General features: G+C 44.6%; 2 protein-coding genes and 1 pseudogene across 2 annotated transcripts in view; 1 reads left to right on the top strand and 2 right to left on the bottom strand.

Annotated features, from left to right (window-relative positions):
• fam174b (family with sequence similarity 174 member B) overlaps positions 1-7,988 on the top strand; it is a 13,316-nt gene extending 5,328 nt beyond the window's left edge. The window contains exons 2-3 of the mRNA XM_072435106.1: positions 1,483-1,614; positions 5,164-7,988. Of these exons, the coding sequence (XP_072291207.1) occupies positions 1,483-1,614; positions 5,164-5,167 (136 nt within the window). The 3' untranslated portion in view covers positions 5,168-7,988. The remainder of the gene's footprint in view (positions 1-1,482; positions 1,615-5,163) is intronic.
• A 37,057-nt stretch (positions 7,989-45,045) lies between these two features.
• slco3a1a (solute carrier organic anion transporter family member 3A1a) lies at positions 45,046-127,844 on the bottom strand. The gene is made up of 10 exons (XM_072435805.1): positions 127,272-127,844; positions 117,528-117,987; positions 67,651-67,749; positions 67,181-67,447; positions 62,431-62,595; positions 60,653-60,851; positions 52,317-52,479; positions 51,501-51,673; positions 47,385-47,449; positions 45,046-47,199 (listed from the first exon to the last, which is right to left on the bottom strand). The coding sequence occupies exons 1-10, from the start codon at positions 127,431-127,433 to the stop codon at positions 46,847-46,849; spliced, it is 2,106 nt and encodes a 701-aa protein (XP_072291906.1). The 5' UTR covers positions 127,434-127,844; the 3' UTR covers positions 45,046-46,846.
• On the bottom strand, positions 55,087-56,328 carry LOC140349345 (general transcription factor II-I repeat domain-containing protein 2A-like; annotated as a pseudogene).
• Positions 127,845-144,179: the final 16,335 nt, after the last annotated feature.

The raw sequence follows: 144,179 nt of genomic DNA, 5'->3' as shown, positions 1-144,179 counted from the left end.
GAGTAACAAGTACTATAGTACCACCAGAGCTCCAGAGTAACAAGTACTAAAGTACCACCAGAGCTCCAGAGTAACAAGTACTATAGTACCACCAGAGTAACAAGTACTATAGTACCACCAGAGTAACAAGTACTATAGTACCACCAGAGCTCCAGAGTAACAAGTACTATAGTACCACCAGAGCTCCAGAGTAACAAGTACTATAGTACCTCCAGAGTAACAAGTACTATAGTACCACCAGAGCTCCAGAGTAACAAGTACTATAGTACCACCAGAGCTCCAGAGTAACAAGTACTATAGTACCACCAGAGCTCCAGAGTAACAAGTACCAAAGTCAATATTACCTATGGTAACATTAGGTCTTTCACTTCATCACAGACCAGCATGTGGACCATCTTCGATCAGCAGAGAACTGGTCTCTACTGACCACCAGACCAGCAAGTTCAGACTTATCCATGGGTTTCAGAATGTTGAAAAATTAGGACAGTTAGCAATTAAAATGTACTACTCTTGATTGTAAATAAGTGGCAGTTCTTATGTTTGTTATATGTTGTCTATGTCTATTCAATATAAGGCAAAACTTAATTACTCTCCGTCTTTTTACTCTTACGAGAGCTAGAATGTTCTGTACTAGCTCAACAATTATTACGGCAGATACCAGTGTTTATTCACTATAAACGCAACCTTACACTAAAAGTAAAATATTGACTGATAGATAGATTTAGGTAAATGCATATACAAAATGTTCAAAAAGGTCAATGGTATTAATATAACTACACTACACTACATTAACAAAATATGCACAAATTAGAAAATAATTTGATTTTCATACATTCAATATTAAAACAACATTTAATTGTAAGTTTAGCACTATGTCTACAATATAATAAATTGACATATGAAAACAAAATTGCATCAACGATCAAATGTTCTGATGTATTTAAAAGTAAAGAAGCGGCACGACAGCATTAAGCCAGACCATGAGCTAGACTTTAAGACTTTATGATTACGCAGTGACAGCTCACTCCTCGTCCGTGGGCTCATGGATCCACTCAAATAACGCCTTTTTTCAGCTCATTCACTTGTTTACGGTTCAAAATCCTTCAGTTTTCTTAAGACCAGTTCTTTTATATTTGGCTTAAGCTTGCACTGGCTCAAAGTGAACACATAGTACGCGATCCTACTTAACTTCCGGTCCACTGTGTTCCCTGCTGCTAAAGGCTAACTAGCGACATGCGCTAATGAGCAGCGGCCATTGACTTGAATGGACCCCCGTCTTGGGCCCTGGAGGCTTGATATAAATACAGAGAATATATCCTTCTGAATGTTCCAAGCAAGAGAAAAGTTTAAATATTTCTTTGGAATGCTCTGATGAATATAATCGGACTATAATGTTGCTGAGCCGAAAAGAAGCCACTGGCCAGTTTGGGACATGGGATTGTGTTTTTCTGCAATGATCCTCAGTGTGTCTCCATTTTTCAGGTCGGGCAGGCGGATCAGGAAAACCCGGAAGTATGACATCATCACAACGCCGGGCGAGCGAGTGGAGATGGCCCCGCTAAACCAAGACCAGGACGAGGACGATGACTCTACGCTGTTTGACATCAAGTACAGGTCAGAAGGTTCTATGCAAGGCTGGGGTCACGGCTGGGGTCACAGCAGTTGTAGCTCTGTTATGTGTTGTGGTATTTTCGACTCCACATCGAGCTGTTTAACGTGTAGAAATGTAAATAAGTAGATGTGGTGTTCCATGCTCATTCTATTGATCACTTTGCAACTTGGCTTGTCCCGTAAGAGTTGAGGGATTCCGACGACAGACTGGTGCATTTTTCCTATAGAGCTCATTCACGTGACGTCACAAGAGCGCCCCCAGAGCGCCCCCAGAGCGCCCCCAGGCTTGTTTCTCCCTATTGTCAGTCTGCAGTGCGTGTTTACCACTTCAAGCCCATTCAATACTGCCGTCTTTCGGCTTCGATTTACAACGAAACACAGTTCGAAGAGGCCCAAAACCTCATTAATGATATTGAACGCTTTACTATAATCAAAATGGTGAAGTTATATGTGGCAGTTGGGTCCAGCAACCGGGAAGATAAAAGTGATAAACGCGTGAGCGCGGCGGAGGGAGCTGACAGCTGTTCAGCCCCTTATAGGTGCGTGAACCCCGGGCATGCAGCCTCACCACCGCTGCCTGCGCTGGTGCTCCGGATATATCAAGTCTATCGTGTTCCGCTCACGCTGTAGAATTAACCGTTTTATTTAGGCGCGTAAACCCTTTGTTCAAAATTGGGACTTGTGAACCATGGGACCAGTGGGCTTGGATCGTAAATGTCCGGGTACGAGATATCTGGAAGACTCTGTGATTTAGGCATCTAATATGGATCTGAGTTGATTGATCGCAGCTTTTCTAAATATCGACCTTTGTGTAGCTCATCCAAGGAGTTTGTGGAATCTGAAAGCTCTGGGGGCTCCATCATTTTTTATATCAGTGCATAGGAAAGCAACAAGCGACGGACAATATTGCGGCACAGTATGCGATCACGTGCTTTTGTGACGTCGGTGTTCAGGAAGAGGGTGGGCCAACAATGGATTTGATTTGGGCAATGCTTGTAATGTGTTTAGAAATTGACGGATCAAAGAAACCTCATCCGATTAAGAACCTTGCAATTATCAAAAGAAAAAGGAGGCTGGGGTTTACCTTGTTTGAAAAATTACTTCAATATGAAGCTCAATGGAATAATATTGAGAGTAATGTAGTGCCGGGAGTTCCTGTGCAGGCCTTACTGGCAGATGACAGACGGTGGAGTCATTTGGGGGAGGTGGAGAACCCTTGGGTGAAGTCGGTTCTTACAACATGGAAGGAGCTGATCAAAACATACAAACTAACAACAACAACAAAATGTTAAAATCTGAAATTATTTTGCTTATAATTAAAATATCACACCTATTAGCCTGTGGTTTATTAGCCTCTTGTCTTTGTTGGCCCAGGCACTGTGCTCTTTATATAGTGATGGAAGGGACCACGACTCCAGTGCAATGAAAACTCCCAAATTATCTTCTGGAAGAAGCCCTACGTGTTGTCCCCCTCCTCACCCTCCTGGACTCCCATGAGTTTGAGATTATTCCTGTGTAACCTGGATTCCAAATCCAGGATATCTCTTTTCTTTTAAGATATTGTGGCCCGTAGGCTTTACCGACCGGAAAGTACAGACCAAAATGGGGGATGAGAGAGAAGGGAGGACACGCAGCAAACCGTCAGAGCCGGGAACAGAACCCACGACACTGCGGCCGGCTGCACCCGGAGCCCGGCACACGTGCGTTGCAACCCGACTGCCGAGCAGCACACACGATCTCTCTTTCATATTCTTGTTCTCCATTCTGGATTGAACCACCTCAGCTTTCAGCTCCGGTGATTCATCTGCAATGTCCGAGAGCTGCCTCAGTGCCCCCAGTTTTCAGCTCCAGTATATTGGATTCTGGGCTTGTTGTTCCCAGCTCTGACTTCAACCCACAATATCGTTTTGTCTTGTTGCATTTCAGGTAACATAAAGACCACCTATTGTAAAATGATGTCTTCTCTCCCTTCCGTCCCGTGCGGGTCCCACATGTCCCTGCCAAGGACTGGACTCGGGCTGGCTGTGTGATGGGGAGTGGCTCTAGGGGGCTGCGCTGGCATTAGCAACATTGCCTTGAGGGACATCGGTTTTCCCTCAAGGTTATAGACCTTCAGTCTTTATTGTTAAGTTCCAGAAGCATTACCTGCCTTTTCCGGGTTTTATCTTCTCTTACAGCGTCTTGCTTCTCAGTGAGTGGGTGAAAGGGAGATTTTAAAGGCAAATATCTGCATTAGCGTAGCAGTGACTAGTCAGTCTGTGTCATGTTTTTTAATAACACCATGTCAGAGTGCTCATTATTCAGAGAAATGTAACTGTTGGAGAAACTGTGGCACCAGAAGGCAAATCACTATCACGTGTTCTGGGACTGTCCTGTTATATATTGAACTTAAATTTACAGTGCACTGCAGACAGTTTTACACATCTAACCCAACCCATACCTTTCTTTCTTTAGACTTTAGAACTATGAACTTGGGCCTCAAAACTCCTGCCATGGACACAAATGAATACCTTTTGGAATGTACTTTTGGCAGCAGGAGAAAAGGCCGTCACAAAGAAATGGATGACACAAACATCACCAATAATCAAGGACTGGACTGAGAGAGGACAGACATCAGGCAAATGGAAAAAGTGACATTCAGTCTTAATTTGGAATCTCTGATAGCTTTAGACCTTTTATTTTCATTTAAATGTGCCACGATTGTGTTTCTTTGGATGTTTAGTTTGTGATATTTGTGTTTTATTCTGTTCTATGGTTTTTTGGTTATTAAATTATAGTGTAAACACTAGCATTTTGAAACCTGAAATGTTAATGGTGTAAGTTTACCTGGCGTGTTGCAATATAAGATGTTGAAGAACCAGACTGTTGCAGAACTGTGACACTGCTGTTGACATAAGGCTGCGGCGCCTTCATTGTTCTACAGCAGTTTCTTCCTCCAGGAAACTCAAGAGCATCCTGTTTACCAGGCATTCCTTTAGGCCCTGCTCACTGCGCAACACTCCATTTCAGAGACACTAGTGACACCGTTATGTAGATGTAGTTTGCTGTCGACTCGTGTGACTAAATCATGGTTAACATAATTATAATTATAGGTTTGTAGTTTTAATTCTTGTAAATCATGACATCACATCAGGAAATTCCATAACCGTTGCCTAATAACCATGTTGTACCATCTGAGCCCAAACTCAAAAGATTATTTTACAAATTGAAACATATTTTGTTGAATTCATGTTTAAAGAGTCAGACAAATGTGCAGCAGCGGCTGCTCCATTAAGGACACTGGGGCAAATAGCGCCCCCTATATTTTGCACCACCAGCCAAATTGTGCCAAACTTCGCTCTTGTGTGACATCATCAATATGTTCTACTTTTACAGTTTTTATTCTCTTTTCTGCCATGTCTGTGTAAAATTGTAATTTATACTTACAACAGGTTTTATCCATCTTAAAAAGTCTAAACTTGGAAATCATAAAAGCCTCTTGATCTTTTCTGTTCTCTAAACGTGCTCTTAAGCTGCTTCTTGTCTTTCTAAATCATGTTTGTTTTATTTCAGGTGAACAGGATGGTTCAAACCGACACCTCAGCGAAGGCTTTGGCTGGACTATCGACTCCAGGAAAAACATCATCATCCAAGAGTTAAAATGACCTGAATTCAGAACATTCATTCTGATTTGAGTGCTTAAATAAGATAGTATTATTTATACTAAAATAAATCAATCGTTTGACTCCACTCGTTTGTTAATCCATGTTTGGACTGGTTCACTTTAGAGCGCTTTGGAACCGGGCCTGCCAAAATCATCATTTCCAGTACTACAGAATATGTTTTCCTTGGACTAGCCTAATTTTTTGGCAGAATCATAATTTATTGGGGAAATTTGGCCATCAAAATAATCTATAGTATGAACATATAAACCTGCATTTAATGTTACTGAAGGATTAGAATGTGATGCTGCCCTGTTATCCAGCTACATGTGTAATGCATGTGTAATGCAACATTACAGAGCCAAAGAATCAGAATTTGATAATTGTAGCCTGCAGGAGCATAATTGGATGGGAAAATATGTCACCATGTTCTATTAGAATACATAGACTGTGTTTCAACATTATTGTTGTAGTATGACATTCAATTACTAATTGTATGTACTTACTTAACGTGCTATTCAACTTTGAAATATTTGTCAAAGATAAACTGGAGTATATCTTTTGGACGGGCTCAGATCAGTGGAGCTGTAGATTTGATCCTAAACAGGAAATGGCTCCAAAGTGAACCAGTGGAAACGGGCTATAGTGAGAAACACCCTCTTATGACCACTCTGAATATACTTTATGAAGATTCTATACATCTTATGAATCTGTATCTGAGATTGGTTTTGCACAGTAGCCATATAATTCAATTCTTCATAGCAAATATTTTGTACTAACCACTAGGTTTTCTCTCAGTACTACTGTGCAGAGTTAACGAGTGAGTGTATATTTTTGTATGATGTAAAAGATGGTCCTATTTTGCTGTTCCGTTCATATTGATGATGCCGTAACCTCAGATGGAGCCACTTTTCCCCCTGGATCACACTGGACTTTGCCATGAGATGTCTCAAAAGTGAATTCACAAATGTTGAACTTCTCTTATGTTATTGTCTGATAAAATGTTGTGATGTCACGTGAACACAACCTATGGGATTATTAAGTGTGACGTTACTTCTGGATCCTGGATAAACAGCTGGCTCAGTTTTGTTCAAATGGATCAGCAATCAATAACGGGATAAGAAGAAAGAAATAAGTGGCTTGACTTTAAGGTGGGTTGTCTTAAGCATCAGCTGCTTTGGCGGTGTAATCCCTCATTCGTCCAGGCGTGTTCCATAGTAGAAAAAGCTTCAGTTGTAGTCATCTGGACTCAGTTTGAGTTTGAAACGTCTATTTTTTCAAACTGAGTCCAGATGACTACAACTGAAGCTTTTTCTACTATCAGCTGCTTTGGTTAAAAACCTTTACTCTTGACACAAAGGCCTGGATAGAGAAGCGTTACAGACCTGTTCTATCAAAGAAATAAAAAGAGCTGCTCTTAAAGGACACACATTATGCAAAATGTACTTTTCTGAGTTTTTAACCTTGTTCTAACATTGTTCCTTGTCAAAAACATCTGGAGTAGCATTTGGCTTCATTCAGATTGTGGAATCCTGGTTTGAAAGTCCTCTCCCTCCTAATGTCAAAAACATTCACTGTCTCTTTGATAACTGACGTAGCGCTGCTATTTAAGTCCATAAATCATCTCCAGACTCTGTGAATTTGTCCCATTTCATCTTGATCAGTACAACTGCGTGCTGAGACCAGGAAGTGAGAAGCCAGCCTGACATGCACCAATGTTTATATTAAACACTGTATTTCCCTCAGCAGCCAGTAGATGGTACCAAAATTTAGATAATCCTGGATTAAACAGCAGAGATCCAAATATAATTTTATGTAAAAAAAAAAAAAATCTAAAATATGAGATGCCAAACCAAACGTAATAAAGAGGATGTTCAATGGCCAATAATACAAATAATGCATAATATTTGTCCTTTAAATGAACTCCTGAAGGTTAAAAACATGAAAGCAGTCAACTGTTTGCAGAGGTCCAAAGTTATTGCTCACAAGTGTTGGGTAGCAGTACTTTTAAAAGTAACGTGTTATATTTCCTCGTTACTGCTGTGGAAAACTAACGCTTTGCTTTACCAGTAATAATTATTGGTAATGATTTATTATTACTGTTATTGTATAACCTTTCCCTTTGTGCTGGTCTTTCATGGAGGTAAAACGTGAGCCCTTAAGTGGTTTGGAACTTTCTTCTCCAAACACGAGGCTGCCATTACTGTCTATAACAAGGCCTGGAGGCTTGACATAATCATTAAAATGTCAAATAAACAAGCAAAGTAATTGGGTGAATTAACTTTATTTTTCTTTTATGTTGACATTACCACAATCCAATGCCACACAATGAGCACGTGTCGGCCTCAAGCAGTGAACAGCATGAGCAGCGACAGAACAGAACACACTTGTTTTAGCACAAATAATTGTTATAACGAAGGAGGAGGTTTTCAAAACGTGCATTTAAAAAAAAAAAAATTAAAAAAAGTCCAGATGATACAACTGAATCTTTTTATACAATGGAACACTCCTGGACGAATGAGGGACTTCACTCACATGCATCTGAAAGTTCACTTCTTTTTGGCGTGAGGACAAGACTCCGTCACTAGCTGCACAGTGCGCTCTAAAAATGAGTCATTTGAGTACTCTAACATCCATAAATGTTGCCCACTGACTTCATCTGGAAGTGGTTTTCCCCAGCTTTGGCCCAGTCCAGCCGATCATCTTTTATATGAAGAAGGAGCTGTGCTTTAGTAACTGTGCTGATACTGTATTTACCTCTGGGATTAAACTGCTTGTACCAAACTACTTCTTTGGTGGCCTTCTGTGGTTTTGATGTGATATACTTCACAATCTATTGATTACATCTCACTGAGGCTGAAGCTTGATTCATAGAGGCGCTTGGACATTTAGCTTTCGAGCTTTTCTATTTAGTTAAACGCCGGTCAGTCCAGTGTTAACTCTGACTCAAAGCAAATTCACTTCTGCCAACTTCTGTCAACCACAACTAAACTGTGAATATGACTTGACTCAGAACAGTAAATCAGTCAAATGCAAGGTTATAATAACTAAATCATTGTTCATAACTAAGCTAAAGCTTTATTCATATTAGTCATTACTACTGCATAATTCAAACACATTCCAAATTGGTTTATAAAAGCTACACTTTGGTAATACACATTTTTTGGTGCAATTTTATTCTTTAAATGTTGGCAGATGTAATGAATTGGTGTTATAATGAATATTGGTTCTAATAACTATTTCTATTGGCCTATGTATATCTGGATTGTTTACCGTATTTTTCGGACTATAAGTCACACCTTTTTTCATAGTTTTCGCCGGGGTGCGACTTATATTTATACTTATATACGCTCTGGAGCGACTTATATGTGATATTGTTTGTTATTTTCACACTTGCAACCGCATTTCATACTCCAGTGCAACTTGTATGTTTTTTTCTTCTCTATTATGCATTTTTTGGCTGGCTTATACTCCGGTGCGACCTAATACAGTAACAGTCAAAGGTTAAGAGATAAAGGTTAAATTATGTACAGTATATATATAGGAGGGGTGTTTGTGTTTGACTGACAATTTTTTTATGTTAAACCTGCACAATTACTCATCTTTTCTCTTGGAGATTAATGATTTCTGGTACTGTATACCTTGTTTAGAATAAATAAAAAATACATTCAATACATTACGCTCAGTGTTGGTAAGTATACTTTAAAAATGTATTCAGCTTTAGTCTCTTAAAGGCGGTATGGACGATTTTTCGGCGATTTGAGAACGCAGGTGGAAGTGCGCATGCGCACTCCCCCGTGTGGACTGATACAACACACACGTGCGTTTGTTTATTAGCGCGACGGATCACATCGCATCTCTCGTCTCCTGTAGATTTCTGTCCACTTCTGCGTCAGCTCGAACTGTCTTTCTCCGTCTTCATTTTGCCGCCCCGTACACTGAGGGAACTATATTATGATAGATCCATGCGCTTAGGCACGCGGAAACGTGGGGACGAGCCTGACGCGGCTGCAGGTGAGCGACAGGTGCGTTTTATGATTGATACGTGGCAGGACAAATGATTTATCCACGCCACGAGGAAATATGATAAAAAAAATTGCTGAAAAAAATTGTCCATTCCACCTTTAAGTCTAAGTCAAAGGATTGAAACTATAAAAAGTCTGTTTTGCCCAGATTTCCCTCCCCATCCGGCTGTTTGAGTCGAATAAAACAATCTCAAGATTTATATGGCAAGGGAAAAAACCTTGAATCCAATTTAAAACTTTGCAATTGTCAAAAGAAAAATGAAGCTGGGGTTGACCCTGTCTGAAAAATTACCATATCTCAGCTCAAATCAGAGTGTTGCTGGTGTGACCCAGAATATGAAGCTCAATGGAAAAACATTGAGAGTAATGTTGTGCCGGGGGTTCCTGTGCAGGCCTTACCGGCAAATGACAAATCCCTGGGTAAAATCTGTGCTTGCAACATGGGAGGAGCTCATAAGAACATTAATTAGAACATAGCAGAACAGAATTAGAACTTAGCAGAACATTCAGGGAGTGTGGAGGAGCCTGAAAACCATCTCAGGCACTGTAAGTTCCACCTGTCCAGACAAAGGGGGACCTACAGTGGGTGAACGATCTAAATTCTCACTTCCTGAGATTTGATCGGTCACCCGCCCCTCCCCCTGCACAGCTGCATGCTCCCTCTTCCACAGCTGGACAATGGGCCGCACCCGTTCCTCTTCACACCTCTGCTTCGGCCCATCAGCTCCCCACTCCACCCGGACTCACCCATCCCCCCAGCACACAGTCCCCCTGCCAACCACTGACTGTCACAGCAGCACAGGTGAGGAGTGAGCTGAAGAGGATTAAAGTGAGGAAGGCAGCAGGACCTGACAGCATCAGCCCCAGGCTCCTTAAGTCCTGTGCAGATGAACTGTGTGGAGTTATGGAGCATGTCTTCAACATGAGCCTGAAGCTGAGGGTGGTACCACAGGTCTGGAAGACCTCCTGTCTGGTACCTGTGCCCAAGACACCGCGCCCCAAAGACCTCAACAGCTTCAGGCTGGTGTGGAGTACGACCTGCAGAGTGGATCCTGGACTACCTCACAGACCGACCCCAGTTTGTGAGAGCCCGGAACTGTGTGTCTGACACTTGGACCTGCAGTGTGGGGGTGCCCCAGGGCACTGTCCTCGCGCCCTTTCTCTTCACCCTCTACACTGTAGACCTCAGACACGACACGGACAGCTGTGTCCTGCAGAAGGTCACTTTAGGCGACTAAGGCTATCGGTCAAATTCTGAACTAATAGGGATGCACCCTCCCAAGTCGGATGGATGCCATCCCTGCGGATGAGCTTGGGCTTTCCCCAAAACGCACTTCAGTTGTTAACAATTGTTTTGAGGGCACCATCTAGATAATCAGCTGATGAATGCTGAAAAGCGACTGTACAGTTCAGCATTGATCCGATTGGGCAGAGGACCAGAAAATATTACGGCATCTGACATCGACTTTGCCAATTCACACACAACCAGCAGATAGCTCTGGAGCCTCCTCCTGGCAGCAGCGAAAAAAGCCCTCACAGAAAAATGGATGACAAAAAATGCACTGATGGCCAAGGACTGGACTTTATATTGCACTCACGGAAAATTTAAAAAAATTACATTTGGACTTTTTGAAATGGACATATTTGATGCACTGTGGGCTAAATAGGACGTTTGCTTCAGGTTCTGTGTGCCATGAGTTTAAAAAACATTTTTCTTTGGTTGTTATTGGATATGTGCTTTTTTGGTCTATGTCTCCTCTCTCTGGACGTGTTTTATTTGTCATTTTTTTGTCATCAAATTGATTAATAATAACATTTAAATGTAAAAAAAGAAACACTTATGGAATGTAAAGTTATAATATTGGCACTCTGTAAGGTCTACAATTAGACCCTAAAATGTAAGTTAGAACTAGGAAAAGAGAAAATATCAAGATAGTAATGGATTTATTTATGCTTGTATTTTCCTTCTTTTTATTGTAAATTACAAAGTAAAGTGTCTAAAAAGGTTACTTATCAAGTCTACAGTTCAAAACAATAGAATCCAGTATTGTTGACTTACCTGGATGTTTGCAAAGTAATTTCTGATTTGTTTCATGTGGATGGGCATTATCATTTTAAACTAAATGTGGACGCAATAACTCATACAAACTCATAAGTTTGTGTGGTGAAACTGCTCTCTCTGCTGGTGATGCCGGCACTGCACTCAGCCCCATTAGCCATGTAGAGCAGGGGTCCCCAACCACCGGGCCGGGGACTGGTACCGGTCCGCAACGCGTTTGCTACCGGGCCGTTCAAATAATCTCTCAGTGACAGCATCTTCTCCGACGTAACTTTGGCCTGTCACTCATGACACGCTAATAAGCTTGTTTGTGGATATATCATGAAAAGCCTTATAGGAAATTGCAAAAGAAATCCATTAAATATAATGGCAGTATATTATATCTCTGCTCTTGTCCTGCGTGAGAACATAACTGATACATGCATTATACATGATACGTCATCGCGGATGCGTCGCATCAAACACGCTGCCCTAAAGTAGACCCAAAGGCTCGCGAAAATGAGTGAAAAACAAATGTCTTTGGAGAGCAGTTTTGCAAAGGGGAAAAGGCCAAGTGAGGAGCAGACGAGGAGCAGACCAGGAGCAGACGAGCATCTAGTTTTAAACATCTGTTGAATTTTTTATATTTGCTTTTCGTACATTAATTATTTGTCTTTTTAAATATTTTTGTTTCTAATTCCAGGGCAAAATAAAGAGAAAAAACTGAAAAAAAAAGAAAAGAAAAAACAAGTTTTACAAGTACAGTTACAATTTCTGTTGCCGTTGCTCTTACTTATAGGATCTGTAGACAAGTTTAAACAAGGACAAACTGACACCAGTATCAATCAGTGGTGATTTATGGGACAAAATGAAAACTTGGTCTCGATCAGTCTCAGAACTTGTGCAAAAAAAACTCAACCTTGTAATTTTTGTATTTTGACAATAAAATGTGCCCTATAAAACAAATGAGGTCATGACCTTGGTTGGGTTTGAGCACTTCTTTTCGAGCCCTTGTTTCACTGCTTCTCTAGTCGTATCCTTTTCACGTTAAGATCCAGGATCAAGCACAGAAGAGCCACTGAGTCCACACAGAGAGCCAACAGATGGTGCTGGCAGCAGAGGCTTATTCAGAAGGGCTTTGTTTGCTTACGGTCACCATAGAAACCTCTTAAAAAGGTAAGCCCCGTGAGCGTCCCGAGCCAGAGTAAAAATCCTGGTTTTCTGACAGTTGAATGTATTGATATAAAAATATTCAAAAAGGAAAAAGCACAAATGTTGATCTGATGATCTGATCCATTTGTCGAGTTTGTGAGGGCCTTTGTCCAACATGCTGGTTTATCAACTATGGGGAGATGATGGAGTTCATACGACACACAGCATTTCCCTGGCTCATCTCACAAACATTATTAGAAAATCAGAAGATCGGATCAAAACAAATAGGAAAATCATAAAACTCATCCATAGCAAATATTGACATAGTCCATAAAACGACTCAAACACTAAAGCTGCAAAGCGTTGGTGACGAGAATAGAAACTTGAAGCAGTAACATTTATCATGAGGCTCAAAGTGCACTACAGCCACATTTGGACTGGCCCAGACCCCCAGACCGGTTCACTTTAGACCCCCAGACCGGTTCACTTTAGAGCGTCTCCATGGTTCAGGTCCAGAGCCAAATGAGCAAAACAGATCTATTTATTCATGTCAGTAATATATTTGTTTGCGCCCCCTGTTGGTTTTTAAGGCATTGAGCATGGACAGAATCGTCTGGTTCATGGGTTGTTCCATTTCTTGTGTGTTTTCCATCATTCTTGTGGATGTGTTGCTGAAAGTCTCGGAGTGACAGCTCGATCACCTTTACACGACACCTGGAGAGGCTGCAGCGCCCCCTGCCTGTACAGTGCACTCAGGGTGCAGTGGTAGATGAGCTGGTTGGAGTAGTGGTATTTGACCCCTCTGCGGGAGTCCGGGGGGGAAAGCCAGAAGCACGTGGCCAGGGTGTGGCAGACCAGCCACACCTGCACATTGGACAGAGCGGAAAGAAATCACACCAAAATCGACATTGGTTTATGAGTCATGCAACATGCCACGGTTGGTCTGTAACAGGACAGGGAGAGGACGGTCTGTAACAGGACAGGGAGAGGACGGTCTGTAACAGGACAGGGAGAGGGGGGTCTGTAACAGGACAGGGAGAGGGGGGTCTGTAACAGGACAGGGAGAGGGGGGTCTGTGACAGGACAGGGAGAGGACGGTCTGTGACAGGACAGGGAGAGGACGGTCTGTAACAGGACAGGGAGAGGGGGGTCTGTAACAGGACAGGGAGAGGGGGGTCTGTAACAGGACAGGGAGAGGGGGGTCTGTAACAGGACAGGGAGAGGACGGTCTGTGACAGGACAGGGAGAGGACGGTCTGTAACAGGACAGGGAGAGGGGGGTCTGTAACAGGACAGGGAGAGGGGGGTCTGTAACAGGACAGGGAGAGGACGGTCTGTAACAGGACAGGGAGAGGGGGGTCTGTAACAGGACAGGGAGAGGACGGTCTGTGACAGGACAGGGAGAGGACGGTCTGTAACAGGACAGGGAGAGAGGGAAGCAAAAATAAATGATATACTAAAGATACAAAAGGCGGGGGAACCTGCTGCACAGATATGAAATAATAAAAACATGGTCGATTTGATTTTACACTAAAACAATACAACTGTAAATGAGGCGTTTGGAAGGAGACCCAATCTTGCGACCTCTGAAGGGACTGTATAATTCCTGAATATATTTTCCCCAATCTTCCCAGGTTGTCCGGCCAGAACAAAGACAGACGTCGGCTTTACTTATCACTCTTTATTAAATGCTTGTGGGTGTATAAATGAACTGATGATGGTTTGATGGTTTGATTTGATTGTTTTGTTTGGTTTCTACAATACAGAAGTAAAGTACAGTGAAAATGGATATTAACAAATACAATAATGCAATGAATATGGGCAGATAAACATAGAATATATAAACAGTAAATGTGTGAATAGTTAACTACATTAAAAGAAGTTCAAATGAGACAGAAACAGTATTCAAGTAGCAACATTCACAACAACACAACACAAGAGCAATGATTTCCAGCCATATTCTCGCCAAAAGCTCGAAATTCCGAGCGTCCTTGAACACATCACCACTAGCGCCAGCGTTCTGCGGAGTGATACTGGCCTATGGTCCATGAACGCATCACGGTTAAAACAGACAGAGACGAGGCATTAAGAGGAATAACTGACATTCTCAAGGACCAAGAACCCACAAGAAGAGCACACGAGGAGCGGGGAGCAGACGGAGGCGACCGTGCCAGACGAAGGGAAAAACAACACTAACTTTACTAAACACACAGAAGTCCCGTCAGGTGCTGAACTGTGATTGGTTGAAAGTGAGAAGACGTGATTGGCTGAACTATCGCTGGGGATCAGGTTACAAATAGTAAATAGAAATGTAAAAGAATAGCACTAATAACTAGACCGGAGTGATTAACTAAATGATGATCAAATCAAACATTATATTAACATACAAACACTAGACCCTTGTTAACAGCCGCCCCCAACTTTGAGAAGCAAAGTTGAATAAAGTCAGTTTGAGTCATGAGGAAGAGATGGGAGTCTGATGAGCTTGGCAACTGGTCTAGTATAGGATTTGTCTTTGACCTGGACATGACAAGTACGAATCCTGCCATCATGTCCAGGGAGAACAGTTGTGACACTGCCAATGGGCCACAGGGCACGTGGAAGCTGCTGGTCAACAATAAGAACAATGTCTCCAACAGAGATGTCTTCAACGTCCTGTTGCCACTTGGAGCGGCTTTGAAGGGATGGTAAGTAGTTCCTGATAAAGTGGATCCAGAATTGGTCCAAAAGAGCTTGGCAGTGTCTCTCTCCATCTGCGCCGGCTGAGGACCTCGGTAGCTGGATAAACAGCTTGAGGAGGGGGGGGGGGGTCCAGCCGCCCCATGAGCAGCAGATTGGGAGTGACGGGATCTGGATCTGCTACATCGGAAGAGGTGTGACCGAGGGGCTTGGAGTTGACGATGCTCTCCACTTCCACAAGGATTGTTCTCAAGACTTCTTCTGTGACTGTTAGAGAGCCCAGTATTGCGTGCAACGCTGACTTGATTGAGCGGATTTCTCGCTTCCAGGAACTGCCAAAATGGGGTGCACTTGGTGGGTTGAAACGGAAGTGGATTTGCTGGCTGGCGTAATTGTAAGATGGGCAGCGGGAGATCTGCCATTTTGGGGATAATGGGTTGGCCACGCCATTTACGACAGTCTGCACAGTGATGCTGATGTTTGCGGACTGCCTCTCTGCCACGTAGGATCCAGAACCTTCGGCGTAGCTCAGCAAAAACTCTCTCTGGACCTGGATGGGCAAGCTTGCTGTCATAATCGGCAATGATCAGCTTTGTGATGGGATGATGGGGGTCGAGAACGATGGGATGCAATGTTTCTGTGTGAAGGGAGTCACAGCGTCGTAGTCTACCTCCAACTCTGATTAGGTGAGTCTCCGGATCATATTCTGGGGCCAAAGTGAGGAGTCTACTGCTGGACGGGATAGTCTTTTGGGAAGAGATGAGGGCAAACTCATCTGGAAAGCGGTCACTCTGCACCTGTCTGAGGAGTGACAGTTCAGCTTGCCTGAATTCTTCGGCTGTGGGCTTGTGGTCGGTGGCCGCCCCGTGACATGCTCTGACTGTAGCTTCTAGCAGCTCTTTGAAATGATTGAACTGGCTAGCGTCAGGCAAACATGTGGGAGGGGAAGAAGTGATGAGGCCACAGAACTTAGCCTTACGCAGCTCAACGGGGTCATCAGGGCAGGAAAGGTCTGGACAGGGAGGCCATGATGAGTCACTCTCATGTAGGAAGGAGGGTCCATTACTCCGGCGGCTGTGCCGCTGAGGGCTGGTGACGCAAAACCTTTGCAGGACCTTGTAGAGTCCATCCAAGACGTGTCTTGAGGGCTGCGGGACCACCTGATGGTCCTAAGTGAACACGTTCAACTGGTGTGAGGAGGTGAGGGTAGTCTGAGCCTATGAGGAGGAGTGGCTGAGCATTGCTGAAGGAATGGAGTGGGAGGGGAAGAATTGGCGATATGATTTCTGGAGAGCCTCAACTGGACGAGAATGTTTTGAGAGGCCGAGTTCTGGTGCAGTGAAGGCTCTGTGAATGCGGAAGCGCTTCTGGCGATGGAAGGGGGAGGATATGCAGAAGGACACTGAATTGCCTGAAACTGTTGTTAGATCTTGACGGATTGTTTTCAGTGCCAAATCTTCTCTCTGTCCTTGGAGGTGCAGTGTTTGGGCTGCACTGTATAGAATGATTGTGCGTTCGGAGCCGTCGTCAAGAATAGCATAAGTCTCCAGGCTGTGCTGGCCATTGTGGAGGATGACTTTAACCATCTTCAGCAGAACGCTGCTGCTTCTCCGATCTGGATCTAAATAATAAGTGACTGGCTGCCCGGGCTCTGGATCCGGTCGCTCTGTCTTCACTGCTGAGGGAGAGTTGACTTCATGCAGGATGTCAAGGTGAGTCTGACTGCATTGGTGACACTTAGCTTTGAGGTAGCATTGGGCAGCTAAGTGGTTTCGGCCACATCTCCAGCAACGCCTCTCCGTCTTGATCCAGGCTGCTCTTTGCTCAGTGGTGAATTTCTTGAACTCGGAGCATTGATTGAAATAATGCATGTTATCATTGCAATAGGGGCAGTATTTCTGGGGTTGTTCTGATGACGTGGGGAGTTGAGGTCTAACTGGTGATGAAGGCTTAATGAACTTGGAAGCAGGGTCAGAGCCAAACAGCACTGCGGTGGGGCGAACATTTGGTCTCTGTGAATTGGGCTTGGTAGCTTTTGGAGGTCGTCTCGAGGGGAGTGTGAGTAATGAGGTGGTACATCTTCATCCTGAACACGCACCTCACATTCCAACCAGTGTGAAAAGTCCAGCAATGTGGGTATAGGCTTGTGAATGGGGTCAATGAAGCGTTTGAACTGTGTCCTCAGTTCATGTGGCAGCTTGGATAGGAGACGTGATGTGTGTGACCCACATTCTAACTCTGTCCGGCCCTCTCTTCCTAACTGCTCCAGCATGCCGACAAGGGCTCTGACTTTCAGGCCAAAGTGACGGAACCCTCTGCTGTCACCACTCCTTAAGGAAGGCTCTGCTAGAACCTCGTTAATGCGCTGCAGAGCTAGTTTGTGGGGCTGTCCATACATCTCAGTGAGTGATGCCAATGTTTTGGAATAAGGAGTTGAGCTATTACTGTAGGAGTCGGCTACGAGGAGGGCATCTTCATGTTTGAGATGATCGACTAATATCTGGTATTTGAATCGCTCTGTGGCATCCCGGGGCAAAATATTTTCCAGTGTGATTTTGAGGCGTGCAAACTGACGAGGATCATCTTCGGTGAAAGGGGGAATATGTGGCTTCGGCCCTCTGTATGTGGTCTCAGTCAAAGGCGGAACATGCGCGGGGGTGTATGGCTGAACATACTGTGGAGTGGTCTGCAGACCTGAATTATACGAGGGGTCGACGTACATCGGAGGAAACAGAGGAGCGGGAGCTAGATGGTCGATGGAGGGGGTGGAGGCAGCGGACCATCTAATGGAGGAGGTGATGATTCAGGCCACGGCGGTGGATGGATCCATTGGTTCTCTGGAGTAGTATTAAGGAGTGGAAGTGTTCTCTGCAGGATTAGAAGGCACGAATGATACAGCGCTGACATCAAGCTGAGCAGGCTGTCTTTGAGGTTGAGGAGCAGGTCTGGGAAAGAGAGCTGAACAGATTCTGCATGTCTCTCCTGAGCTGGTTGTTCTCCTCTCATCTCCTGAAGTGCTGACAGGACTGCATCTGAACTGAGGTTCTGTGGAGCACTCTGGAGTGGGAGAGTAGATTAGAGTAGAAGGATGAGGAGCTGCTCCCTCGTTGGAATGATCAAGCTGACGTCTTGGGAGTGATACAAGGAAGTTGTCAAGATAGCGAGGCTGATGGACATCACGACGAGGACGAGGGTGAGCCATGGTTGGACTGGGAAAACTGAGGAAAATCCGGCTCGAAGGACCATGTAAATGAGGCGTTTGGAAGGAGACCCAATCTTGCGACCTCTGAAGGGACTGTATAATTCCTGAATATATTTTCCCCAATCTTCCCAGGTTGTCCGGCCAGAACAAAGACAGACGTCGGCTTTACTTATCACTCTTTATTAAATGCTTGTGGGTGTATAAAGGAGTTGTTGTTGTTGATGGGTTTGGGTTAGTGGTTTCTACAATACAGAAGTAAAGTACAGTGAATAATGGATATTAACAAACACAATAATGCAATGAATATGGGCAGATAAACATAGAATATATAAACAGTAAATGTGTGAATAGTTAGCTACATTAAAAGAAGTTCAAATAAGACAGAAACTACGAGGTGACGTCAGACTACGAGGTGACGTCATTTCCGGTGAGTGTGTCGCGTTTTCAGAGCTGTTCGTTCTTAGAGCCTTTTACCGATTAATCCACGAATTATACACACTATTTACGCATCATATACACGAAAGTGAACGTTTGATTTCTCCGCAAACAATCCGGAGCCTCAAGCCGCTCGCTTTTCAGTATTTCGTGGATTAAAAAGCCCTCCTCACTCTAGCTCCAGCCTGAACTAGCCTAGCGTAGCCTAGCCGCTAGCGTCATGGCTGGATCTACCTTTACCTGTTTGAGCTGTCATATGTCGAGTCAGAACCCTGGCTCCTTCTCTGATGATAGGTGCGTGAAGTGCAGTGTAGTGGTTGTTTTGGAGGCCAGGGTTACGGAGTTAGAAGCGCGGATCCGCTGTTTAGAGGAGCTAAAGTCCAGTTATAGTTCGGTTTTAGCGCGAGGGCTACCGGACCGCGCTCCAGGGCGTAGCATTAGCATTAGCAGTAGCAGTAAGGCCGAGCTCAGCCCCTCAGCGTCTCCCGTGCAGCCGGGACTAGACCAGGAACAGAATAGGGATCATTTTGTGACAGTTCGGAGGGGACAAGGCGCTAAACGCCAAACCTCAGAGCGCAGTGAGCTTCACGTCTATAATAGGTTTTCTCCCCTCAGCGATCACACGCCCGCTGAACACACGAGAGAAACTCTTGTAATCGGGAGTTCTATTGTTAGAGACGTGAAGCTGCCAGCTGCTAGCGTTAGGTGTTACCCGGGGGCCAGAATGGGTGACATCGAAGGAAACCTTAGGATCTTAAAGCGGAGCAGGACCCGTTTCCGGCGAGTCGTGATTCACGCAGGCGGTAACGACGCCCGGTGGAGACAATCAGAGGTGCTCAAAGTTCAAGTAGCCGCGGTGTGTGACCTAGCGAAGTCGATGTCAGACACTGTAATATTTTCTGGTCCCCTGCCCAATCGGATCAATGCTGAATTGTACAGCCGTCTCTCAGCATTCAACAACTGGTTATCCAGATGGTGCCCTCAAAACAACGTAGTCTTTATTGATAACTGGAGTGCGTTTTGGGGAAAGCCCGGGCTCATACGCAGGGATGGCATCCATCCGACTTCGGAGGGTACATCCCTATTAGTTCGGAATTTGACCGATAGTCTTAGTCGTGTTAAGTGACCATCTAGGGATGAGCCCCAGGTGCAGAGCAGCAGTTCAAGACGCTCCTCTGTCGCTGAACTCTCGCCCGTTCTGTCACATGTGAAGTGTTCAGATTCAAGACAGATAGAGACTGTGTGTGTCCCTCGTGTCCCTCGTGTCCCTCGTACAAATAATGCCAAAAAGTCACATCTCAGAAAAAATATTTCAGGCGTCAGACCAAATAACTTAAGGAAAATAACAATCATGTGGCCCTGCGACAAGTTGGCCACTGTCCAGGGTGTACCCCGCCTAAGGCCCGAAGTCACTGGGATAGGCTCCAGTCACCCGCGACCCCGAAAGGGAACAAGCGGTAGAAAATGGATGGATGGAAAATAACAATCACAAATGACACAAATACACAAATGAATAAACACGTAAAATGTGGACTGCTAAACATTTGAGCAATTTCCTCCAAATCGCTCTTAGTTAATGAATTAATTAGTGACTATAACATAGATCTTCTAGCTCTAACTGAAACGTGGCTTCAACAAGACGACTACGTCAGACTAAATGAGTCCACCCCACCCAGCCATGTTAACCCCACCCACCCATGTTAACCCCACCCACCCATGTTAACTTTCAGACCTCCATGAGCACAGGCCGAGGTGGTGGTGTGGCAGTGATCTCACACTCAAGCCTACTTATGAGCCCTAAAACTAACAATACATTTCACTCATTTGAAAGCCTTATGCTGTCAATCACATGTTCAAATATGAAAAACCAAAAAGGAGTTTTGTTCATAGTTATCTACCGACCTCCTGGTCCCTACTCAGAGTTTTTAACAGAGTTTTCTGACTTTATATCAAACTTAGTGTTAGCCTGGGATAAAATAGTTATAGTTGGAGACTTTAATATCCACGTGAACATGAGTGATGACGCTCTCAGTAATGCCTTCAGCGCCTTGTTAGACAGCATTGGTTTCACTCAGAATGTAAATAAACCGACTCACACTCACAAGAACACTCTGGATCTTGTCCTAACGTATGGAACAGAGATTAGTGACCTCATTGTCCTCCCTCAAAACCCTATATTGTCAGATCATTTCCTAATTACCTTTCAGTTTATTCTTAAAGATCATCCAGTCCCACAAAATAAAGTTATAATGAAAAGGACAATATCTGAAAAATCTATCTCAAAATTCAAAGAAATAATAGAGCCAATATTCAGTGACATGTCATGTGATCATGTCATGTGATCATGTCATGTGATCATGTCATGTGATCACGTCATGTGATCATGTCATGTGATCCTGCTGAGAACAGCTTTAGTCCCAGTTTAAGTGATCAATGTGTCGACTTGACCATGAATTCTCTGAAGTCTGCTCTTGACGTTGTCGCGCCGTTAAAACAGAAGGTCATTAGGCCAAAGCGCGCCTCCCCATGGTACAACCAAGAACTGCGTTCACATAAACAAAGAGTTAGAAAGTTAGAGGGATTATTTTGTCGCTCTCACACCGAAGAATCCCTAAAAGCATGGAAAAGTTGCCTGCTGTCCTATAAGCAGGCTCTGCGTAAGGCCCAAACCAGATATTATTCAAATCTAATAGAAGTCAACAAAAGTAACACTAAATTCCTTTTCAGCACTGTAGCTAGGCTAACAAACTGTCACAGCAGTAGAGCCCTCAATCCCAGCTACACTCAGCTCTGATGATTTCCTCCTATTTTTTAACAATAAAATAAAAACAATCAGAGATAAATTAGATGAAATTACCCCCGCTATTAGCCCTGAACTAGCCCAAGCTGTAAATCTAACGTCCCATATAAATCCACCTGTAAACCTAGAAAGGTTCACAGCTGTTGATCAAGCAGAGATAACTTCAGCCATTATGTCCTCTAAAAGCTCAACTTGTGTCCTAGACCCCATTCCAAGCAGACTCCTCAAAGACATTCTCCCCCTAATTATAGACCCTATTCTTAATATAATAAATACTTCACTCCAAAGTGGCTATGTTCCACAGTCCTTCAAACATGCAGTCATTAAACCTCTTCTGAAAAAGCCTAATCTAGATCCCGACCTATTGGTAAACTACAGACCTATTTCAAATCTTCCCTTCGTCTCTAAAATCCTTGAAAAAGTTGTAGTAAAACAGCTTTGTCGCCACCTGCAGGACAATAACTTATTTGAAGTTTTCCAGTCAGGGTTCAGAGCCCACCACAGCACTGAAACTGCACTAGTTAAAGTCACAAATGATTTGTTATTAGCCGCTGACGATGGACTGGTCTCAGTCCTGGTTCTGTTGGACCTCAGCGCAGCGTTTGACACCATCGACCACAACATTCTACTGCAGAGGTTAGAATGTGATGTAGGTGTTGGAGGAACAGCCCTCAGCTGGTTTAAATCCTATTTATCTGATAGGTACCAATTTGTTAATGTAAACCAGAGCTCCTCACCAAGCTCTAAAGTAATTTACGGTGTGCCACAGGGTTCGGTACTCGGTCCAATTCTGTTTACTCTTTATATGCTACCATTAGGCAACATTATCAGAAAGCATGACATTAACTTCCACTGCTATGCAGACGACACTCAGCTGTATTTATCAATGAAACCTGATCAGAGCGATCAAGTAGACAGACTTAGTACTTGTGTGAAGGAGATAAAAACCTGGATGACACTAAACTACCTGCTTCTTAACCCTGAAAAAACCGAGGTCATTGTGCTTGGCCCTAAGCATCTACGAGACGCTCTATCTGAGCAGATAGTCACACTGGACAATGTCAGTGTAGCCTCCAGTTCTACTGTAAGAAACCTTGGAGTCTTATTTGACCAGGAGCTCTCATTTAAAGCTCATATAAATCAAGCTTGTAAAACAGCCTATTTCCATTTGCGCAACATCGCCAAAATCAGAAGAATCCTGCCTAAAAGTGATGCCGAAAAACTTATCCATGCATTTGTAACGACTAGATTAGACTACTGTAACTCCCTGCTCACAGCGTGTCCTAAAAGCTCCATAAAAAGCTTTCAACTGGTTCAAAATGCAGCAGCAAGATTACTAACAGGAACAAAAAGAAGAGAGCACATTACGCCGGTGCTGAAGTCTCTTCACTGGCTCCCCGTCGAGTCTAGAATCAAATTCAAAATTCTACTCTTGACCTACAAAGCCATAAATGACATGGCCCCATCCTGCCTCAAAGATGCTATAGAACCATATCATCCAAACAGAGCTCTTCGCTCTCAGAATGCTGGCCTTCTGGTGGTGCCAAGAGTCTCTAAAAGTACTGTAGGAGGTAGAGCGTTTAGCTACCAAGCCCCTGTGTTATGGAATCAGCTCCCGACCCATGTTAAATATGCTGACATAGTCTCTTCATTTAAGTCCAGGCTTAAAACGTTCCTCTTCGAAATCGCTTATGGTCAGACTAGTTAGGAACAGAAAGATAAACCCACAGCTTCAGCTACACTGCCCTAGGAGTAACTATGCTGGGGGAAGTATGACAGCTTGAGCACTATCCTCTTCTTCTGACTACTTATGCTATCAAACAATATTTATTTTTTGATTCCACTTGCAAACTGTTCACCGCCTTCTTTTTCTTTCTCTCACTCCTGAGGACCTGTGGACCCAGATTCCCCTCCCCTGGTGAAGTGGTCCCTGCCCTGTGTGGACGGTCCCTCATCTGCCTGAGGAGTGGGTCCAGTTCGCCTCAGTCGGTCCCTCTTCTGCCTGAAGAGTGGGTCCAGTTCGCCTCAGTCGGTCCCTCTTCTGCCAGAAGAGTGGGTCCAGTTCGCCTCAGACGGTCCCTCATCTGCCTGAAGAGTGGGTCCAGCTCCAGTCTCCTCGTGTCCGTCTGTCCGTCTGTGAGAGTCGGATCTCTCCTTCACTGGAACTCCTCCAGGTTTCTACGCTTTTTTCCCAAAGAGGTTTTTTTTGTAGTTTTTCCTGGCCGAGAAGGAGAGTCTAAGGACAGAGGACCCTGGGACATCGTCCCTCGCCACCACAGACATTGTCTGACTCCATCGCCATCACAGACATTGTCTGACTTCATCGCCACCACAGACATTGTTGATTCATTTCTCCCTGTGGCCCTCAGAGGCAACTGTTGTTGTGATTTTGGGCCTTACAAAAATAAATTGATTTGATTTGATTTGAACATTCACAACAACACAACAGAGCAATGATTTCCAGCCATATTCTCGCCAAAAGCTCGAAATTCCGAGCGTCCTTGAACACATCACCACTAGCGCCAGCGTTCTGCGGAGTGATACTGGCCTATGGTCCATGAACGCATCACGGTTAAAACAGACAGAGACGAGGCATTAAGAGGAATAACTGACATTCTCAAGGACCAAGAACCCACAAGAAGAGCACACGAGGAGCGGGGAGCAGACGGAGGCGACCGTGCCAGACGAAGGGAAAAACAACACTAACTTTACTAAACACACAGAAGTCCCGTCAGGTGCTGAACTGTGATTGGTTGAAAGTGAGAAGACGTGATTGGCTGAACCATCGCTGGAGATGAGGTTACATAGTAAATAGAAATGTAAAGGACTAGCACTAGGAATAAACTAATAACTAAACCGGAGTGATGAACTAAATGATGAACAAATCAAACATTATATTAACATACAAACACTAGACCCTTGTTAACAAAAAACAATACATTTGAAATAAAGCAAAGCAATAAAACCATAAAATAACAATAGAATATAAAGCTGACTAAACATGTCAAACTTAAAAATATATGAATAAATAAATACATTTAAAAAAGAAGAATATAAAGCTGACTGCAGCGAAAAAGGCATTCACAAAAATAATGGATGACACAAAACACACGGAGTTTTAATCAGAAAGTTGAAAAATTAATAAAATCCTGATAAAAAAAAGAAGAAACAAAGCGGAAGAACTTTCCTCTCCCCTAAACGTCTGGATGTGATTGGCGGATTGTCGTTACATGCACAAACCGTTTCCATGACGCCTGATACAACCTTCTCCAACCCTGCATAGTAGTGACGCGCTGGTGCGGCTCCTAGAGGGGCCGGCTGAAAGTCTGACCACTGACACTGGTCTTGTGTTTCCGCGGTTCATCTGGACCTTTGCATCTTGGCGTGTCTTCATTTATTTCCTCATCAGATTTGTTTCAATGTGAACATGAGTGGGATTGAAATAAAGATATCTAATTTATGTAGCTTAATATTCAGAGTATATGCCTGAACATGAGCACACTGTCCCCTCATGTGAGCTGATTTAGCACATGATTTACATGGACACAAGTGAGGAAAGAGTCTCTTTTGTGGCCTGAAAGTACAATTCTGTTTCCATAGTATAGAAGCCTATGTATACACAAAATTTACACAAATTGTTCTCACAAATTAAAAAAATCTGTTGTTATGCCCTATAAGACAGTTTTCTGCTGTTATAGTTGGTTCGTTTAGCCGAATGCTTCTGCATTCGGCTAGACTCTTTATGCTGAAAAAGACAGCATTTAATCATACCAAATATGTATTACATTAAGCTACAGCCTAATAATGGCTGAATGAGCAGTGTAGCATGTAGCACGTAGCATGAGGCCCCGACATCCAACAAGACACGAGAACATGAACTCAAATGTGCATCTGACTGAAACAAGAATTGTCTTTATTCCTCACAAACTAGCATGTATTAACAGGTAATATATATGTATGTATGTGTGGTAGCCATAGAAATGAGAAAGGGTACAATCTAAACACTGCACACATAAGGTCACCAGATTAAACGCTCGGTTTGGTTAGGTCCAGGGAACCTTGGTCGTGCCATGAGCCCATCACGCCCATCACGTCTCTACTATAAAGTCTCACTCCAGGGTTCAGAATAAGCAGTATCGCATCGCGAAATGCGACGCAATTTCTCTCAAATGCGACGCAATTTCTCTCAAATGCGATGCATTTGTCAGAAAAAAGTGCTTTTGTATCTCAGCTTTTGCGATACAAAAATGTGTGTTCAATTGTATAACCAAAGCGCCTAAAAGTACTGATCACTCGTCAATTGATCGTCAACAACGTCATGACACATGTAGGACGCTGTGTTGACTTCACGAGTCCTGCTGCTGTCTCAGATTGCGAGTCTGAAAGCGAGAGGAGCCACGTGCGGTAAAGTTAGTGTCATATTCACAGATTCGGACTTCCGAGGGCAATAGCTCCTAATCGCAAAAGTCTTTGCAGATCATTCACTGCCAAAATATTCATATTTACACTGCCAAGTGACACAACCTCATTTTTAACAATCAGATGCGTATTTTGGGCGCAGCGAATCACACTGCTCCGAAAGTGCAGCTGGAGCTGAGATGAGTAATAGGGACCGTCATCAAATGTGCAGCCGGAGCCGAGACAAGAGTACTTAGGGACCGTCATCAAATAGCAAAACGAAAAATTGAATGGAACGTCAAATGGAGCGGTAAAATTTGAATAACACAATAAATACACCATGATGGACGCCACAGCAACCTTTATTTTTCCATCAGAAGCTTAACACATATTTTTTGTGAGTGTAAAGACAATTAATATGTAAATGAGACTCATCTGATTGATGATGATATGGAAGAAAGTTGTAAATAATCAACATAAATCTGACTTTGTGTTGATTAATTTGTTCAACAACTAATTTTATTTGCAAGTTTTCTGTTTTATTTTAAAAATATATGTATAAAAAGTGTTTAAAAGTTAATTTGTTAAGAGTTTTTATTAAATAGAATGTTTACAAATACATTTTGAATAAATAATCGTGTTATATCAATGGAAAATATTGATTGTTAGTCACTTTTGTGTTTTGCTATGCAATTATCAAATTTCTATACAAATTTGGAAAAATTAACGGATTGTTTAGCAGCTGCTGCTGCACAAGTGAAGATCCTTCGTCTGAGCCCTGAACTCGTATCTCTCGTTCCTGCCACTTCCTCCTTCCTGTTTGCTGGGGCTGTCCACAGATTGTGCTGCTCGTTTCGTGAGGGCCAGTGCTTCATATTTCATAAATCTACTGATTATTAGTACTTGAAATTGGCATTGATATGTATTTTAGTGCCGTTGTTAAGCAGCGTGCCAAACGGCACATGTTTGCCACCCTCCAATGCGGCTCATTTTCCTTCTTTTTAATAAAGATATATTTTTTCAATTTTTGTTGAAAAACTAAAACAGAACAAAGATCAGAGAGAGTACAATAGAGACAAATCCTATTAAAGGTGCCATAACATGCTTTTTGTCACGTTTCGTAGTCTATCCTAAGTGTATAATTGATCATAATAATGGCTGTGCAACACCCTTAACATAATAGTTAAGAAATATCACCCAGACCTTGGACCCCCTCACCAACCCGGAAATGCAGACGGCTTGGTTTGATATTCGCCCCCACCCTTGTGAAGAGCGTTCTGGCTCCCCCGCCCAACCCGTGACATAGTCTCAGAGTGCGTCTGTGCCCCGCCCACCCGTGACGTAGTCTCAGAGTGCGTGTGTGCCCCGCCCACCCGTGACGTAGTCTCAGAGCGCGTGTGCCCCGCCCACCCGTGACGTAGTCTCAGAGCGCGTGTGCCCCGCCCACCCGTGACGTAGTCTCAGAGCGCGTGTGTGCCCCGCCCACCCGTGACGTAGTCTCAGAGCGCGTGTGTGCCCCGCCCACCCGTGATGTAATCTCAGAGCGCGTCTGTGCCCCGCCCACCCGTGACGTAGTGTTTGCCCCACAGCTGTAAGCTCTGCGGAGCAGCGCGGAGTGATTGAGAGTCTACTTTGAGACTGAATAAAAACGTGTTGATTCTACAGCGTGCACAGAACAGATTATATATATGTTTTAAAGTCTTATGTCCATCGCGCTCTTATTTCCTGGTTTTTCAGTATCGGATAGAACTTCTCTCCGTTTATTTTCCCGGTTGCTGTATCCACTGCCACATAAACCTTCACCATTGTGATAATAGTAAGAGTGCGATATCATTAATGAAGTTTTGGGCCTCTTTGAGCCGTGTTTCCTCGTAAATCGAAGCAGAAAAACTCTGGAATGAGCTTGTAGGGAGACAGCAGCGCGGAGCCGGGGGGAAGAGGGCGGGAGGCGGGAGGGGAGGGGGGGTGAGGGAGAGGGGGGATAATGACGCGTGCCTGTGGTTATGACGCGGTCTTGCCCCACCGCCCGTCAGTTTGGAGATTCAATTTTTCTAATATCCAATATAATGTCTGTCCAATTTTTGATGGAATTCCATTTGTTCGCTGCAGCCAGGAGGAGGCTCCAGAGAGAGCTGCTGGCTGTGTCCATGGCAGGAGTCCTGAGGCCCAAATACAGAGTTCTGAAATCCATTGGGATGTCATAAATTGTGTTTGAGACTTTGTTAATCTCAGTCCTAAACTTGTGAACAACAGGACAATCCCAAAACACATGATAGTGGTTTGTCTCCTGCTGCCACATCCTCTCCAACAGTCTGCATTTCCCTGTGAGTAATGGGCACTTTGACATTGGTGTTGCACCCTTGAATGATACGCCGATACATTCCGTTTTGCAACTTTTATTAAGTCCACGGTTCAGAATAACACATTTGAGGCACGCAGGGTACAACACCCGCAACACACCTGGGCCACACTCAACACAAATGAATAGGCGTGGCTGACCTACTTTTAACGCCACACGCCGTCCAGGTACAGCCCCTTTCATGAACGTTCACTCTAATTAAAGTGCTCCGTGCTAACATCTAACACACAAAAGTAAAAGAGAAGTGCTCCCCTCCTGGGGCTCTGGCTCGCCTCCAGGAACTTCAGCGGCAACAATGTCCGGCTGGTGAGCAGGCATAGCTCTCTCTTCATGCTTCCTTCTTATCAGGGGTTCTCTTGCAGCTGCTCTGGTGACAGGGGGAACTGGTTGTTGTGCGGTCCATACACCAAATTCTTCTTCACTTGAACTCTGTGTTGGATCGTTGCAGCTCTGGCTGGACTCTCGGTCTCCTTGTTTGAGCTTGACTGGGACTTGAGCTTGGCTGATGAATGTCTGCTGGAGGCTCCTCTACCAGGTAAGGGCAGGGCAGTAACAGATTGCGGTGCAACACTCATCTCCTCCCAGGACCTCGCAGGGGCTCGACTGCGTAAACAGGACTGTCTGGACCCTTCCTCTCGCTCACAACATATATGTATATATATATAACTCTGCAGCTTTCCAGGACCACCTCTAGGGGTCAGATTTCTAACTAACACATGGTCACCAGGCTGAAGCGTAGAACTCCATGTGCGCTGGTTGTAGCACTGCTGCCGTCTTCTGGCCGATTTCCACATATTTTCCATGGCTATGGCATAAGCCTGTTGCATGGCTTCCCTCCACTTCTCTGCATACACCACCACAGACTGATATTCCTTCTCCTTTCTCCTGCGAGGGATGAGCAGATCAACGGGCAGTGTAGGCTCCCGGCCAAAAAGGAGGAAGAATGGAGAAAATCCAGTGGCTTCATGGGCAGTCGAGTTATATGCATGGACAACTTTACTCAGATGTTCTTTCCAGCGTGCCTTCTGGGTGTCTGCCAGTGTCCTCAACATGCCTAACAATGTCCTGTTGAAGCGTTCCGCTGGGTTAGACTGCGGATGGTAAGGAGATGTACGGGAGTGTTTGACACCAGAATAATTCTCAAGCCTACGGAAGAGCTGATTTTCAAATTCTCTCCCCTGGTCGTGATGAATTCTTGATGGAAATCCAAAGCGAAGAACAAAGTCATCAAAGATTTTCTTGGCCACCGTTTTCCCAGACTTGTCTCTCGTAGCGTAGGCCTGCGCATATTTTGAGAAGTGGTCGACGAGTACCAGGATGTACTCCTCCCCACCGCTACTCTTCTCCAAATGCAGGAAATCAATGGAGACCATCTCGAACAGGGCTGATGTTTTGATACTCTGGATTAGTGTCCGAGTGACTCTATTTGGCTTTTTTCTCTTTAGGCAGCAGCAGACACGTGTGACATGATGTTCAATGTCTTGCCTCATTTTAGGCCAGAAAAAACGTTCGCGTGCCAAGGTGACAACTCTATCTGCTCCCAAATGTCCCATATCCTCATGCAGGTGCTTATAAATAAGGGCCCTCATGGACTCTGGAACAACCAACTGTGCTCGGCAGGCTGTCTCCCTCCAAAGAATTCCATCTTTACAAGTGGGGCCACTCTCTGAGCAGGTGTCGAACTGGTGCACTCTCTGCCACTTTTTCTTTGTACTTGAGGTACAGCTTTTTCTTCAGGCACAGGACTCTGGCTATGGTTAAGTCAGACCCTTGTGCTGCCTTGATGTCTTTAACTGCCAAGGGCTGAACAGGTGGAAAAATGCTGACCTCTTCTGGCAGTGCGTCAATGTTGCAGGTGACAGCTGATATCCAGTTGATTTCACCTCTGCTCTCTCCTTGCACACCCATCCCAATGCATTCAATGTCCTCTTGAGGGCATTCCTCAGAGCACTCTTCGATGAGTGTGTGAATAGGTCGGTGTCTTGACAAGAAATCTGCGTCACGATTTGCAGTCCCAGGCCGGTACTTAATTGTAAACCGGTAGTCGGCCAACTCCGCAACCCACCGATGTCCTGTAGCATTGAGCTTCGCAGATTTGGTGACATAGGTAAGGGGATTATTGTCACTGTACACGGTAAAGTGGGGTGCATGGAAGAGATGGAAGAGAGCCCATAAAGCCAGAAACTCCAGTTTCCCAGAATGGAGTTTATAGTTCTTCTCCGTGGCAGACAATGTTCTGGAGCCATACCCAATTACTCTGAGGACTCCCCCTTGTCTCTGATGGAGAACCGCGCCGAGTCCTTCTTCTGAAGCATCCACGTGTAGGATGGAAGGCTTCTCAAGATCCGGATAGGCCATGACTGGTGGATTAATCAGGTGGTTAACAAGTTTTTGAAGGGCTGCTTGGTGAACTGTGGTCCACCGCACTGGATGTGATGGGGGAAGCTGAGCTGACTGACCACTTGAGGGCTTCTTTTGGGGTCTCTTCTCTGCAGACTTGGGCCTGGAGAGAAGGTCATAGAGTGGCTTTGCAGTTCTCGAGAAGTCTTGGGACGTATGACCTGTAGTAACTGAGGAATTCCATCAACTTCCTCACATCTCTGACAGTAGATGGGGTCTCATATCGGAGAGCTTGGACTGTCTCTACCTCTGCTTGCTAGTTAGAGGGGCAGCCTGGCTGAACTGGACGCCAAGTTTACCAAGATGTACTGTGGTATTTATGTTATTGAGCGAGGCATAAGTAACTTTACGACAGCCAATTGCCCAGTGATCAGAACTGCCACATTTAAAACAGTGGTCACACTTGCCGTCGGGGTTCGTTGTCTGGCAGCGCTGACATTTCCGGAAGATCGGTGGTCTCTGCTGGAACCTGGCTCTTCTGCCATATGGTCGGCTGAACTTCCCTACTGGTGGGGGTCTTGGGGCTGGGTGGAGGCTGGAGAGCTGGGTGGAAAGCTGCTGAATAGCCTCACAGATTGCCTTATTGCCCTGGTCTACTTTTTCCAGAAGTGTCTCACGCTTGGGGGGCTCAGTGGACTTTTTGCAGGTGAGTGTCAAATCAGGACATTCTCAGTCCATGTTAAATTCCTCCCCCACTGCTGAAACTCTGGCAGCTCGTGACTTGGAGATGGCGGCTAACTTGTTTCTTCTTTCCATTTCCAAAGTAAATGCATCTGTAACAATGTCAGCCTCACTAGGCGTGGCTGACCTACTTTTAACGCCACACGCCGTCCAGGTACAGCCCCTTTCATGAACGTTCACTCTAATTAAAGTGCTCCGTGCTAACATGTACAATCTAACACACACAAGTAATAATAATTTAGCAGTGTATTGTACCATCACAATTAAATATCAGCATAATAAACTAGATGAGCAACATGGGCTTATAAAGAAACCACACACACTTTTCCAACAGAATTCAATTAAATTCAATTTATTTTTGTAACGCCCAAAATCACAAAAAATAAATAAAAAAATGAATCAAACAATGTCTGTGGCGAGGGACGATGTCCCAGAGTCCTCTGTCCTTAGACCCTCCTAGAATTAGAATTCCCTCCAAACATGTGATCCTGTGGTTCTCCACTGAGATGTACAATTACTTTCCCAATCTTCATCCTCCAGAACAAAGTGACCCTCTCTTTCCCATTGACCCTTAATGTAATCAGTAGTGACTGTCCAGATTGTTAATACAATCTGAGACGGATTGTAATAATCTGTTTTGTGATTATTTTCCTGTTGTGTGAAGCACTTTGATTTGCCTTGTGTATGAACTGTGCTCCACAAATAAACTTCCCTTGCCTAATACATTTATATAATTTGGATATTAATGCCCTTGCAAGTACAGATTTATGAGCTTTAATAAATCTTTCAGCCAAAGGGCTATGATATGATATCATTCTTTTTAATTTCTTGGTTATGACGAAGAGCCCCCCCAAAAAACCTCCCCTGACACCAATCCTCGGAAGGAACTGGGTATATAACCTCACGTCATGGTTCTCCTGATCCTCATGTACAGACAGAGGCTGAAGCTCTCCAAACCTGTAGTGAGGACTTCTAAGAGGTGGACCAACGAGGCAGTGGAGGAGCTACATGCATGTTTGGACATTACAGACTGGGAGGTTTTCAGAGCTGCCACAGATAGTTTGGATGAGTACACGGACACTATGACGTCATACATTCAATTCTGTGAGGACAGCCAGGGCCGGCCCAGCCTATAAGCGAACTAAGCAGCCGCGTAGGGCCCCGAGGCGTTAAGAGGGCCCCCAATCTGGCAACCCGTCTTATGCGAAGTGCAAGCGCAGCGTGCGCCACTAGTGCAGTAGCGCTGCTGGCGCGGCAGCGCACACAGCGGTAACATAACTGTGTTAAAATGTGAATATATGATTATATTTCTGTGATGTATTTTATCTGCATAATAGTGATATTTTATCTGCATCATTAGTCTAAGAGAAGAACGGGTGTGTGACAAACTGCATTTGTGAAGGGGTCGTAAAGATGGGCCAAAGGATGTTTACCCTAGGGGGGGGTGATAACCCAGAGGAGTCTGGGTAATCAAAATCAAATCAAATCAAATCAATTTATTTTTGTAAGGCCCAAAATCACAACAACAGTTGCCTCTGAGGGCCACAGGGAGAAATGAATCAACAATGTCTGTGGTGGCGAGGGACGATGTCCCAGGGTCCTCTGTCCTTAGACTCTCCTTCTCGGCCAGGAAAAACTACAAAAAAAAAACCTCTTTGGGAAAAAAGCGTAGAAACCTGGAGGAGTTCCAGTGAAGGAGAGATCCGACTCTCACAGACGGACAGACGGACACGAGGAGACTGGAGCTGGACCCACTCTTCAGGCAGATGAGGGACCGACTGAGGCGAACTGGACCCACTCTTCAGGCAGATGAGGGACCGTCGGAGTCGAGCAGGACCCACTCTTCAGGCAGATGAGGGACCGTCGGAGGCGAACTGGACCCACTCCTCAGGCAGAAGAGGGACCGACTGAGGCGAACTGGAGCCACTCTTCAGGCAGATGAGGGACCGTCCACATGGGGCAGGGACCACTTCACCAGGAGAGGGACATCTGGGTCCACAGGTCCTCAGGAGTGAGAGAAAGAAAAAGAAGGCGGTGAACAGTTTGCAAGTGGAATTAAAAAATAAATATTGTTTGATAGCATAAGTAGTCAGAAGAAGAGGATAGTGCTCAAGCTGTCATACTTCCCCCAGCACAGTTACTCCTAGGGCAGCGTAGCTGAAGCTGTGGGTTTATCTTTCTGTTCCTAACTACTCTGACCATAAGCGATTTCAAAGAGGAACGTTTTAAGCCTGGACTTAAATGAAGAGACTGTGTCAGCATATTTAACATGGGTCGGGAGCTGATTCCATAACACAGGGGCTTGGTAGCTAAACGCTCTACCTCCTACAGTACTTTTAGAGACTCTTGGCACCACCAGAAGGCCGGCATTCTGAGAGCGAAGAGCTCTGTTTGGATGATATGGTTCTATAGCATCTTTGAGGTAGGATGGGGCCATGTCATTTATGGCTTTGTAGGTCAAGAGTAGAATTTTGAATTTGATTCTGGACTCGACAGGGAGCCAGTGAAGGGACTTCAGCACTGGCGTAATGTGCTCTCTTCTTTTTGTTCCTGTTAGTAATCTTGCTGCTGCATTTTGAACCAGTTGAAAGCTTTTTATGGAGCTTTTAGGACACGCTGCAAGCAGGGAGTTACAGTAGTCTAATCTAGTCGTTACAAATGCATGGATAAGTTTTTCGGCATCACTTTTAGGCAGGATTCTTCTGATTTTGGCGATGTTGCGCAAATGGAAATAGGCTGTTTTACAAGCTTGATTTATATGAGCTTTAAATGAGAGCTCCTGGTCAAATAAGACTCCAAGGTTTCTTACAGTAGAACTGGAGGCTACACTGACATTGTCCAGTGTGACTATCTGCTCAGATAGAGCGTCTCGTAGATGCTTAGGGCCAAGCACAATGACCTCGGTTTTTTCAGGGTTAAGAAGCAGGTAGTTTAGTGTCATCCAGGTTTTTATCTCCTTCACACAAGTACTAAGTCTGTCTACTTGATCGCTCTGATCAGGTTTCATTGATAAATACAGCTGAGTGTCATCTGCATAGCAGTGGAAGTTAATGTCATGCTTTCTGATAATGTTGCCTAATGGTAGCATATAAAGAGTAAACAGAATTGGACCGAGTACCGAACCCTGTGGCACACCGTGAATTACTTTAGAGCTTGGTGAGGAGCTCTGGTTTACATTAACAAATTGGAACCTATCAGATAGATAGGATTTAAACCAGCTGAGGGCTGTTCCTCCAACACCTACATCACATTCTAACCTCTGCAGTAGAATGTTGTGGTCGATGGTGTAAAACGCTGTGCTGAGGTCCAACAGAACCAGGATTGAGACCAGTCCATCGTCAGCGGCTAATAACAAATCATTTGTGACTTTAACTAGTGCAGTTTCAGTGCTGTGGTGGGCTCTGAACCCTGACTGGAAAACTTCAAATAAGTTATTGTCCTGCAGGTGGCGACAAAGCTGTTTTACTACAACTTTTTCAAGGATTTTAGAGACGAAGGGAAGATTTGAAATAGGTCTGTAGTTTACCAATAGGTCGGGATCTAGATTAGGCTTTTTCAGAAGAGGTTTAATGACTGCATGTTTGAAGGACTGTGGAACATAGCCACTTTCGAGTGAAGTATTTATTATATTAAGAATAGGGTCTATAATTAGGGGAAGAATGTCTTTGAGGAGTAATGTTTACCCAAGGCTTGATCTCTACGGAAAAATACCAAGTGCCTTGATGTGAGGCTGACCAATGAGAAATGTGACCCGCCTATTCCAGAATATCTAATAAAACCAACCAGCACGGGAAAAAACAGTGAGACGCGGGGGTGAGACGCAGGAGGATCAGCCAGGCTCCTTACAACGGCCTGGCTGACACAGTCCCCGCGTTTTCTCCCATGCATGCCATACAAATGTCTGATGTTTCTGTGTCGTTTCATATTCTAGGTTGAATTGTGTTTTCGATGTGTTACGGAATAGCATCGGTGTATGTCTAATTCCATGACATTTTCTGGTCCTATCGAGCCGGACGACAAGCAGCCCTTCGCGGAGATTGACGGGTGAATCGGTGAAGTCTGTGCACAGCTGAAAGAAGTCCACTTTTCCCGTGGCCGCCCATCGCACCTCAGTCTCCGCGAGGAGAGCGTGTCGTTTCGAAGCAGCAGGAGAACACAGGCGACGAAGAAGGTCAGACAAAACTTTGTGTGTGAAAGACTTAGCCATGAAACGTTTTATGCATAGGCTTTGTGCAGGAGTTTAGTTACTCGCATAAAGAGGAGTTTAATATTTCTCAGTCAAAAATACAGGAGTTTAATATTTCTCAGTCAAAAATACAGGAGTTTAATATTTCTCAGTCAAAAAATACAGGAGTTTAATATTTCTCAGTCAAAAATACAGGAGTTTAATATTTACTCATTAAAAAAAATACAGGAGTTTAATATTTACTCATTAAAAAGAAAAATATTGGTTAGTTTTGTGAAGATAAGTTTCTCACATAAAGGAGTTAAATTGCTCACCACGAGTTAAGTTTCTCACCGAAAGAAAGTAATGAAGCCTTATGCCGAGTTGTTACTGACATAAAGATGTGTGAATGTAAGCGCTGTGCACGAGCGAAGTAAGTAAGAGAGAAGTGTGGATGTGTGAATGAGGATTAATAAGTGATTAACTAACAAGTGTGAATCACAATTAATCATACAAGGGTCACAAGGCGTTATTCTGAGAGATCTAAAATTTGCAGTCACGGGTGAATCTTTAAACACCTAGCATTATCTCCGGTGGAAAATCAATAAGAAATTCTACATGAAGCTTGAGATATGACGTGACTGTAAAGCAAGTAGCATTTCTCTCAGACGACCGAGACCACATAATGCCAGAATTATCACCCCAAACTGTAAAAAGACAAAGGAAAAGTCATAAGAGGATGTTGGAGGGAGACTTCCAGCGTGCTCAGATGACGTGGCAGAGAGGGGGAGATAAGGGGGGTCAACAAGGCAGGAGAGGGGAAAGCAGGTCAGAGGACGCTCTGAACTGATGAAATAAGTAAAACTAAACCCAGCTGGTTTTAAATTTTAGTATTTCAACAAATTTAGGGTTTTGTTTGATTGACAACAGTCAATTATAAAGATATTATTAAACTTGATAAGAGATGAAGATGAATTCAGATTTTTATAGATGGCCAATTTTTTGGGGAATGTGATCACAGACAGGACACTTCCTGTCCCCGACATAGAAGACAAAAGTCGTGTTTTTACGGTATCGTGTTTTTTGAGTGCACAGAACAAACCTACGTTTTGTTTTGTTTTGTTTTATTTTTGGACTTGACAAAATTATCTTTTGGACTTATTATGTAACCATAATGCATGACTAGATGAAAGTACAGGACAAAAAGACAGAAGTGTTTTTAAATTTAGGATCAAATGCAGGCACAGGCCTGGAGTGATAATATGGTTAAATGAGTGACTACTGATGTTTTTGGACATAGGAGTAGAATGAGTAGTAAGTAAAGTGACAGTAAAAGTTATATCAGTAACTTATTTATTTGTATTATCATGAGGAAACCTCGTATTGCGATGTAGACTAAGTGAGGGAATAAGTTAAATAGTGATGTGCCAATGTCCTCCTAGGAAAGACATGAATGGGTCATTAACTAAAGACAACAGGACACCAAGGCATAAAGATAGTCAGAGATAAGGGGCTATTGACTGGCAAAGAATCTGGAGAGGACTCAGGATGGAGCAGATGTTGTTATCTTTACGGATCACAGGGACACCAACGGCAACACCTCAGGGGGGTTGACTGATGAGTAATAGGAAAAGTTAAAATTAACAGGGAAATAATTTGACATTCTAAAGTAAATACCTGAAGGATTGTGGAGATTCAATCAAGAATTGAATAGATTTAAATAAGACAATATCATCTAAATTTAGACGCTATAGAAGTTATGAAAACCAGTGATAACAGGAACTTAACATTACAGGACTCAAGACGGAGTCAGGACGGACCCAGGGGGAGGAGTGTAATGCAGAAGAATACATTTTATGAGACCCGCAGATTACCTGAAGATAGTGAAAACTAAACAGGGGGATGGGTAATCAATACATGAGTTTAGAAGCAGAATGACAGGGATATTTTAAAGATAACTAACTGGAATCCAAGGGGATGCAGCGTCTGATACTTATATCAGCAGCAAAGAGAAAGTAAAAGCAGGTTACAAGTGAGGGTAAGAGTAAGTGAAAAGAGAGAAAGAAAAAGCAGGTTTAGAAATTTGGAAATGGGTGTTTCCTCCGTTGCGAGAGGAAGACAGAGAGAGAGACAAGGGGAAAAAAGGGTTGATACAAAATTATGTGCCTTATAACCAAGGGGAAGGTTTAGGATCGTTTTGATTTGTTAATACACATATAGACTTGCTAGAACAAACTAATACACAATGTTTGTAAAGCACCACATGAGCAGGTGTGAGAGATTGAGTTTGGAACTCACCTGAAGCACATATAGAAGATTAGCACATATTACATTAGATGGGTGACCTTATTCAGGCCACACCCACAGAGGAGATGTGAAATTATTAATTATGTGAAGAATTCTAAGTTGTGAACTGACCCTTATGGCCAGCTCAACGGGGGAATTATTGAGATAATTATTATTGTTTGATGTATTTGAATCACACACACACACACACACACACATACATACATATGCGCGCACACGTGGAGACCAAACATTTAGAGTTTGAGACATTTAGAGTTTGAAACTTTTAGAGTTTTAAACATTTGGAGTTTAAAACAAATGGTGGTAAAACAGATTTACAAGTTACAGATCGCAGAGGCAGTGTCAGATTACAGACACATGGGCCTAGCGCCGTGGAGGGGGGGGGCTCAGCCAGGGATGTGACCACTGAACTGTGAAAGGTCAAGAGGTGACATTGCGGAGTGGAGTGACAGACGCAATTCCATCTCTTCCTTGATTACATACTGGATTAGTGAATGTTGTAAACTATCTGGATTATTGAATTTTGTTTAAATGTAGAATTGTGTAGAAGTTTGAGACATGGGCAAAGCCATTTATCAAATGGAGGGATGTACGTGTAAACAAATATTCCGAATCAATAATTACTAAAAAAAAAAATTCTAAAAAAAAATTGTAAACAAGAAAACTGTTTGAAATACACTGAACTGTCGAAAAGACTTTGTTTATCACCACAGAGAACGTGTTGGAGATGTGGTGTTTACAGAGACGATCCAAGTGGACGGAGCAAAGTGGACGGAGCCACACCGTGTCGTCCTGACCATTGGAGGGACGAGAACATGGGTGCTCTCATGGGAAAGTGAGAGAGAAATGTCTGGACAACACAGCGGCAGATCCATAACATCGCAGACGCAGGACTTCGTTTGTATGAGTTTTGTCCAGAGTCTACGGTAGAGTACGATACTCTGCTACAATGGACGAGAGTCAGAGGCTACGGTGCGCAGAGTACCATACTCTGTGGAAAAAGAATCAACAGTTATCATCATCACAGCGATGACGATAATATGGGTGCTGAACACCTGTATTATACAATCGGGACAATCGGGACAAGAGGGACAATCGGGACAATCGATCAACATACACAGACCTGGAATAGAGGGAAGAAAATAAGTGATCAACTTGAAAGGTTATGAAATGCATGATGTGTAATAATGTACAATGTATAATTGACATGACAGAAGCTGAAGAAACACAATGGCATATTATACAGCCACAGTTGTTTGCACTAACTAAGAGAGTCTTTTTTATCTGCTACAACATAACTACATGTAATGTTAATGAGATTATGAATTGAGATGTGAAATGTACCAGTTCATATGTGTCATAGGTGTGACCGAAGCGAGCAGCGGGAGGAGGTCTCTTAAGAAACCAAGAGAGGACGTGATATGGTGGTACGATGGTACGATGGTGATGTGGGGACACTTGTGGGACGTTGTGCCTATGTATCCCTTTTGTGGCCAGCCATGGTCATAACAAAGACCAGCATGACCCAGAACCATACCGCAGGGTCAAGGTCGAGAGGTTAGTGGACCCAGTAGCACCTGATACTACGTATTTGATGTTATTGGGGTGTCCAGAGAGGTCCCTGACGAGTCAAACTGACTGACCAGAGAGCAGTGGGTTTAAGGGCTTTCCGCTTGTACTTCTATATTTCCCATCACACCGCACAAAATTATGGACAGTATAAATGGTCTGTTTGTCAAATTACAGAGATTGACCAATCTGACTCAAAATTTAGGACAGTAATGCTGTAGACATGTTGTGGGCCGAGAGAAAAGAAGTGTGTTCAATGTTTGAGAACTGTGAATTACTTTTTGTGTGTAAAAGTGTCATTTTAACACCAATATGAAAGACATGTTGAAAACTGAAAAGAGTAATGTGTTTGGCTTATGAGACAGAAGACTAATGCTTTGATAAACAGGAGGGAAATGTGATAAAATGTGAATAATATTCACATTTTATCACATTTCCCTCCTGTTTTATGCAGCTAAAATCTGGAACAGTCTTCCTGAAGATGTGAGACAGGCTTCTACTCTGACAATGTTCAAATCTAAGCTAAAAACAGTTTTGTTTAGCTGCGCATATGACTGAAAGGATTTTTTCTTTGCACTTCTCTTTTGTTTGTGATTTTATTAGTTTAGACAATCAGTTGGATTGATAATTTTTAATTTAGTTAATTTTATTGTATTTCTGTTTCTGTAATTTCTTTGTGATTTGAATGCATTTTTCCTGCTGTGAAGCACTTTGAATTGCCTTGTGTATGAAATGTGCTCTACACATAAACTTGCCTTGCCTTGCCTTGCCTGTTTATATTATATGATTATATTTCTGTGATGTATTTTATCTGCATAATAGTGATATTTTATCTGCATCATTAGTCTAAGAGAAGAACGGGTGTGTGACAAACTGCATTTGTGAAGGGGTCGTAAAGATGGGCCAAAGGATGTTTACCCTAGGGGGGGGTGATAACCCAGAGGAGTCTGGGTAATGTTTACCCAAGGCTTGATCTCTACGGAAAAATACCAAGTGCCTTGATGTGAGGCTGACCAATGAGAAATGTGACCCGCCTATTCCAGAATATCTAATAAAACCAACCAGCACGGGAAAAAACAGTGAGACGCAGGAGGATCAGCCAGGCTCCTTACAACGGCCTGGCTGACACAGTCCCCGCGTTTTCTCCCATGCATGCCACACAAATGTCTGATGTTTCTGTGTCGTTTCATATTCTAGGTTGAATTGTGTTCTCGATGTGTTACGGAATAGCATCGGTGTATGTCTAATTCCATGACAATAACGCACAAACCGCATTTATTTGTAATGACAATCTGGCAACCGAGACACCAAACCTGCGCTGATTGGGCAACTTCATTGTGCGCGAGCAGAACGAGAGCAAAACATAAACACAACACAACGTGGTCCCTGCGTGGTCCTCATGTCCAGAGGAATATATCTCCTGGTGCCGAAAAACGAAAGAAGAAACTTCTTGACGATGTAAAGAAACTGCAAACTCAACAACACTCTCCAGGTATTGAACTTCTCTTACAAAGAGACGGTTAATGCTGCTGTTTGAAACAACACGAGTCTGTCACGTTAGTTCGCTCAGGCTGGAGGCGAGGAGAGCTCTGCCCCGCGCACAATAATATGTGTGAATGAAAGATAATAAGTTTAACATTTACACCAGCCCCGTAGTGTCAGCTGCAGGTGAGGCCGGTGAGGTGGCGTCTATGGCCCGGTCACTAAGAGGCGGAGATCCGGTCCGGACGAGTGCCGTCTCGTCCAGAACCTCTGACGTGAAACTTTGGAGTGAACAGTGTGCGGCCCTGTCCTGTCCCGGGCCCCTGTCCTGGGCCCCTCTCCCTGGCCCCTGTGCAGCCTCAGTTAGAGATGAGCTGGTTTGAGTTTGTGTCCCTCTCTCTCACATCACCATGTGTGAGATCAATCGTGACTCGTGATGTCTGTTTTACTTTGACTTCTTAACGTGGAATGAGAGGAATGTAAAGGTTTATGCACGTAAGGTCCATCAGCCAATCACATCGCAGCATTGTGTCATGCAGGAGTCCAGTGTGTGATGTTCTGATCAGAACAAACATTTATATTATAATTCACTTTTAAATAGAGCAATAAAACATTTCAATTCATTTAAAAAGCATCATTAGACTATTTGTTATAAATTATAATAAATTGATAGTGAAAAATAACCAGACATATTATGATTACGTCTGTTATAGAATAATACTATATATTTTTATACAAAAGTGGCAAAGTTGCAGAAACGCAGTCTCTTCACTATAGCTAGGTTTGGATCTTCACTTCTCGTTCGGTTCATTCTCTGGGAATAACATGTTTGCACTGTGTAGTTTTATCAGTGTTAATTATTAATCAAGCAATGCTTATGCCATTTGTTTAATTGAATATAACTTGTTTTGTCACTTTGGCAAGAAGGAACAGTTGGAAGCTGTAAAAGATAAATTAGTAAGGATAACTATTAATTTTACATTTTCAGTTAAAATGAATCAATTTGACCATAATTATTTTTCATAGCCAATATTGTATTGAGTAATTAAGTACACTAATGTATTAATAACTGGCTTTAATCATTTTCTCCTGGCACAGTTTCATCACATCATCATTTTATAGCATCACAACCTGAACATTTTACTCTTACTTTAGCCGGCTGGACCTCATTAAAATACACCAGAATACACGAAAAAGGTCTGAAAATGTCTGGGGAAGTGCCCCCAGACCCCCCCCCGTTCATTAATTTAAACTGCTAATGTGGCTGTAGACCCTTAACGCCCACAAATACACCCAAAAACATATCTGGGAGGTGTGTTATTTGTACAGGGAGTAGAGGTGATGTCAGCGGAATACCAAGTTGCATTGTGGGATTTAAGTTATCCATATTTGAGCTTGTGAGGTGTTGAGAATAAACTAACTGGCAAACGGATGCCCTGGAGTTTTGGTGCGCTTTGTTTGCGTTGAAGAAAGTTCCTATATGTGAATTGTTCACTGACAATGGCAATAAAACTGATTCTGATGACGTGGTGAGGGGCCCCCAAAAATGTTTTCGCTTAGGGCCCCCTGAAGGCTTGGGCCGGCCCTGAGGACTGCATTATACCATCACACACCAAAGTCACTTTCAACAATGACAAACCCTGGTTCACACCCAAACGGAGACAGTTGAGGCGGCAGAGGGAGGCAGCACACAAGGCCGGCGACAGAGAACGCTACAAAGAGGCAAAGTATGGATTTAGCAGGGAGTGTTGTACCTGAGCGCGTTCATGAACGAAAGTTCATGAACGCGCTCATAATTTTGGTGAACGTGAATTGAACGAACGGTATTACTGCTGAAGAACGAAACTGTGAACGCGTTCATTCTGGTGTCTGTGAACGGCAAAATTCTGTGTAAGGATTTAAAATTGGATATGAAGATGAAATCTGAGACATTTTTTCAGCATTAAACTAATAAAATAATTGCTGCCTGTGGTTGTATTTGGGCTGTGGAAATAATTTAGAACAATTATTGCATAATATTGAAAAAAAGAACTGAACTAGTTACTTTTTTGGAGCTGTGAACTTAGTTCAAAATTTTGAATTATGAACTATGAACTGAACTAGTTCATGTAGAAAGTGAACTTTCCCAACACTGTCAGCAGGGAGTTATCGAGAGCTAGATCACAGTACAACTGCGTCTGAAGCAGCAGTTCTCTGACAACAACCCGCCTGTGTGGAGTGGCCCCGCCTGTGTGGAGTGGCCCCGCCTGTGTGGAGTGGCCCCGCCTGTGTGGAGTGGCCCCGCCTGTGTGGAGTGGCCCCGCCTGTGTGGAGTGGCCCCGCCTGTGTGGAGTGGCTCCATGTGGAGTGGCCCCGCCTGTGTGGAGTGGCCCCGCCTGTGTGGAGTGGCCCCGCCTGTGTGGAGTGGCCCCGCCTGTGTGGAGTGGCCCCGCCTGTGTGGAGTGGCCCCGCCTGTGTGGAGTGGCCCTGCCTGTGTGGAGTGGCCCCGCCTGTGTGGAGTGGCTCCATGTGGAGTGGCCCCGCCTGTGTGGAGTGGCCCCGCCTCGGTGAGAAGCCGGACCCCAGTCCACGCAAACTACAAGCCCAGAGCCCCCCCTTCTGCAGACGACCGAAAACTGGCCTAGCAACTCTGCACCTTTGACTGCACCTGACACTCCCTCCCCCACTGGCTCCGCCTCTGCCAAACCACTACAAGTAAAATCGTCGTTGAACCAGGAGTCTGCAACAGGCATGGAACTGGGGAACACCAGGATCTTTTTAAATACCAGGATCTTTTTAAATACCAGGTACCATAGTTCCCCCGTTCATGGAGAAGGGGGAGTAGAGCTAGCTAGCTTAGGTTTAGCATGGCTAGCCCCTTTCTCTGCGCTGTTCTTCAGTTTCTTAGACATAATATCCCGACATAAGTCCAGTCTTCATATTTTTGCTCGTATTAAAGGTGGAAAAAAATTGACGGGGGCTCAGTATTTAACCCGACTTTCTGGCAAACCTAGATGTGCGACACTCGATTCACATTAAGCATTTTATTATCAGACATGAGGAACTACGTTGGTCACAAGTTATTTTCTCTCTTTAGCACAAATAAAATGTTTTCAGGACACAAGGGGGAGATTGTCATCTCTGCTCATCTAAAAAGAGTGAGTCCACGTCCAAATATTCATCTCTTAATGCCATGTGTGAGTTTCTGGTGGAGTAAAACAGGAGGAACAGTAACATGAACGGGATCATATTTTTTTACCCGTTCCATTGTGTTGCCCTTAAAGTTGAGTGTATGATTCACTTGGAGAGTCTCTTCTTCTTTTGGCCTCTGCAGATGTAGCAGGACGGTCTATTGTCCACCTGCAGGTAATGACTGAGGTGAGGGCGCCCTTTAAAAGGAGGCTCTGTTACGTTGCCCGACCTCTCACTTCTGATGTCAAACAAAGATGGCAGCTCTGCCGCAGACTGGCCAGCCAAAGGATAGTGGCAAACTAGTGCTACTTTCAGAGTAAAGCGTCGTGGCCTCAAGGTAGTTTAGCTCACACCTGGTGAGTTGAATCTCTATACGTACTTTCCGCACTCTTGTGTAGTGCCTAACATGCCTTTCATCAGCAGTAAGCGACCTTATACAGCCGTCAGTCTTGTATTCTAAACTACAGCTTATGACGCATTGTTTGTGCCGTTTTGGGGTCCTTCCAGGAAGCCGGCCTCGGTGGCATCTCCAAACGTGCTTCAGGCATAGGCTAACAACATCATGAGCTCCTCCTCTGCTTCTATTCTGGGACTTTTACGTGTCACGTTACAGAAGTGGTGACAACGCTGGATGCGAGTAAAATGTAAATCTGAAATGTGACGAATGTGTTTTAATTTATTGAACTAACTTATCTAATATCATACAGCTTAATAAATGTACACCTTTTTGTATCTTTGTCTCTGTCCAATCATTACAGTCCAAACTTACCTGTGTGACCTTTTATGACGCGGGATTAACTAGTTGGAGGGTTCCCTGTCCCTTCCTCTAAAAACAGGGTGTTGTGCATGTGAAGCAGATACTGTGGGTGCGACGACGGCACGACCGCTCGTAACGCCACACAGACAATGTTAGAAACAAAGATGGCAAACATTTTCTTTTATGCAAAATTATTTATTTCCAGAGTAAAATAAACCATATGTTGCCATACAAAAGAGTAAGAAACGAAACACGTGAACACAACTGAACACTGACATGAGCACTGACTCTTGACAGTACACAGCCCCAGACATGTCATTACAATACATTTAATTATGATAATACTTCAAGTGCTGACCAATAAACCATTTTTTCATAGACAAATATATTACCTCTAATTTCTTAAAACACAAAAAATAGAATTTTCTTTTGTAACATTTAACAGTCCTGCTTATAATATATATATCCTTTTAAAATTATCATTGTCAAGAAAACCATATTGGGCTGAGTATACGTTAATAAACCTTCATTCTGAACAGTCTAAATATGACGTAAATATGCAGTGCACATTTTTTGCAGCTAATAAATGAAACATCAAGCGTCTAGTATGAAAACCTGTGTCTACATCCAGCAAGAAGAACGCAGACGGTGCATCAAGTTATTTCTCTCTGGCAGTTTAGAAACTATAGGCCACTAAAACACCGCCATCTGCCTGACGGAGGCTGTAAACTTGGCAACTTTGAATACACAGCTAGAAAAGTGTGTTTTAAAACTAAAGACAATATGGCAACTAGTAGTTTCAAGTCCATGGGCTAGTTCTCCTTTAGCACCTGAGCACAATAACTACTGAGGTGGAGGTTCCTGCTCTGGGCCAGGTTTTGGTGCTTTCAGCTGACCTCAGAGCAGCTATGGCTGTAGAAGTAGTTATTATAAATAGTTTTAATTAAATCACACCTCATGTGTTGTTCTGGCTTTGGAAATATGGAGTTATTTTAGGTTTCAAAACATCATGAAAATCTAAATGGAAAAAGTATGCGCTTATGTTTTCCAGGCTCAGCGAGCGCCAGGATTAGTCGCCCTCTGCTGGTGACAGTGGGAAGTGAAACACATTGAAATCAAAAGCTGAAAAAATGACATTCGGTCCAGATTAGAAACTCTGGACTAAATGGGACATTTTTTTTTTGCTTTATATGTGCCTTAATTTCCTTTTTCCTCTCATTGGATGTCTGCTGGGTTTGATTTTTGTCATTTTTCTTTCTGGTCTAGTTCTGTTTCTCTTCTTTTTTTTTATACTTTATATAAAAAAAAAAAATCAAAAGCCAGACTTGTTTTGGCCACGTGGCTCTCACAGATGATTCAGGGGACTGAGTGTCTGTTTTTGAGAACATTTCTTTAAAAGTAACATTTTATCATCTCAAACGTGATGGTGTATTGAGGTATTTTCATAAAAACTATTGTTTCTGTTGCATCAGATCATTTCTATTGTAGTATTTAGTTCAGAACAGAATCTCACCTGGCCCCATCTGTATTCAATTCCACAATTTGAGTCAACCATGCTAGTCTTAAACTTGACATTATTTTCTTTATTTAAAGAGCATGAATGTTCTGTCAGTTGTAGTTAATTTAAGCTTATTTGATAAGATTCATAAGGTTTATTTTTTATATAAAGACCGGTTCCGTCCATAAAACACGTTAATGACACTTAACGTGCTCCATGTTTGTCTGAACTGAGCTAAAAGAGTAAAAGGAACTGCAGATTGAAACTAGCTATTTACTTGAGATTTTTATGAGCTTAATATTACTGTACTTTGTCCCTTCAACTAAAGAAAGGGACGATGCAGACCGCAGACTCCACAGTGGAAAGATCCAACAGGTCTACAACAAATTGTCAATTAATAATCAATAAAAACATTTCATCCTTTCAATAAAATAAGAATAAACTCCTTAATAAATATTCCATTGGCGTGAGCAGCGTCTACAGCACAGACTCCATGTTCTCGCAGTACTCGTGCTCATCGAGGCTGTAGATGAACTTGGTGCGGTCCACCGTGTCCGGCCCGTCGCTCAGGGCCGGGTAGAACTGTGCCGGGCTGAGGTGGCTCTCCTGACCATGGATGTACTTCCTGTAGTTCTTGCGCAGACAGTACCAGGTGGTGGTGTAGAGCAGGAAGGCCACGCCCTTGAGGATGACGGCCAGGCCCACGTACAAATGCCGGTACGCCACGTTGTCGTAGAGGAGGCAGGCGCCGCGCTCGCCGCACTCGGAGCTCCAGAACAGACACGTGGAGTCTATGCCTGCGCCGAAGATCAGAGGAGGAGGGATGAAGCCTGAGGAGGGACAGAGGACAGGCGGGACAGGCGGTCAGACTGGGACACATGTTAACACCAGTCCAGAGGACAGGTGATCACAGTTAACCAGGTAACGGTCACTAAACGCTAATCCAGTCAAAACATTGGCCTTTTTTATACAAAGATCCTAGTCCAGAACAAATAAACTAATATTTGGCTCTTACCCAGCAGCCGCAGCAGCAGGAACAGGACTCCCAGAGCATAGGACTTCAGTTCAGGACTCACCGTCCTGAGGGACACAGAGGACAGCACATGTTTCTTATGTGTAATTCACTCCTGAACAAACAGCACAGAAGGCTTCGCATCTCAAAGACGTTTCAACTCGCATCCAAGAATTCTTTTTGTTCAATATTTTTTTTCAGGTTAGAACAAAATTGTCAATACAAAGAATGAATGGTTCAATAAAAATACAGACACATCATGAAACAAAAATATAGACTTCAGAATTGAGTGGATGAGGTGACGGCGAACCATGAAAGAAAGAAATATCTTAATAAAAAACAGCAGCAAAAAAATACTTCAACTACTTCAACTCGTGGTTTCATTTTGTGTATTTATCCAGACTGTGAACAACAAGTTTAAGATCTTCTACTCGAGTAGTGTTAGATATTGAGCGGCCAGTATAAAGTCAGACATGTGAGTACGTTTCAAGCTAGCATCTGTTAGTCGCTCTGAGTGAAATGCTAACTGTTAGCACGTGTCTCCAGGCAACAAGAGCTACAGTCACATGAGCACTGAGCCATTCAAAAATTGTATTTTGTTCAACACTGACTATTTGATTTAATTTGAGGTATTTAGGCTGAGCAAAATAATAGGTCTGTTTGCCGTAACCCAACCGACCCGGTATAAAACTAGCCGACTGAAAAACAAAATATCCGCATTTTGTTCCAAAATTCTTTTATTTTTCAAATATTTGTTGAAGCCTGACCCCTGGACTATTGGAGCCCGACCCCTGGACTGTTGAAGCCTGACCCCTGGACTGTTGAAGCCCGACCCCTGGACTATTGGAGCTCGACCCCTGGACTATTGGAGCCCGACCCCTGGACTGTTGAAGCCCGACCCCTGGACTGTTGAAGCCTGACCCCTGGACTATTGGAGCCCGACCCCTGGACTGTTGAAGCCCGACCCCTGGACTATTGGAGCCTGACCCCTGGACTGTTGAAGCCCGACCCCTGGACTATTGGAGCTCGACCCCTGGACTATTGGAGCCCGACCCCTGGACTGTTGAAGCCCGACCCCTGGACTGTTGAAGCCCGACCCCTGGACTGTTGAAGCCCGACCCCTGGACTGTTGAAGCCTGACCCCTGGACTGTTGAAGCCCGACCCCTGGACTATTGGAGCTCGACCCCTGGACTATTGGAGCCCGACCCCTGGACTGTTGAAGCCCGACCCCTGGACTGTTGAAGCCCGACCCCTGGACTATTGGAGCCTGACCCCTGGACTGTTGAAGCCTGACCCCTGGACTATTGGAGCCCGACCCCTGGACTGTTGAAGCCCGACCCCTGGACTGTTGGAGCTCGACCCCTGGACTATTGGAGCCCAACCCCTGGACTGTTGAAGCCCGACCCCTGGACTGTTGAAGCCCGACCCCTGGACTATTGGAGCCTGACCCCTGGACTGTTGAAGCCCGACCCCTGGACTGTTGAAGCTCGACCCCTGGACTATTGGAGCTCGACCCCTGGACTGTTGGAGCCCGACCCCTGGACTGTTGGAGCCCGACCCCTGGACTGTTGAAGCTCGACCCCTGGACTGTTGAAGCCCGACCCCTGGACTGTTGAAGCCCGACCCCTGGACTGTTGGAGCCCGACCCCTGGACTGTTGAAGCCCGACCCCTGGACTGTTGGAGCCCGACCCCTGGACTGTTGGAGCCCGACCCCTGGACTGTTGAAGCCCGACCCCTGGACTGTTGGAGCCCGACCCCTGGACTGTTGGAGCCCGACCCCTGGACTGTTGAAGCCCGACCCCTGGACTGTTGGAGCCCGACCCCTGGACTGTTGGAGCCCGACCCCTGGACTGTTGGAGCCCGACCCCTGGACTGTTGGAGCCCGACCCCTGGACTGTTGGAGCCCGACCCCTGGACTGTTGGAGCCCGACCCCTGGACTGTTGAAGCCTGACCCCTGGACTGTTGAAGCCTGACCCCTGGACTGTTGAAGCCTGACCCCTGGACTGTTGGAGCCTGACCCCTGGACTGTTGGAGCCTGACCCCTGGACTGTTGGAGCCTGACCCCTGGACTGTTGAAGCGTGACCCCTGGACTGTTGAAGCGTGACCCCTGGACTGTTGAAGCCTGACCCCTGGACTGTTGGAGCCCGACCCCTGGACTGTTGAAGCCCGACCCCTGGACTGTTGGAGCCCGACCCCTGAACTGTTGAAGCCCGACCCCTGGACTGCTGAAGCCCGACCCCTGGACTGCTGAAGCCCGACCCCTGGACTGCTGGAGCCCGACCCCTGGACTGTTGGAGCCCGACCCCTGGACTGTTGGAGCCCGACCCCTGGACTGTTGGAGCCCGACCCCTGGACTGTTGAAGCCCGACCCCTGGACTGTTGGAGCCCGACCCCTGGACTGTTGGAGCCCGACCCCTGGACTGTTGAAGCCTGACCCCTGGACTGTTGAAGCCCGACCCCTGGACTGTTGGAGCCTGACCCCTGGACTGTTGGAGCCTGACCCCTGGACTGTTGAAGCCTGACCCCTGGACTGTTGAAGCCCGACCCCTGGACTGTTGAAGCCTGACCCCTGGACTGTTGAAGCCCGACCCCTGGACTGTTGGAGCCCGACCCCTGGACTGTTGAAGCCCGACCCCTGGACTGTTGGAGCCCGACCCCTGGACTGTTGAAGCCCGACCCCTGGACTGTTGGAGCCCGACCCCTGGACTGTTGGAGCCCGACCCCTGGACTGTTGGAGCCCGACCCCTGGACTGTTGGAGCCTGACCCCTGGACTGTTGAAGCGTGACCCCTGGACTGTTGAAGCGTGACCCCTGGACTGTTGAAGCGTGACCCCTGGACTGTTGGAGCCTGACCCCTGGACTGTTGGAACCTGACCCCTGGACTGTTGGAACCTGACCCCTGGACTGGCCTGAGGTTTAGGGCGGGGCGAGGTCTTTGTCATCTCGAGATGCTCTATGTATCGGCCAAGTTTGATTTTGTCATTGATGAAAAATAGGCTCCGCCCCCTCCAATGGCTCAATGTATTTTGATTTTCAAGAGGGCGGGCTCTTCGTGCTCGTTACAGATGTGCTGCACCGTCTGTTCAGAAGTGGAATACACATTTCATTTTTTCACAACAAAGTCTGGACGATTAGTTTTAACCCAGGGGTCGGCTCCTGCGGCTCCGGAGCCGCATGCGGCTCTTTAGCGCCCTCCTTGTAGCTCCCTGGAGCTTTTTCAAAAATGTAAGAAAATGGAACTAGATGGAGAGATATATTTGGTTTCTGTCGGAGGACCAACATGACGCAAACATTAACCTTTTCCAAAGCTGTAAAAATGTTTATAATAAATATTAAATTTCAACATTTCCGTCAACGAAGATTTCCGTCATAACCTGCGACGCTCGTTTCAGCGCGGCGCACGTGGGCGGAGCAGTGCCGAGCAGGTTCAGTGTGTGTGTACATATGTGTGTGTGTGTGTGTACACATGTGTGTGTGTGTGTACACATGTGTGTGTGTGTGTGTGTGTGTGTGTACACATGTGTGTGTACACGTGTGTGTGTGTACACATGTGTGTGTACACGTGTGTGTGTGTGTACACATGTGTGTGTGTGTGTGTGTGTACATATGTATATGTATGTGTGTGCGTGTGTGTATGTGTACATATGTGTGTGTGTGTGTGTATGTGTACATATGTATATGTATGTGTGTGTGTATGTGTACATATGTGTGTGTGTGTGTGTGTACATGTGTGTGTGTGTGTGTGTACACATGTATGTGTGTCTGTGTGTGTGTGCATATGTATATGTATGTGTACATATGTGTGTGTGTGTGTGTACACATGTGTGTGTGTGTGTGTGTGTGTACATATGTATGTGTGTGTAAGTGTGTACATATGTATATGTATGTGTGTGTGTGTGTGTGTGTGTGTGTGTGTATGTGTGTGTGTGTGTGTGTGTGTGTGTGTACGTGTACACATGTATGTGTGTCTGTGTGTGCATATGTATATGTATGTGTGTGTGTGTGTGTGTATGTGTACATATGTGTGTGTGTGTGTGTATGTGTACATATGTGTGTGTGTGTACACATGTATGTGTGTCTGTGTCTGTGTGTGCGTACGTGTGTGTGGAACAGACCTGATGAGGATGATGACAGAGGGCGTCTGAGCCATGGCCCCCACCAGACTGCAGACACAGATGACACAGAGGAAGATGAGGAAGGCCTCCTGACAGCCAGGGGCCGGGCACTTCCCGGGGACCGCTGTGGCGGCCTCTGGGAGCGAGGACACACAGCCACAGCCGCTCAGGTTCTGGGAGAACAGCAAAGTGTCATAAACAGTATCACAATGTCACAGCGTCAGGCGGCGTGTCAAAGCGTCAGGCGCAGCGTCAGGCGGCGTGTCAAAGCGTCAGGCGCCATGTCAAAGCGTCAGGCGCAGCGTCAGGCGGCGTGTCAAAGCGTCAGGCGCAGGGGCAGCGTCAGGCGCCATGTCAAAGCGTCAGGCGCAGGGTCAGGCGCAGCGTCAGGGGCAGCGTCAGGCGCCATGGCGCAGCGTCAGGCGCAGCGTCAGGGGCAGCGTCAGGGGCAGCGTCAGGCGCCGCGTCAGGGCCGGTCCATGTTTAGTCCTGACTCTGGCACCAGCAGGAGGCCGGTCCATGTTTAGTCCTGACTGGCACCAGCAGGAGGCCGGTCCATGTTTAGTCCTGACTCTGGCACCAGCAGGAGGCCGGTCCATGTTTAGTCCTGACTGGCACCAGCAGGAGGCCGGCCCATGTTTAGTCCTGACTGGCACCAGCAGGAGGCCGGCCCATGGTTGGTCCTGACTCTGGACCGGCCTCCTGCTGGTGCATTGAATTGGAACAGGACTTGTGACGTGGAGGATGACATTTCACACCAGTGTCTACACAAGTATGTGGAGTCAGAAACGGCCCCTGACCCTGGCCCCTGTTTACCTGGGCGCTGTCGGCTGCACTCCGGTCTGTGGCCGTGCAGCCGGCGAAGCACGAGGACAGGTATGTGATGCCGTTGGAGCCACACACTGGGCTGATGGAGGAGATGAAGCAGTGACACTGGGACAGACACGCCGCCTCAGGCTTCTCTCCAACTCTCAACGTCCTGGAGGAAGAACAAGAGGAAATAAAACAGTTACACACTTCATCAGTCCATAATAAAGGGGAAAAAGTCCAACTAGAAGATATTTTTTTTACAATTAAACATTTTACACACAAATTAGCATCAGAAACCATCCATATAGACCTACAAAAACATCAATTCTTTCTTAATGAAATAATAAAAGAAACCAATTTCTTATTCACAGATTTCATTAAGAAACCTTTAAATATTTGGCTATGATTTCTATACGGAACTCAGCAGGGAAGCTATTTAATTCACCTATTACGATAAACAAAATATTTCTACAATGCCACACAAAATCATCTGATCTGATCTGGTCAACACTCTCGAAATGCCAATCACTGAAAAAGAACTACACTCCGCTCTGAGTCAAATGCAGAATAATAAAGCACCAGGACCTTCCCATTATTCACTAGAAACAATAACAGAAATAAAACAAAACGCTGCATTCCCATCCCACATGAACAGCCCTAACATCACTCATCCCTAAAGCCAACAAAGACCACACACTCACATCTAATCACGTCCCATCTCACTTAAACCTTCAGATCAAAACTGTAGAAAAAGATTCAGTTGTAGTCATCTAGATGACACGTTTCAACTCTCATCCCGGGCCACCGGGAGAGTGGGAGGAGCCACCGGGAGAGTGGGAGGAGCCACCGGGAGGGCGGGAGGAGCCACTGGGAGAGTGGGAGGAGCCACCGGGAGGGCTGGAGGAGCCAACGGGAGGGAGGAGCCACCGGGAGGGCGGGAGGAGCCACCGGGAGAGCCACCGGGAGAGTGGGAGGAGCCACCGGGAGGGAGGGAGGAGCCACCGGGAGAGCGGGAGGAGCTACCAGGAGGGCGGGAGGAGCCACCGGGAGGGCGGGAGGAGCCACCGGGAGAGCGGGAGGAGCCACCAGGAGGGCGGGAGGAGCCACCGGGAGGGCGATAAGGGGCGACAATAACTATGTGTAACACATAACTATGTGAGATTAACGAGACGTGGCGCTCGTCAAAGCCCCTCGTCGCTCTCCCGGTGGCTCCTCCCGCCCTCCCGGTGGCTCCTCCCGCTCTCCCGGTGGCTCCTCCCGCCCTCCCGGTGGCTCCTCCCGCTCTCCCGTTTTCAGACTAGAACAGGCTTCTGAGAACCTCGAGGATGTCGAATTCAAAGGGTCAAACTCACTCATGTCCAGGACAAAACCAAGACGTGTTGTGTGTGTAAGAGAAGTCATTCTGATACAAACAGCTCATCGTCATGACGACTCTGGTGGTGACATGTAACTTGTGAGTTACAAGTAACTTGTGACATGTAACTTGTGAGTTACAAGACAATTAATATGTAAATGAGACTCATGCAAATAGTCATCTGATGATGATGTGGAAGAAAGTTGTAAATAAGGCCTTGACTTGGTGTTAATTAATTTGTTCAACAAATAATTTTATTTGCAAGTTTTATTTTACTTAACAAATTAACTTTTAAACAAATTTTTCTAAGTTAAAAAATATATAATATTTACAAATACATTTGAAATAACTAATCTTGTTACATCAGTGGAAAATATTGTTAGTCATTTTTGTGTTTACTATGCAATTTTCAAATTGCTATACAAATTTGAAAAAATGAAGGGATTGTTTAGCAGCTGCTGCTCTACAAGAGAAAATCCTTCATCTGAGCCCTGGAGTGGCTGACCAATCACAGATACACATATCTGGCTGGAGGCAGGCTGAACTCATGCCTCCTCCTTATTGGCTGGTGAAATGGTAGAAAATCTGGCTGAGGATCAGTGGATCCGGGTTCAAACCCCAGAGGAGACTCTTGAATTACAGCGAACGGAAACGTTCCTTCCACAAAGAAGGTCATGCACACTTTCAGATGACCAGTGTCCTAAACGTGACTGTGTGGTCACTCATTTGTTACTCAAGTGATGTGCCTGTTTATTGAATATTGTCTATGACGACGCACTGCCTCACTCTGTAAATAAACTGTACATTTTGGGTATATACTCAGACTATGTCTATTTTTACACATTCTGCTATTCTTCTTCTTTATCGTTATTGTTGTGGTTAAAGCCAAATCAAGTTCCTAGTTTCTGACTTTTGTTCATTGACATAATAAAACCTTCAGTACAAAGACAAATGCACCTCCTTTGCCCCAGATGTTTCAGGATCACCAACAAGGAAAGTTTGGCCACATCAGCGGAGTTCAAGAGGAGACGACTGAGGCATGGGTTTTCATTCCCAGCTGTTTTGTGACTTTTGAAGGTAAAAAACATGAGGAGAGGCAGCAGTGCTCCTCAGGAAAATGTCTTTCTTCTTTTCATCCGTTTCCTGTTTCTGTAGTTCTTGTGTTTATTAGTTGTGTTCGATCAGAGAGTTCTATAACATTCAAAAATGAACAGAAGCTAAATCAATCCAATGGTATCGGGAGTGTTATGAGTAGCATCCTTTAACATTAACGGCATATTGAACCCAATCATATTTCATATTTTGAATAGCTGGTACTAACAATCAGAAGAATAAAGCACTCTTATGGTGAATAGGTCAAATAAGAAAACAAAAACAAGTCATTTTTAACTCGTTAATCTCCACAAACAATGAAAAACAAAAAATAACTTGTAATGTTTTCCACCTCCCGTTACCTCTTCAGTGAGACTAATCCAGTCTGTTCTGGGCTTGAACAAGGGCATTGAAATCTGTCTGAATGTCTGAAGTGGCCATGTGAAGGACAGCAGAGAGCTGCTCATCACTCATAGAGGATCTGTGTTTGGATTAGTTGAACTTCATTACTGAGAATGTCTGCTCACAATGATTGGTAGATCCAAAGAGGACTAGGATCCTCCAAGCATGCCTCCTCAGGTGTGGAAAGTTCTCTTCTTTGAGGGAGGAGTAAAAGTCCAGCAGTGAGACTGACCTGAGGTGCTCTGCCAGAAGAGTGTCAGATGCAGGTCAATGAGTCCCATCTGAAGTTCACTCGGTGCATCATCCACACTGCAGTTGAAGGGAGAAGAAACCATGTGCATTTCACTCTCAAGAGTTTTGAAATCTTGAAATCGCCTTGAAAACGCTGCATGCAGTTCTTCAAAAATGGTTGAGTACTTTTGGAGGTGATTCCCTGGTCTTTTGGCTTCCTTTAGTGTTGTGTCAGAATGTTGTCCTTCACTTGGCTTGAGAGTAGCTGCAATTTCCCCATGAAAGCCTTCACTGCACTGTTCATCTCATGCACAGAAATGCCTGCGCTGCAGTTTGACATTTACTTCATTCATTAGTGCGGTCACATCCGCAGCGAATCCGAGGTCTTTATCTGAAAGTTCTGGGACGTCATGATCTTTCTTAACACAGAAATCCTGAACCTGGACTCTCAGGTCCCAGACACTTTTCAGTACCTTGCCAAGGCTGAGATACCTAACAGCGCAGTGGTAGCTTATGTCACCAAGTTCAATCTCATTTTACTCCAAAAAAGCAAAAAAATGTCTGCGTTTTAGTGCTCTTGCTCTGATTTAGTTAACTGTTTTAGTTACAGCATCAACAACATGTTTAATTTTTAACACTGTCTTACACTTAAAAATGTCCATTTCTGCACAGGGTTAATTTCAGTCACTTTATCCTGTATTCTCTTTACAAGTGCAACACTTTTCCCTGTCAGATTTGGACACCCATCTGTTGTCACACCTGCGAGCTTGTCCCGTTTCAGTCCTAACAAGTCCAAACATGCATTTACCTCTTTGAACAAGTCATTACCAGTGGTTATCTCTTTCATCGACTGCATGGCTGCCATCTCCTACATGATTTGAAAGTCTGCAGTTATCCCACGTGAGAAGATGAGTAGCTGGGCAGTGTCACGCACATCGCAGCTCTCATCCAGACAGCTGCTCTGTTCTTCAGCTGAAGCTCGAAGTTTTCCTGCAGCGCATCCTTAATTTCAGTCCAAAACGTTTGAACCACAGGACAGTCCCAGGACACATGATAGTGGTTTGTCTCCTAGTGCCACTTTTCCCCCGCATTTCCCCGTGAGTAATGGACACTTTGAAATGGTGAAAAAACGTGCTACATTCTTCTCACAAAACTCTCTCCAACATGTGATTTTGTAGTACTCTTGATGTACAAACATCTTCCCACTCTTTGTTGGTCCAAACAAGACCACTCTGTCCCTTCCACCTTTTTAAAATATATATTTAGTAGAGTAACTATCTAGATTAAAAATGCATTGATAGAATTTAGATATAATTCCCCTTGAACATTCTGATTTATAAGCCTTGATAAACATCTCAGTCAGAGTGCTACAATGGTCATTACTTTGTTTAACTTCTTGGTTATAATAAGTCCTGGTTTGTAAAACCTATAAAAGTCCTGTTTCTCCAAGTCAAAGGAATTTTTTCAGCATTTCAAAGCTTTTCATGTGATTATCTTCAATCTGGTGAAAAACCTTTAGACCTTTTGTAATCCAGACCTTGAGTCTCAGGTCAGTTCTGGTACAAAACCTTTGGTCATAAAGCCAATCAGATTGAGATTTTAACATTTTTGTTTAGTTTGTATGTTTTTGATCAGCTCCTTCCATATTGTAAGCACAGATTGTACCCAAGGGTTCTCCACCTCCCCCAAATGACTCCACCGTCTGTCATCTGCCAGTAAGGCCTGCACAGGAACCCCCGGCACAACATTACTCTCAATATTATTCCATTGAGCTTCATATTCTAGGTCACACCAGCAACGCTCTGATTTGAGCGGAAACAAAGTACATTTTCAAACAAAGACCCAGCTTCCTTTTTCTTTTGATAATTGCAAAGTTTTGAATCGGACCCGGGTTTTTTCATATGAATCTGAGATTGCTTTATTCCACTCATTAAACAACCGGTTGGGAATAGAAATCAGAAGAGTCTGCAATAGACAGAGAAGCCTAGGTCAATACCCTCATTTTGATAGTTTCAATCCTTTGACTTAAACTTAAGTAGGGGTAAGATTCCATTTTCAAGATATTTTTTCTTGAAGAAAATCCACATTAGGAATGGAAATTTCTGGTTTGGTCAAATACAATAGAACAACATCTGCAGCAGGCAATTTTATGTAGCACCACCCAACACAATTATAACACTGTGAATTATTTTTGATTGTGTAATAAATTGGGCCAATGGTTGAAATACAAAGCAAACATGACGGGAGACACAGCCCTGTCTCAACCCTCTTTCCAGAGTCAGTGCAACTGTCAGATGACCATTGATTTTGTTATTATTCTTGATGTTGGACCATCGAAAAAGACCCCCAATATTTTTCTATAATTAGATCATCAATTTGAAATTTGTTTAGTACTTTAAATGAATATGGCCAGCGAACAGAATCAAAAGCATTTTCAGGTAACTTATTATTAAAGCTTTGTTTTGTTGTTTTGGTATATGATTCATTATGTGTAAAGATCGTCTTATGTTGTCTTTTGGTAATGAATCCTGTTTGATCTTTGTGGATTAAGTTTGGGAGGATTTGATCCATTCTTTATAGCATTAAAAATGCTATAAATCCCACAATGCAAAAAATTACCCTAAAACCACCAAGACACTTAGAGCTAACTCACTTTGCACCAGTAACTGACAAAACTGTCCATGAGATCATCACCAGTCTGAGTTCATCTACATGCTGCCTTGATGTGTTACCCACCAAATTTCTAAAGTCTGTGCTGAACAGTTTGTTAGCACCATTCACTCACATAGTTAACATGTCGCTTCAATCTTTCCTCTTAATAAACAACTCATTTGATGTTTTTCAGTCAGGTTTTAGAGCTCATCACAGCACTGAGACTGCTCTTGTCAAGGTGACAAATGACATCCGCCTGAACACTGACACTGGCAAAGCCTCAGTCTTAATTCTGTTAGATCTGATGCTGCTTTTGACACTGTCGATCATGGGATCCTCTTACAGAGACTAGAGGACTGGGTGGGCATCACTGGCACTGCCCTAAACTGGTTAAGGTCCTATCTGGAAGACAGGAAGTACTTTGTTGAAATTGGTAGCTGTGTCTCAGACCACATGACCCTAACCTGTGGAGTGCCCCAAGGGTCAGTCCTGGGTCCCCTTCTGTTCAACCTCTACATGCTGCCGTTGGGTCAGTTGATACGCAGTGAAAATGTGTCCTATCACAATTATGCAGACGACACTCAGATCTATGTTTCACTATCGGCAGGTGACTATGGACGAGTGGATTCAGAAATCTGGGGGTAATAATGGACTCAGACTTGAACTTTAATAGCCACGTCAAATCAATAACATCAGCAGCTTTTTACCATCTAAAAAACATTGCCAAAATCAAAAATATAGTGTCAAAACCAGATTTAGAGAGACTTATCCATGCGTTTGTCTCCAGTAGATTAGACTACTGTAACGGCCTGCTCACTGGTCTCTCCAAACGAGCTGTAAAACAGCTGCAGTACATCCAGAACGCTGCTGCTCGGGTCCTGACCAGAACCAGGAAGTATGAGCACATTAGTCCTGTTCTCAGGTCTCTGCACTGGCTCCCTGTGGCTCAGAGAATAGACTTTAAAGCAGCTCTGCTTGTGTACAAGTCTCTCCATGGCCTAGCACCAAAGTACATCTTGGATATGTTAGTGCCATATAAGATAAGATAAGATATTCCTTTATTGTCCCACATGGGGAAATTTCATTGGTGCAACGCAGGTAGATACAAAGGTAGAACCATCTCGGACTCTGAGGACCTCAGGGACCGGCCTCCTGCTGGTGCCCAGAGTCAGGACAAAACATGGGGAATCTGCGTTTCAGTTTTATGCAGCTAAAATCTGGAACAGTCTTCCTGAAGATGTGAGACAGGCTTCTACTCTGACAATGTTCAAATCTAAGCTAAAAACAGTTTTGTTTAGCTGCGCATATGACTGAAAGGATTTTTTCTTTGCACTCTTCTCTTTTGTTTGTGATTTTATTAGTTTAGAAAATCAGTTGGATTAATAATTTTTAATTTAGTTAATTTTATTGTATTTCTGTAATTTCTTTGTGATTTGAATGCATTTTTCCTGCTGTGTGAAGCACTTTGAATTGCCTTGTGTATGAAATGTGCTCTACAAATAAACTTGCCTTGCCTTGCCTTTTTGACATTATTAAAGGTTGAATGGACCATTTTTTTGGCCCAAATCTGAGTCTTATTTCCTCGTGGCGTGGACTGCCACGTATCAATCATACGCACCAACTGCTCACCTGCAGCCGCGTGTGGCTCGCCCCCGTCTCTAAGCGCATTGATCTATCATAATATAGTTCCCTCAGTGTACGGGACAAAATTAGGACGAAGATAGACTGTTTGAGCTGACACATAAGAGACGGAAATCTACAGGAGATCTACACGAGAGATGTGATGCGATCCGTGGCGCTAATAAACAAACGCACGTGTGTAGTATCAGTCCACACGGGGGAGTGGCATGCGCACTTCCGTCTGCGTTCTCAAATCGCAGAAAAATCGTCCATTGCGCCTTTAACATGTATATACGAGTCCACATTCAGAATAGAAATGGGTCTATATGAGGCACAATCCAGTCGGTCCTTCCCTTCTTTTGGTATCAGGGATATGATGGCTTCTTTCACACTTGGAGGGGTCTGAGTTTTTTAAGTTCCCGGTTAAAAGTTTCCAAAAGGAGTGTGTCTTTTAAAGCTTTATACCACTCTGAGGTGAACCCATTGCTCCCCAGATTTATACCGTATTTTCCGGACTATAAGTCACACCTTTTTTCATAGTTTTGGCCAAGGTGTGACTTATACTCCGGAGCGACTTATATGTGATGTTATTTGTTATTTTCACACTTGCAACCGCATTTCATACTCCAGTGCACTCTATTATGCATCTTGTATTTCGAAAAAAAATATTTCAGCTTCTAATTGTTTATTTTGTTCTATGTTTTTAATTTCTTGTGGCATTTTAGGACACCCCTTTTTAGCATAGTTTTCCTCCAACAATTTACATTTTTCCTGCATATCATTATCTTTTTCTCCCTTAGTTTCTTTTTTTTGGAGGCTATGCCTATAAATTGTCCTCTCAAGACTGCTTTGGAAGCATCCCAAAGGATGTGTGGAGACATTTCCCCAGTGTCATTTCCTCCATACAAGGTGAATAAGAATAAGGTGAAAAACATGTATATTTGGGTCTATTCTGCCTGTAGGCTAGTGTGTTCAGTATACTTGTCCTTACTGGTTGCCATAGGGGATAGTGACCCCAGCCACGGGCCCCGTATCACAGCCCAGGAAGAGGAAGGACACGTAGCAGGCAGAGGACAGCAGGTTGACCAACATGGCCATCCTCACCGCACCCAGAGCTGTTAGGTCCAGCTTCTTCACCAGCAGCCCGCCCATGAAGATGCCCAGGCACGCACAGGGGATTGCGGTCATGCCTGAGGGGCAGAGACAAGTTAGGAACATGCAACTGCAGCAACGTCAAGCCCCACGCCACAAAACCAAATCAGATATGACTAAAGCAGGACTAAACCACACATTTACAAAGTCTAAATCAGGACCAAGACAGGCTTATAATCGAACAGGTCATAATCAAAGACTAAACCCGGGATAAAGGTATTACAAAAGTTTATTTGTGCCATATGCAGTTGTAATGTAAAGCAGATATAATTCACATGTTCATGTGCAGCACACTTCCTTTAAAGAGCCCATATCATGGAACATATTATGTTTCGTAGTCTACCCTAAGACACCCATAACATAATAGTTATGAAATATCACCCATATCTTAGACCCCGCTCACAAACCTGGAAATGCAGACGGCTTTGTTTGAGATTTGCCCCCACCCTCGCCAAGAGCAATCTGCCTCGCCCGCCCACCCCGTGATGTAGTCTCAGCTGTAAACCGAGGCCGAGGCGTGCGCCGTAACAAGCGCATGAAAAGTTGATTTTGCATGAAATGGGCCCTTTAAAAGAGACCTAAGGCCGCAGTTATTTTATTACTTGGTTTACGGATTTTTTAACAAAATATATTGAACAGGCGGACAAAATATAAATATGAATATAATTTCCTTTTCAAAAGATTTTTTCTTCCGGGTTTGCCCAATACGCCCCATGGGAAGACATGGGGGGGAGACACGACGCACAGGAGCGTGTAACAGTAGATTTAGCGTGTTTTGCATTGGTAGAACTGACTCTTCTAAGTGTGCACCTTTAGTCACGGCAAAACACGCTGGAGAGAAAATGTGGTAAACAGGTTTAAAATGTGTATTTGCGATATAAAGGATTTGGCGCGGCGCGTAGCAGACAGGGAAACGGGCGCGCGCGTCTTCACATGCTCTCCAGGGACCGTGCACAGGGACGGACCCGCCCCGTCAGACTCACGCAGGATTTTGGCGGAAAATTGCTTCACGCACTCTTATCTTTTGATTTAATACAGCTTTTTATATTTCATTTAATGCTATTTTCCGCTGTCGGCGGTACTTTATAAAAAACATTTGATAATAATTTATTTTATTTATATTGTAGAAATCAATCATCTAAGTGCGGCGGATCCGTAAACCAAGTAATAAAATAACCGCGGCCTAATATGCAAAATTAACCCTGTTCTAACGTTGCACCTCATCACAAACACACCAGGAGTAGCATTTAGCGTCATTCACACTAGCCTGAATATCCTGCTAAGAAAGTCCTCTCCCTCCGAGCGGAGCCAGTAGATGGAGCCAAAGCTCAGATACCTTGGCATTTTTCAAGGCTGTGGCAAAGTTTTTGTTTTGTTTTTTTGTAAGTCCAAAAATATGAGATGCCAAATTAAAGGCACTCAAGATCATGTTTAAAGGCCAATAACACAGAAAATGCAGAAATGTGTCCTTTAAGATGAAACAGGTCTATAAAAGGACTAATCCTGGTCAAAGCAGCAAGGTGTCAAAGCAGAACGAACAAGGAAATGTCTAACATGTGCATTGGAAATTGAATAAGGTAGACCCCTCTGTATATTTGAAAGTCATGTGGCACAGACCGAGCAGCTGATTGGCCGAAGTGGTGGTCAGGTTGAACTGCTGCTCCAGATACTTCCCCAGAAAGGCAGCAAATCCTGCCACCACAGCGATCTCCATGCAGGCGGCCAGGATGATGCAGGTGAAGACCGGGTTGGACAGGAGATGACGCGTTACTGCTGGGATCACTGCGGACAAGTCCAAAATATGGCCCAAAACATAATTTTGTTGGTAGCAAAAAATGTTCTATGGACATCATATCTGAAGTCATTTTCAGTCAAGTCAAGTTTTACCATTACAGTTTTACAATTCTTATATAAACCAATCAAGTCAGTGTATTCTACGGACATGAGTCCGGAGCGTCAAGAACGCGCGTCCGGTGCGTTTGTCTTTCAAATGTACACGCGCTCAAATTCTGCGTCGGGCGCAGCGGTTTGTACGAGGCTTTAGAACTGGTGCGGACCAGGGGAATCCGACCTGCATTAATGCGCGTTAAAATAATTGATCGCGTTAAATAAGTGATGAGTTAACGCCCTAGTATATATATATATATATATATATATATATATATATATATAGATATATAGATATAGATATAGATATAGACATAGAGAGAGAGAGAGAGAGAGGGAGAGATATGGGGGGAGAGGGAGAGACGCAGACACTCCAGCAATGGCTTCAGCCATTGCAGATTTTCTAGTATATATATGACATATATATGATATCTATGATATAAGATAAGATAAGATATTCCTTTAATGTTCCACATGGGGAAATTTTATTGTTGCAACGCAGGTAGATACAGAGGAAAAGAACAGATCACTCATAGGAAGTTTGAAAAACAGTTTCAGTAGAAGATCTCTTATAAACAAAAACTCCCATAGACAAATAAATAAATACATAAATACCATTGCATGTGATCACAACAGTAATTGCACATGAATATGTGTCACGGCGGCACATGGATTGCACATGAATTTCACATGAATCACAACAGTAATTGCACATATGACAGAATTGCACATTAGTATTAGGTTAGGTCAGTATTGCGAGTTTTCAGGACTAACAGTGTTTGTTATAAAGTCTGACAGCAGCAGGAAGGAAAGACCTACGAAACCTTTCCTTCACACAGCAAGGGTGGATCAGTCTCTCACTGAAGCTGCTCTCCAGAGCGGACAGAGTGTCCTGCAGGATCCTCACAGAGCTACCAGGCTTTTCCAGGTGAGAGAGAGAGCGGTGCAGCAGGGAGATGACGGCGTCCTCCACTCCGATGCCAGGCCGATATGCAAACTGCAGCGGGTCCATGGCTTAGCTCACGGTGGAGCGGAGGTGGTCCAGGACCAGCCGCTCCAGTGTCTTCATCAGGTGGGACGTGTGAGCCACTGGCCTGGAGCTGTTGAAGTCTTTGGCGCGCGGTGTCTTGGGCACATGTACCAGACAGGAGGTCTTCCAGACCTGTGGTACCACCCTCAGCTTCAGGCTCATGTTGAAGACATGCTCTATAACTCCACACAGTTCATCTGCGCAGGACTTAAGGGGCCTGGGGCTGATGCTGTCAGGTCCTGCTGCCTGCCTCACTTTAATCCTCTTCAGCTCACTCCTCACCTGTGCTGCTGTGACAGTCAGTGGTTGGCAGGGGGACTGTGTGCTGGGGGGATGGGTGAGTCCAGGTGAAGTGGGGAGATGATGGTCCGGGGCAGAGAAGTGAAGAGGAACAGATGCAGGGCATTGTCCAGCTGTGGAAGAGGGAGCATGCAGCTGTGCAGGGGGAGGGGCGGGTGACCGATCAAATCTCAAGAAGTGAGCATTTAAATCATTCACCCACTGTAGATCCCCCTCTGTCTGGGCAGGGGGGATTTTGAAGCCTGAGATGGTTTTCAGGCTCCTCCACACTCCCTGAATGTTCTTCTGCTGCAGCTGCTACTCCATCCTCCTCTTGTAGCCAGCTTCAGCCTGCCTGATCTTCCTCCTCAGCTCCTTCTGCACAGTCCTCAGCTCCTCCATGTTCTCTGACCTGAAGGCTCTCTTCTTCTCCTTCAGCAGAGCCTTCAGTTCACGGTTAATCCATGGCTTGTTGTTTGGAAAACACCGCACCGTCCGGGAGGGAACAATGTTCTCAAAACAGAAGTTGATGTAGTCCGTGATGCACTCTGTGATGGTGTTGATGTCCTCCCCATGTGGGTCATAAAGCTCAGTCCAGACAGTGGTGCTGAAGCAGTCCCTCAGAGCCTCCTCGCTCTCAGCAGACCACATCCTCACCTCACGGGACACCACAGGCTGCCTGCGCACGATGGGTTCATACACAGGCCTCAGATGTACAAGGTTCTGGTCCAAGCTGCCCAGGGGAGGGAGGGGGGAAGAAGAATAAGCCTTTTTGGTGTTGGCAAAAAACAAGTCCAATGTTCTATTGTTTCTGGTGGGGCAGGTAACATACTGGGTGTATGTTGGTAGACCAGAAGAGGGAGAAGCGTGGTTAAAGTCACCAGAGACGAGGAAGAGAGCCTGTGGGTGCTGTGTTTGCAGCCTACAAGTGCAGGAGAGCAGTGCTTCACAAGCATATTCAGCATTGGCAGACGGGGCCACATAGACTGCGATCAAAATCACATGTGAGAACTCCCGGGGCAGATAATATGGCCTCATGCCAATAGCCAATAGTTCAATATCCCTGCTACATAGCTGCTCCTTCACTGTGCAGTGTTCAGATTTGCACCAGCTCGTGTTCACATACACAGCAAGACCTCCTCCTCTTTTCTTCCCGCATTCTCTCTTTCTGTCCGCCCGCAGCAGATGAAAACTGTCCAAACCTACAATAGAGTCTGGCATTTCTGCTGTTAACCAGGTCTCTGTGAAAATCAAGACGCTGCTGTCCCTATAAATCCTCTGGGACCGCATGAGGCTCGCTATTTCCGTCATTTCATTTTGAAGGGACCTCACGTTACCCATGACTACGGCGGGAACCGGCTTTCTATTTGTCCCTCTCTTCTCTCGGAGTCTACGTCCATCCCTTCAGCTTCGTTGCGTTTTCCTTAGGATGTCCGCCGGGATAATGTGACGATCTCCGGGTAAGACGACTGTCCTCCGCAGTTTCATGAGTTCTTACTTTGTGTAAACACGCACCGGCGCCTGCCGGGGGGCGCGGGGGGGCTCGGAGCCGAGACACATCGCGACGACACGACGCAACCACTCAATCCAGCCGACAAAGTCAAAACAAGTTAATTTAAAGCGATTCCATTGCGTGTCCCGATCGTTCGTGAAGTTCCTCTTTTATATAAACGTGTACTTTAGCGGCGGCTGGAGGGCGCGGGGGGCTGGGGGCTAGCTCAGAGCTAGCTCACGTCACAACAACACGATATATATATATATCTCATATATATCTCATATATATATATATCCATATCTATATATATATATCTATATCCATATATATATATATATATATCCATATATATATATATATATATATATATATATATATATATATCCATATATGAGATATATATATATCCATATATATATATATCCATATATATCTATATATATATATCCATATATATCTATATCATATAGATATGATATATATCCATATATATCTATATCATATAGATATGATATATATCTATATATATATCTATATATATATGATATATATATATGATATATATCTATATATATATATATATATATATCATATATATATCATATATATATATATGATATATATATATATATATCATATATATATCATATATATATATATGATATATATCTATATATATCTATATATATATATATATATATATATATATATATATATATATATATATATATCATATATATATATATATATATATATATGATATATATATATATATATATATCATATATATATATATATATATATATATATATCTATATATATATATATCTATATATATATATCATATATCGCTGGTACAGCTGGCAGCCCGGTGTAAATCCTGAAGACCTTCTACGACTCTGTGGTGGCATTAGCCCTCCTGTACGGTGTGGCCTGCTGGAGCAGCAGCATCACAGAGAGGGAGAGGAAGAGGCTGGACAGAGTCATCAAGAAGTCCAGCTCCGTCCTGGGCTGCGCTCTGGACTCGGTGCAGGAGGTGGGGGACAGGAGGGTCCTGGCTAGATTCACATCTATGCTGGACCATGAGTGTCACCCCCTGCAGGACACTCTGTCTGCTCTGGAGAGCAGCTTCAGTGAGAGACTGATCCACCCTCGCTGTGTGAAGGAAAGGTTCCGTAGGTCTTTCCTTCCTGCTGCTGTCAGACTTTATAACAAAAACTGTTAGTACTGAACACTCGCAATACTGACCTAACCTAATACTGATGTGCAATTCTGTCATATGTGCAATTGCTGTTGGAATTCATGTGAAATTCATGTGCAATCTATGTGCTGTCGTGACACATATTCATGTGCAATTACTGTCGTGATCACATGCAATGGTATTTATTTATTTATTTATTTGTCTATGGGAGTTTTTATTTATTTATAGGAGATCTTCTACTGAAAGTGTTTTTCAGACTTCCTATAAGTGATCTGTTCTTTTCTTCTGTATCTACCTTTGTATCTACCTGCGTTGCACCAATGAAATTTCCCCATGTGGGACAATAAAGGAATATCTTATATATATATATATATATATATATATATATATATATATATATATATATATATATATATATATATATACAAGCTATAAAATTGAACTTTTGCTTCTAGGGTGCTTATGCGGAGCTCACCCTTGAGTTGCTGGCAGCAGGTGGCACTGTTGGCTGGCTCCACACTGGGCAGTGCGCCGTTGCTGGCTTTAGGAGTCTGGCAGTCTGAGGGTGGAGGCAGCATGACCTGCTGCGTGTCCCCTGCCTTGTCCCTCTCGCTCTGGGGTAGCGACTGAGGGAAGCCGAACATGGGCAGAGCTGAGACGAAGAGCAAGGCACTGCAGAGGAGGAAACCTGCCCACCATGCTCCGATCCAGCCGGGGTCATCCGGGCCGATACCCAGCTGAGCTGTGGGCACGAGGGCACAGTGAATGAATGAGGAGTAACACACTCTTCTCATTTAGGCTGCGCCACAACTGCATCAGTTTATCAATGGTGGAAACAAGAGCTTACACTAGAAAATGCCATTGTAAGCATATGTGACAGGGCTCAGAAAATAAAGATGTGTTACACTATAAACCACACAAAGTTGTGTCACGACTCGCACTCACCAGTGTCAATGAAGATGGCGTCAACGTAGAACTTGGTACAGACTGAGCCCAGGATGAAGCCACAGGCTGGACCGAAGACCAGTGTGGAAAACAGGATCCCTGCAGCACACACAACTCCATGTTTATGAAGACCTCACCTTTCACAAGAAAACGCACAAACACATTTAGACCCAGGTTGGACCCAGATTAGTCCAAGGTTAAGGGATGGGTATAGTTAAAGAATTATCGATACTACTAGACATCAATACTGCTTATCGATTCCGCTTATTTCAACGGTTCTCTTAGTGATTACTTTAAAAAACTATAACTAACACACAAGCAGAACTCAACACAGAGTCAATTTTCAAATTAAGGGCCAATATTATGTATTATTTATATTGTTATCAGCCTTTAAATATGCTCTTCAGTATTTATAACAAATAAATTACTTTTGGATCTCTGTCTATTTCCAACAGTGCAAACTGTGTAATTCCCCCCTTGTAGCCAGTAGACCACCGGTAGACCACCAGTAGATCACCGGTAGACCACCAGTAGATCACCAGTAGACCAGTAGTAGACCACCAGTAGACCACCAGTAGATCACCAGTAGACCACCAGTAGACCAGTAGTAGACCACCAGTAGACCACCAGTAGATCACCAGTAGACCACCAGTAGACCAGTAGTAGACCACCAGTAGACCACCAGTAGACCAGTAGTAGACCACCAGTAGACCACCAGTAGTAGATCAGCGCATAAACTTTAAAATACTCCTCCTCACCTTCAAAGCTCTTCACCACCTTGCCCCCCCCTACCTGTCTGACCTCCTCATCCCCCACCGCCCCTCCCGAGCTCTCCGATCCTCCTCCTCTCTCACCCTGACTGCACCAACATCCCGACTCAAAACTTTTGGCGACAGAGCATTCTCCCGAACAGCACCCCGACTCTGGAACTCCCTCCCCCAACCTGTCCGCCACTCTCCCTCACTCACAACATTCAAATCCCGCCTAAAAACATACCTCTTCACCCAAGCCTATGACCTCCCCTACCCCTAGCCTCCTCTACCCCATTGCCTACACTTCTACCCCCTGTTACATCCCCATCTTTTTCTCTCTACTTCTTCTGTCTTGTTCATTTTATCTGTATATTAATGTGTTCTGTACGTGTTGTCCCCCCGTCTGTAAATACCCCCCCCTTTTTTTATTATGTTCAGCGTCTTTGGGTCACTGAAAAGCGCTATATAAATAAAAGTTATTATTATTATTATTATCACCAGTAGACCACCAGTAGACCACCAGTAGACCACCAGTAGACCACCAGTAGTAGACCACCAGTAGACCACCAGTAGACCACCACCAGTAGACCACCAGTAGACCATCAGTAGGCCACCAGTAGACCACCAGTAGACCACCACCAGTAGACCACCAGTAGACCATCAGTAGGCCACCAGTAGACCACCAGTAGACCACCACCAGTAGACCACCAGTAGACCACCAGTAGAGCACCACCAGTAGACCACCAGTAGAGCACCAGTAGTAGATCACCAGTAGACCACCAGTAGAGCACCAGTAGACCACCAGTAGACCACCAGTAGAGCACCAGTAGACCATCCGTAGTAGAACACCAGTAGACCACCAGTAGACCACCACCAGTAGACCACCAGTAGACCATCCGTAGTAGACCACCAGTAGACCACCACCAGTAGAGCACCAGTAGACCACCAGTAGATCACCAGTAGACCACCAGTAGACCACCAGTAGAGCACCAGTAGACCATCCGTAGTAGAACACCAGTAGACCACCAGTAGACCACCACCAGTAGACCACCAGTAGACCACCAGTAGTAGACCACCAGTAGACCACCAGTAGACCACCAGTAGTAGACCACCAGTAGACCACCAGTAGACCACCAGTAGACCATCCGTAGTAGAACACCAGTAGACCACCAGTAGACCACCAGTAGAGCACCAGTAGTAGACCACCAGTAGAGCACCAGTAGTAGACCAGTAGTAGACCACCAGTAGACCACCAGTAGACCACCAGTAGAGCACCAGTAGTAGACCACCAGTAGATCACCAGTAGAGCACCAGTAGTAGACCACCAGTAGATCACCAGTAGAGCACCAGTAGTAGACCACCAGTAGAGCACCAGTAGACCACCAGTAGAGCACCAGTAGTAGACCACCAGTAGATCACCAGTAGAGCACCAGTAGTAGACCACCAGTAGAGCACCAGTAGACCACCAGTAGAGCACTAGTAGTAGACCACCAGTAGACCACCAGTAGACCATCCGTAGTAGAACACCAGTAGACCACCAGTAGACCACCAGTAGACCACCAGTAGACCACCAGTAGACCACCAGTAGAGCACCAGTAGTAGACCACCAGTAGATCACCAGTAGAGCACCAGTAGTAGACCAGTAGTAGACCACCAGTAGACCACCAGTAGACCACCAGTAGAGCACCTGTAGTAGACCACCAGTAGACCACCAGTAGACCACCAGTAGACCACCAGTAGACCATCCGTAGTAGAACACCAGTAGACCACCAGTAGACCACCAGTAGACCACCAGTAGAGCACCAGTAGTAGACCACCAGTAGATCACCAGTAGAGCACCAGTAGTAGACCAGTAGTAGACCACCAGTAGACCACCAGTAGACCACCAGTAGAGCACCTGTAGTAGACCACCAGTAGACCACCAGTAGAGCACCAGTAGTAGACCACCAGTAGACCACCAGTAGAGCACCAGTAGTAGACCAGTAGTAGACCACCAGTAGACCACCAGTAGACCACCAGTAGAGCACCTGTAGTAGACCACCAGTAGACCACCAGTAGACCATCCGTAGTAGAACACCAGTAGACCACCAGTAGACCACCAGTAGACCACCAGTAGAGCACCAGTAGTAGACCACCAGTAGATCACTAGTAGAGCACCAGTAGTAGACCACCAGTAGACCACCAGTAGACCACCTGTAGTAGACCACCAGTAGACCACCAGTAGACCACCAGTAGACCATCAGTAGACCACCAGTAGAGCACCAGTAGTAGACCACCAGTAGATCACCAGTAGAGCACCAGTAGTAGACCAGTAGTAGACCACCAGTAGACCACCAGTAGACCACCTGTAGTAGACCACCAGTAGACCACCAGTAGACCACCAGTAGACCACCAGTAGACCACCAGTAGACCACCAGTAGACCGTCACAGATGGAGAATAGGTCAGTTATGGAGAAGATTTAGAATGGAGTGTCACCCGGAGGGAGAGGACTGACCAGTCCTCCAGTGAATGAAGATAAATGTACTCCAGTGTGTATTTTTTATTGGATCTTTTTAAGATTAAAACATAAAAAAATAACAGCCATAGAACAATACCAGAAAGCAAAGTAAAATTGCGAAAAGACAAACATACCAAAATCAATCATAGAACAGATGACTTAAAATAAAAGTCCCACTGGGTCCACAGTCGGTCAAATATGTCCATTTCTATTTTGAGTTAATGTAAATTTTTTTCCATTCAATAAATGTCTGCCACAATTTCAGTCCAGTCCTTAGTCGTTGGTCAGGTTTGTATTAACCATTTCTTAGTTATGACCTTTTTTCCTGCAGCCAAGAGTATATTCCAAAGATATCCGTTTGTGTTCATCTGCAGTGAATTATTAATGTCAGTCCAACAGGACAGTCCCAACATTATAGTGGTTTGCCTCCTGGTGCCACAGTTTCACCAACAGTTGCATTTCCCTGTGAGTAATGAGCACTTTGACCTGGAGTTATGAAATCATTTGACATTTTTTTCTAGAAATTCCCTCCAGACATGTGATTTTGTTAGAAATAGTAATTCAAATACAATGGGGTTGTTTGTGCTGTGTCTGATGAGATCGTTACTCCCTTTACTGTGTCAGGAGGAAATGAGAAGGTGGATGAAGTGAAACTTGACGTTGCAAGGTCCGGACACTGTGGTTTAGTGACAAGTTAGGTGTGAACTCATTCATTACAAAGTCACTAGACAACACAACTAGAACAAGAAATCCAAGAAAGCCAAAAAACTAACAAAATATTCTATTTTAAAAAACATTTATTTCAGAGCTGAACCAAGATTATATGAAATGTGTTTCCTGCAGTAACAGCTGACCAGTTGTGCTTTGTGATTTCTTTCCTACTTTGTTAGAGCTTATAGAGTGCATATTTAGGGCAAAAACTAAAGAGAACACTGTGCGCTGTCGGAGCACAGAATATATGAAGTGTTGGATGTGTTACACAGCCGATGGCCTAACGTTACCTGTGGATAAACGTCCACAAGACAACAAGTGCGTGCGGGGGGTGCGTGCGTGCGCGTTTGTGAGAGTGCGTGTGTGTGTGCGAGTGTGCGTGCGTGCGTGTGTGTGTGTGCGTGCGTGTGCGTGCGTGCGTGCGTGTGCGTGCGTGTGCGTGCGTGTGTGTGTGTGTGCGCGTGCGTGCGTGTGTGTGCGTGCGTGTGTGAATGCGTGCGTGTGTGCATGCGTGTGCGAATGCGTGCGTGTGTGTGTGCGTGTGAGTGCGTGTGCGTGAGCGTGCGAGTGAGTGTGCGTGCGAGTGAGTGCGTGTGTGCGTGTGGGTGCGTGTGCGTGAGCGTGCGAGTGAGTGTGTGTGCGAGTGTGTGTGCGTGTGGGTGCGTGCGAGTGAGTGCGTGTGCGTGTGTGCGAGTGTGTGCGTGTGTGCGTGCGAGTGAGTGCGTGCGTGCGTGTGGGTGCGTGCGAGTGAGTGCGTGTGTGCGTGTGTGCGTGTGCGTGCGAGTGAGTACGTGTGTGCGTGTGTGTGCGTGTGTGCGTGCGAGTGAGTGCGTGTGTGCGAGTGCGTGCGAGTGAGTGCGTGTGTGCGTGTGGGTGCGTGCGTGTGTGCGTGTGGGTGCGTGTGAGTGCGTGTGTGCGTGTGGGTGCGTGCGAGTGAGTGTGCGTGTGGGTGCGTGCGAGTGTGTGCGTGTGGGTGCGTGTGCGAGTGAGTGCGTGCGAGTGAGTGAGTGTGCGTGTGTGCGTGCGAGTGAGTGCGTGTGCGTGTGTGCGAGTGAGTGCGTGTGCGTGCGAGTGAGTGCGTGCGTGCGTGTGGGTGCGTGCGAGTGAGTGCGTGTGTGCGTGTGTGCGTGTGCGTGCGAGTGAGTACGTGTGTGCGTGTGTGTGCGTGTGTGCGTGCGAGTGAGTGCGTGTGTGCGAGTGCGTGCGAGTGAGTGCGTGTGTGCGTGTGGGTGCGTGTGTGCGTGTGGGTGCGTGTGAGTGCGTGTGTGCGTGTGGGTGCGTGCGAGTGAGTGTGCGTGTGGGTGCGTGCGAGTGTGTGCGTGTGGGTGCGTGTGCGAGTGAGTGCGTGCGAGTGAGTGAGTGTGCGTGTGTGCGTGCGAGTGAGTGCGTGTGCGTGTGTGCGAGTGAGTGCGTGTGCGTGCGAGTGAGTGCGTGTGTGCGTGTGGGTGCGTGCGTGTGTGCGTGTGCATGTGCGTGCGAGTGAGTGCGTGTGCGTGTGCGTGCGAGTGAGTGCGTGTGTGCGTGTGCGTGAGTGCGTGTGTGCGTGTGCGTGCGTGTGCGTGTGTGGGTGCGTGTGCGAGTGCGTGTGTGCGTGTGCGTGCGAGTGAGTGCGTGTGCGTGTGTGGGTGCGTGTGCGAGTGAGTGCGTGTGCGTGCGAGTGAGTGCGTGTGTGCGTGTGCGTGCGAGTGAGTGCGTGCGTGTGCGTGTGTGGGTGCGTGTGTGTGCGTGTGCGTGCGAGTGAGTGCGTGTGCGTGCGTGTGTGCGTGTGCGTGCGAGTGAGTGCGTGTGCGTGTGTGCGTGTGGGTGCGAGTGAGTGCGTGCGTGTGCGTGTGTGGGTGCGTGTGCGTGCGAGTGAGTGCGTGTGCGTGCGTGTGTGCGTGTGCGTGCGAGTGAGTGCGTGTGTGTGTGTGCGTGTGGGTGCGTGCGTGTGTGCGTGTGCATGTGCGTGCGAGTGAGTGCGTGTGCGTGTGTGCGTGCGAGTGAGTGCGTGTGTGCGTGTGCGTGAGTGCGTGTGTGCGTGTGCGTGCGAGTGAGTGCGTGCGTGTGCGTGTGTGGGTGCGTGTGCGTGCGAGTGAGTGCGTGTGTGCGTGTGCGTGCGAGTGAGTGCGTGTGCGTGTGTGGGTGCGTGTGCGTGCAAGTGCGTGTGTGCGTGTGCGTGCGAGTGAGTGCGTGTGCGTGTGTGGGTGCGTGTGTGGGTGCGTGTGAGTGCGTGTGTGTGGGCTGCGACCTCCAGAGAACACAGGGCTGCGAACTCCAGAGAACACAGGGCTGCGACCTCTAGAGAACACAGGGCTGCAACCTTCAGAGAACACAGGGCTGCGAACTCCAGAGAACACAGGGATGCGACCTCTAGAGAACACAGGGCTGCAACCTTCAGAGAACACAGGGCTGCGACCTCCAGAGAACACAGGGCTGCAACCTACAGAGAACACAGGGCTGCGAACTCCAGAGAACACAGGGCTGCGACCTACAGAGAACACAGGGCTGCAACCTTCAGAGAACACAGGGCTGCGAACTCCTGAGAACACAGGGCTGCAACCTCCAGAGAACACAGGGCTGCGACCTCAAGAGAACACAGGGCTGCGAACTCCAGAGAACACAGGGCTGCGACCTACAGAGAACACAGGGCTGCAACCTTCAGAGAACACAGGGCTGCGAACTCCTGAGAACACAGGGCTGCAACCTCCAGAGAACACAGGGCTGCAACCTCCAGAGAACACAGGGCTGCAACCTCCAGAGAACACAGGGCTGCGACCTACAGAGAACACAGGGCTGCGACCTACAGAGAACACAGGGCTGCGACCTCCAGAGAAAATCACTTCTAAAGCTGTTTTTAGGTCCAGTGTCGACTTGTAGGTCACATGAACCTTGGATATTTTATGCATGTTTTAGCGGCGAGACGTTTCCCTCTCTACATTTAAACCTATGGAATTCCCGCTGCAGCGAAAGTGCCATTACAACGGAAGTGGCAATTAAGTGGGAAAAGTGGGCGGGGCGGAATAAGGTTAATATTAAGAAATAATATTCCCAGCAGCCCATATTATAAACTCCTGATTTACAGCAGTCATGCTGAAATATATTTAAATGTTATAAGATAATCCTTTATTGTCCCACATGGGGAAATTATGTTTCAAGTTAATATCATAGTTGTTTAATACGTTATTCTAAATACCAAAAATACAATGGAACCACTATTTTTTCCAATGCCAAACTGTATCAACATTGAAACGAACACGTAACCGAACACGTAACCTGTGTATCGAGATACGCATCGATTGGAAACAAAACTATGTAAGACGGTGAGCTAACAAAGCGCCTGCTGGTTCCTGTCTACAGTAACACCACACTCACTGTTAGACTTTGAAGGGTTCAAAAAGATCAGAGCATTGCTTTTGTTTTCTAAAATGCAGATCAAAAACATATTTGGCACAGAAAGCTGGCGATGTGATCCTGACTTTCTGCTTTATCGGCTGCCAAAGGCGGAACCAGACATTCTAAACATCCCGGGCTTAGCCCAAAAAGAAAGGGAGGGGGTTCATTCAGGCCGATATGATGTGGTTTTAGTGCCCCCAATACTGTATTTCCTGTACATACAATAACCCTCCAAAGGAAAAGAGAGACCATGGCCTTTTTGCCTTCTGAGAGAGCTCCAAGAGAACAGTAGAGGTGGTAGCATTTAGTTACATTTACTTTTTCAAGAAATTGTACATCTTGATGTTCTGTCGGTGTAATCCCTCATTCGTCCAGGCGTGTTCCATAGTAGAAAAAGCTTCAGTTGTAGTCATCTGGACTCAGTTTGAAAAAATAGACGTTTCGACTCTCATCCAAGAGTCATTGTCAATAACAGAATTTAGGTCGAGAACTCCGATATTAATACTGTTCTGTGGTAAGACCCGCCCATTGGGAGGAGCCTTCCTGAAGTAGAAAGAGTTGTTTGTTTCAACAGAAACTCCCCTTTGTATCTACCGAGCTAGCCTATTCAGAATCTTAATGGGCTAAGACAAAGAGGTTTCTAATAGCCCATTAAGATTCTGAATAGGCTAGCTCGGTAGATACAAAGGGGAGTTTCTGTTGAAACAAACAACTCTTTCTACTTCAGGAAGGCTCCTCCCAATGGGCGGGTCTTACCACAGAACAGTATTAATATCGGAGTTCTCGACCTAAATTCTGTTATTGACAATGACTCTTGGATGAGAGTCGAAACGTCTATTTTTTCAAACTGAGTCCAGATGACTACAACTGAAGCTTTTTCTACTATCTTGATGTTTTGATTTAAAACAGTTGATCTGCTCTTATTTATGCCCTTCACTTTTTGCAAAACCTCAGTTAAATGTAGAAAAGGCCTTTTTGTCAGCTCCATGGTCAGATCACATGACGCGCTGTCTGTTGTAAACACCGCGCACTTTCTATGCTCCCGCCCACTTTCTACATGCAGCCAATCATACACCAGTTCAACAAAAAAAAAAAAATGAAACGGGTAAGGCGAGAGTTTTTTAATTTGTTGTTTCACGGATTTTCATTGGCATTTTTAAAAGGGGAGGACGGAATAAAAATAATGTTTTATTTTCCCATTATCAAAGTTGTGGACACGCAGCTCAGATCAACTCATCGGGACAAGTAGCAGCCTTACAATGCGATGAGAAGAGAACGTGTGACTCCACAGACGAGCTGGACATGTCCACATGACTCCACAGATGAGCTGGACATGTCCACATGACTCCACAGATGAGCTGGACATGTCCACATGACTCCACAGACGAGCTGGACATGTCCACATGATTCCACAGACGAGCTGGACATGTCCACATGACTCCACAGACGAGCTGGACATGTCCACATGACTCCACAGACGAGCTGGACATGTCCACATGACTCCACAGACGAGCTGGACATGTCCACATGACTCCACAGACGAGCTGGACATGTCCACATGACTCCACAGATGAGCTGGACATGTCCACATGACTCCACAGACGAGCTGGACATGTCCACATGATTCCACAGACGAGCTGGACATGTCCACATGACTCCACAGACGAGCTGGACATGTCCACATGACTCCACAGACGAGCTGGACATGTCCACATGACTCCACAGACGAGCTGGACATGTCCACATGACTCCACAGACGAGCTGGACATGTCCACATGACTCCACAGACGAGCTGGACATGTCCACATGATTCCACAGACGAGCTGGACATGTCCACATGACTCCACAGACGAGCTGGACATGTCCACATGACTCCACAGACGAGCTGGACATGTCCACATGATTCCACAGACGAGCTGGACATGTCCACATGACTCCACAGACGAGCTGGACATGTCCACATGACTCCACAGACGAGCTGGACATGTCCACATGAGGAGGACTTGTGCTACTTAAATGGCAACGACAAAATGATTCTGATATAAATCGGTCAAGACGCGTATTCTTCATTTCCTTGTTCGAGCATGAGTTCAATGAATGGGAGCCCGAGCCAAAGCCACGCCCACCCCGCGTCCTTCATGTTAATCTGCCGGTCGATCTCATGGATCTATGGTCGCTTTAGGAAGCCGTGAGTTGCGAGAGTTTTAAAACTATGACGATTGGACCAACTCGGGGTGGTGCAGAAATGGTCGGAGGTCGGAGATGCTGGTGCAGAATACATATTTCCCAACCCAATGCTCTACCTGTTGTACTAATTAGCCACTTAGTGATGTCATAATGCGTTTTTAAGACACAAAAACATACGGGGCTTTTGGAAAAACATCCGGGGCTCGAGCCCCAAAGCCAGGCCCTGGCTCCGTCGATGTCGGCTGCTGGTCAGCGTTGCAATCACACCACACGAACAAAGAAAGCAGAAGACTCAAATCGCACAAGGATCCAAAGTCGGACCAGAGACAAATTGGGGTCTAAATGGGCCAAATGCTCCTGTACTTCCAGTCTTTAGGGTGCGTCCCAGTGGTGCTTTCAGGGTCACACTGTGATCTCAAAGCTGCAGGTTTAGGCCCCTCCAGGTCTCCAAACCAAAGCACACAGCAAACACCAGGAAGGGGACGGTGCTGCGCCATTGTTCCTTTGTTTGAACAAAGCCTGATCAAGCTGGGATTTCAGATTAGCGTGGCACAATGTGGGCGGAGCTGGTTCCTGTCGAAGAACATCCAAACGCAAAGAAATGTTTTGAACTTAAGTAACCCTATGTGGTCACTCATACAGAGGTCCCATACATCCATATCACTCCTCTTACTCAACCAGCTACAATATCTGAATACTGCATGTACTTACACTTTTTACTGATGTATGAAGCTATACATATATGGCAACATTGCATAACATGCTTAGTACACATTTCCAATGAGCACATAAGGTATATACTTGCGTGGCTATTACTTACTACGAGAATAAACACTGCTTTTATCTTTGATTCCAGCACACTGCACATGTTTTCTCTGCTCGATGCCAATGATTTAACACTTCTCACACACACTGACATCTTTTCTATGACCACAGGATTTGTCTTTCCACATGGTTGTTTCAGAAATGAGAAGCCGCTCACTGCATCAGTCGGGTTTGAATACTGAGAGATCATCACCTACAGCAGGAGGAGACGACCTACTGGATGTGACTGGTTCAATCCAAGAGGAGACTTTTTGGACGGGCGGTGTATTCCCAACAAGTGAAAGTACATGTAAATGTAGAGGTAGCAGCCGGTGTGCAAGTAGTCATATTAGTAGATAATACCACGCAGTATTCTACATAAAACCACGCAGTATACTACATAAAACCACGCAGTATACTACATAATACCACGCAGTATACTACATAATACCACGCAGTACACTACATAATACCACGCAGTATTCTACATAATACCACGCAGTATTCTACATAAAACCACGCAGTACACTACATAATACCACGCAGTATTCTACATAAAACCACGCAGTACACTACATAATACCACGCAGTATTCTACATAAAACCACGCCGTATACTACATAAAACCACGCAGTATACTACATAATACCACGCAGTATACTACATAATACCACGCAGTATACTACATAATACCACGCAGTACACTACATAATACCACGCAGTACACTACATAATACCACGCAGTACTCTACATAATACCACGCAGTACACTACATAATACCACGCAGTACACTACATAATACCACGCAGTATACTACATAATACCACGCAGTATACTACATAATACCACGCAGTACACTACATAATACCACGCAGTATACTACATAATACCACGCAGTATACTACATAATACCACGCAGTACACTACATAATACCACGCAGTATTCTACATAATACCACGCAGTATTCTACATAATACCACGCAGTACACTACATAATACCACGCAGTATACTACATAATACCACGCAGTATACTACATAATACCACGCAGTATTCTACATAATACCACGCAGTATACTACATAATACCACGCATTATACTACATAATACCACGCAGTATACTACATAATACCACGCAGTATACTACATAATACCACGCAGTATTCTACATAATACCACGCAGTACACTACATAATACCACGCAGTATACTACATAATACCACGCAGTATTCTACATAATACCACGCAGTATACTACATAATACCCCGCATTATACTACATAATACCACGCAGTATACTACATAATACCACGCAGTATTCTACATAATACCACGCAGTACACTACATAATACCACGCAGTACACTACATAATACCACGCAGTATACTACATAATACCACGCAGTATACTACATAATACCACGCAGTATACTACATAATACCACGCAGTACTCTACATAATACCACGCAGTACTCTACATAATACCACGCAGTACACTACATAATACCACGCAGTACACTACATAATACCACGCAGTACACTACATAATACCACGCAGTATACTACATAATACCACGCATTATACTACATAATACCACGCAGTATACTACATAATACCACGCAGTATTCTACATAATACCATGCAGTATTCTACATAATACCACGCATTATACTACATAATACCACGCAGTATACTACATAATACCACGCAGTATACTACATAATACCACGCAGTATACTACATAATACCACGCAGTATACTACATAATACCACGCAGTATACTACATAATACCACGCAGTATTCTACATAATACCACGCAGTATACTAAATAATACTACGCAGTACACTACATAATACCACGCAGTATACTACATAATACCACGCAGTACACTACATAATACCACGCAGTATACTACATAATACCACGCAGTATACTACATAATACAAGTTATTTCAAGGAACTGTTACAATTAAAAACACTCACAATCAGTGTTCACGTATGTTAAAGTTATTCTAAAGGAGGATCTTAAAGATGAAGGCAGATTGTGGTGCAGCAGTGGGGTGTCCATACTGTGCTCTTGTCACCCTAGGGTGCTTAAGCAAGGTCCTGGCCCTTAGAATACTGCTAAGAACCTTAGATCAACAAGCTAATAATAGTCAGGGAGTAGACGCAAGTCAGGTTTCTCCTCTGGTGGAAGGAGCAGCTCTGCTTTGTCAGACACACACACCTTTAATCTTCTCAGAATATTCTCAAAATATAAATGTATACACTTTGGTAGTCGGGTTGTGCCGAGATTGTGGTTCATTCATTTATTTGTTTTGTTAATTTGAATGTTTGTTTTTAATGAAAAAATAGGGGGGGGGGGGAGAAGAAAGAAACACGACCAGACACAAAATAAAAGCAAGGGAGATTTCCCAAAAATAATTGAAAAAAAATAACATAAAAAAAAACCCATCCCATTTCGTCCAAAGTCTGTCATATTCTATTTTCAATTGAAGTCCAAATGTATTTTACGTATGTGCATTAAAATCACAGTCCAGTCAGTGCATTTTGTGTCATCTATTTTTTTTTTTTTAGGGCATTTTTCGCCGCTGCCAGGAGGAGGCTCCAGAGATATCTGCTGGTTGTGTCCATGGCAGGAGTCCTGAGGCCCAAATACAGAGTTCTGAGGCCCAAATACAGAGTTCTGAGGCCCAAATACAGAGTCCTGAGGCCCAAATACAGAGTTCTGAGGCCCAAATACAGAGTCCTGAGGCCCAAATACAGAGTTCTGAGGCCCAAATACAGAGTTATGAGGCCCAAATACAGAGTCCTGAGGCCCAAATATAGAGTCTTGAGGCCCAAATATAGAGTCCTGAGGCCCAAATACAGAGTCCTGAGGCCCAAATACAGAGTCCTGAGGCCCAAATACAGAGTCCTGAGGCCCAAATACAGAGTCCTGAGGCCCAAATACAGAGTCCTGAGGCCCAAATACAGAGTCCTGAGGTCCAAATACAGAGTCCTGAGGCCCAAATACAGAGTTCTGAGGGCCAAATACAGAGTTCTGAGGCCCAAATACAGAGTCCTGAGGCCCAAATACAGAGTCCTGAGGCCCAAATACAGAGTCCTGAGGCCCAAATACAGAGTCCTGAGGCCCAAATACAGAGTCCTGATATCCATTGGGATGATGATGTCATCAATTGCCTGTAAGACTTTGTTGATCTCAGTCCTAAACTTGTGAACAACAGGACAATCCCAAAACACATGATAGTGGTTTGTCTCCTGCTGCCACATCCTCTCCAACAGTCTGCATTTCCCTGTGAGTAATGGGCACTTTGACATGGGCTTATGAAGAAACCAGACACACTTATCCAACAGAATTCCCTCCAAACATGTGATCCTATGGTTCTCCAGTGAGATCTACTGATACTTTCCCACTCTTCATCCTCCAGAACAAAGTGACCCTCTCTTTCCCATTGACCCTTAATGTAATCAGTAGAGTGACTGCTCAGATTGTTAATACATTTGTATAATTTAGATATTAATCCCCTTGAAAGTTCCAATTTATAAGCTTTAATATTTATTTCAGTCAAAAGTCTATGATGGTCATCATTCCTTTTAACTTTTTGGTTATACTAACAACTTATTTGTAAATACCTATATAAGTCCTGTTTCTCCAAGCCAAAGGAGGACATGCAGTAAATTGTCGGGACTCAAAGCTCTTCAAATAATCCCCCTTTACAATCTGGACCTTTATACCTTTTGCTGTCCAGACTTTAAATCTCGAGTCGTGCTGTTATGTGTGAAATTTTGATCATAAGCCAACAAATTTAAGATTTTAACATCTGTGTTTCGTTTGTATGTTTTGATCAGCTCCTTTCTGGACCCTCGGTTCAAAAGACGCATCACTACCACGTTTATTTATGTGTAAATATCTCATGTTACAATAGCTGCGTTTCCTCTTGCATTTTAGTCCGGGGTCGCCCGGGATCAGTTTGCTCCAACTTGTTTCCACTAGTGAAATTGCCGGATTAGAGCCGCTCCACTCGCCCCGGTTTCACTCCGGAGCGAGTGGGACCAGCCAGGAGCGGCAATTGAGTGTCTGTTGGGCAGCGGAGTGTAATTGCCTAATCAGCCCCAGTCTCGCTCCTGAGTGGGAAAGCAGTCAATTGATCTGGTCTAAAGATGGCCACCAACTGAGCCGGATCAGTTTAGTCCGGACTAAACTGGTCAAGTGGGAACACAACTAATGTGGGCCCCTGCGGTTTATAGTCAGGTGCGGCCCGTATATGGACAAGTTCTATTTTCTTTGTAAATATCGTGTATAGCCCGAAAAGTATGGTAGTCGTTTCTTGGGATTATGTGGGTGATCATGTGGGATTCTTAAGGCAAATTTGGGAGCGGAGCGAGTGCGTGTCTCTTGTGCTGCGTCATCATTCAACAGATCTAAAATGACTGAGGCAGATATAGGCACAATAGACTTAAGTGACTCTTCTGCAAAGCTTCAGAAAGGACTTAATCCTTTCTGAAGCTTTGTCATTATATTCCAGTGGCTGATATTATTCTGCTCTCCTCATCTGTTCTGTAGAATCACATTCAGAATTTTCTCTTAGTTTGGAAAAACTACTTTTCTGTTTACATTTTGCATCTTTTCTGCGCATGCTTCGTGTCATCCCTTCGTCTGTTTTGGAGCCATTCTGAGGCAGCGCCACACGTAGGCTTGTTACATGCATTACAGTGGTTTGGGGCATTTCGCACATATTTACTGAACCATGCCATGTTAATCAAAGTCGCTGAGTAGACCACAGAGGGTCCGACAAATACTCCTCAAACGGAAGGTCAGTGACAACACTAGGCCTTTCTCAGACCTAATCTTTAGTCCACTTAACCTTGTGTGACAACACTATTCTTGGAAACAGACCAAGCCCTCATTAACCTAAATGGGATATTAACCAATGTGCATGTTTAATTATAATCCACAGAAGTAAAAGAGACCTTTTACATTTTCACCATTGTCCAAAAAACATTGAAAGAAAAATGAATTTGGATGTTAAGGCTTTGGCCTGGAATCATTCCTTAATTCTATTGACCCAGCCAACAATGTAAAACCACATTTTACAATGAAATCAACTTCAAAATACACCACATTCCGAACTGCAATTTAGTAGACACCCTCATCTGAGTGCTAATGTGGGGGATTGGATGAATGAATACAGAAGATGGAGGGGGAGCGTAGTGGTTTGGGGAGCGTAGTGGTTTGGGGGAGCGTAGTGGTTTGGGGGAGCGTAGTGGTTTGGGGGAGCGTAGTGGTTTGGAGGATTGTAGTGGTTTGGGGGAGCGTAGTGGTTTGGGAGAGCGTAGTGGTTTGGGAGAGCGTAGTGGTTTGGGAGAGCGTAGTGGTTTGGGAGAGCGTAGTGGTTTGGGAGAGCGTAGTGGTTTGGGAGAGCGTAGTGGTTTGGGGGAGCGTAGTGGTTTGGGAGAGCGTAGTGGTTTGGGAGAGCGTAGTGGTTTGGGGGAGCGTAGTGGTTTGGGAGAGCGTAGTGGTTTGGGGGAGCGTAGTGGTTTGGGGGAGCGTAGTGGTTTGGGGGAGCCCCGTTTATTAAGAGAATTGGTACAAGAGGAGGCTGGGTGACGTTCAGGGTTCCCTCATTTGGAAGGGACTTTCTTTTTGGCATGAACCTTTTTGTTTTGTTTTTTGACTGATCTTTTCTTCTATTTTAAGTTCATGTAGTTCTTGTGTCGGTGTAACTCGACCAGAGAGTTTTCTAGCATACCGTGAGTAAATGGGTAAGATCAACACAATCAAATCAATGACATCGGAGAAGTTACAAGTCGCATCCTTTAATGTAAACGATATATTGAACCCAATCAAACGATCAAAAATATCAACAAAAATGAGGGGGAAAAAGATTGACATTATATATTTACAAGAATTACATTTGAGGGATATAGAAGATAGTTATAAACATTTTTACTGTTCATCATACAGAAAAGGGGAGTTGCAATAGCGATTTCAAACATTGAACAGAGTTCTGAATGATAAAGAGGGCAGATATGTACTGGTTAAGGGGAATATAATGGAAATGTCTTCACCCTTTTAAATGTGTATGCTCCACCAGGGGGCGATATCACTTTCTATGCTGATGTCATGGACCTGATTGTGAACCACTCTGAGGGAACCCTGATCTGTGGAGGTGGTTGGAATCTTCACATTCAGCTACATTAGATGTGTTCAAGAGGCTCTGGAGGAACAATAAATGAGAAGTTCCGTATCTTATTGAAGAAAATAGAATTGATTGACAAATGGAGGGAAATGAAGTATACTAGTATTTTTCTAATCCACATACACTCTATTCCAGAATAGATTACTTTTTTATACTTAATAAAGACAGATCTAAAATCACTGAAGCAGATATAGGCACAATAGACCTAAGTGATCATGCTCCTACCTACATTACTGTAGATTTGGAGGAAAGATGAAAAAACACACTTTGGAGGTTCAATGCCAGTCTGCTTAACGAACCCTTGTTTAAAGAAAAAAATTCCAACAACATTAAGATTTATCTGGAGGGAAATGTTATTGGGGAAATTTCCCCGCCTCCTTTGGGACGCTTCCAAAGCAGTCTTAAGAGGACAAATTATAGCCATAGCCTCCAAAAAAAATAAAAATAAAGGGAGAAAAAGGTAAAAGATCTGCAAGAAAAACTACAATTGTTGGAGGAAAACCATGCCAAAAAGGGGTGTCCTAAAACACTACAAGAAATTAAAAAGATGAGGAGAAATTAATGATCTGACTTCACAGGAAAAAGTTAAGAAAATGCTCTTTACCAAACAAAGATATTATGAAAGTGGATCAAAATGTTCTAAATTACAATCTTGGAAACTTCAAAAACAACAAGCTGAAAGAACAATCAAGGACTGGATGTGCGTTATAACCGAAAAAAAGACTCAATTTGGAACTTTGCAACAGACTTTGGACCAATGTGTTGTGATTTAGTATCTGTATCGGTACTTTTGGCGGAGGGAAATAAGACCATCACAAAGAAATGGATGACACAAACATCACCAATGATCAAAGACTGGACTGACATAGTAACAGACATCAGACAAATTGGCACTTAATTTAGAAATTGACAAATTTGACAGACTTTGAACTAAATCCGACTTGTGCCGTAATTTTATGTTTTATCATATTGTGCCGTTTGTGTTATTACTTTTGTATGTCTATAAGGCTCTTATTGATATTTTGTTTGATTATTTAACATGTTTTTGTCTGATTATTCAACATGTTTTCTGAACACTAGATCAGGAATTGATCGATTGCGATCTCCGGACATGTTTCTTTTACAGTCAAGCGGGAGCAACACTGAATTGGGGAAAAAGCTTTCAGCTACTTTGCTTCATATCTATGGAACAAAACAGACATTTTTTTAATTAGAATAATTTTGTACTTTTTATGAATTTAGGTCACTTTTTAAAGATTACCTGCAAAGACAGTTCTCCGGCGTTGCATGATTTGATTCCATATTGTATGTGTTATTGTATTTAACTTATTGAGAGCGCTTCTCTCATTGAGGTCTTTACTGTATAAATTATTAGGATTAAGAATTGTCGCGGCAAATTGTATCCCGGGCCGGAAAAACACAAACATCGAGCAGTAAACAAGGACGAATATACCTGTGAGTGGTATCGAACATTTAGAGTGAAGACCCCGGGAAAAAATATTAAGACGGCTCAGTAGTGCCACCTCAAAAATCGATTAGCATGGAGACAATGGGAGCCCGACGCCAACAGAAAGTGGCAGTAAAAATATGACGCTCACTGCAAAAACTAGTCCATGTGAGGACATCTAAAAAATTATGGTATGAAATTGGTTAAAGCGTTAAAGGTGCCATAACATGCTTTTTTCCACGTTTCGTAGTTTATCCCAAGTGTATAATTGATAATAACAAGGGTTGTGCAACACCCATAACATAATAGTTAAGAAATATCACCCAGACTTTGGACCCCCCATCCAACCCGGATGGGGGGTCCACCCTTCGCCCCCGCCCTTGTGAAGAGCGATCTGGCTCCCCCGCCCAACCCGTGACATAGTCTCAGAGCGCGTGTGTGCCCCCTCCACCCTTGACGTAGTGTGTGCCCCACAGCTGTTAGCTCCGCGCTGCGCCGCTCCGCGCGACTGAGTGAGAAACGATAGAACTTCAGATCAACACTACTTTGAGACTAAATAAATCTGGTGTTTATTCTACAGCGTGCGCAGAACAGATATATAGATATATACAGGGTTCAGATTAAGGATTTTCACTTGTATAGCAGTGCTGCTAAACAATCTGTTAATTTTTCGAAATTTGTATAGCAATTTGATAACTGCATAGCAAAACAATCAATATTTTCCATTGATATAACACGATCATTTATTTAAATGTATTTGTAAACATTCTATTAAAGAAAACTCTTAACAAATTAACTTTTAAACACTTTTTTGCGTCGCATATTGCGATGCGATACCGCTTATTCTGAACCTTGATATATATATAAAAGTCTTATGTCCATCGCGCTCTTATTCCTGGTTTTTCGGTATCGGATAGAACTTCTCTCCGTTTATTTTCCCGGTTGCTGCATCAACTGCCACATAAACCTTCACCATTGTGATAATAGTAAGAGTGCGATATCATTAATGAAGTTTTGGGCCTCTTTGAGCCGTGTTTCCTCGTAAATCTAAGCAGAAAAACTCCGGAATGGGCTTGTAGGGAGACAGCAGCGCGGAGCCGGGGGGAAGAGGGCGAGAGGCGGAAGGGGAGGAGGGGGGATGATGACGTGTGCTTGCCCTTATGACGCGGTCTTGCCCCACCGCCCGTCAGTTTGGAGATTGGAGGAAAGGAGATAGTCTGTAATAAAGCTAAACACTGCGGGAATCAATCAAAAAAACACTCTGGACATATATGAAGCACAAATAGCAATGTAAGAAGGTTAAAAGCTCTGAAAAGTCGATTTTGCATGTTATGGGACCTTTAAGGAGTTGAAACTGGCTAAATGGAGAACTAATACTTTTGAAAATACTGCTAAACGTACAAGTTGTTCAAATGTCAAAAGTAATAGCACACGTACTACTGTGGAAGCGATCGTAATGGGGTATAACTTGTTGAAATCGGTTGAATTGTTAAGGAGTTGAAAGGAATCATGGAAAATATAATAATAATAATAATAAAAAACACAAGAACATATAGCGTCTGCGTGACATCATCACGCAGACGCTATATGTCGTGACATCATCACGCAGACACTCAATTAGAGGTTATTCCTTTGATTTTGATCAAGCTTGTTAATCAAAATTGGCATTTTTATTATTTTATTATTCTAATTTATCTCCTAGACAGGGGTATCGAGGCGTAGGAGATAAATTAGAATAATAATTAGAAGAGGGTCAGAGGGAGGGGCACAAAGTCACGAACGCTGCTGTGCGTGACCTGGATGCTTAAATAGTGTAGCCGCAGGAAAGGGCGTGAAAGGGGTGTGGTCCTGCTCCCAAACTTAAGATAACAAACTTATCTTCATTTTTTACCATTCTAAACAAAAAAGCCAATGACGGCATACTTCTAGCTGCAAACATGTTACCGTGGCAACATGACATAGAGGTGTGCTCTTCACGGTGGCTCGTACCCCGCGGCCACAAAGGGGGCGAGGGCCTTTAACGTAGCGCGCAGCTTATTTTTTGCCGGTTGTGTTCTTTGTTTGTTTGGATTTGAAAATTATTATAATTATAATAATAATAATAATTATACTAAAACAACAATAATAATAAAATACAAACAGAACCCCCCCTCCATTTAAGTCATGCATTTCGATTTGACAATGAAGTGTACCTTAAGCTTTACAAATGAGTATGTTGTTGCTATTGATTATTTTGCCAATCATATTATAATAGTAGAAGTTTGGGCACGGGCTCCATGGCAACAGCCAGCGGAACCTGCCCTCCTCTTCCGCTGTAAAGCCCACTTCAGCAGCTTTGTGAGCCACTGGAGCACAGGACCGGGCCACGAACAATGTCTGCACTGAAGAGAGAACAGCTGCCGCCTTTACTGAGAGGAAACAAGGAGGCGAGGAGAGGAGGAAAGGAGATGGGACATGGAAAGATGAGAGGAGGAAAAGGCCTTATTCAGAACGACTTGTTCTGCTCCATAAGTCAATTTGTGGAAACATGGGGTCTGATCTAATCATTTTCCCCAGTCACAGAACAAACCAATCAGACAGCAACTTTGAGTGTAAAAAATAAATGTACATTTATATCAATCCTGCAAACTAATTTGAATCTGCCTGCAATACAAAATAGACAATTGACCCAGAAATATATTTTTTCAAACTAAATGTGATTTCATAAAGCCAGAGTCGGTGCATTTACTGTACATGGTCAAAATATCTGTGAAAATGTTCGTCTAAACAGCCACAAAATTGACCTTGTGTATTTCCTCAAAGCTCCACAGGTAATAGGTTGTGTTCATATTCTAGAGTTTGATGATGCCATACATAGAGGGTGTGCAAAGGCCTGTGTTACTCTGTAGAATTCTATTTAGAATATTTCTTCTTGCACTGTATCATTATTTGTTTGGGATTAGCTCCATAAACCTGCTATTTTACTCTCATGGCTTCAAGTGCTTTCAACTGACAGCAAACATGCCATTAGAGTTTAATAATGACAATTTCTGAAGCTATTGTGAACAACTAATATACTGTACTTTTGGACTTTAAACAGCTACTTTTCCCCCGCGCTTTCAACCCTGCGGCCCATAAAACGGTGCAGGTAATGTATAGATTTGAACTGGCTAACGGCCACCAGGGGGCACTCTAGCAGGAAGCACAAGCGTTCGACACACTGTAGAAGAAGACGTCAGTGGACAGTGGTCACTGTATTCTAAGCTTCAAAACGCTGTGTGTTTTATTACAATCAGACTCATATTCACAGAGAAATAAGTTAATGCATTTTAATGGAAGTGAATCTAGAAGCAGCTGAATACAAAGACACACAGAGCGCGGACATGCGACATACTGGTCTGCAGTTTAGAACCTGTCACATTCAAATCAATCTTTCTTGTCCAGACGTGACTCACGGGTCAAAAGACACATGTGCATCACATGGACCATATTTCTGTGTAAATATCTCATGTTACAACGTAACACTCACTTGATAAGTACGAGCTCAGGAGCAGATGAACCAGATGTGAAGACACAGACACAGGTCAATCAGCTCACACAGTCATCAAGGACAGAGGGGACAGTAGGCACGGAGGGGACAGTAGTGGACAGTAGAGACAGAGGGGACAGTAGGCACAGAGGGGGCAGTAGGCACAGAGGGGGCAGTAGGGACAGAGGGAACAGTAGGGACAGTACAATCCAACTCATATTCACTGAGATATTAGTCTAATTAGACCTGTGCAGCGGCAGCGGATCGAGGCGAAGCAGATGCGCCGCCGCAGACCTCAGGTGCGCTACGAGACCTCCGCTTCAAAAGACAACCAAAATGTGTAAATATATCATGTTACAACATGGGCAACTGCGGCTTATAGTCAGGTGTGGCCCGTATATGGACAAGTTCTTGTTTCTTTGTAAATTTTGTCGGAGCGGCTTTTATTCAGGAGTACTGTACAGCCCAGAAAGTACGGTATTTTGTTTATTTGTGGTGATTGAAATCGATTGTCCAAAGTGCATGTAACCCCGAGCATGTCGATTGAGATGCCTTGGAGCGATTCTCCTAGAAACCACTAGGCACAAATGGCCCTGACCTCTTATAGTATTCAGAGGTCATGGAAACAGTGCAGTCTGACAAAGACAGGAGCAGAAGAGGAGTTCAGCTGCACGAGGTAAGAATCAGCCTCATGGTTGGACTCACTCACTCACAGATCAGCAGAGGTGACAAACTCCAGCCCCTGCTCCACGGGCTCACACCTGTGCTTTTGTTTTGATATGCAGCATGAAAATGAAAGGGAAAATGACCTGTGCATTAATGTGTTTATTTGTGCTGCAGAGAGCAACACACTTCCTCATATCTGAAAGTCACGGAAAAGAGATGTTGCTTGTTTATGTTTTAAAAAAGTGTCAAATGTTGGCGCTGCTTTTATTCAGGAGTACTTGATCTGATGCTCAGCAAACATGTTCAATAATCAGGCAAAATCCTAATGAGAGCTTCATGAATAAACAAAAGGCAGAGCTGTTCTCTTCACATCCAATGATCACGTTCTACTTTAGAATATAAATCACAGTGATGAGTTCTGTATCCTTCTCCTGTAATGAACCTTAGAGCTGAACCTTAGAGCTGAGCCTTAGAGCTGAACCTTAGAGCTGAGCCTTAGAGCTGAGCCTTAGAGCTGAACCTAAGAGCTGAACCTCAGAGCTGAACCTCAGAGCTGAACCTTAGAGCTGAACCTCAGAGCTGAGCCTCAGAGCTGAACCTTAGAGCTGACCCTTAGAGCTGAACCTTAGAGCTGAACCTTAGAGCTGAACCTTAGAGCTGACCCTTAGAGCTGAACCTTTGAGCTGAACCTTTGAGCTGAACCTTAGAGCTGAACCTCAGAGCTGAACCTTGGAGCTGAACCTTGGAGCTGAACCTTGGAGCTGAACCTTGGAGCTGAACCTTGGAGCTGAACCTTAGAGCTGAACCTCAGAGCTGAACCTTAGAGCTGAACCTTGGAGCTGAACCTTAGAGCTGAACCTTAGAGCTGAACCTCAGAGCTGAGCCTCTGAGCTGAGCCTCTGAGCTGAGCCTTAGAGCTGAACCTCAGAGCTGAACCTTAGAGCTGAACCTTAGAGCTGAACCTTAGAGCTGAACCTCAGAGCTGAACCTCTGAGCTGAACCTTAGAGCTGAACCTTAGAGCTGAACCTTAGAGCTGAACCTCAGAGCTGACCCTTAGAGCTGACCCTTAGAGCTGAACCTTTGAGCTGAACCTCAGAGCTGAACCTTAGAGCTGAACCTCAGAGCTGACCCTTAGAGCTGACCCTTAGAGCTGAACCTTTGAGCTGAACCTCAGAGCTGAACCTTAGAGCTGAGCCTTAGAGCTGAACCTTTGAGCTGAACCTCAGAGCTGAACCTTAGAGCTGAGCCTTAGAGCTGAGCCTTAGAGCTGAACCTTAGAGCTGAACCTCAGAGCTGAACCTTAGAGCTGAACCTTAGAGCTGACCCTTAGAGCTGAACCTTAGAGCTGAGCCTTAGAGCTGAGCCTTAGAGCTGAACCTTAGAGCTGAACGATAAACTGAGTTCAGAGGTTTTAACAGTGTTGCTGTAGATTGCCTGTACCGTACTTTTCCGACTTTAAGCCACTACTTTTTCCCCCGCTTTGAACCCTGCGGTCATTATAACGATGCGTCCAATTTATAGATTGTTACTGGCAAACGACCACCGGGGGGCAATCTAGTTTAAGTTTAAGCTTCAAAACGCTGTGTGTTTTATAACAATTAGACTCATATTCATGGAGAAATTAGTTTATATAAAGACACACAGAGCGTGAACATGCGATATACTGCCATGGACCTTATTTCTGTGTAAATATATCATATTCATATATCACAAGCTCAGGAGCAGATGAACCAGATGTGAAGACACAGACCCAGGTAAATCAGCTCAAGAACAATAATCAAGGACAGAGGGGACGGTAGGGACAGAGGGGACAGTAAGGGACAGGGAACAGTAGGAACAGAGGGGACAGTACGGACAGGGGACAGTAGGGACAGGGACAGTAGGAACAGTAGGGACAGCTGTGATGTGTTCTCTGTGTGTTAAGTTATATGTTGGATCTCTGTTTCATTTGCAGTCATAGCTCCAAAGGTTTTGTGCTAATTCTATATAACTACCTCGGCCCTAATAGTCCCTCATACTGGACAGGTTTTGGGGAAAAGATGATTTGGCTTTGGTCGTTTTTATTTAAACGTAGCGAGAATTCTTTTAAGACTTGACAGTCTTAAAAGTATGGAGGTTCTAGAATGTCGTGATGTCACATGAACGCATGAACTTTTGTTTGTAACTGGGCTGGGGGTCAGGTCAGAATGCTCAGGGAGAGAGGACAAGGAGACAAGGAAACAGTGAGGTAAGTAAAGGAGACAAGGACAGCAGCTGGTAGCAGCCGAGGTCTAATGATTATCTAAGTGCCAATATGTCATTTCCTCCAGGCTAGAAAGACCGAGAGGATTGAGAGAGAGAGGACAGTAATTGGGGGACAGAATAGAGGAAGTGGTGAGTGAGCTGAATGAATGGGAGAAAGGATTTGGTGAGATCAGACTCAGACACGTTATCACGAAAACTGAGAGAATACAGTGGAGACTAGGGATAGGGCGATTCTAAAAATAATATTGAATCGTTCGATACTGGTGTTTTGAGCTGACTTGGACATGTAGACTTGGATGAATTTTATTTTCTATAAACATACAAAAACAAAAACACTTTTTATAAGTCATAGAAAAAGAAGAATAAAAGTTCATTCAGAGGCATCACGACCCATTGAAAAATAAAATCTAATTATCTCCCAAACCCTCTAGACCTTCCTACAAGAGCACAGACTTATTATAATTATATAAAACAAGTGTATCAGCACTGCGGGTAGTCTTGATCAGTTCTTTAAAAACATTCAAAGGTATAAAATGATTTAATTTCAAACGTCTCTGTGTTTTGTTCCACAGGGGCAAAGTTGTTAAAAGCCTTTTTTCCGGTCTGAGTGAAAATCCTCTTGAATATTTTTAATCACTTGCTCAGCATGAGGCGCTCTAACATGCAGAACCTAGTCATCTGTATACAAGTAGATGCTTCTGTGTTTTAGATTATGCAAAATTGAGTTTACATGCATTGTAAATAACAGTGGTCCAAGGACAGAGCCTTGAGGAACACCTTTATTAAGATATTTAATAAGAAAATTCAGATTGAAAGCATCAGCAGAAACAGCTTGAGTTCTATTTTTGAGGTCATCTGCAAACCATTTTTTAGAATTTGTTTCAAACCCAAAAACATCTAGACAATTCGAGAGAATCCAGTGATCCACTGAATCAAAGGCCTTTGACAAATCAACAAAAACAGCAGCACATTCTTCATGATTGTCCAACGCAACAGCAATATAATGTATAACTTTGGTAGCAGTTGGTCTAAAGCCAGACTGTAGCTATTTAAAATGGAAAATTTGGGTTTGGTTAAGAAAGCACGCATCTGGTGCCCCCGTAAAAATAGCCCCCCCCAGCTCTATTTCTGTAGTCACAACACACAGATGGGAAAACAAAATGAGAGTCATTCTGCCCAATTGACAAATTTGATTCATATTCCCTGTGAAAAGACAACGCCCAGTCCAACTGAAACTAGTCTGAAACTTGCTGTGCTAAATGTCAGATCCTTATGTAACAAATCACTCTTAATTCATAATTTTGTTTCTTCTTATAATCTTGATCATGTTTTTAACTGAAACATGGCTTGACAAAAACACAGGAAATGGAAACCAAACATTAAGTTTGAATCTGAAACACGAGAAAACAAAAAGGGGGGGGCGCAGTCTGTACAATCTTTAGAGATTAAATAATTATCCACACATTTGAGTATGTATCCTTTAAAATGGAGCTAAAACAGTCTCCTTCCATTCTCTTCATTGTTTTATACAAGCCTCCCCAGCACTGCCAAAGTTTTATTGAGTGGCTGCGTCATAAAGCAGACACTACATCTTCTTATATTCCCATTTATTTTTCCATATCAGGATTTTTGACGCGTTTCAACTCCTTAACACTTTGCTCCTTAACAGTATTTGCTTATATTTTCCAGATTTGTTTTCAACTCCTTAACACTTTCACCAATTTCAACAAGTTATACCTCTTTACGATCGCTTTCATCGTCTTAGGGGGGCTATTACTTTTGACATTTTTACATACCGTACTTTTTTTCAGTATTTCCAAAAGTAAATTGCTAATGCTAACGCTAATAAGCGTCTCTACAGGGAGGACGAGGTGCAGCCGGGTCACCGAGGCTCTCTCTTCCTTTTTCCCTGCTCAGGTCTGCGTTCAGCAAGATCTTGCAATTTGTCAGGACAAACAAATATTTGAGTCGCAAACTACGACATCATTAACTGTGAATTACTGAGCGTCATTGGTATGCCGCAAAACTCAGCAGAAAACATGGACGGGCAGAAAGGCTGAATATTTTTCAACAAATATTGAAGCACATGTAGTACTCCGACACACATGTGTTACACTCATGCAGTACTTTCGCATAAATGCAGTACCTTTTCAACAGATTTTGCACATTACACTTCTTTACACGAATAAACTACATTACACAACTTGTTGTTGTTTTATGGCGGTTGGTATCCAAGTGTTACATTACTGCCAGACTTTATGATTTTGACTTAATTTTTTACATCTGAGGCCTGTGTATGAACCCATCGTGCGCAGGCAGCCTGTGGTGTCCCGTGTGGTGAGGATGTGGTCTGCTGAGAGCGACGAGGCTCTGAGGGACTGCTTCAGCACCACTGTCTGGACTGAGCTTTATGACCCACATGGGGAGGACATCAACACCATCGCAGAGTGCATCACGGACTACATCAACTTTTGTTTTGAGAACATTGTTCCCTCCCGGACAGTGCAGTGTTTTCCAAACAACAAGCCATGGATTAACCGTGAACTGAAGGCTCTGCTGAAGGAGAAGAAGAGAGCCTTCAGGTCAGGGAACAAGGAGGAGCTGAGGACTGTGCAGAAGGAGCTGAGAAGGAAGATCAGGCAGGCTGAAGCTGGCTACAAGAGGAGGATGGAGGAGCAGCTGCAGCAGTAGAACATTCAGGGAGTGTGGAGGAGCCTGAAAACCATCTCGGGCTTCAAAATCCCCCCTGCCCAGACGGAGGGGGATCTACAGTGGGTGAATGATTTAAATGCTCATTTCTTGAGATTTGATCGGTCACCCGCCCCTCCCCCTGCACAGCTGCATGCTCCCTCTTCCACAGCTGGACAATGCCCTGCATCTGTTCCTCTTCACTTCAGCTCCCCACTTCGCCTGGACTCACCCATCCCCCCAGCACACAGTCCCCCTGCCAACCACTGACTGTCACAGCAGCACAGGTGAGGAGTGAGCTGAAGAGGATTAAAGTGAGGAAGGCAGCAGGACCTGACGGCATCAGCCCCAGGCTCCTTAAGTCCTGCGCAGATGAACTGTGTGGAGTTATGGAGCATGTCTTCAACATGAGCCTGAAGCTGAGGGTGGTACCACAGGTCTGAAGACCTCCTGTCTGGTACCTGTGCCCAAGACACCGCGCGCCAAAGACCTCAACAGCTTCAGGCCGGTGGCTCTCACGTCCAACCTGATGAAGACACTGGAGCGGCTGGTCCTGGACCACCTTCGGTCCACCGTGAGCTCAGCCATGGACCCGCTGCAGTTTGCATATCGGCCTGGCATCGGAGTGGAGGACGCCGTCATCTCCCTGCTGCACCGCTCTCTCTCTCTCACTTGGAAAAGCCTGGCAGCTCTGTGAGGATCCTGTTCTTCGATCTTTCCAGCGCCTTCAACACCATCCAGCCGATGCTCCTGAGGGACAAGCTGGAGACGGCTGGTGTGGAGTATGACCTGGCAGAGTGGATCCTGGACTACCTCACAGACCGACCCCAGTATGTGAGAGCCCGGGACTGTGTGTCTGACACTCGGACCTGCAGTGTGGGGGCGCCCCAGGGCACTGTCCTCGTGCCCTTTCTCTTCACCCTCTACACTGCAGACTTCAGACACGACACGGACAGCTGTGTCCTGCAGAAGTTCTCTGATGACTCTGCCATCATCGGACTCATCACGGACGACGATGATGCGGAGTACAGGGGACTGGCGCAGGACTTTGTGGACTAGTGTCAGCGGAACCACCTCCTCATCAACGCAGGGAAGACCAAGGAGATGGTGGTGGATTTCCGCAGACGCCACCCCACTGCCCTCTCTTCCACAGTGTTCATCTGAACCACAAACTGGACTGGACTCATAACACAGACGCACTGTACAGGAAGAGCCAGAGTCGGCTCTACCTCCTGAGGAGACTCAGGTCTTTTGGAGTGACAGGGCCACTCCTGAAGACCTTCTATGACTCTGTGGTGGCATCAGCTCCTGTAGGTGTGGCCTGCTGGAGCAGCAGCATCACAGAGAGGGAGAGGAGGAGGCTGGACAAAGTCATCAAGAAGTCCAGCTCCGTCCTGGGTTGCGCTCTGGACTGAAAGTGTTTTTCAAACTTCCTATAAGTGATCTGTTCTTTTCCTCTGTATCTACCTCTGTATCTTCCTGCGTTGCATCAATGAAATTTCCCCATGTGGGACAATAAAGGAATATCTTATCTTATTTTTCTAAGTCCAACAGGCTTTATTCCAGGGCTGACTCTTCTTCATCTTCCGCTCCGTCTTTGATATTTGGTGCTTCCGGACCACATCTGAATATTTGATTTAAATAGGTGTTGTAGGGCACATAAAAGCTCATTTTGGCAATAATCTGACCTCAGCTGTTGGTGTGCAGTGATGTGCCCTCAGAAACAAATCCAGTTGATGAACAAGTGAATTCTGTCATAGATTTGAGCACAGAGAACTCTTCCATGGATGAAACGGATCAAGGCCAATCATGTTTACATGCGGAGGTGCCAGTGAAAGCTGCGAGTAATCGTACAAAGAATCTGGCTGAATCTGTCTGTGAAGCACAGCCTGTTTTACTTTGCACTAGTCTTAACAGAAAACGTGGTTCCTGAAAATATTGCTAAAATACAAAATGTTCCTGTTTCTAAAGTAAATAAGAACACTTTGGGTCATCAACCTCATTTACTCCAAACAGATATTTCAGCTCCTCATGACAAGAACTTGAAAAAGGTCTCAAAACATAAAAGGAGGACATATCAACGAAGGCTCAAACGTTCAGAGTCTGATTTTGCAAAAGCGGAAAATAACAAACCGAAGAAGAGTGACCTGACATACAAGGACGTCCAGAAAAAGTACCATGAAAGAAGATAATGATAGATAATGATGGATAATGATGGATAGATAATGTGCAATGGCTGAAGCCATTGCGAGTGTCTGCATTCTTGCGTAAAAGTACTACATGTGTGTAGTTAAGACTTTATTCTTGTTAGGCTCGAGCCATGGAATGGAATGTTCATTCCATTGAATGCTCGAGTCAGTTTTTCCCCTGGGGGCGCGGCACCGGGGAGTGTGGATCCACGCGGCAAGCTCCATCTTATTTGAGTTCGGGCCGAGCCAATCGCTTCTATGTCCCATGTGTGACTTTCATCGATGTTCAGGGGGTCAAAAATGCCCGAGTATGAACATGAAGAATAGGAATAAGAAACCAGGGGAAGAACAATAGACTCGAGCATTCAATGGAATGAACATTCCATTCCATGGCTCAAGCCTAACAAGAATAATGTCTTTAGTACACACATGTAGTACTTTTACGCAAGAATGCAGACACTCGCAATGGCTTCAGCCATTGCACATTATCTAGTTGATGATTTTACTGAGATGTTTACGTCGTATGCACAGACTTTGATGGTTTGGTCATTACAGGTGATTTCAATGTGCATGTTGATAATATTTGTGACAGAAACACTAAAGAGCTTGATGCATCAGTCTTACTCAGCACATGAGTGGCCCCACCCACAGCAGACGGGCACACTCTAGATCTCATACTTATTACTAAGTGGGTAAATATTTCAAATGTCAATGTGTTTGATGTTGCTCTGTCTGATCTGATCGGGCTGTTTTTCCAAAACCACCGGTTGGTCCTGCAGTTGTTCGGAGGAGACACATAAATGATGGCACAGGTGCACTGTTTATGGAATTGATACAGTGTTCTCGCTGGGCTGAGGTTTGAGGATGGCGGTGGGACACAGAAAATTTCCCTCGATATAGAAAGCCAATAACACTCCGCCACTTAGGAGCGACGTACCTCGGCGCTCGGCGCGCACTCGGCCCCGCTCGGCCCCCCCGCAGCCGCGCCGCCCGCGGCACCCGAACGAGCAAGCGAGCGCAGCAGCACCCTAAAATGCCCGCAGCGCGCGCACTGTTATCTTAAAGGTTGAATGGACGATTTTTTTGGCACAAATCTGAGTCTTATTTCCTCGTGGCGTGGACTGTCGATAAGTCCTGCCACGTATCAATCATAAAACGCACCTACCGCTCACCTGCAGCCGCGTGAGGCTCGTCCCCACGTTTCCGCGTGTCTAAGCGCATTGATCTATCATAATATAGTTCCCTCAGTGTACGGGACAAAATGAAGACGGAGAAAGACTGTTCGAGCTGACTCAGAAGAAGACGGAAATCTACGGGAGACGAGAGATGCGATGTGATCCGTCGCGCTAATAAACAAACGCACGTGTGTGTTGTATCAGTCCGCACGGGGGGAGTGGCATGCGCACTTCCGCCTGAGTTCGCAAATCGCCGAAAAACCGTCTATTGCGCCTTTAATAACAAGCAAGTTCCTGTTTGTATATTATTTTCATTGGCAATGGCAATAAACCTTTTGATTCTGAATTGTGAATACAAACAAACCAGAACATGAACAAAACCAGTACGTGACCATGAAAGCGAGCCACATTGAGACAAACGTGAGGCTCAGGGTCAAAATAAACTCATGCGTGAGATCAACATTGGGAGAAATGACACGCAGAGAGATGACCAGAGCAAGTCAAAGTCTGGTTTAACTAATTATAATCACGCAGTTTCTGAAGATTAATTATAGAAGAAAATATAGAAAACAAATCTCGGAGCCAGTGTTTATAAAACAGCTGAGATTTTGATTCGTTCTTTACCCTGGGCTTTCCGAGTCATGCAGGGAATTTAGCCCGGCATGTACTAACCTGTCCTCCTGATGTGAAAACACATGTTCTCCGCCTCGGCTGCCGCTCTCGCTTGCCCCATACACGTGGGGCAGGTTGTGCACACGTGGGGCAGGTTGTGCACACGTGGGGCAGGTTGTGCACACGTGGGGCAGGTTGTGCACACGTGGGGCAGGTTGTGCACACGTGGGGCAGGTGTGGTTGTGCACACGTGGGGCAGGTGTGGTTGTGCACACGTGGGGCAGGTTGTGCACACGTGGGGCAGGTTGTGCAGGTTGTGCACACGTGGGGCAGGTTGTGCACACGTGGGGCAGGTTGTGCACACGTGGGGCAGGTTGTGCACATGTGGGGCAGGTTCTGGGTTAGATCCGTAAAAGCCAAAGAATGAATCCAAACAGTTTGTTTTCTTGTGTGGCACCGATCAGGGAGAGCTCCACATCCTTCTCTCTGTCATTTTCCTTTTCCTGATAATGTACACTGTGCTGTGTTTAGTTCGATTGATAAATTGGACCAGCTTAGAGGAAGAGACGATGTTGCAACTTTGGTTACCAATCGAACTTAGTCCACTTCAATTTGTATTGTGAATACGACATTTATATTGAAGCCAATGCACAAGAAGATCCATTTTATGTATGTGCAAGGGTGTCCCGCTTTGGGGAGTGAGAGAGTTGGCAAACCTATGACTAACAACGTCATCATCAACTTCATACTGTAAATCACAGGTGTCAAACTGGTGGCCCGAGGGCTGAATCTTGCCCTCCAGACGTTTTACTCTGGCCCGCCGAACATTTGTAATATATAATTAATAATTTACGATAGATATATAGCATTTTTATCTCTAGAACTACCCACAATCCTTTTTAGCGAACGTCCCTTCCCCCACGCTGGACTTTGTTGCTGTGTGTGCTGCCGGTGGCGCCACTTGAGCAGAGGTCTGAGCGAGGAAAGAGACGTGTGGTTTTGGAAAACAAGTGGAATAAAGAAAGGAGACGGTTTTGTGAACGTTAGAGCTGTGCTAAAAATGGCTAATGTGGAGCTAACAACAAGAAAACAAACTTCTGTGATGACGCTCTGTGAAGAAAACATCCAAACCAAACCAGTGCAAACCTGGACAGATCATTGGATATCTGAAATCCCTACACAACTCCACGTTTCTGTTCCTATTCCTGCTGCATGAATATGGACTCAAGTCTTTCACCTGCTGCAGATTTGTGCATCAGTGTCCACATAGAACTATTACTAGGCTATATAGAGCTATTTATTTCTTATATTTTTTGTGTCGAAATTCAGCCCATGGCCCAAAATGAGTTAGACACCCCTGCTGTAAATCAATCTAAAGTGTACTAGAAGTATGATTTTTAATACCTAGGTTGATCTGAGCAGTTCACAAAATATGTTTAGTAATTCCAAGTTTGTGTGTGTGAGACATGGCTAAAGCTAGAGTAAACAGGAACAGGTTTTCTGCATTGATTACGCTGCACCGCAAAGTTAGCTTTTGGTTAGAAATTATTTTCTGTTTTTATCTCCTTTTTACTGTCTTGCTTTCACGCACAAAGAAACAGCATGTTAATGAACACACTCGACACACATGTTGTAAACACAGATAGTTATGGGCTCATTTCCATACATTCCACGTTCACTCTCAGAAACACTTATTCATGGACACTGGAGAGCCCAACGACACAACGATAGTGTGCACTATCGTCCCCTTGTGGCACCTGGCATTCCAATGCTCTCTCATCCAAGTACTAACCAGGCCTATCCTATCCCTGCTTAGCTTCTGAGATCTGAGGAGTTTGTATGGCCAGTTTGAGCTCTCTTTAACATCAGCTCATTTCTCAGGTCCAGATAAGGGCTGTGGCCTGGCAAACCGCCGCTTATGGCCGCAGTGTAAGAACCCATTTGGAGTCTAATCCTTCAAGACATTAGCGTGTGAGACCTAAGTAGCTTATATAAACAGCCTCAACAGCAACTGTCCAGAGTCACTGCAGCGTTTCCTCACTGAAATGCACTGTGGGCCTGCTGTTAGCCACCAACGCTAGTGCTACAGATAATGATAGGGACAGGACTAAAAAATAGGCTATAGAGGTTGTAGTAGAAATGTTAGTATTTAGTGTGTTTTTCTGTTGTGCTTCAAAGATTCACAAAAACTAATGCTTGCCTACAGTACCCTTTGGCCTGCAGTAGCCTTTGGCCTACAGTACCCTTTAGCCTCTGTGCAGTAGTTTGATTTCATATGTTCAGTGTCTAATCCGGTCAACCGTTGGAAGACGGTCTATGTTGGCTTATTACGTTGTACGTTTTGGTGTGGGCGATATGCAGAGGTGGGAGACTTGACTCAAGTCAGACTCGAGTTGCAATTTTAGTGATTTGAGACTTACTTGACTAATGAACCTCAAAGACTTGACTTAGGACTTGCCCTTTGTGACTTGAGACTTGACTTTGATTTGAGCCTAATGATTTTTTGGGGGTTTACAGGCTAATTATATTTCTAAAGAACGTTTCTGTTAAGGCTACGTACCATGTGCTCCTCATACTTTCAGTGCTTCAAATCACTTCAGAGGAGGACCTGGCTGAATGTCTGCATCTTTGCTTGGATTGAAACCAGGCCTGGAATTTCCATTTGGGACACCAGCAGTTTTTAGCCCGGTCCTTCTCATGGTCACCTGCCGGCCCCTGCACCGTGAGGCAGCTGCAGTCATGAGCCTGGTCAATAACAGCAATCATTCGTAGTAAATTATGCAGATAGATATGAATTAACAAGAACACTAGGGATTACCTACCTATTTTACATTGATAGAGCTCATATTCGTGTTCTGGGTATTTTTATCTCATTGAAAAAATACGTTAATTTTCATTCAGCGCCATCAAAGCGTTTACCACGGACGCACGGAGCGTATTTCTGACGTGATCTAAGCAAATAGCAACTGTCGTCTAAATTTACATAAACCCAAAATGAACCCAAACATCCTGATACAAGTCTGTGAAGCCTGTCATTCAGGGGACACAAACAAGGAAACTGCATGGAAACGTGTTATATTTTATGTTGTATTCAGAGCTCAATCATTTAATTTTGATCAACAGTAACAGAGTTCTAGCATAATCTTGTTATTAAAGATTTCATTGGCATTGGAGAACATTGGCTCATACAAAACAACTACCTAACTCTCCTGAAGCATTAAAGTCTGTGTAACAATAAACTGTGTGACATTTTAATACAAGGCCATAGATAATACCAAGGTAGCAATGTAAAATGCACAAAATCAGTGTTTGGACCAAACCCCCCCCTGTTACAATTGAATTAAATATACACAAATAGTAAGTTTGGCTTCGCATATTCCTACTACTACATTGCAAATGGAATCACTAATATCGGAGTGATTTTTCTTCAGTTTATTTGCTTCTATAAATGGAATGCTCTGTGTGGGGCTGAACACAACGAGTAGAGGAAGATTTGGCATCACTTGCACGCATGATGACTTGAGGGGACTTGAACTAAACTTACTCTTACTTGACCCTGGTGACTTGGAGACTTGCACATAGGAGCCTAAAGCCCCGTTCACACCGCAACGTCCAAAGTGTCCAGTTTATACATTCAAAGTCTCTGTAGACTTGGGCGTCCAACATTTTTACGGCGTGAATCCTGCATTTTGAGTGTTGAACGCAGCGCGTCGAGGGCGTTTGAGCGTTGGACGCGTCCAGAGCATCCAAAGCGTCCGACGCAGAAAAGTTGAACAAAGCAAGACCCAAAACCCTGCAACAATAAAAAATACTCATGACGCAGCTCTTGGAGTATCTGAGGGTCCCAAACAAGCCCCGGGGCCCATCGCCTCCGCTTTTGAGCTTTGTAAAGTGAGTGCACCAAAGCCACTTTCTCCTCCTGTTCTGCCATCGCACAGCTACAGAGGGAAACACAACAACCCCTCCACTGCACATGTGCGCTGGACGCCTCAGACGCACGTCTGCTGTGAGTTGATTTTTTGAGCGTCTGCCTTGATATGTACAGGCGTCCAACACCCTGCATCGGGCGTGAATTGGACGCCGCGGTCTGAACGCAGCTTTACTCCCACCTCTGCTAAGTTGCAGTTTATTGTCGACCCATGTCATCAACAGAGCTCTGGGTGGTGACATCACACATCAGTAGACTTTTCAGTTAGCCTGATGTTAAACCAATGGAGATTTTATGACGCTAAATATAAAACTTAGCATTCTGACCTCATTCCTGGCCAGGTGATAAATGTATTCACCAGTAGTGGCTAAGCAGTTCATCAGGTTGTTCCATGGCTTTTTGTCTCATGTATCTCTAGGGACTTGGGGACTAGGGTTTAGCACACCACCAACAGAAATGGCAGATTTCCGTGGTAACATTTGTTTTTTGATGTTCCATCCCAAGCTCCATTCAGCTTATTCCAGAAGCCAGTCTAGGCACCGCCATCCGACATAATCCTTCTTGCGGTTGTATTAGTGAACATAGGGCAGCAACCTCCAGAGAAAATAACATCTGCAGCAGGGGTCTAGGGCTAAGGTCCCCGGGGGCCGGACTACAAAGTCACACCATCATTTTATGTTTTATCTCTATAAGATCCATAAACAACTCACAGTGGCACAATTCAACAACAGAAATCAACATATGACTTTACTTTAAGTTAAAATGTCATAACAATATTACATGATTAAAAACAGGATAAAAGCACTAAAAGCCAACAAACATAGTATTTACCAGAAACCTGACTTGACTAGTGCAAAGCAGACCTAAGACAAGGCCGGGGTTAAACCAAGACTAAACCATATCTACCAGAAAAACATGTGATTTTGGGCCTTACAAAAATAAATTGATTTGATTTGATTTGACTAAAGCAGGTCTAAAGCGGGACTAAAGCGGGTCTAAAGCTGAAATAAAGCAGGTCTAAAGCGGGACTAAAGCGGGTCTAAAGCTGGACTAAAGCGGGTCTAAAGCTGGACTAAAGCGGGTCTAAAGCGGGTCTAAAGCGGGACTAAAGCGGGACTAAAGCGGGACTAAAGCGGGACTAAAGCAGGTCTAAAGCGGGACTAAAGCGGGTCTAAAGCTGGACTAAAGCGGGACTAAAGCAGGTCTAAAGCGGGTCTAAAGCTGGACTAAAGCGGGACTAAAGCGGGACTAAAGCGGGTCTAAAGCTGAACTAAAGCAGGTCTAAAGCGGGACTAAAGCGGGTCTAAAGCTGGACTAAAGCAGGACTAAAGCAGGACTAAAGCGGGACTAAAGCGGGTCTAAAGCGGGTCTAAAGCGGGACTAAAGCGGGACTAAAGCGGGACTAAAGCGGGACTAAAGCAGGTCTAAAGCGGGACTAAAGCGGGTCTAAAGCTGGACTAAAGCGGGACTAAAGCAGGTCTAAAGCGGGTCTAAAGCTGGACTAAAGCGGGACTAAAGCGGGTCTAAAGCTGAACTAAAGCAGGTCTAAAGCGGGACTAAAGCGGGTCTAAAGCTGGACTAAAGCAGGACTAAAGCAGGACTAAAGCAGGTCTAAAGCAGGACTAAAGCAGTTCTAAAGCAGGACTAAAGCTGGACTAAAACGGGACTAAAGCTGGACTAAAGCGGGTCTAAAGCTGGACTAAAGCGGGTCTAAAGCGGGTCTAAAGCGGGTCTAAAGCGGGTCTAAAGCAGGACTAAAGCAGGACTAAAGCAGGTCTAAAGCAGGACTAAAGCAGTTCTAAAGCAGGACTAAAGCTGGACTAAAATGGGACTAAAAAAGGACTAAAGCAGGTCTAAAGCAGGACTAAAGAAGGTCTAAAGCGGGTCTAAAAAAGGTCTAAAGGTCTAAAGCAGCTTGTGCAGAAGTGCAGTTACAACAGAAGTACGGTAGAGGTGCTGATCCATGGCAAAAAGAGGAACAAGTGGGCAGGGTGGAATAAGGTCAATATGAAATGCCATAAATACAGAGACAGCAGGGCCATGCAGAGAAAAACGGTTGGGCAATTAAAAAAAAAAAAAAGAAAAAAGTATATGAGCATTTCCATCCAGTGGACTTCCAGGTGTGGTAGCGATTTGAGCAGATGGACCCACACCTCAAAACTTAGCTTTAAATTCATCGTTTGACTCACATAATCCCAAAGAAGAAGAACAAGGGATATGCAAACAAGGAAGGCACAAGTCTGGTAACACTACACGACCAAAGAAAACAAAGCTGATGGTCCACGGCCCCATTGGAAAACAGCCTGCATCGCAAGCTAACAAAGCTAACAAGGCTAACATGGCTAACATGGCTAGCAAACCCGAGGCGGAGAAAAGGGTACCGGCCAAGATGGTAGACCGATGACATGATTTATTTGTGTTTAACATCAGACTTTATGCTGGGAGATTGGATTTGTGGTGTGGCGCATCGGGTGGAGGGTTTTTGGGTTTGATGCCCGTTTGCAGCATGGTTTTGTGTTCCTATGGTTCTTGTGTGTGCTTGTCGTTTTCAATCAGAGAGATTAAAAATATTCAAAGGTTATCAACGGTACGATCAATACAATCAAAAGTGTTACAAGTAGCATCCTTCAATGTGAATGGCACTGAACCCAATCAAACAAACACATTTTCTACAAAAATGAAAAAAGACAGAATAGACATTGTAAATTGTTGTAATTTTGATTTCAAACCGAATACCGTATTTTCCGGACTATAAGTTGCACCAGCAAAAAAATGCATAATAGAGAAGAAAAAACATTTTTGGGGATATTTATTTGATAAATCCAAGACCAAGAAAAGACATTTACTCTTGAACTGCAGTTTAAAATAATAACAGTTTAGAGAACATGGTGAATAGGTGTACGAATGCTAACGTAGCACCTTCAGCTACATGACATATGCTAACGCTAACGCCTTCAGCTACATGACGCAGACAGAACTGTGGTAAGTGTCCGATATGATAACGTAACGTATCAACAGTTATAAGTAACAGATAATTAACAGATAATAACAGTTAATATCAGATAACTATAGCATAAAGATCATGCCAACAAGTCACTTCTAAACAAGATCTGTGTGAGGAATAATGACGCTGGAAAGAGTCATTATTTTGATTGACAAAGAATGGGAAAATATAAGTACATGTACATACAATAAGTACATGTCAGTGGAGTTTGAAGGGAATTTTGTTGTAAAAGTGTGTCTTGTTTCTTCATAAGCCCATGTCAAAGTGTCCATTACTCACAGGGAAACGCAGACTGTTGGAGAGGATGTGGCAGCAGGAGGCAAACCACTATCATTGTGTTTTGGGATTGTCCTGTTGTTCGGAGGTTTTGGACTGAAATTAAAAAAAGTGTTCATCCCATTGGACTTTAGAACTCTGTATTTGGCCCTCAGGACTCCTGCCATGGACACAATGAACAGTTAGCTCTGGACCATCGTCCTGGCAGCAGCAAAGAAGGCCCTCAGAAAAAAATAGATGACAAAAACATTTTTTTTTGAAAATGGACACATTTTTACAGGCTTTGGACTAAATGGGATGATTATTTTGGTTTTATGTTTTTATCTTTTTTTGTCTACGGGTTTTGATTTTTCTGTTTACTATGTTTTTTTATATACTTTAATATTTGGAAGGAAAAATGGGAAAAAAGGATTTAAATGTTTGTCAAAATATTGCTCACGCCTAAGATAAGATAAGATAAGATTTTCCTTTATTGTCCCACATGTGGAAATTTCATTGTTGCAACGCAGGTAGATAGAGGTAGATACAGAAGAAGAACAGATCACTTATAGGAAGTCTGAAAAACACTCTCAGTAGATCTCCTATAAACAAAAACTCCCATAGACAAATAAATACTTTGAAGAAATAATTTAATATTTTAAAACTATTAATATAAGTAGATTCTGTTCCATATTTGAAGCTTTAATAAAAACAGTATTGACTCGGCCCTGCTGTACAGTAGACAACTGCTGTTTAGGGCCCCTCCCACGCACATAGTTGTGATGCTATAAATACTGAGGTCAAGTGCAAACATGTTCCACTGAGCACTCTGCTCACGTGAGGCAGGGGCCAAGGGGCTTTTCTGTCATGCTTTGCAATTATATTTGAGAAGTATTTTTTTTTTAGAAGCAGGATTTAAATTCAAATTTGAACTGCAAAACTAATGCAAGAATTTCATGCATTTCAGAAAATGGGTTATTTTCCAGCACATAACTACATAATAGTACATAACATAAAGAATAAAAGTACTTTGTGCTTGGCCCCATTCATGAAGCATTCTTAAGCACACATTTGGCCTTCTTACCAAGGTTTACTTTAGGGTATTCACAAAAGTGGTTATGTGAAAATGTTCTTCCAGAAGAACAAATTCTACGCATAGTCAAGAGTACTCTTACACTTAGAAATTCTGCTGTTTTAGAATATCATCACTCTTATATTGCAACCAAAAACTGTAATTCCCACATGATTATTAGTTTGATATATTTACAACCCCCCCCACGACCAGAGGCACTTGGTTTCCCCCGCGTTGATGAGGAGGTGGTTGTCCTGCACTCGTCCTCTGTACGCCGCATCGTCGTCGTCTGTGATAAGTCCGACCATGGAAGAGTCGTCAGAACTTCTTTACTATTGTAAAAAGCAAACAGTGACATTTCTACTCTGGACTACTTTTTTTAATATACTTTTTGATATAAAGCCTTAAAACAATTAGCATTTAGATCAGATGTCAGTTAATCTTTGAAAATGTGTTATGGTCGACTTCACTTTTTCTCCAGTCGCCTCCATTCCAGAAATGTTAACGTTCTAATGACACATGAATGTCACATGAACTCCAGCTATTACACATGCCGCTCTCACATGTCCTGGCGTTTACTGGCATGATCCTGGGTGAAGCAGAGACTGTGAGAACTCTGACGTTTCACAGGATCTGTTCTGCCTGGTCCAGAGGGAAAGGACAGAATTAGCCAGGCCGGGGCGGAGACAGAGGTTGGCCTGCAGTGGGAATGGACAGCCAGTTGACGCAATTGTTTTTTTTTTTAGACCAGGCCACATATTCCAATTATTACGCTATACTGTAAAGAGAATAAAAAAGGGTGGAGAAAATTAAGACCGCAACTTTAATGGTGGAAAATCTGCTGGTTTCTAGACCCAAACTGATATGAGTACCACTACATCCTTTTCAGTACTGATACAGACAATATTTTCACAAGGGGTCTAATAGAGTAGTAAATCAAACTCATTTTACCCTTGGGATAATAATTAATAATTAAAGCCGCAAGCGGCAATGATCGGCCCTTGCCACGCCGCCGCCGCCACGCCGCAAGAGGAGGGGGCGCTGACGCGCCCCAATTGTCCTTTTATTACGCCTACTGCTGAATCTGTGACACTGTCACATCTTCTCCCCTTTGTTTTACCATCAAAAAGCAATTTTATTTTGAATTCTTGGCAAAATGTGCGGCACAGAGACCGTGACTTTTTGAATAAAAATGTGGATACCTTTTGATGGTCCACCCCTGAAGATGAGTCTCACCAAATTTCAGGTTAATAGGGCTAACGCCCTGGGAGGAGTTTGTGAAAGTCTAAAGTGTAAACATGTTCTGGCGATTTCCCCATTGGAATAACGTGGGAGGTTTTGGTCATCGCTACGGCAAAACCATAACAATTATGACATGGGTCTCATTGACTTTTTTGATGGGGATTCTAAAATTGAGTTGAGTGTCAAATTTCATATAATTTCGCAAAACTAAACATTTAACCTCCATATAAAATCTGTAGGGGGCGCTGTGGCTCCAAATTAATTTATTTCACTTCAAGTAGGTTTAGGGCAAAGAGTTTAACAACTGATTCTAATTTGACGCAATTCGGACTTTATCTGCGCAAACGGCACAGAGACCGTGAGAGGTATCAATGTAATTTGAAAACTTTTGATGTCCCACTCCTCAGTACCATTTTCACCAAATTTCAGCTTTTTAGAGCCAACGCCCTGGGAGGAGTTCGTAAAAGTACGACGTTTGGAAAAACTCCCGAGTCATGCTTAGCCATTTTTGAAGCAATATGGCCGACATTTGGTTGGGCGGATATATAATAATATTTTTTACTTCTCTTGTCACCATCTACCTCTGCGCCAAATTTCATGATTCTACGATCAGATTTTTTTTGGGTCATTTCCTATCTCTCAATGCATTTTTGGTACATTTGGGGGCGCTGACGTGCCAATTTTTTAATTTTAGAAAAGGGAAATAGCCAGAATGTAGAGAGGCACGATTTTTAGAGGTGTGCTAATTTTTGTGACTTTTCGTCAATGTTCACAGGGTGAAAAATAGGGGGGTTGGTCCGAAGAAGGAGGAAGGAAGAGGAAGGAAGAAGGAGGAAGGAAGAGGAAGGAAGAAGGAGGAAGGAAGAGGAAGGAAGAAGGAGGAAGGAAGAGGAAGGAAGAAGGAGGAAGGAAGAAGGAGGAAGGAAGAAGGAGGAAGGAAGAGGAAGGAAGAAGGAGGAAGGAAGAAGGAGGAAGGAAGAAGGAGGAAGGAAGAAGGAGGAAGGAAGAAGGAGGAAGGAAGAAGGAGGAAGGAAGAGGAAGGAAGAGGAAGGAAGAAGGAGGAAGGAAGAGGAAGGAAGAAGGAGGAAGGAAGAGGAAGGAAGAAGGAGGAAGGAAGGAAGAGGAAGGAAGGAAGGAAGAGGAAGGAAGGAAGGAAGAGGAAGGAAGGAAGGAAGAGGAAGGAAGGAAGGAAGAGGAAGGAAGGAAGGAAGAGGAAGGAAGGAAGGAAGAGGAAGGAAGGAAGGAAGAGGAAGGAAGGAAGGAAGAGGAAGGAAGGAAGGAAGAGGAAGGAAGGAAGGAAGAGGAAGGAAGGAAGGAAGAGGAAGGAAGGAAGGAAGAGGAAGGAAGGAAGGAAGAGGAAGGAAGGAAGGAAGAGGAAGGAAGAGGAAGGAAGAGGAAGAGGAAGAGGAAGAGGAAGAGGAAGAGGAAGAGGAAGAGGAAGAGGAAGAAGAAGAAGAAGAAGAAGAAGAAGAAGAAGAAGAAGAAGAAGAAGAAGAAGAAGAAGAAGAAGAAGAAGAAGAAGAAGAAGAAGAAGAAGAAGAAGAAGAAGAAGAAGAAGAAGAAGAAGAAGAAGAAGAAGAAGAAACAATGTTTCCCATTTTTCAAATATCATAAACTATACATTTTCGGAACGCTTTCCTACCTCATGGTGTGGGTCCCTGGTCACTGACGGGTACTTTCGTTAATTTTTAATTTAACAACTTTTGCATTACATGCTTATATGCACGGAACATGCAAGAGATGGGGAACGTATTCGTGAGCTACTTAGCGCAAATGAGTGCTTTATAAGGGGATGACGACCGCTCCAATGTAAAGTGCTCGTTTATAGCGCACTTTTGCACGGGCTTCGCCCGTTTACAACGGTAATGTTCCATTTTCCTACTACTAATTAGTATGCACGGGGCGTGCGTGAGTGAAGGAGTGCGTTAGTGAGTGTTTGGAAGTGGGCGAGCGCTTTGCGTTCGATTTCGTGCGCACTGTGTGCGCATTTTCGCAGCCGTGCTTCGCACGGCCTTACGAGATTAATAGGCCTCTCGCCAGCTTGTGGCGCTTGGGCCTAACTAGATAATGTGCAATGGCTGAAGCCATTGCGAGTGTCTGCATTCTTGCGTAAAAGTACTACATGTGTGTAGTAAAGACTTTATTCTTGTTAGGCTCGAGCCATGGAATGGAATGTTCATTCCATGGAATGCTCGAGTCTATTGTTCTTCCCCTGGGGGCGTGGCGCCGGGCGGTGTGGATCCACACGGCAAGCTCCATTTTATTCGAGTTCGGGCCGAGCCGATTTGTTGAAAAATATTCAGCCTTCGCGCGCGGCCATGTTTTCTGCGGAGTTTTGCGGGCATACCAATGACGATCAGTAATTCACAGTTGATAATTGCGTAGTTTGCGACTCAAATAGTTGTTTGTCCTGACAAATTGCTAATGCTTAGCATTAGCGTTAGTGTTAGCATTAGCAATTTACTTTTGCAAATACTGAAAAAAAATACAGTATGTAAAAATGTCAAAAGCATTAGCCCCCCTAAGACGGTGAAAGCGATCGTAAAGAGGTATAACCAGGCTTTGAGCTAGAGGGCCGTCTTCCCCTTTTTTGGTATCTCGACATGTAGACGGACATTTTCGAGGGAAAGGACGGTGTAATTTTTATTAATGCATTTTAGAAAAGGGAATATCATCATTAAATCGGGCCGGGAAGCGTTTGACGATAGTCCGCGCCATGACAGTTTAGTGTTCACAAGTGAAAATTTGCATGCTGCGCGCTGATTGGTCGACAAAGTTTGTGTGCTTGGTGCTGATTGGCTGCCGAGCCGTGGTCTGGAAAATGCCGAAGCTCCACGTTTGCCAAATACCATGTAAAATACGGTGCGATACGCCGCTCTCAAGTGGCAGAGTGTGATCTGCACGGCGAGAGGCGCAGGCGGCGCCAGAGTATGGAAAGTCAATATGATACGAGAGGCGTGCGGATGCCGCTCTAGATCGCTGTGTAGTCGCCTCTGCGTTAAAAGCGCTGCTTTATTTTGTAAAAGCGTCGAAAAAAGCTTGTGATACACGTATTGGCTTTCCATAGCCTTCCCGCGAGCACCGAAGGCGCGAGCGAAAAAATGTTAAGCCCCCGGTTGGACCGGGTGTTTTCAAATCCTAGCTAAAAGCCTGGGTTTAACTTGTTGAAATTGGTGAAAGTGTTAAGGAGTTGAAAAAATATAAGCAAATACTGAAAAAAGTACAAGATGTACAAATGTCAAAAGCAACAGCAGCAATAAGACGGTGAAAGCGATCGTAATGAGGTATAACTTGTTGGAATCTGTGAAATTGTTAAGGAGCGGAAACGCGTCAAAAATCCTACAATCCTAAAATACAAGAACATATAGTGTCTGCTTTATGACATCATAAGCAGACACTCAATAAACACAAGATAAAATAAAAACAATAAAACAGACCAAGACCAGAGAGAGAACAGTGGACAAAGATCAAAGCCAGAAGACATCCAACGAAAAATATATAACCATATTAAGGCAGAAACCAAACGCCCCATTTAGTCTACAGTCTATCAAAGTTTCCCTTTACAAATCAAGTCCAAATTTATTTTTTTCCCCATTTTGCGTATGTCCAATGTAATGTCTGTCCAGTCCCTGATTGTTGGTGTTCCCCACTCTTCATCTATCAAATCAAAGTTACCTTCTTTTTCATATTTATTTTTATTTATATAACTGTCAATTTGTGTCCACTCAATGTTTAGATAGAGGATAACACAAGTCGTTCACAGGCAAGTCACATACACATAACAAGCTTAAATAATATAGGTTCTTTCATGTGCAAGGTTACTGAAAATGGACACACATATTTAGGTCGTAGCTTATGTACAGGGTTGCCGGTTCAAAGCCGTGGACCGCGCAATGTACTTGGGTGAAGAAAGGAGCCCAGCGCTGGTCAGGCTGGGAGAATGCTGTGCCGGGACAGTCGTGAGTCAGAGGCAGTGGTGGTTGCGCGGGTGGTGAGGGCCATCATCGCTGCTTGCGGCCTAAATTAGGGCCCGAGCATGACAGTGCAAGGGGGTGAATCACAAAGTCATAGCAGCACAGCACAGTTTTCACATGCGGTTCATAAAAGGACAGAACAAAAGACAACAATGTGCTCGTAAACAGCAGCAAACAGCAGCGCTTGACCATGTACGAGGCTCAACCATGTACTGCTCGGTTCCAGTGCGCATGCTGACCAGAGAAAAGACAACAAAGTGGGCAGAGAATAAAGACTGAAGCACAATTGTCAAAAACTCTGCTCTGAGTTGCTCAGTCTGCTGTGGGGGCAAGCGCCCTGCTGTTACGAGTCAATGAGCCCACCTGGACAACCACATTTTGCAGCATGTGCCACTCAAATGTTCTCTGCATGATCACTGTGACACTCGTGCTTTGCGGACTACTGCTCTAGATTTTACAAGTGATTATCCAAATACTCCACATAATTTTTTTTGGTGGCAAAGTCTATTACTGCACAACATTTATACATCTGGAGATAAATCCATTTGATCGTTTGTTCCCTCCAACACCAAAGGCTTAGAAGAGGTCTTAGTGTTAAAGGAAGCGTGCACACAGGAAAAGCAGCTCCGGGTCTTTCCAAAGGCAAGTGGGAGGAGTCAGAATCAAACAGGTTGTACAGCACTGAACACACACAGCCAAATTACAGGAACTTTGTGTCTGTACTATACCAGATAATGCTGTTTAGTTGACCTATATATTGTAAACCAAAGAAATAACTAAATCATCATGCTTCAACAAAGACTATTGACATTGAAGGGTACATTTCCCTACAAGGACATTAAAGGCGAATCTAATCTTTCCAAAAATAGCAGGAAGATGTGGGCAATAGATCAAATTATGGATAATATTAGGAATTGTGTTTTGATGCAAAACTTAAATATCTATATCAAACAAATAGTATGCCATTTGTAATTAAAAAAATACACACATTGAAAAAAAGTTGCAAGAACACCAAAGTGTTCATCTATTCATGCTGGTATTAAAGTAACTGAGTAGTTGAGCCACACCTGGCATCTCCTGATCAGGTTCACTGTCCCCAAACACATAAACCAACTAAGCTAATCAAACAAGTGTTTTTGTTACTTTTAGAATACATTTTTAAGCAAATAAAGGGTGAAATATGGTGACTGACGGCTTTAGATAGAGAATCTTTAGTTTAGTATTTTAGTGTGCCGTCTCTTTCTCCCTCTCTGTACAGCGTAAAACACATTTGTTTTTCACATTTTCAGTTGGCTGCCAACCTGAAGGTAAGGCAACAACTTTAGTATTCTATTGATGCAAATCTTTTTTGACCAAACACACGACCAAACTACTGACAAATCTCAGACACGAGACCAAACTGAGGAATAATGACACACTGAAGATCTGTGTGAGGAACAATGACACACTGAAGATCTGTGTGAGGAATAATGACACACTGAAGATCTGTGTGAGGAACAATGACACTTCAGATCTGTGTGAGGAACAATGACACGCTGAAGATCTGTGTGAGGAACAATGACACTTCAGATCTGTGTGAGGAACAATGACACACTGAAGATCTGTGTGAGGAATAATGACACACTGAAGATCTGTGTGAGGAACAATGACACTTCAGATCTGTGTGAGGAACAATGACACGCTGAAGATCTGTGTGAGGAACAATGACACACTGAAGATCTGTGTGAGGAACAATGACTCACTGAAGATCTGTGTGAGGAATAATGACACACTGAAGATCTGTGTGAGGAACAATGACACACTGAAGATCTGTGTGAGGAACAATGACACACTGAAGATCTGTGTGAGGAATAATGACACAATGAAGATCTGTGTGAGGAACAATGACACACTGAAGATCTGTGTGAGGAACAATGACACACTGAAGATCTGTGTGAGGAACAATGACACACTGAAGATCTGTGTGAGGAATAATGACACACTGAAGATCTGTGTGAGGAATAATGACACACTGAAGATCTGTGTGAGGAACAATGACACGCTGAAGATCTGTGTGAGGAACAATGACACGCTGAAGATCTGTGTGAGGAACAATGACACACTGAAGATCTGTGTGAGGAACAATGACACACTGAAGATCTGTGTGAGGAATAATGACACACTGAAGATCTGTGTGAGGAACAATGACACACTGAAGATCTGTGTGAGGAACAATGACACACTGAAGATCTGTGTGAGGAACAATGACACGCTGAAGATCTGTGTGAGGAACAATGACACACTGAAGATCTGTGTGAGGAACAATGACACACTGAAGATCTGTGTGAGGAAATGACACACTGAAGATCTGTGTGAGGAATAATGACACACTGAAGATCTGTGTGAGGAACAATGACACACTGAAGATCTGTGTGAGGAATAATGACACACTGAAGATCTGTGTGAGGAACAATGACACACTGAAGATCTGTGTGAGGAACAATGACACACTGAAGATCTGTGTGAGGAACAATGACACACTGAAGATCTGTGTGAGGAAATGACACACTGAAGATCTGTGTGAGGAATAATAACACACTGAAGATCTGTGTGAGGAATAATGACACACTGAAGATCTGTGTGAGGAATAATGACACACTGAAGATCTGTGTGAGGAATAATGACACACTGAAGATCTGTGTGAGGAACAATGACACACTGAAGATCTGTGTGAGGAATAACGACTCACTGGAGGGAAATACATCTGTTAATATTGCAGAAGCTTATTGAAACTATGACACAGTGAATGTGCTGGAGTCAAAGATAAAGGTCCAACAAATATTAGAGCGGGTGACACTTTTTGTGTGTCAGGCCGTGTAGGAGCCACTCAGCTCAGCTTTGTGATGTTATGTGGGAAGACAGATGTTTTCAGGTGGAGCAGACGTCACTTGCCTGAGGAGCAGATTCTGGTATGACAGCTATTTGTGTCGAGACGCCCTGTTCTGCCCTGTGCGGCTTCTTTGTAATGCTGTGTGAGGAATGTGCACACCAAGCTCAGGGTGCATAGCCTGGCACAGCCTGGCACAGCCGGGCACAGCCTCCTCAGCACCTTAAGACTGCACAGAGCCCAGCTGGACCAGGAGTTTGGAGGGAATGTTTGGAGGGATACACATGAAGGCATTTTCTCCACTGAAGTTTGGTTTCAATTTGTTATTTTATTTTATTCCTGGACTCCAAATCCAGGATCTCTCTTTTCATATTCTTGTTCTCCACCTGGAGTTTAACCACCTCAGCTTTCAGCTCCCATAACTCGTCCAAAATGTTCGAGATGTTCTGCTCTGGTCAAAGCTGGTCCAATAAGCTACCACTCCAACTGACCTTAAGTTTCTAAGTCCCTGTGATGGTTAAATATGTATTTTTGCCTTGTGTCCGCCTTGTGTCCGTCGAGCCCCCCTGCGGTCTCTGGACAGAAAACGAGTAGTTTTTTTTTATATTTGGCATTGTGAAATGTTTTTGTATGCGATTACACTGCCTTAAAGAAGAAAAAAAGCTTTATTCCATTTTCTATTTTCTCATTTCTGACCTTGTAGTTCTAATTGAGGCATTTTCGATCTGCTGAAACTGGACGTCTCCTTGGTCAGTGTAAAAAAACATTCCGATCTGTGGCTGATTGTGACTGTTGTAAAGCTAATGGCCGCTGCACTGAGCCCTGCAGGGACTTCTCTGCGCTGATGGAGATGAAATGTTCAGCTCTGTTCACCTGGACCACAGCAAACATGTGGAGTCAGCTGCACCTGGTCCTGGTCCTATGAGACCAGCACAAGCCGCTGACTCTGACCAAAAACATCTATGCAAACAATATGACTTCATTGTCTTCCTGGGATTATTAAATAAGGCCAAATAAAATAAATAGTGTGTTTCCGGTAACAGAGAAAAAAAAAATCGGGTAGGTGGGTTGGATTTTTTTCTTCTTCATATTTTAAAATCCTTGTACAGGTTTTGTTCAATTCATGTAGTATCATAGGAGGGGGTGGAGCTCAAGATGCAGTATAGCCATCCTCTGTCTGCCGGAGAGAAGATTCCCACAGTAAAGCACATCACTCTGTTCTCAAAGAACTGGGGTTACGTTTGAGTAACCTTTTATCATTATAATTATAATTCATATTAGTTTATTTGTTATTGACAGATCATGTTAATGAACCAGGCTTTTAGAGAGGATTTGAAAACACCCCGTCCAAATAATTTTGTCCGGGGGTACGGTGGCCGACTAGGCAAAAGAACGAGTAGCTTCGGCATTCTCCGGACCAACGCTCGGCAGCCAATCAGAGCTAAGCACACAAATTTCGTCGACCAATCAGCGCGCCGCATGCAAATTTTCACTTGTAAACAGTAAACTGTAATGGCGGACGATTGTCAAATGCTTCCCGGCCTGATTTAATGATAATATTCCCTTTTTTTCTAAAATGTATTAATAAAATGGCCGTCCCTGCACTCGAAAATGCCTGTCCACATTTTAAAATTCCCCGTCCAAAAAGAAAGATATCTAAAAGCCTGTGATGAACATACACGACACACATGTTGTAAACACAGATAGTCATGGGTAGGGATGCGTACCGCTACGACGGACCGGATCTGGACTTGTAAAAACGTTTCGGTTCCGGTCCAAAAAAAACGAAACCCCGGTGATTTGGTTCTGGATAATTCTAGCGCTTACATACTATCCTTTTTGTTCTAGAATCTAGACCATCTTAAACTTTTCATTGATCGCAAAATTCGCGCAGGAAAAGACGTAAACACTGCCATGCGTCGCTGTCAATGGCGAACCCGAAGCCGGCGAAATAAGTTTAAAGATGCGAGAGACAGCCAAAGACGAGCCAAACGTCTCGCTCAAAAATGAGCCAGACCACTTTGGATCCCTGAAACAGGCCAATCAGGTTCACTTAACACCAAAGTGAACCAGTTGAAAAAGGGCTATAATGCACTTTTAAAGCCCCATTAAAAATGTCAAGAGGAATAATTAACGAAACAAGAACTTTTTGCGACAAAAAAGTCTATAAACTACAGATTTTTTGTTTTATGGCATCACATAGAACACATTACCTTAATCCACTTAACGCAGTAGTGGTTCTTCTGCACGGTTGGCACACAAAGCCATTATCAATTTGTTTAACCTGAAAACGAGTCAGCGGCTGAAAGACGACATAAAAAAGGTTAAAATGTATCCCGCGCCTGATTGCTTTCAGCACTACAATGCAGAGCAAAAGGATGAGACAGTACAAAAATGGTGAGAAATCCAAAAATAGTATTAAAGAAAAACTGAAAGTTTTTGTGAAAGCCTCTGCTGTTGTGTGCAGTGTGCATACCTATATAGAGTGAAGAGTCCTTCTTGCGCACATGGTCGTCGATGTAGGCCACGCCCAGCGGCTGCACAGGCGTGGCCCCAATGCCGAGCAGCACCTGAGCACCGATCAGCAGCAGGTACATCATGTTGGTGTTGGTTTTGTTCTGGCACATGCTGTCCTCTGCCTCCTGCGCCTGTCTGCTGCTGCTGTTTGAACACACCTCCCGCCCAGTGTACGGCATCCGCCACAACTTCCCCATTTCATACTGGCTGGTCAGGAACTCCGGGAGGGCCGAAAGCAGGGCCCCCAGTGCCATGACGATCCCCCCACAGCCGATGAGCCGGGGCCGGTGCGCTCGAGCCCCAAAGTAACTCACAAAAAGGATAAGGGCCAGGTTTCCAATCTCAAAGCTGCTGGCAATCACGCCCACATCAGCACTTTGAAGGTTGAAGCGCCGCTCCAGAGTGGTCAGCACACTCACCTGAGGAAGAGCACAAACTCTGTAAGGGCAGCTGTTCACGGCAAGGGGACATCTATATGCATAATCCAGTCTAGAATATACTATATCTCACTTTAAGTTTCATACATGCTGCTTTAGACTCATTTCCATTGCTTGATTACCAGAGTGGAATCAACCATTTATGTGTTTAGGAAACAAACTCAAAAACGCCTTCTGTGCATAAACTTGTCCTAATTTTGGCTTCATAAACCAGGGTCATTATAATATATATATATATATATATATATATTTTTTTTTTTTTTTTACACAGCCTTGATCTATGAGAAAGAGACAACTTTGTTTTCTCCAGGATCTCTTAACAAAAGTATAATGATGACATTGAACAACAAATAAAGGACTTAATGAGCACCGGCCTTCACGTCCCATTCGAAACTGTTAAAAACAATACATTTCATTGTGTAAACTGAATTGGTCCCAGGAACTTTCAAAACAAAAGTCCACAATCGTAGCAAAGTTTTAACTTTTCAAGCACAATCAATTAGTTCAACATCATGCAAAGCACCTGAAGAACACAGACTTTGGACTCAATTATCAAATCCTTCGTGAGATTCTGGACAGGCGCAAATTGCTCTTGCCCTAGTGGGGCCACAGTGCAGTGCCCATTCCCTTAGAACTATAAGGGGAACTGCGCTCCGAGATGTCCAGGTTAGGGCCAGGGCCACTTGTGGGGACACAAGAATGCTAGCTTCTCAGCCTCCTCTGCCGCCGTCTTGTGTGCGCTGATGCTCCACAGAGCAGCTCTCACAGATGTTCCAGGCCCAATATGGACAAGGCATTTCCCAGCAGCACACGGGGCACGCGGCACAGGGCTGTAGCTGTGAGGCTGAGGGAGGGAACAATGAAGAGGCTGTTCTGGGGACATGTTGACGGCAACTGCCCACTGTGCCCAAACCTCTCCTCCACTCTGCTCCACATAAAGACTGCTTATGTCTGCTGCTAAAGAGCTCATGTGTTCAGCTGCACTATGGCTATCACAATGTTAGCAAGATGGAGACCAAACATCAACATACTTCAATAGAACGACCTGACTTCAAATTTTAATTGTAAGATTATTATGAGACAATTTAGAGACAATATTTCTAAAATGTCACTGCATTTCCACTCTTACAAAATGCTAGGGCTGTACTCAAAATATTTATATTGTGACGGACTGTTTTAGCAATACACGTATCGATACAGAGATGTGTATCGTGATACTTTCAAACAATGAAAATTCATAATAAATTGCTAAATTAGACAATTACAAACAAATTACTGTTGCAAGTTCACCATTAGTGTTTTCCTCTGCACAAGTCTTATGTTAGGATATAATTATTGTGCTGGTGTGGGCTGACGAGTCACTATGGTGAGCCCGGTCAGAACTCAAATGAAGAGTCGCTGTTTCATTGAGGGGAGTTTAATGATGGCTTTTCTTGTTTGCCAGAGGGTACACACAGAGGGTATATTATGCGGATGTGTGTGGTCATATATCACGCACACACAAAGGTAGGGATGCATACCTAAACTCACGTTCAGGTTCAAGTCCGGATTCGAATCCAGAGGTTTAGGTTCAGGTCCGGACCTAATGAGTCCAGACCTGAACACATGCCATATTTTCATAATGTTATACCAGCATAACACAAGCTACTTCACTAAATTAAGTTGAAGACACTTGAACAAGGATGACTATCAAACACAAGGCTTAACTGCAGAGTGAAATAAACTCAACTTGTCTGCTTTATTCACAGTTTTTCACTTTAAACTTACAAATCACAAGCTACAGTTAACACACATTCATGTGTTTTACTTGAGGAACAACTTCTGAACAAGAGCATGTTGAGTGTTGTTGACAGTCAGTCTGGGTCAAGAGGTCAAAGCAGCTGTTTCATCTGATACTATGTTTTGCCTTTAGACACATTTCCACTCTTTAATGTTGCAGATCCATTGGCATTAAAAGTCAGGTAAAACCCTTCAAACAGACAATACACCAGTGTAAATAATTAAGTCACAGTGTAAAATGACAGTGTTACAAAAACTAGCATAAAAGTCAACTAGAATCACTATAAAGCAATCAACTTAGAAGTATCAAAAGTAGAATATGAAAATATTTTACACAACAAATCAAAATAATACATCATATTAGCAGCATTAAACACCAGACCATATTTAACAACTGTAGAATACAAATACAAAATACTAATACAAAATATAAACTCCAATCAATGAATGCAGCAATTAAGCAATATTACTTTGACTTTGTATGTACTTAATGCCAAATACTTTACACCACAACATAACACTTAAGTTATTCCATTCATATTTACACCCAGACCCAAGACCCAGACAAGACCACGCTGACCCCGCCCCTTTAACGTGGAGCACATTAACCATCACAACATCGCACATGGCGGCCACAGCTTAAAGCAGTTCTGATAAAGCCAGCAATCTCACCGGCTTCACTTCAGTGTTCACATGTGGATACACGGTTCTGTCACTCGCATCTTTAAACTTATTTCGCCGGCTTGAACTTCTGCCCGGAAGACGCGTGCGTCACTAATTAGGGTCCGTGTCCTCCATTGACAGCGGCGCATGGCAGTGTTTACGTCTTTTCCAGCGCAAATTTCGCGATCAATGGAAGGTTTAAGATGTTCTAGATTCTAGAACGAAAAGGATATAGTCTGTGAGCGCTATATTTTTTTATGAGTCCAGAACCGAATCACCGGGGACCTGAACCGAAACGTTTTTACAAGTCCAGATCCGGTCCGTCGTAGCGGTACGCATCCCTACACAGAGGGTATATTATGTGGGTGTGTGTGGTCTTATATCTCGCACACACAGAAGGTATATTATTATTATTATGTTACAGACAGTTAAAAAATATAAACTAAAATCTTTCTAGAGGCCAGATTAAAACATGCCGAGGGCCACATCTTGCCCCTGGGGCCACAAATGCCTGAGGGCAAAAAAAATAAAAATATATATATATTATATATATATATATATTATATATTATATATTTTACTTGGCATGTTTGGCGGGCCGGATTATAAAGACAAACGGGTCGTATGTGGCCCGCGGGCCGTAGTTTGCCCAGGTCTGTTGTATGATGTGCTTAAAACTAACAAAGAGGCTTGATCCCAGATTGTTTCGTGGTAATCTAATGAGCATACAATGGCAGTCACAGTGGGAATACAAACGGATGTGGACACAGAGGACAGAAATAATGCATAGATGAGAAGGAAAATCATCAAAAGATCAAAAGAAACCAAAGATGATAGCAGCCAAGTAAAATTACGGCTTCCCAGAATTAACCTCTCCTTGTTCCGCGTATCAAAGAATCAGATCAGATTCTCGGGTGAGTTCCTTTTCACACCTCCGTTCACACACACGCCCATGCCCACGTGACACCCCTCCCCTCTTCTGGGGGAGCAGTCACTCGCTCATTCACATATGAAAATCATGAGGGCAACGCACAATGACAAGCGGCCCATGAGCTCTGCACGCGGCGTGTGCCATTGGAGCGCCACGGTTTGTCATTCAGCTCCTCATGGAGCCCTGTGGACCTACATGCACGCTCCCTCTCCCATCTCGCATATAATGTGCAGTACGTAGGGCATCACATGCACTGAGGGGCCATAACCTGACCAGGCAGTATGGATTGAATGACATATTTGTGTAGCAACTGCTCTGTTCCTTTTACAATTAAACAGGGAGCCTACAGTAGGCCTACTCTGTCTTTGGTTCTTTGTCAATGAACACAATAGCACAATAGACTTAAGAAGGCTTTTATCTAGATTACTTGGATTAAAGATGAAAAAACACACTATGGAGGTTCAAAGCCAGCCTGCTTAGTGAGAAAAATATTAACGACATTAAGGCATATCTGAAGGAAAATTACAATAGTTCAACTTCCCAAAGCTAAAGCAGTTTTGAGAGGTAAAGTTGCCTCGGCAAAAAAGAAACAAAACGGGGAAAAGGCAAAATTATCTGCAAGAAAAACTAACAATGCTTGAAGCATATTATACCAGGAATGGTAATCCTCCAGTGCAACAGGAAACTAATAAGAGAAGAGAAATTAATGATCTGACCTAACACAAAATAGTTAAGAAAAAGCTCTTTACTACAGAGCCCTGCAGGTGACATTAGGACAATATGATATTTTCAAGTGGCCATGTGATAATTATCACGTTCCCAAGTTAAAAAAAAATATATATATATATATATTTTTTAATATTTTTAATTATTTTTTAATATCACGTGGGAACGTGAATTATCTTGAGGGAACGCGTTATTATTTCGAAGGAAGTGACGTAATTAGGCCATGCCCACTTGGCAGAGACAATAATAGAGCATGAAGGTGGCTTTCCGAGGCTGTTGCACAGACATGGGAACGAAGACGAGACGAGTACTTAGGGACCATCATCAAAAAAGCAAAAACAAAAATGGAAACGTTTTATAGCTGGAATGGAACGTCAAATAGAGTGATACCATTTGAATAACACAATAAATACACCATGATGGACACCACAGCCACCTTTATTTTTCCATATGAAGCTTTATTTGTGTTTTATTTATGAAACATGAAAATTAATCTTCAATTACTTGTTTGTTGTAAAGTCAACATATTCAAAGCACTTATCAATAATTATATATATATATATATATATATATATATATATATATATCTACAACCTTTATTTTACCCATGGAAAAACAGAACGCAACACTAAACTTGTACTTGCATGAGACAAGAGCACAACGAGAAATCTGTGGATAATTGTGTCGCAAAGAAGTAAAGTTTTGTTTTGACAGACATGCCCACTTGGCAGTCTTCTCGCTTCTCATTGGCCGAGCGGTGGCCGTGATCTAATTTCAATGAAAGCGGGCATCTGATTGGCCGCGGGACACATGAACGGGACGCGTTCGTGTCCCGTTCATGTGTCCTCGGAAATGCCCGGTCTAATTTTGCGGCAAAAGTGAAGACCCCCCCCCTCTTTGGAGTTGTTAGCATCGGGGCAATGTATATATGTTAGTAGTTTATTTTGTAGGCTGTGATTTTATATATTCCACAAGATCTCCTTGTGTCAAATGCTGAATATAGTATTTATTTAGTATCTAAGAAACATTATTATATTGAATTAAACAGTTTTAAAGATCATGATCTCTGGTTTATATGATTCAGTATTTGTGCTCTTCATATCAAATAGCAGATAAAAGTACTTTAAATTGTTTTACATGCTAATAACCAGGTTTAAAACAACACATTTATCATGACGCCGCAATGCCGCGCGCGCTTGTGGGCCCCTGAAATTGCTGGGGGGCCCCTAACTTTTTTAGGTAGGGGGCCCCCCTGTTGTACTTTAGGAAATGTTTCAATTGCCTTTTCACAAACCAGCGCCACCATGAGACGGTACTTTAGTTATACTGTATAACTTTAGTTATACTGTTATACTGTGCCGTCGTATTAGTTAAATCCACATTGTAAGGAATATTAACGTTTGTTCAACAAAACATGTACATAGAGTCTAGCCTTCTCCCCGCCGCTCTACGGCGCTGTGCGGGAGCAGAGAATGGATCTGAAGGAGGGGTCATTTCTTCATGGGTCCTACTCCTCAGCTTCAACTGGGCAAAAATCTGTCTTGATGACAAAATGACAGCTGATGCCCGATGGCCTGATCTCAAGTCAGGTTATTGTGTCAATAATGAGGATGTCATGATTTAGATTTAGTGTTACAATTACTGAGGCAAAAAAAGAAAAGAAAATCACAATATTACGTTTATTTACAATTGTTGGCACTAGCAGCACTTCTACCTGTCGACATCAACATTTCTGAATGAAAAAAAGGCGCCGTGGTGTTGTTCGCTCGCGCCGGCCTGCTGCGGGCACCGAGCGGGCGCAGAGCAGGCACCGAGCAGCAGAGTGGGCGCCGAGCAACTGAGCGGGTGCCAAGCAGCAGTGTGAGCGCCGAGCGGCTGAGCGGGCACGAGCGCGATACGCCGCGGAGTGTGATCATAATGGCTTTCCATATCGAGGGCGCGAGCCCACTAGACGCCCCGCCCACCAGACGCCCCGCCCACCAGACGCCCCGCCCACCAGACGCCCCGCCCACCAGACGCCCCGCCCACCAGACGCCCCGCCCACCAGACTCACCCTCCAGATCCGCCTCCAGACTCACCCCCGAGACCTGCCCCCCAGACACACCTCCAGACTCAACCCCCAGACTCGCCCTCCAGACACGCCTTCAGACCCAACTTAACATGCGCCTCCAGACTCACCCCTCAGACACGACTCAAGACCCGGCCCCCAGACACGACTCCAGACCCGGCCCCCAGACGCGACTCAAGACCCGGCCCCCAGACGCGACTCCAGACCCAGCCCCCAGACGCGACTCGAGACCCAGCCCCCAGACGCGACTCCAGACTCACCCCCCAGACGCGACTCCAGACCCGGCCCCCAGACGCGACTCGAGACCCAGCCCCCAGACGCGACTCCAGACTCACCCCCCAGACGCGACTCCAGACCCGGCCCCCAGACGCGACTCGAGACCCAGCCCCCAGACGCGACTCCAGACTCACCCCCCAGACGCGACTCCAGACCCGGCCCCCAGACGCGACTCGAGACCCAGCCCCCAGACGCGACTCCAGACTCACCCCCCAGACGCGACTCCAGACCCGGCCCCCAGACACGACTCAAGACCCGGCCCCCAGACGCGACTCCAGACTCACCCCCCAGACGCGACTCCAGACCCGGCCCCCAGACACGACTCAAGACCCGGCCCCCAGACGCGACTCCAGACTCACCCCCCAGACACGACTCAAGACCCGGCCCCAAGACACGACTCAAGACCCGGCCCCCAGACGCGACTCCAGACTCACCCCCCAGACACGACTCAAGACCCGGCCCCCAGACACGACTCAAGACCCGGCCCCCAGACACGACTCCAGACCCGGCCCCCAGACGCGACTCCAGACTCACCCCCCAGACACGCCTCCAGACCCGCCTTAACACGCGCCTCCAGACACGCCCAGAACCAGAATCTGCGTCCGCCTATTGGCCAGAGGAGAGGTCTGATCTTTGGATTATATGATTATGTATGATAACATGTTTTCTTCCGACTTCGTCATTGTTGGGCGCTGTCGAGACGTCAGAGCAGGGGAAAGTTTACTTCAGCGAATGAGGCGGCTGCGTGATATGTGCGGCCAAACAAACAGTGGCGTTTTGACCTCTTCATTACCGCTGTACGAGTTATAACGATGCAGATCAAAGTAAGACCTGACCTGCCAGACCATTATACTCAAATAAATCCATGTAAATGTTGTGAGTATTGGTCGCAGGGCTTTACCGGCCTGTGTTCACTGATTAGCCTAAAAATGCAGTGTTTGTCTGTGATTGGTGACAGAATTAGGTTTTTAATTATAATATAAAATAACATTGATTAGTTTCCTCCTAACTTGCACTTTTGATCACACTGGGGTTTACTGTGGTGGTAATCAGTGCGCTACAGAAGCTTGTTTAGATCATAAAACAATATGGGCAGAACCACATGCAAACCGCACAAGAGCCCGCTTAGAACTGTGCAGGCTTAGAACTGTGCCCGCTTAGAACTGTGCCCGCTTAGAACTGTGGCCGCTTAGAACTGTGCCCGCTTAGAACTGTGCCCGCTTAGAACTGTGCCCGCTCAGAACTGTGCCCGCTCAGAACTAGAACTGTGCCCGCTCAGAACTAGGACTGTGCCTGCTTAGAACTGTGCCCGCTCAGAACTGTGCCCGCTCAGAACTAGAACTGTGCCCGCTCAGAACTGTACTCGCTCAGAACTGTACTCGCTCAGAACTGTACCCGCTCAGAACTGTACCCGCTCAGAACTGTACCCGCTCAGAACTAGAACTGTGCCCGCTCAGAACTGTACTCGCTCAGAACTGTGCCCGCTCAGAACTAGAACTGTGCCCGCTCAGAACTGTACTCGCTCAGAACTGTACCCGCTCAGAACTGTACCCGCTCAGAACTGTACCCGCTCAGAACTAGAACTGTGCCCGCTCAGAACTGTACTCGCTCAGAACTGTGCCCGCTCAGAACTAGAACTGTGCCCGCTTAGAACTGTACTCGCTTAGAACTGTGCCCGCTTAGAACTAGAACTGTGCCCGCTCAGAACTAGAACGGTGCCCGCTTAGAACTGTGCCCGCTCAGAACTAGGACTGTGCCCGCTTAGAACTGTGCCCGCTCAGAACTGTGCCCGCTCAGAACTAGAACTGTGCCCGCTCAGAACTGTACTCGCTCAGAACTGTACTCGCTCAGAACTGTACCCGCTCAGAACTGTACCCGCTCAGAACTAGAACTGTGCCCGCTCAGAACTGTACTCGCTCAGAACTGTGCCCGCTCAGAACTAGAACTGTGCCCGCTCAGAACTGTACTCGCTCAGAACTGTACTCGCTCAGAACTGTACCCGCTCAGAACTGTACCCGCTCAGAACTAGAACTGTGCCCGCTCAGAACTGTACTCGCTCAGAACTGTGCCCGCTCAGAACTAGAACTGTGCCCGCTCAGAACTGTACTCGCTTAGAACTGTGCCCGCTTAGAACTAAAACGGTGCCCGCTCAGAACTGTACTCGCTCAGAACTGTGCCCGCTCAGAACTAGAACTGTGCCCGCTCAGAACTGTACTCGCTCAGAACTGTACTCGCTCAGAACTGTACCCGCTCAGAACTGTACCCGCTCAGAACTAGAACTGTGCCCGCTCAGAACTGTACTCGCTCAGAACTGTGCCCGCTCAGAACTAGAACTGTGCCCGCTCAGAACTGTACTCGCTTAGAACTGTGCCCGCTTAGAACTAAAACGGTGCCCGCTTAGAACTGTGCCCGCTCAGAACTAGAACTGTGCCCGCTCAGAACTAGAACTGTGCCCGCTTAAAGACCCACATTTGGAGGTGGTTCGTCCTCTTTCACACCAGCCCAGATGAACGCACTTGCAGGTGTGACCCCGAGAGCAGCTCTACTTCCGGTCATTTTCAATTTACATTCTTGACAAACTGCAACTTGACTTTTGTAAAACTATTTAGTACAGGTTCTATCCCACCAAAATAAGTCATAATTAGAAAAAAAACAAGTTGTCCTATGTCCTCGCCTGAATGTACAGTAAAAGACTAAGATGTATATTAATCCAAGTGAATAACAAGGGTCATTCTCCAACCAGCCCAGGACAAGCTGCGTCTCGAGCCCCGGTCAGACCCGTCCCGTTGTAAACATGTGTAAAGATAGAAAGTGGCGTACGTACGAGGTAAGCGCCCACGGTGCCCTGGGCCAGCATGAGCGCGCATTCAGAAACCAGGAAGATCTTGATATTTGAGAAACACGAGGAGTTCTTCCGCGGGCCGTCTCTCTGTAGAGTGTCCTCGGCGCTGTCCGGCTCCACGTCCCCCTGCTGCTTTACCTGCATCCTCCTCCCGTCCCGTCCCGTCCCGTCCCAACAGCCCCGTAACCACGAGCCGAGCACACGCCGAACACAGCGCTCTCTCAGCCCGCTACACTCCCGCCGCCGCCGCTGTCGCTTCCTCTTCAGCCCGAACAGTAGTTTCCGCGGGGCTAGCTTCAAGCTCGTCTCGCGGAGCTAACACCTCCAAACTCCCGGTTCTTCTTCAGCCGTGCCTCCTCGTCTCCTCTTTCTTTGCGCGGATAACAATTCCCCGGAGGTGCCGTCTCGTCCCGAAGCGCCCGAGCGAAGCCGCGGCCGTGCGCTCACATGGCATGTTTTCCCCGGTGTTCCGTGGAGTTTGAGCTGCGGAAGCGGCGGTGGTGGAGCGTTCGATCCATTTCAAAGTGCCATACGCCGGAGGTGCCGCTGGCCCGTGTGTGGAGCCCGGAGCCCGTGTGTGGAGCCTCCCCGTGCGGACCGTGTCACCGCTCAACACTCCGCCTCCTGCGCGCCGCTCCCGCGGGAGGAAGGGCATCTGACTCTGTTTGGCGGGATGGATTATGACTTTATCAAGTTTGTGAAGACAATGTTACAAATACAAGTTGAAGAATAGGCAACAGGAAGTGGACACAATTTATAGTTAGTTTATAGTTCTCAGCCTTTGGGGTCGGGACGAAATTATTTCTGGGGGTCCCAAGATTATATGAGGAGAAACTGAAAGTATCGGTATATTTAATTGTCTTAATCACCTATCAAATGCAGTGCTAAATGTATGTTTTTTACCAGTTTAAAACATGAAAACACATAAGAGATAGAACCTCTCTCAGTGCAGTCTTTGATCGTTGGTGATGTTTGTGTCATCAGTGCTTTGTGATGGCAGTTTTCCTGCTGCCAAAAGAACATTCCATAGGTATTTGTTTAGTGTGTCCATGGCAGGAGTTTTGAGGCCCAAGTTCAAAGTTCTAAAGTCAAGAGGGGTGGCAATGTCAAAAACAGTCTGCAGTGCATTATTCATTTCAGTACAATATTTCTGAGCAACAGGACAGTCCCAGAACATGTGATAGTGGTTTGCCTCCCGGAGCCACAGTTTCTCCAACAGTTGCATTTCCTTTTGAATAATGAGCACTTTGACCTGGTGTTATTAAAAAACATGACACATTTTTCAAGCAAAATTCTCTCCAGACTCTCTGGTCCTCCACGGAGAGGTACAAAAGGTGGCAGTTCATATACGGAATCGGGACGAAAGTGACTGAATCCAACATGGCGGCGACAGCTGCAAATCCAAAGTGAACCCTAACCCCCACCCTAACCCAGTGTCTGAAGCGTATCGAAGCCCGCTATATAATTATTGTCTTTTAAGATAGTGATTTGGGCCGCCATATTGGATTCTGTAACTTCCGTCCTGATAACTTCCGTCCCAATTCCCTATATGAACTAGTACTGACCGTGTACAAACACCTTCCCACTCCTCGGCCATCAAAACAAGATTACCTTCTCTTTCCTATTTGTTCTTAAAACATTTTGTATTTTTCCAGATTAGAAATGCAGTGATATAATTTAAATATTATTCCCCCTGAAAGTTCTGATTTATAAACCTTGATAAAAATTTCAGTTAGAGGGTTATAATGGTCATTGTTTAATATATTTTGTGACTATAGTAACTCCTTATTTGTAAAAACCTACCTTTTGTAATCCAGAAATTAAATCTCAGTTCTATTTGGAACCAAACCTCTACAGGAACCCCCGGCACAACATGAATCTCTATATTTTTCCATTGAGCTTCATATTCTGGATCACACACGCTCTGATTTGAGCGTGGTAAACCCCAACCTCTTTTGATAATTGTAGTTTTAAATCAGATTAAAACTACAGGACTCTGGGACGAGCAGGTCGGGTCACAGCCGAGCCTTCTCACCCTGAACACGGACTATTTGAGCCACTCCCCTCAGGCAGGAGGCCACTCCCCTCAGGCAGGAGGCTCCGGTCCATCCGGACCAGAACCTCCGGCCACAATAACAGTTTCTTTCTGAAAAGCTGATTTCGTATCAATCCGAGCCGAGACATGTGATCTGTCAAACTCGTGCTCCGTTACCATGACAACAAACACGCAGTTTTTTTTTTGTTTATTACTTGCATAAGGCTAACGCTAAGTTAGCCTTATGCAAGTTTTTTAGTTAGTTGTTATTAGAAAACCCATGAAAGAAACTATAAGTTTCTTCCACTCCTGAAGACCTTCTACGACTCTGTGGTGGCATCAGCCCTCCTGTACGGTGTGGCCAGCTGGAGCAGCAGCATCACAGAGAGGGAGAGGAAGAGGCTGGACAGAGTCATCAAGAAGTCCAGCTCCGTCCTGGGCTGCGCTCTGGACTCGGTGCAGGAGGTGGGGGACAGAAGGGTCCTGGCTAGATTCACATCTATGCTGGACCATGAGTGTCACCCCCTGCAGGACACTCTGTCTGCTCTGGAGAGCAGCTTCAGTGAGAGACTGATCCACCCTCGCTGTGTGAAGGAAAGGTTCCGTAGGTCTTTCCTTCCTGCTGCTGTCAGACTTTATAACAAAAACTGTTAGTACTGAACACTCGCAATACTGACCTAACCTAATACTGATGTGCAACTCTGTCATATGTGCAATTGCTGTTGGAATTCATGTGCAATTCATGTGAAATTCATGTGCAATCTATGTGCTGTCGTGACACATATTCATGTGCAATTACTGTCGTGATCACATGCAATGGTATTTATGTATTTATTTATTTATTTGTCTATGGGAGTTTTTATTTATTTATAGGAGATCTTCTACTGAAAGTGTTTTTCAGACTTCCTATAAGTGATCTGTTCTTCTGTATCTACCTCTGTATCTACCTGCGTTGCACCAATGAAATTTCCCCATGTGGGACAATAAAGGAATATCTTATCTTATCTTATCTTATCTTATAAATGACAACTTTCCATACAGCAATAATGGATGTGATGATTAAATATAACAATGTAAATGTTACACATGTAGTTCAGGGTAACTAATGCCACTTAAAAGCTGTTTTATGAAACACCAACAATTGTTTGTGTTTTTATTTCCTCTTAATGTAGTAATGTCTACTCTGCACTATAAGTGACAGTATCACTGAGATTTTTGATTTGCTCTTTTCATTTTATAAAGTGTAAAATGTAAATTTGGCCCATATGTATTTTCTCACAAATGGAATCTGCCTCTAAGTCATTGTATTATCATTAACAAAAGTGGAAATAAAGTGTGTTTACTTAATTAATTAAGTAAATAAACAACAAACAAAAATAAATAAATAAAATTAAATGAAATAAAATGCGCTGCATGTCTCGGACTCATATTCACGAGAAATGGGTCCACTTAGTCCCGCGGCGCAGCAGCAGTCCGCGGGCACACCACAATTCCCCCGGTCCAAAAGACAACCGTTACGTCGCATCATATACTATATACTCACATTTAAAATATCCCACGTTACACCATGGGCTTATGACCGGCGCGGCCAGCTATGTACAATCCATTCCCAAATTTCAGGGCAGCTTCCATTCCGGAGCACCTTTTTATAGCCCGAAAGTACGGTAATTCTAGTCAAGCTACACTCACTGTTATATCGCAAAGCAATCAGCGCAAGCGCTGCACAAAAAGTCCACGTCATTCAATTCAAACTGCCTGTCAAGCCGGCTTACTTGCGCATGCACGTAACAGGAGTTGCAGCACCGGTCCAGTCTGTCCAGCCCCACAGACTGTTCCTTTACTGTCCCTCTCCCCGGAAACTGCCCGCTCCGGGCCCCTCTGGTTGTTTTCATGGGCCAAATCTTTTCCTCCAAGGCCATCTTACTTCAGAGTTCATTCCACACTGCTCGACCTGGCCTCTCTCAGTCCACGTTCTGCCGTCTACCGGCACTCTCAGTCCACGTTCTGCCGTCTACCGGCACTCTCAGTCCACGTTCTGCCGTTTACCGGCACTCTCAGTCCACGTTCTGCCGTCTACCGGCACTCTCAGTCCACGTTCTGCCGTCTACCGGCACTCTCAGTCCACGTTCTGCCGTCTACCGGCACTCTCAATCCACGTTCTGCCGTCTACCGGCACTCTCAGTCCACGTTCTGCCGTCTACCGGCACTCTCAATCCATGTTCTGCCGTCTACCGGGACTCTCAGTCCACGTTCTGCCGTCTGCCGTCTACCGGCACTCTCAGTCCACGTTCTGCCGTCTACCGGCACTCTCAGTCCATGTTCTGCCGTCTACCGGGACTCTCAGTCCACGTTCTGCGGTCTGCCGTCTACCGGCACTCTCAGTCCACGTTCTGCCGTCTGCCGTCTACCGGCACTCTCAGTCCACGTTCTGCCGTCTAGCCGTCTACCGGCACTCTCAGTTCACGTTCTGCCGCCTGCCAGCGCTTCCACAGGGTTCAGATTAAGCGGTATCGCATCACAAAATGCGACGCAATTTCTCTCAAATGCGATGCATTCGTCAGAAAAAAGTGCTTTTGTATCTCAGCTTTTGCGATACAAAAATGTGTGTTCAATTGTATAACCAAAGCGCCTAAAAGTACTGATCACTCGTCAATCGATCGTCAATAACGTCATGACACATGTAGGACGCTGTGTTGACTTCACGAGTCCTGCTGCTGTCTCAGATCGAGTCTGAGAGCGAGAGGAGCCACGTGCGGTAAAGTTAGCGTCATATTCACAGATTCGGACTTCCGAGGTCAATAGCTCCTAATCGCAAACGTCTTTGCAGATCATTCACTGCCAAAATACTCATATTTCAACTGCCAAGTGACACAACCTCATTTTTAACAATCAGATGCGTATTTTGGCCGCAGCGAATCACACTGCTCCGAAAGTGCAGCTCGAGCCGTGACACGTGCTTAGGGACCGTCATCAAATAGCAAAACAAAAAATGGAAATGTTTTATAGCTAGAATAAATAAATAGAGCGGTACAATTTGAATAACACAATAAATACACCATGATGGACACCACAGCCATCTTTATTTTTGCGTCAGAAGCTTAATATATATATTTTTTGTGAGTGTAAAGACATTTAATATGTCAATGAGACTCATCTGATTGATGATGATATGGAAGAAAGTTGTAAATGAGGCCATCTGACTAATTTGTTCAACAGCTAATTTTATTTGCAAGTGTTCTGTTTTATTTTGAAAAAAAATGTTTAAAAGTGAATTTGTTGAGTTTAAAAAAAAAAATAAAAAAATTGAATATTTCAATTTTCAATACATTTGAAATAAATAATCTTGTTACATCAATGGAAAATACTGATTGTTAGTCACTTTCGTGTTTTGCTCTGCAATTATCAAATTGCCATACAAATTTGAAAAAATTCACGGATTGTTTAGCAGCACCGCTATACAAGTGAAAATCCTTAATCTGAGCCCTGGCTTCCAGGTCTACGTTTTGCCACCTGCCGGTGCTTCCAGGTCTACGTTCTGCCGCCTGCCAGCAGAACGTAGACTGCGTGCATGCTCCGCCGTCTGCCCCGGCGCACCGCCTGCACGCTCTGCTGTCTGCCCCGGCGCACCGCCTGCACGCTCCGCCGTCTGCCGGCACCTCCACTTCCTGTCTGCCGCCTCCTTTGTTTTTGGGGGGTATTAGAAGTCTATAACAATCTAACTTTCAAAATTCCTAAAGGTAAATCCCCTGCATCATCACAGCACGCACACGTGGCTCATTCTGCCTCTTAGAGCATCGGTTAAATTTTCAATCGGGTCAAACCACGGTGCACTTCATTCCCCGTTGTTCCTGACTCCAGAAGGCAGCCCATGACGGCAGCACCCTGGTTTCGGAAATATCCGAGGGTAACATCGATCCCATGCAATCCGCCCCCTCGTCTTCTCACCGGGCACTGGTTTAGAATAGGAGCCGCTACATCCGCGGCCACTCAGGGCATATCCTCCACAGCCCTCTAACAACTCGGGCGACAGTCCCTTCTGCCCATGCCCGTACGTTCGTCCCTACCTGCCTCCGATCTTGGTGGCTCAACGCTCCTCGCATCCCTAGTAAGTCTTGTCTCGCAACAAATACTGGTGGTGGTTCAGATTTTCTCATTACCTGTTCCTTAGCGGCATCCTCTAGCTCTCCCCGTGTCTACGTCATTTCTTATCTACTCCCAGGTGCTTCATATTCCTGTCCTCGGTCCTTCACCACATCTCCCGTGAATAGAGGCCTCCATTTTAGACGCTTTGAGTTTTCAGGGCGTCTCCCCATCACTACGCATCCGCCCCTCTCGGGCCACCACGTGATCAATGGCGGCCTCGTGGCCTGACCAGTCTACTCTATATTAAGTATCTGCTGTCCTGTTCTTTCTGAGTATCAGTAATAACCCTGGCACACAGCTGCTCAGACCCCGTCTTTTTTGGGAGGAGACATCTAATACAAATAGATCATGGAGTGCCCATGATCGCAACGTCTTCCGCCGGGGTCTGAGCGCCAAATAACCCACGTAATAATCACGCTTGCTAAACAGTCCTTTCTTTGTCGTCGGAGTCTCTCCAGGGTGAAATGAAGCCTGCATAAATTCAGCCTAGAAGACCTAACTCCACCCATCTACGTCAAGGCCACCAGCTCCCCTCTTCCAAGTTTCTGCGCTTATCCCAAAGAGGTTATGCAGTTTTTCCCGGCCAAGAAGGAGGGTGGAAGGACAGGGGACGTCTGCATCATGGCCCCCGCACCTGCTCCTCATCCCCAATCAACACTCTCAAGTGACTCCTCCCCGCTCCCAATCAGCGCCCAGGCGATCGCATATAAGCCCTCAGGCAGATGGCTCGGCAGTTCAAACCGTACTGCGACCCACCACCTCCCCTGCTCCTCCTCTGCATTCCCCTCATCCTCTACCTTCTCTTCACATCTACCACCACCAGTCTCCGGGCTCCGGGGGGCGACATCTAATACAAATAGATCATGGAGTGCCCATGATCGCAACGTCTTCCGCCGGGGTCTGAGCGCCAAATAACCCACGTAATAAAGCTTGCTAAACAGTCCTTTCTTTGTCGTCTGAGTCTCTCCAGGGTGAAATGTTATTGTTCATCGCCTAAAGACCTCTGAAACGTCCGTACTCGAGAAACCATGTGCAGTGTTGTCATTAAGGAGCTACAGTGAAAACTCACCTAGCTCAGCGCTGGTGAGAAACTCGGGTCAAAGACAGCAGCTACAGTGAGTCGCGGTACTGAGATACACCACAAGGCGCAATTACACCATTACATCGCTCCCCTGCAACAGCAATGTCAAGTAAAGTCAACGAGATTAAGCTTAACTAGAAAATAAGTAAATAAATTAGTTATTTCACAGCACATTCGCTTAAGGGTACTTATATATTTCTTTAATTTGTTGAAATTTGTGTATTTTGTTTGAAGTTAAAACTATTGGAAGTTCAAGCTTTAAAAGTTACCAATGTGTCTATATTAAGGTATACATAACATTCAAAAGTCTATACAAAGTAATAGTAATCTTAAGACAATACTTGCATATGCACTAATTGACATAACATCCAATGACATACAAAATGACTGATAGCCAATGAAAGGTGTTGCTCTGAACCAGCCACTCAACCTGAAGCAAAAACTTGTTAAGAGTTAAAGAACAAGAACAGTAAAAGGAAAAGTAATTTTGTCTGATACTGCAACTGACAGTAAATTAACTGAGTTAATAGACAATGTGAATATTGCTTGCCAAATTTACAAACCTCTACCCTCTACAACGAGATTCGTCAAAAACAAGCTCCCGATCCAGATATGAGATGCAAAGTAGATGCATTTATGTCCTTATTCAGATTTCATTGTTAAAAAGGCTTGAGAAGACAAGAAATTATGGCCAGATGTTGTTTCATGCTTGGAGTCAGAAGGATCCAAGTCAAAGTCACAAGTGTCAAATTCGGTGGCTCTCTTCCGCATACACGCTGTCTCCGCGTGGAGAAACAGTCTCTGCGGCACCTCTCACCCCCCCTCCCCCTTCCCCCCTCGAGGCGGGGGGAAGGGAGAGGAGGGTGGGGGGAAGGGATAAAGTGAGAGCACCCGTTTTTCTGCAGATCCGAGGAGGAGGACATAGACTGTACTCTAGCTAAAAACAGAGGGGATCAATCAAAAAAACATTTTGGGCACATATATGAGGCTCTGAAAAGTCGATTTTGCATGATATGGGACCTTTAAAGACTGGCAGTTGTCATCTAAAACCTTAATCAAAAGAAAGAACATTCCCAAAAATTAGCGACTGTACTACCTCAGAAAGTACCTTGATGGATCTGCAAAAAAGGCAGTAGAAGGATTTCTTCATTTGTAGGAACAAACTCAGCTTGGCAATTTCTGGAAAAGAGGTTTGGCGACCCATTCACCATTGGAAAATGTTTCCAATCCGAGATAAGTTCCAAAATTGGCCTTAAATAAGCTCCAATGATGGATGTGAGTTGAGAAAATTCTCAGACTTCCTTAAAAGCTGTGAAGCCGCAATACCACATATAAAGAAATTGGAAAGGCAAAGGATATTGCTGAAATTATCAAGTTGGCTTGTGTTGAGACAATTTGATGGAGATTACCCAGCCTTCCACACAACCCGGGAGGTTTCCGGTGACGTCATTTCCGGTGAGTGTGTCGCGTTTTCAGAGCTGTTCGTTCTTAGAGCCTTTTACCGATTAATCCACGAATTATACACACTATTTACGCATCATATACACGAAAGTGAACGTTTGATTTCTCCGCAAACAATCCGGAGCCTCAAGCCGCTCGCTTTTCAGTATTTCGTGGATTAAAAAGCCCTCCTCACTTTCTAGCGCCAGCCTGAACTAGCCTAGCGTAGCCTAGCCGCTAGCGTCATGGCTGGATCTACCTTTACCTGTTTGAGCTGTCATATGTCGAGTCAGAACCCTGGCTCCTTCTCTGATGATAGGTGCGTGAAGTGCAGTGTAGTGGTAGTTTTGGAGGCCAGGGTTACGGAGTTAGAAGCGCGGATCCGCTGTTTAGAGGAGCTAAAGTCCAGTTATAGTTCGGTTTTAGCGCGAGGGCTACCGGACCGCGCTCCAGGGCGTAGCATTAGCATTAGCAGTAGCAGTAAGGCCGAGCTCAGCCCCTCAGCGTCTCCCGTGCAGCCGGGACTAGACCAGGAACAGAATAGGGACCATTTTGTGACAGTTCGGAGGGGACAAGGCGCTAAACGCCGAACCTCAGAGCGCCGTGAGCTTCACGTCTATAATAGGTTTTCTCCCCTCAGCGATCACACGCCCGCTGAACACACGAGAGAAACTCTTGTAATCGGGAGTTCTATTGTTAGAGACGTGAAGCTGCCAGCTGCTAGCGTTAGGTGTTACCCGGGGGCCAGAATGGGTGACATCGAAGGAAACCTTAGGATCTTAAAGCGGAGCAGGACCCGTTTCCGGCGAGTCGTGATTCACGCAGGCGGTAACGACGCCCGGCGGAGACAATCAGAGGTGCTCAAAGTTCAAGTAGCCGCGGTGTGTGACCTAGCGAAGTCGATGTCGGACACTGTAATATTTTCTGGTCCCCTGCCCAATCGGATCAATGCTGAATTGTACAGCCGTCTCTCAGCATTCAACAACTGGTTATCCAGATGGTGCCCTCAAAACAACGTTGTCTTTATTGATAACTGGAGTGCGTTTTGGGGAAAGCCTGGGCTCATACGCAGGGATGGCATCCATCCGACTTCGGAGGGTACATCCCTATTAGTTCGGAATTTGACCGATAGTCTTAGTCGTGTTAAGTGACCATCTAGGGATGAGCCCCAGGTGCAGAGCAGCAGTTTAAGACGCTCCTCTGTCGCTGAACTCTCGCCCGTTCTGTTACATGTGAAGTGTTCAGATTCAAGACAGATAGAGACTGTGTGTGTCCCTCGTGTCCCTCGTACAAATAATGCCAAAAAGTCACATCTCAGAAAAAATATTTCAGGCGTCAGACCAAATAACTTAAGGAAAATAACAATCACAAATGACACAAATACACAAATGAATAAACACGTAAAATGTGGACTGCTAAACATTAGAGCAATTTCCTCCAAATCGCTCTTAGTTAATGAATTAATTAGTGACTATAACATAGATCTTCTAGCTCTAACTGAAACGTGGCTTCAACAAGACGACTACGTCAGACTAAATGAGTCCACCCCACCCAGCCATGTTAACTTTCAGACTGCCAGGAGCACAGGCCGAGGTGGTGGTGTGGCAGTGATCTCCCACTCAAGCCTACTCATGAGCCCTAAAACTAACAATGCATTTCACTCATTTGAAAGCCTTATGCTGTCAATCACATGTCCAAATATGAAAAACCAAAAAGGAGTTTTGTTCATAGTTATCTACCGACCTCCTGGTCCCTACTCAGAGTTTTTAACAGAGTTTTCTGACTTTATATCAAACTTAGTGTTAGCCTGGGATAAAATAGTTATAGTTGGAGACTTTAATATCCACGTGAACATGAGTGATGACGCTCTCAGTAATGCCTTCAGCGCCTTGTTAGACAGCATTGGTTTCACTCAGAATGTAAATAAACCGACTCACACTCACAAGAACACTCTGGATCTTGTCCTAACGTATGGAACAGAGATTAGTGACCTCATTGTCCTCCCTCAAAACCCTATATTGTCAGATCATTTCCTAATTACCTTTCAGTTTATTCTTAAAGATCATCCAGTCCCACAAAATAAAGTTATAATGAAAAGGACAATATCTGAAAAATCTATCTCAAAATTCAAAGAAATAATAGAGCCAATATTCAGTGACATGTCATGTGATCATGTCATGTGATCACGTCATGTGATCATGTCATGTGATCCTGCTGAGAACAGTTTTAGTCCCAGTTTAAGTGATCAATGTGTCGACTTGACCATGAATTCTCTGAAGTCTGCTCTTGACGTTGTCGCGCCGTTAAAACAGAAGGTCATTAGGCCAAAGCGCGCCTCCCCATGGTACAACCAAGAACTGCGTTCACATAAACAAAAAGTTAGAAAGTTAGAGGGATTATTTCGTCGCTCTCACACAGAAGAATCCCTAAAAGCATGGAAAAGTTGCCTGTTGTCCTATAAGCAGGCTCTGTGTAAGGCCCAAACCAGATATTATTCAAATCTAATAGAAGTCAACAAAAGTAACACTAAATTCCTTTTCAGCACTGTAGCTAGGCTAACAAACTGTCACAGTGCAGTAGAGCCCTCAATCCCAGCTACACTCAGCTCTGATGATTTCCTCCTATTTTTTAATAATAAAATAAAAACAATCAGAGATAAATTAGATGAAATTACCCCCGCTATTAGCCCTGAACTAGCCCAAGCTCTAAATCTAACGTCCCATATAAATCCACCTGTAAACCTAGAAAGGTTCACAGCTGTTGATCAAGCAGAGATAACTTCAGCCATTATGTCCTCTAAAAGCTCAACTTGTGTCCTAGACCCCATTCCAAGCAGACTCCTCAAAGACATTCTTCCCCTAATTATAGACCCTATTCTTAATATAATAAATACTTCACTCGAAAGTGGCTATGATCCACAGTCCTTCAAACATGCAGTCATTAAACCTCTTCTGAAAAAGCCTAATCTAGATCCCGACCTATTGGTAAACTACAGACCTATTTCAAATCTTCCCTTCGTCTCTAAAATCCTTGAAAAAGTTGTAGTAAAACAGCTTTGTCGCCACCTGCAGGACAATAACTTATTTGAAGTTTTCCAGTCAGGGTTCAGAGCCCACCACAGCACTGAAACTGCACTAGTTAAAGTCACAAATGATTTGTTATTAGCCGCTGACGATGGACTGGTCTCAATCCTGGTTCTGTTGGACCTCAGCGCAGCGTTTGACACCATTGACCACAACATTCTACTGCAGAGGTTAGAATGTGATGTAGGTGTTGGAGGAACAGCCCTCAGCTGGTTTAAATCCTATCTATCTGATAGGTTCCAATTTGTTAATGTAAACCAGAGCTCCTCACCAAGCTCTAAAGTAATTTACGGTGTGCCACAGGGTTCGGTACTCGGTCCAATTCTGTTTACTCTTTATATGCTGCCATTAGGCAACATTATCAGAAAGCATGACATTAACTTCCACTGCTATGCAGACGACACTCAGCTGTATTTATCAATGAAACCTGATCAGAGCGATCAAGTAGACAGACTTAGTGCTTGTGTGAAGGAGATAAAAACCTGGATGACACTAAACTACCTGCTTCTTAACCCTGAAAAAACCGAGGTCATTGTGCTTGGCCCTAAACATCTACGAGACGCTCTATCTGAGCAGATAGTCACACTGGACAATGTCAGTGTAGCCTCCAGTTCTACTGTAAGAAACCTTGGAGTCTTATTTGACCAGGAGCTCTCATTTAAAGCTCATATAAATCAAGCTTGTAAAACAGCCTATTTCCATTTGCGCAACATCGCCAAAATCAGAAGAATCCTGCCTAAAAGTGATGCCGAAAAACTTATCCATGCATTTGTAACGACTAGATTAGACTACTGTAACTCCCTGCTTGCAGCGTGTCCTAAAAGCTCCATAAAAAGCTTTCAACTGGTTCAAAATGCAGCAGCAAGATTACTAACAGGAACAAAAAGAAGAGAGCACATTACGCCGGTGCTGAAGTCTCTTCACTGGCTCCCCGTCGAGTCTAGAATCAAATTAAAAATTCTACTCCTGACCTACAAAGCCATAAATGACATGGCCCCATCCTACCTCAAAGATGCTATAGAACCATATCATCCAAACAGAGCTCTTCGCTCTCAGAATGCCGGCCTTCTGGTGGTGCCAAGAGTCTCTAAAAGTACTGTAGGAGGTAGAGCGTTTAGCTACCAAGCTCCTGTGTTATGGAATCAGCTCCCGACCCATGTTAAATATGCTGACACAGTCTCTTCATTTAAGTCCAGGCTTAAAACGTTCCTCTTCGAAATCGCTTATGGTCAGAGTAGTTAGGAACAGAAAGATAAACCCACAGCTTCAGCTACGCTGCCCTAGGAGTAACTATGCTGGGGGAAGTATGACAGCTTGAGCACTATCCTCTTCTTCTTCTGACTACTTATGCTATCAAACAATATTTATTTTTTGATTCCACTTGCAAACTGTTCACCGCCTTCTTTTCTTTCTCTCACTCCTGAGGACCTGTGGACCCAGATGCCCCTCCCCTGGTGAAGTGGTCCCTGCCCTGTGTGGACGGTCCCTCATCTGCCTGAAGAGTGGCTCCAGTTCGCCTCAGTCGGTCCCTCATCTGCCTGAAGAGTGGGTCCAGCTCGCCTCCGACGGTCCCTCATCTGCCTGAAGAGTGGGTCCAGCTCGACTCCGACGGTCCCTCTTCTGCCTGAAGAGTGGGTCCAGCTCGACTCCGACGGTCCCTCTTCTGCCTGAAGAGTGGGTCCAGCTCCAGTCTCCCTCGTGTCCGTCTGTCCGTCTGTGAGAGTCGGATCTCTCCTTCACTGGAACTCCTCCAGGTTTCTACGCTTTTTTCCCAAAGAGTTTTTTTTGTAGTTTTTCCTGGCCGAGAAGGAGAGTCTAAGGACAGAGGACCTTGGGACATCGTCCCTCGCCACCACAGACATTGTCTGACTTCATCGCCACCACAGACATTGTTGATTCATTTCTCCCTGTGGCCCTCAGAGGCAACTGTTGTTGTGATTTTGGGCCTTACAAAAATAAATTGATTTGATTTGATTTGTTTAATTCATGTCAAGTGAAGCAGACTTAGCATGTGGCCCCATATATATGAGTTTCCAGATAAGACAAACTCTCAAGAAAAGCTTGATCCTAAAGATGAAGACATGTCTACAACAGCAACAATGAATGGTGTTGCTCAAGAAATCCCAAGCACTTTGACAATTACCTGTTTGGGTTTCGTCTTCAAATAACCCCGATCAAGAAGTACTTGTTTATGCACTCTACCCAGAGAAGTCCTGGCCGGCACAGAAAACCAACCCTATGCGCAACTAACAGATCTTGGCTGGAGTATCGTTGGTTGTTCGCATCAAGGACACACTCAAGGTGACGTCACAAAACCACGTGATCGCATGCGGCCCTTTGTCCGGCACCAGTCACAGAGTTTGTGCGTGAAGTAACCCCCACTGTCCAACAATCAGTTGAGATCAAGAAACATATGCAAATTGCTTGTAGAAGTCAAGTAAAAGAAAGCTTCAGAAACAGATTTCACTAAGCATGCAACAGATGATAATCCAGTCTCCCAAGAAGACAATACCGTTCATGTCAAAGGTGGACAAAGGCATTAAACAGAAGGAAGATGCTCACTATGAGCTCCCACTTCCATTCAAAACTGACAACCCAAACCTCCCAAATAACAAACAATATGCAGAACACAGACTGTCTTCAAACGTCATCTCGGAAAGGATGAGAAATACTTTAAGGATTACATCAAGTTCATGGATGATAATATTTTGTGTGGAGATGCAGAAAAGGTCCTTGAACAAGAGCTTGATAACAAGGCAGCTTGGTACATCCCACACCACGGGAGGTACCACCCCCACAAGCCTGAAAATATTGGTGTGGTTTTTGATTGTTAAGCCTGCTTCCAAGAAACCTCTCTCAACAATCACCTTCTGATTGGACCAGATCTCACGTATGCACCGGTCGGAGTTTTCTGCCTATTCAGAAAAGGTCCATTACATAGCCATAATGTGTGGTGTGGAGAGAATTTTCCATCGATTCCATGTCATCAAGGAACAAAAAGACTACCTAAGATTTCTCTGCTGGGACAAAGGCAATCTGAACTTCAAACCATCAGTGTATTGGATGAAAGTCGACCTCTGAAGCCATACAGCTAGTCAAAGAGTCAAAAGCCCTCTGCAAAACAGGCAATCTCCATCAGTACAAGTATGTGTCAAATTGTAAAGAAGTGCTTGCGGCAAAACCTCAAGCAGAACAAGCTCCAGCTAAGGATCAAGACATGTCTCTAGAGTCTTAGTCAAACCTTAGTAAAACACATTAATAAGGAGAGGTGTGCTTTCGACAGTTGCTTCAGTTTATGACCCACTTGGACTTGTTGCACCATTCATACTGATTGGAAATCAATCCCTGAGACCTGCCCAAACTAGCAGCTCTAAAAATATCACAAAGCTACTCGCAGAACATCACTCAGAATCAGAATCAGAAAGGGTTTTTTGTCAATGAACAGAAGGAACTTGCATTTGTGATTCGGTGCAACATAAAACAATGAAAACGTTTAAAAACAACCTATATAAGTCAAAAAGAAAAACAATTTAAATCTGCTATTATGTCCACAAAATGTACTGCTGAATTTACATATGTAGGGCAGAAAGTGAACAGTTTGTACAGTGAGTGATTAAATTATGATTAAAGGGGCAGTGTTTAAGCGGTGTTCATGAGTCCAACGGCAGAGGGAAAGAAACTGTTTTTGTGGAGGGAGGTTCTGGTCCGGATGGACCACAGCCTTCTGGGTGAGGGAGTGGATCAAATAGTCCGTGTCCAGTGTGAGAAAGGCCGGCTGTGATCTGACCTGCTCGTCCCAGAGTCCTGGAGACGTACAGGTCCTGTAGAGATGGAAGTCTGCAGCCAATCACTTTCTCAGCAGAGCGCACAATGCGCTGTAGTCTCTGTTTGTCCCTGGCTGTGGCTCCAGCGTACCACACGGTGATGGAGGAGGTGATGGAGGAGGTGATGGAGGAGGTGAGGATGGACTCAATGATGGCCGTGTAGAACTGCACCATCATCTCCGCTGGCAGCTTGAGCTTCCACTTGAGGTCCCGGGTGATGGTGGTGCAGAGATAGTGGAGGGAGTCAACAGTGGAGATGGGGGGGTCTGTGATAGTGAGGGGGGGCTGGGGGGCTGTGATTTTCCTGAAGTCCACAATCATCTCCACTGTTTTCTGGGCGTTGAACTCCAGGTTGTTACCGCTGCACTAGGACACCAGCCGGTCCACCTCCCTCCTGTAGACAGACTCATCCTGAGATGAGCCGGATGAGGGTGGTGTCGTCCGTTTTTTGGTCGAGAAAATGCATCAGATTAGGTATGGAAATTGCTGGTTTGGTCAAATACAATAGAACTTGATCTGCATAGCAGGCAATTTTGTGTTCCGTCCCTTCAATTGTAACACTGAATTTAATTGTTTATGATTGTCTAACAAATTGGGCCAGTGGTTCGAAATACAAAGCAAATAGGAGGGGAAACCAGGCACAGCCCTGCTTGACCCCCTTTTCCAGAGTCAGTGGACCTGACAGATGATCAATGATTTTAATCATTGATATTGGACCATCGTAAAGAGCCCCAATATTTTTTTTTATTAAAACGTCAATTGGAAATTTGTTTAGCACTTTGAATAACTATAGCCAGCTAACAGAATCAAAAGCTTTCTCAGCATCCAAACTCATTGTTTTTGTATATGATTGATGATGATGAAAAGATTGTGAAAGATCTTCTTATGTTGTCTTTGGCAGTATTTGTTCCATTCTTTTGGACATTATTGAGATGTATACGATAGTCCACATTCAGAATAGAAATGGGTCTATATGAGGCACAATCCAATCGGTCCTTCTCTTCTTTTGGTATCAGGGAAATGATTGCCTCTTTCCAAGTGCCCAGTTACAAGTTGCCAAAAAGAAGGGAGTAAATGTGTCTTTAGAGACACAGTTGAGGTGAACCCATCGATCCTGGAGATATATTGTTTTAATCTTTTGATTGTGCCTTGTATTTCTTTATTTCAGCTCCTAATTTTTTATTTTATTCTTCTGAAATAACAGGAAGATTGAGGGTGTCCAGAAAGGAATTTATATCATCGTCTTTACCTCTCCTTGAACCGACACCTTAACGTGGTGGAGGG

The sequence above is a fragment of the Eucyclogobius newberryi genome, unplaced genomic scaffold (genome assembly GCF_026437365.1).
Source record: "Eucyclogobius newberryi isolate DKJ021-1_F unplaced genomic scaffold, fEucNew1.0.hap1 SCAF_7, whole genome shotgun sequence".
NCBI lineage: Eukaryota > Metazoa > Chordata > Actinopteri > Gobiiformes > Gobiidae > Eucyclogobius > Eucyclogobius newberryi.
Note: the sequence above shows the minus strand (reverse complement) of the source record. Positions and strands in the feature narration are given on the sequence as shown.

Bases quoted from the DNA above. Each gene is read 5' to 3' on its own strand.
- slco3a1a (XM_072435805.1), bottom strand. From the start codon at position 127,433: ATGCAGGTAAAGCAGCAGGGGGACGTGGAGCCGGACAGCGCCGAGGAC. The intron at 67,448-67,650 runs GTGAGTGCGAGT...TCGTGCCCACAG, and splicing joins CGCCATCTTCATTGACACTG to CTCAGCTGGGTATCGGCCCG. The intron at 60,852-62,430 runs GTCTGTGCCACA...TCTGCCCCTCAG, and splicing joins TTCGGCCAATCAGCTGCTCG to GCATGACCGCAATCCCCTGT.